This window comes from Jaculus jaculus, chromosome 11 (genome assembly GCF_020740685.1).
Source record: "Jaculus jaculus isolate mJacJac1 chromosome 11, mJacJac1.mat.Y.cur, whole genome shotgun sequence".
In the NCBI taxonomy this organism is placed as follows: domain Eukaryota; kingdom Metazoa; phylum Chordata; class Mammalia; order Rodentia; family Dipodidae; genus Jaculus; species Jaculus jaculus.
Window position 1 is genome coordinate 103,237,885 of NC_059112.1, and position 108,411 is coordinate 103,346,295.

Sequence of the window (108,411 nt, forward strand, 5' to 3'; positions counted from 1 at the left end):
TTAATTCCTTCCTCCCTCGTGTCCCTCCTTCCCTCTCTCCCTCCTCCCTACTCCTCTGTCTTTCCCTTCCTTCCCTCCTCCCTCCCCCCCCCCACTTAGGTGTACCAGGAGTCTGGGACGCAGACTCCTGAGCACGGCTGTGTCTCTAGGCTGCTGCGTGGCCTTGAACAAGCTCCTAGCCTGGGTGTCTATGAAATGATGTGGGAGGGAGAAGTGAGTGCTCACACTGTGGGGCAGTCAAAGACTGGAGCCACAAGTCCTGGGTTTGAATGCCAGCTTTGGGAGATGGGATGTTCTTAGGTATCGTTATGGAAGGGCAAAACCATATGGAAGGGCAAAACCAATTCTTTGGGCCAGGGAGAGTTGAACTAAACTGTACAGAAGTGGCATTGCCTCAAGAAGTTAGACAGACACACCCCTGACCCCAACCACGCAGTGTCACTCCCAAGTGTGCTCAAGAGAACGGAAGAAACACGTGTGTTCAGAGCGGTGCCAATCACAGTGGTGAAAGGTTGATGCAGCCCAGATGCCTGTTGCTAGCCAATAGATGCGATCGGATATTAGCCTTAAAAATAAAAGAGGGGGCTGGAGAGATGGCTTGCCTGTGAAGCCTAAGGACCCCGGTTCGAGGCTCGGTTCCCCAGGTCCCACGTTAGCCAGATGCACAAGGGGGCGCATGCGTCTGGAGTTTGTTTGCAGAGGCTGGAGGCCCTGGCGCGCCCATTCTCTCTCTCTCCCTCTATCTGTCTTTCTCTCTGTGTCTGTCGCTCTCAAATAAATAAATTAAAAATTAAAAAAAAAAAGAGGTTAGGGCTGTGTCTGGGGATACCAAACACAGCAGAAGCTTCCAGAATGAGTGAGTTGACCCAAGAAGCTTTTTGAGGAAGATTTGATGGATGCTGGGCACACAGAGGATCCAGAGAGAGGCCTAGAGAGAGTGTAGAGGGACAACGAGAAGCCAGGAGCAGCAGTGCAAAGGTATGGAGGAAAAGGCATAAGAGCGGGCACGTGGAACGGTGCGTGGTACCTGCCAAGTGCTCCAGATGAAGAAGAGAAATCCTGAGAGACAAGCGGGCATCCTACATGTTCCACTGGTATGCACCCACTGGCACATGCTTTTGGAAAATGAACAGTGTCCATCAAACACCTGGACAAATATCCACATCATTCAGCGAGTGAGTGTCTGTCTTTTTTTTTTATGTGAATGTCTTTCTTAAAAGTTGTCACTAGTAAACAGTCCATGGGCATGATTCGATGGGATTAGGTATTTGGGGGACAGAAAGTCCCTTTGAGGTGAAGCACGCCTCTCATCCCATCATGCAAGAGCTTACGTGAAGTTCCTACGTCGCTGGGCCAAGATGGTGTCTGCAAGCTCCCCCCAGTGTGAAGTTGCTCTTCCCCTCTTTTCCTGCAATATTATTTGGGAAAACCACTAGGTCCAGCCCATGCTCAAGGGTGGAATGGTTAGCTCCACCTCCTCCATGTGAGAGTGCCTGCAATCCTTATGGAAGGAAGAATTTTCCTTGGGCTTCTTCTGCGCACCATGACTAACTGCTATTGGCATGGACTCACATGTCCTTATACTTTGAGTTATAATCCAGAGCTGTTGTTTTTAAGTTACTGCTCCATGTGAGAAACCCACTTCCCTTACTGAAAGCTGGTATGTAGGAACCATGGTGTAGGTGCTTGTGGGGAAGAATTTTGTGAAGCAGGTGCCACAGAGGAGGTTCACGTAAACTTTGAGAGAAGATCAAGAGGAGGAAGCGAGGGGACTCTGAGATCTCGGTCACCTCTGTACCCTAGTCCCTGCACACAGGGGTGTCTCGTAAATGCTAACGGCTCATGACCATGACTGTGCAGAGAAATGCATCCACCTCGCATCGGTGGATAATCCCTGAGTTGAAGAAAATGTACGGTTGCATTTGAGGGTGGGGGAAATGAGACCCTCAACTCCCTTTGCTATGCATAGCAGAGGGATCAGATGATGTGGGACCCCCCCCCCCATCACAGCTCTGGGAAGCTGGCATGTTGACCACAGCTTCGCAGGGTGCCTTCTCTACTGCAGACAGGAAATCTCTGATGGCCCCAAGGTCTGGCCTGCAGCCAGCTGAATCCAAGAACAGGCTGGGAGGCTCTGGAGAAACCTCCAGCTGACCCGCTCACTTTTCCTTGTTGGCTCCGGAAGGATGCTGTCCAGCTGGCTCAAAGAGACCTGTGGAGGGAGAGGGGAGAGTGTGTGTGTGTGTGTGTGTGTGTGTGTGTGTGTGTAAGCATGTGCAAGTGTCCACATAGGTCTCCAGCTTTCTGCTTCCACGGCCTGAGCCAGACTTGTAGCATGTTTTTTCTGAAGACCACGCTTGGTGCTAGAGCACGTGGAGGCTTTGGAGGGAGAGGAAAGTGAGGAGCCCCAGAAGGAGATGGAATCTAGGATGTGGGGACAGATAAGGCTGACAGGCATGGAAGACTTTTAGAACACCTGTCAATATGTAATATGTAAATAAATTCTGCATATGTGTATGTATTTAGTTGCTTTATTATTATTATTATTATTATTATTATTGGTTTTTTGAGATAGGGTCTCACTCTAGCCCAGGCTGACCTATTCACTATGCAGCCTCAGGTGGCCTTGAACTCTCTGCAATCCTCCTACCTCTACTTCTGCCTCCCAAGTGCTGGGATTAAAGACATGTGCCACCACGCCTTGCTATTTAGTTGCTTTTTTAGTTTATTATTTTTATTTATTTATTTGAGAGTGACAGACAGAGAAAGAGGCAGGTAGAGAGAGAGAGAGAGAGAGAGAGAGAATGGACGCGCCAGGGCCTCCAGCCACTGCAGACAAACTCCAAACACGTGCGCCCCCTTATGCATCTGGCTAATGTGGGTTCTGGGGAGTTGAGCCTCGAACCGAGGTCCTTAGGCTTCACAGGCAAGCGCTTAACCACTAAGCCATCTCTCCAGCCCCTATTTAGTTGCTTTTTAAAAAATAAAATTAGGGGCTGGAGAGATGGCTAAGCGGTTAAGGTGCTTGCCTGCAAAGCCAAAGGACCCAGGTTCAATTCCCCAGGAGCCACATAAGTCAGATGCACAAGGTGGCACATGAGTCTGGAAAATTCGCATACAGCGGCTGGAGGCCCTGGCGCGCCCATTCTGTCTTTCCCTCCCTCTCTCCCTATCATTCTCTCTCTCTTTCTCCTGTCCCTCTCTCTCTCAAGTAAATTAATGAAAATTTTAAAATTCCTAAAAGTAGGATTAGGACTGGGAGATGTTTCTGTAGATAAAGCAGAGAGCGATGAGGAAGACAGTGTCAGTCTTTGACGTTCATATGCTCACACACACACCACACATGCACATGCATGCACACTGCACACACGCACGTGCAAAAACACACACTCTAAAACTGTCAATAAAAATATTTCTTTAAGAAAAAAAAGAAAGAAAGCAGGGCTGAGTAAGTGGTTCAATAGGTAAGAGGACTTGCAAGTAAACATAAGGCCCATGCAGACCTGTAAGCCCGCTCCTGATGGGGGGCGGGCAGAGACTGGAGGATGCCGGGGCTGGGTGGCTGAATAAACAGCAGCTCCCGGCTGGGAGGGAGGAAAGAGGAGGGCCCAGGATACAGGAAGGCACCTGATGTTCATCTCTGGCCCCCGCGCACACTTGCACGGGGTGTGTGCATATCACACTCCATACCGCGCACAGACTGCACACACACATCCAAAAAAGTGCAAGGGAGAGGGGAAGGGAGGGAGGGAGGAAAGGAAAGACTAGAGTGATGGCTCAGTAGTTAGGAGCGCTTCCTGTGCAAGCACAAGGGCCTGAGGAGGCCTGAGGGACCCCTTGAGTTCAACTCTCAAGATCCAAATAAGCAGCTGAACGTGGCCACGTGCTTCTGTAACCCCAGCCCTGTGGGGAGCAGAGGCCCAGGAAGGTCCAAAGCTCACAGAAAATAAAACCAAATAAAACACCCCAGGCAAGCTCCAGGATCAGTAAGAGACTCCAGCCCTCAGGAGAAGGGACAGAAGAAGTCCTGGCGTGGTGGCACACGCCTTTAGTCCCAGCACTTGGGAGGCAGAGGTGGGAGGATGGCTGTGAGTTTGAGGCCACCCTGAGACTGCAGGGTGTGTTCCAGGTAGCCTGGGTTAGAGCAAGACCCTTCCTCCAAAATAAAAATAAATAATAAAAAAAAATGGGTAGAAGAGCAATGGAATGGGACACTCCGTTCTGCTCCAGCACCACAAGGAGCAAACATCAGAGATCATATGGACACGTGCGTATAGCGCGCGCGCGCACACACACACACACACACACACACACACACACACTATTCCTAACCACAAGCAGAGAGAGGAGGAGAGGAAGGGAGAAGAGGGAGGAAAGAAATGGCTGAAGAAAGACAGGCTATTGTTTAGAGGAGACCTACAGCGTGGCCAGGCCAAGGTGAGGCACACAGGACGTGTCAAGGAACAAGGTTCTAAGGTCCCGTAGCCACTGTCACTGAGCAGCTGATCTTGGAGGGCATTTCTCCACCCTCTGGAGGCACCAGTCAACAGTTGGTGATAACAGCTGGAATGTGGGGCCATGCCAAGAGCTGGTGAGCCAGGTCATCCCGCGTGGTGGGCACTGCCCATCCCCATTCTACAAAGGAAGAGGCGCAGGCACAGAGAGGCAGGGCAGCTGGCCCACAGTGACCAGGCTGAGCTGATTCCTGGCTGCCAAGGCTCAAGTCCTCACCACTCAGGTGGCTTCCACGGGGCCCCAACTGTCCCTGGGGGGAGGGCAGGCGCCGGGAGGGCTGCGGCTGCGTTGTCCACCACCACCCCCCCCCCACCCCGGGGCTCAGAAATGTCAGGGTGATCACCATCACACAAAGTCCCGGCTGTCCATCCGCGGGTTCCCCGGAGGAGGCGCGCCCGGGACAAGTGTCCCCTCACGCAGGCTGGGCGGCGGCGGGTTCAGAGCACACAATTCAAATTCCTAAGGGCCTCTGCGGCCTCCTCTGTTCCCCCTGAAGACACATACAGAACATTCCTGGTGTGATAGGGGCCTGGGGGGCTGGGCTCCGAGGCTCCATGTGACCTCAGACGTGCCCAGAGCTGGAATTCTCTGTGTCCCACCCAACAGCTCTGCTTGGCATTCCTGGCGCTCCTCCGGTGGTAAGCTCGGGGGTGGGCACCCATGGGGACAGCCAGGGTGGACGTGTGATGGGCTTTTTGGAGTGTACCCACGCCCTCCCCTAGCACATGCCTGGAGGGCTTGAGGCTGGCTGCAGCTGCAAGTGTCCTGACAAGGATGTCGCAGCTGCCCACAGCTGGGCCCAGGCTTGGTGGCAAATGAGGGAGACTGGTCAGCTGGGAATGGGACCGGGAGAGAAGGACGTGCTGAGCGAAAGCTGGTGTTCTCTTCTCCCCACTGGGAGGAAGATGGAAACGCAGGCCTTGCGAGTCAGGCGACCGGCCGGAAAGAGAATGTACCATGTTACAGGCTGTTGCCCCCCCCCCAATAAAGTTCATCTTGCTCCTAAGGGTCTGAGCACGCCGGGAGGGGAGACAGCAACTGACTAATGGGGGTGAGGGTGTCCCAAGACCCCCAGACTACCTGCCACTGAATGACACATTTTAAAATGATTTGGCTTGCACACACGTTCCCTTCCCTGAGGAAAAGAGAAAAGACCAGCTAGTGTGACCCCCCAACCCATTCCTGTCTGCTTCACAATATTCCAAGTCAGTTTCTGTGTGGACCCTGGACCATGCGCACCAAATACAAGAAAATGCACCTGCTAAAAACATTTGAGGGCTGGCGGGATGGCTTAGCTGTTACGGTGTTTGCTTGCAAAGCCAAAGGACCCAGGTTCGATTCCCCACTTCCTACTTTAGTCAGATGCACAAAGGGGCTCACTTTGCAGTGGCTGGAGGCCCTGGCGTGCCCATTCATTCTCTCTCTCTCTCTCTCTCTCTCTCTCTCTCTCTTTCTCTGTCAAATAAATAAATATTTTTAATAGCTGTTTAAAAAAAAAAAAACATTTGAGGGCTGGAAATATGGCTTAGCAGTTAAGAAATTTGTCTGTAAAGCCAAAGGACCTGGTTAAATTCCCCAGGACCCACGTAGGCCAGATGCTCAAGGGGACACATGCGGCTGGAGTTCGTTTGCAGAGGCTTGAGGCCCTGGTGTGCCCATTCCCTCTCTCTCTCTCTCATAAATGAAATATTAAAAAAAAAATTGCTAGGCGTGGTGGTGCACGCCTTTAATCCCAGCACTCAGGAGGCAGAGGTAGGTGGATCACTGTGAGTTTGAGGCCACCCTGAGACTCCATAGTGAATTCCAGGTCAGCCTGGGCTAGAGTGAGACCCTACCTTGGAAAAAAAAAAAATAATTGAGCTGGGTGTGGTGGCGCATGCCTTTAATCCCAGCACTTGGGAGGCAGAGGTAGGAGGATCACTGTAAGTTCAAGGCCACCATGTGACTACATAGTGAATTCCAGGTCAGCCTGGGCTAGAGCGAGACTACCTTAGATAACAAAACAAAAACACTTGAGGGCTGGAGAGATGGCTTAGTGGTTAAGGCCTTGGAGGAGGGCGTTAGGATGGGATACTGCCAGAACTTGGCACGGAGCCCAAGGCTCCGTTATATGAGAAACCATACACCAATTGTGGCAGCCTTCTTGTGCAGAGCTCCTGGATGCCAGGAGCGCCCCCGCCACACACACAGCGCTCTTTGGGGTCCTCCCCCTGTCCGCTTTGACTTCCCCAGCTCCCCCTTCCTCCTGAGCTCTGCATTCCGACCACAGGGCCTTTGCACACAGTATTCCCTCCTCATGGCCCTCCCATCCATAGCCTGGCTCTCAGTGAGCCCCCTAGAAAAGACTGCCTGACCTCCCTGTAGGGTCCTTTCTGTGTCTTTCCTCCTTAGCATGCACCCCAGTACTCCTTAGGACACTTTTCCCAGCTGCCTTGATGGTGTGCATGTGTGTTTGTGTTTTCAGAAATTCCAGAAGGGGAACCAGGTACAGCTAATCCCCTTTAAGTGCCATGAGCCTGGCACCATCTTTTCCTTTCACGTTGCAGGCTTACCTTTGGCACAGAATTGAGTATGACAAGGTAAGTGTCAAGAAAAAAAAAAAAAACAAACAAATTTTCTTTTCTTTTTCTTAAAATTTTATTTATTTGACAAAGAGGGAGAGAAAGAGAGAGAGAGAATGAATGAGAATGGGCGCATCAGGGCCTCCAGCCACTGCAAATGGACTCCAGACGCATACACACCCTTGTGCATCTGGCTAACGTGGGTACTGGGGAATTGGACCTGGGTCCTTTGGCTTTGCAAGCAAGCACCATAACCACTAAGCCATCCCTCCAGCCCCCCTTTTTTTTGAGACAAGGTCCCAATTTGTAGCCCACCCAGGTTACTAAATATATAGCCCAGGCTGGCCTCAAGATTGCAGCAATCCTCCTGCCTCGGGCTCCCATGTACTGAGACCATAGGCACAAGCCCACAACACGTTTGTTACATGAATGGCTCCCCCCCCCCCCGCTCCCCACCAGCCCCGTGAGTGGCATTTGTTGCAGTAGAGCTACCTTAACTGCCGGTGCTGATGGATTTATCATCCTGCCCACACAAGACTAGCACAGTTAAGGATCCCAGGATGGATAGAAGTGTGTGTGTGTGTGTGTGTGTGTGTGTGTGTGTGTGTATGGGGGGGGGTCCCCTGGGAATTGCAGCTGGGAGAGAAGGGCATTAATGAAACCCAAGCTGGGAGCTGGAGAGATGGCCTAGCGGTTAAGGCATTTGCTTGCAAAGCCTAAGGACCCAGGTTCAAATCTCCAGGCCCCAAGTAAGCCAGATGCACAAGGCGGCACATGCGTCTGCAGTTCGTTTGCAGTGGCTGGAGGCCCTGGAGCCCCACTACCTCTCTCCCTCTCTGTGTCTCAAATAAAAATAAAAAAATGAAAACCAAGCTGGGGCTAACTTGAGGATACTGCCTAGGTAGTAGAAGGGTCTGGAAGGGCTTTGAGCAGGGAGACTCATCTGGGAAGGTAGCTGGCCCCTCGTTCACTGGGAGTCCGGAAAACTGCTTACACCTGGGGGAACTGAGCACACAGATGGACAGGGTGACATCTCCGCCATCACCCCTCAAAGTGGTCACCGTGTGATGGGCACAGCTTCCTCTCTTGAAGCTGGAAGCTGCCCTCCTACCTTCTAGCCTGGGCGTGAATGTCTACAGCCCTCCTCTCCACTCTAGATTCCGGTTTCGCCAACCTCGCCAATGCCCGCGAGGGCAGGCGTGGGGTGGCAGGGGTGCCTCTGATGCGGGAGGCCAGGGGCGGGGGCAGCCAGTGGGGGAGGGGCGGCAGAGGCAGCCAGCGTTCTCCCTCCCCTCACCCCCTGCAGACTCCAGGAGGCAACTGCTTACATCTTAGGATCTTGAACTTGGCCCAGTGCCCACCACCCTCCCGCCCGCCTGCCCGCCTGCTTGCCAAGTTCACTCTGGGGTGTGGGGGGGATTAGGGATTGGGCACAGAGGACGGACGCGAACTCCAGGAGCCTTCCCAGCTCCTCGCTTTGGCTGTGTGGACCACATCTTCATCCTCAAATGGCACCTGGGTCCCTCCTTGTAGGGATGGGTTTGCCAAAGTGTGGTGGGAGAAGGGGATGCTGGCCAGTCAGCCCTCCTCTGCTTCCAGGGGACACCGAGGACTGGTTCGGGACTGAGTGGGCTGCGTGGATGCTGGCCTGTTTGCTTGACACCCGTGCGCTTGCGCTGTTGCCCCCTCCCGCCCCCGCCCCCGCCCCCTGCACAAGTGCCTGCACTGGGGCTCCCTTGACCCCCCACCCCCATGCCAGGGCCGCTCTGAAAGGGCCCCAAAGGGCTGGCAGGGAACAGCGAGAGTTGGAGCTCTTAGATTGTGCTAACAAGATAAGGACGCGGAGACTCTGCTATCTGCCTCCCTTTGGCTGGCCAAGTGGGTGACTTGAGGCATTGAGGGGGTGAGAGGGTGGGCAGGTTCAGACCCATCAGCTTCCTGGAACAGGTCCTGGAGGCCAGGCAATTTTTTTTAGCGAGTGGGTGGTGTGCGTGTGTGTGTGCGCGCGCGCGCGCCAGAGGTAGATATCAGATAGTTGCTTTTATCACTGTCCATATTTTTTTTTTGAGGTAGGGTATCACTCTAGCTGAGGCTGACCTGGAATTCACTATGTATTCTCAGGGTGGCCTCGAACTCACGGCAATCCTCCTACCTCTCTGCCTCCCGAGTGCTGGGATTAAAGGCGCGCGCCACCACGCCCAGCTGGGTCCATCTTATTTTTGAGACAGGGTCTCTTACTAAACCTGGAGCTCACCCACTCAGCTACACTGGCTAGCCAGCACGCCCCAGGGATGTGCCTGTCTGCCCCTCCGCACACTGGGGTTTCAGTCACTTTTACCACTATACCCAGCTTTGTACATGGGCGCTGGAGATCCAAGCTCAGGTCCTCATGCTTGCAACGGCAGGCGCTTTACCCACTGAGACATCTCCCCATCCTGAGTCCAGAAATTCTCAGCTCATTCTCTACCACGCCCCTAAAGGCTTTTCCCTTAGCACACCAGGCTCTGGGAGCTGTGGGAGCCCTGGCTCGGGGCAGCAGCCTGGAGGCCCTGGAAATCAAATCCCGTTCTCCCACGGCGGTGGGCTGCACAAAGTCCTGCTGAAGCATTTCCTTGGCAACCAGCACATCTGGAGCCTCCACTGCCCCTCCCCCACCCGCCAAGCACATCTGCAGTCATTCTTGTAGCTATCCCATTGCTGCCATCACCCACCACCACCCCCCACCCCCGCCACCCGCTGGTGCTTAATACCGTTGGTCACTGTCCTCAGGCCAGTCCTTCGCGCGGCCCACATTCTCACAGTTCTGGGAGCGGGCTCGGCTGTCAGCCACGTCCTACAGGGCAGTCTGCAAGGGCACCGCGGGCTTCAGCAAATTGCCTGAATGTCTCATAGCCTGCCAGGGGCGGAGTTTGGGGACACTGAGCTTTGAATTCTATGTATGTCCATTTCTCTGAGGGACAAGCTCCCTGCTTTTGTTTTGGGACAAGTTTTGTGTGCAATGGGAGAAGCTCTAAAAAAGAGACTTTTTCCTATTCTTTAAATTAAATTATGAGCTTTACTGTATGTAGAAATCGCATGTTGGTCATAGCGCCACCAGAGTATACTCATATATCCTAAAAAATAAGATTTTATTCCCATTTTATTAGGATGATGATGATAATTATTATTACTTGTTTTTTGAGGCAAGGTCTCCATTTAGGCCAGGCTGACCGGGAATTCACTATGTAGTCTCGGCATGGCCTTGAACTCACAGCAATCCTCCTACCTCTGCCTCCCAAGTGCTGGGATTAAAGTTGTGAGCCACCATGCCCGTCTAGGACTGTTTTGAGATAGGGATTCATGTACCCCAAGCTGGCTTCAAACTCCTTGTTCAGAGAATGACGTTGAATGTCCTCCTGCCTCCACCTGGGATTACAGGTGTGTATAACCATAGGTAGACAGGGAGATACCCACCGTCTCGCAGGGCTCGTTTTTCCGGGGACCCACAATCCTAGTTCGTCTTTGAGACCAGCTAGAACACAAGGCACGTGGGGACCTTGCAGAGATGGGCTGAGGAGGGCTCAGCGTCAGGCTCCCAGGCACCTATGGGTGGAGGCATCTTTGTGCCTGACCAGCAGCCTTTCTATTAACACCCTCCTGGCCTTCCTGCTCCTTTCTGTTTATGTTTTTCTGGGTTTTTGTTTTGTTGAGGTCTCATTCTGTAGTCCTGAGTGACCTTAAATTTCTGATTCTAACAACACCAACAAAATGTCCATGGTTTCAAGTGGTGCTGCCCATTACAGATGCCACAAGCTTTGCATGGTCAGTACACACTGCTGTGTCTCCCCCAAGGGGGAAATACACACCCGATTTCACACACTTTAGTGCATAAAACAGAATGTGAGACACTTCATTACATTTTAAAAGGTCGGCTCTGTGGAAATCATCAGAGTTTGCATACGTTGGGTGAAATAAATTATCATAGCTATTTTTCCTCTTTTACTTTGCTAAATATGCCTTACATTCTAAAGTAATGCTAATGTGCCCTTGTTAATTTTTATTGGAGAGCACTGACATAGCCCCTGCAGCAGTGAAATGGAAGATTTTGTGGAGTAGTGAGTTCCTCATCCTGAGAGTGTTTCAAGCTGATTCAGACCTCACCTGACCTCAGAAGCTAAGCAGGGTCGGGCCTGGCTAGTGCTTGGATGGGGGAAGTAGGGATAACACAGTTTCAGAGTGGAGGATTCTTGTGGCTTTCTCCTGGTCCTGGGACGCCTAGGAGTGCAGGGGTTTCAGAAGCCACAGTCAAGCACATGGCTGGACCGGCTGACTACCGTCCCTTCAGAAGGGACCAGGAAGACAACTTACCCTTAAACGGGAGTCCAGTGTGACCTGCTGCTCCCTCAGGTGCTATGATTCAAAGTGGCTGGAGTGTGGCTCCTGTGTTGGAAGCTTGGCCCCTGTGTGGTGGTGTTAAGAGGTGGTGTGCGATTGGGATGTAGCTCCGTTGATGGAGGGCTTGCCTGGCGTGCACAGGTCGAGTTCCATCCCAGCACCACATACATCGGGTGTGGTGGTACGTGTCTATGACTTCAGCATTCTGGCGGTGGAATCAGGAGATCAGAAGTTCAAGGTCTGGGCTGGAGAGATAGCAGTTAAGGTGCTTGCCTACAAAGACCAATGACCGGGGTTTGATTCCCCAGTACCAACATAAAGCCAGATGCCCAAAGTGGCCCATGCATCTGGAGTTCATTTGCAGCGTCTGGAGACCCTGGCATGCCCATTCTCTCTGCCTCTCTTTTCTCTGTCTCTGCTTGCAAATAAACAAATAATATTTATGTTTATAGAGAGTTCTAGGCCACCCTGAGCTACACAAGCCCTTGTGTCTTAAACAAACACAACAAAAAATGGGCATAAAGGCTGGAGAGATGGCTTAGTGGTTAAGGCACTTACCTACAAAGCCTGAGGACCCATGTTTGACTCTCCAGATCCTACATAAGCCAGACACACAAAGGTGAAGCAAGCGTAAGATCATACATGCCCACTAGGTGGCACAAGCATATGGAGTTTGATTGTAGTGGCTGAGGCCCTGGCATGCCAATTTTCTCTATCTCTCTATCTAAAATGAAAATAAAAATTAAAATAAAAAATGAGCGTAAGGTAATAGTTAGTGGGACCTTTAAAATGTGGGGCCTGGGCTGGAGAGATGGCTTAGCGGTTAAGCGCTTGCCTGTGAAGCCTTAGGACCCCGGTTCGAGGCTCGATTCTCCAGGACCCACATTAGCCAGATGCACAAGGGGACGCACGCATCTGGAGTTTGTTTGCAGTGGCTGGAGGCCCTGGCGCGCCCATTCTCTCTCTCTATCTGCCTCTTTCTCTCTCTCTCTCTGTCGCTCTCAAATAAGTAATAAAAAAAAAATGGGGCCTAATGGGAGGTTGTCAGGTCATGGAGATGTGATTAAGGATTAAAATAATATTGCAAAGAAGATGGTTGTAAAAGAATCAGCCTGGCCCCACCTGGAACTCTGGCTTCCTGTGGCATAATATGATCCCTCCCTCCCACCTATGCTGCCCACCTTGGTGACACCAACTTCCTCAAGGTCCACAGCAGAAAGGAACTGGTGCTGGCACCATGAACCTACAGACCTGTAAGCTAAGTACACTTCTTTCCTTTTTAAATTATTTAATGAATTTATTTATTTGAGAGAAAGAGAATGGGTGCACCAGGGTCGGTAGCCACTGCAAATGAACTCCAGCTGCATGCACCGCCTTATGCAATCCTCCTGGGATTAAAGGTGTGCGCCACCACGCCTGGCTTTCTTTTCTTTATACAGTTACCCAGCATCAGGTAATCAGCTATGGACAAGTGACCAGTTCAGGACTCTGCCTGCCTTCTGTGGCTGTGGCTATAGCAGCTCCAGGGTCAGCCTATCACAGCCCCTTTCTCCTAAGCAGTCTGTGCTCAGCTCCAGACCCTAGCCATGCAGGGAAGCTCTTGGCTGCCTGGGTGTGGGAGAACCTGCGAACAGGTGTGGCAGCCGCTTTCCCTGCCCCATGGAGCCAGACCACTTCCCCTCAAAGCATGTGACATGTGACTAAAATTCCATACTGAGGCGGCAGAGACAGGAGGATCTCTGGGGTTCAGTGACCAGCCAGTTTAATACATGCATGTGTACCTGCACACACGTGAACATACGCTCATATGCACACATAATAAACAAATAATAAGTGACATTAAGTATGCATCGTGGGTGGTACAGTCCCATGGGCTGTATAAAAAGGAGAAAGCACTGGGCATGTGGCACATGCCTTTCATCCCAGCACTCGGGAAGCCTCGGTAGGGGGAGATCACTGTGAGTTCAAGGCCAGCCTGAGACTGCACAGTGAATTGTAGGTCAAGAGAGAGAGAGAAAGCTAGCCAAGCATTCTTGCTGTCACGTCCTCTCTGCTGATGAGATGATGGGACACTGGTTCCCTGCTCCTGCCACATGAGCTTTACCCTCTGCAACTATAATGTGAAACAAACTCTTGTTCCCTTCAACTCAGTGTTGTCAGGTGTTTTGCCCCAGCAACAAGAAGTTGACCAAGGGCTGGAGAGATGGCTTAGCGGTTAAGCGCTTGCCTGTGAAGCCTAAGGACCCCGGTTCGAGGCTTGGTTCCCACATTAGCCAGATGCACAAGGGGGCGCACGCGTCTGGAGTTCGTTTGCAGTGGCTGGAGGCCCTGGTGCGCCCATTCATATTTCTCTCTCTCTCTCTCTATCTGCCTCTTTCTCTCTCTGTCACTTTCAAATAAACAAATAAAAATAAACAAAAAAATTATTAAAAAAAAAAAAAAAGAAGTTGACCGATACATCAGGCACAGGCATGTCCCTGTAATCTCAGTGTTGAGGAGATACAGACCACAGGAACCACAGGACTTGCTGGCTGGCTACCATGGCTGAATTGATAAACTATAGGATTGGTAAGAGGCCCTGTCTCAAAAACAAAGGTGGCTGGGTGTGGTGGCTCATGCCTGTGATTCCCTCACTTGGCAGGTGGAAGTAGGAGGATCCCCATGAGTTCAAGGCCAACCTGGGCTACAGAGTGAGTTCCAGAAATGAAAATTGGTTTAAAAGAGAGCAATTAGCCAGGCATGGTGGTGCACGCCTTTATCCCAGCACTCGGGAGGCAGCCGTAGGAGGATCACAGTGAGTTCGAGGCCACAGTTGAGGAAGACACCCAATATTGACCTCGCCCTCCACATGCACTTGTTCACGAACACATGTACACACCTGTGCATACCATGCACACACAAGAGAAAGAATAAAAGCCTCTTCTCCCTTGTTTTTTTCTTAACCATCCTTGGACCACATTTTGGAGTCAGATGTCCTATATTGTACCATAAGGTCTCTTGGACTCTGCTTTGAGAAGTATGACTTTTGTTCCTGGACATTCAGAAATAACTGGTGAAGTATCAGATGACTTTGGATTGAGATTTCAAAGGCCCAGGCCTTACCCATGGTTCCCAGTGACCACAATCAAATCGTCCAGTGCCAAGCTTAGAAACAGAGGCTCTCCATTCGGGAGAGTTCAGCCAGGGCTCACACATCTGGTTTCTGTCCCAGCAGTTTTAGGGACTACTGAGCCCCTCCCTGCAGCCGAAGGTGCCAGGCCCATGTGGAACCTGTTTCTCTGCTTGTCACACAAGTTTGGACGAAACAGACTTCGTCTGGGATGGGCATCAGAGGAGGGAACTTAGCTCTCAGAACTCTCCAGAACCCAGCTGGGCCCAGCCCACCCCAGTCTTCCACGTCCTCTGTGTGACGCAAAGGTCGGGTTCATGATCATGAGTGCAGTCTCACTACGGCTGGGTGACCCCACAGGTAGGGAGGGGATGGAACTGGCCAGCCCAGCACTGGATTTGTAATGAGAAGCCACCATGCGCGTGTGAGTTGGGAGATTCAAATCTCAGAATCCCTCAGAGGCAGGGCAGGACTCTCCCATGCCGTGCTCTGCCGGGGCACAAGAGCCTTGGGCATCGTGTTATCACAGGAAGTCACAGCGCGTCCCCAGATGAAACCTGGAAATGAGTTGCAGTTGGCTTGGGGACAGGATTTGGCCACCGGGTGCTGGCATGGCAGGCGTGTACTAGCATATCCAGCTAGAAGCCACAATGTCGTGGGGCCACCTCTCTGTGACTTCTGCTATTTTGGCTGCTCTTAGGGGGCCCACACTAAATCCCAGCCCACGCAGAATGCATTTCATTCACTGTCTCAGTGTTTGCACGCCCAAGGCACACTGCGTCCTCCCGGAACTGCCTGAGGGAGGCTGGGGTGTAGCTCGGTTGGTAGGCCTCACTGAGCATGCACGAGGCCCCGGGTTCCACCTGCGGCACTGCACAAGCCAGGCATGGTGGTGCATGCTTGTAAACCCAGAGCTTGGGAAGTAGAGGCAGGAGAGTGAGGAGTTCAAAGCCATCCTTGTTGCACATGGAGTTTGAGACCAGCCTAGGATACATAAGATCCTGTCGAAAGAAAGAGAGAGAGGGAAAGAGAAAGAGAGGGAGGGAGGGAGGGAGGGAGGGAGGGAGGGAGGGAGGGAGGGAGGGAGGAAGGGAGGAAGGGAGGAAGGAAGGAAGGAAGGAGGAAGGAAGGATTCTAAAGGAGCTGCTAAAATGAACCCATTTCATAGATACAAAAAGGGAGGTTTAGGCTTCCCTTTCTGGGCTGGCTTCTGGGTTTTAATTTGGAACCTTTTGTATCTCGGTGAGTTTTAGTTCCAAAGACTCATGGTCTTCCCAGCTCCCAGCATAGATCAAACCACTCCGTGGTTGTGTGGCGAGATGGCTCAGTGGTCAAGGTGCTTGCCTGCAAACCACTCTGTGCATCCAGCGGGTTTGGGTAGGTTTTGCAGTGGGGGAAAAGGCTTGGCTGTCTCATGTGGATGTTGCGTGGTTGTCCAACCTGGGAGAGCCAGCCATGTGTGCCTACTGAACACTGGGATGTGGCTAGTTGGAATCAAGATGGGCACTGAGGGCTGGAGAGATTGCTTAGTGGTTAAGGCGCTTGCCTGTGAAGCCTAATGATCCAGGTTCAATCCTCCAATACCCATGTAAGCCAGATGGGTCTGGAGTTGGTGTGCAGTGGCTGGAGGCCTCTTCCTCCCTCTCTCTTTCCCTTTCTCAAATAAATAAATAAATAAAATATTTTAAAGAGAGGTTCTCTTAGAGTCAAATACATGCCATGCTTTGAAGACTTGGTACCAGCAACAAAAGAATGTAAAATATTCTGGTGATATTTTTTATATTGGTTATGTGTTATGATAATAATATTGGGATGGACTAGATTAAAAGAGACATAGTAGTAAAAATTCTCTGTGTCTTTTCCTCGGTTTTTTGGGGTTTTTTTTTAAAAATATTTTTTGTTCACTTTTTATTTATTTATTTGAGAGTGATAGACACAGAGAGAAAGACAGATAGAGGGAGAGAGAGAGAATGGGCGCGCCAGGGCTTCCAGCCTCTGCAAACGAACTCCAGACGCGTGCGCCCCCTTGTGCATCTGGCTAACGTGGGACCTGGGGAACCGAGCCTTGAACCGGGGTCCTTAGGCTTCACAGGCAAGCGCTTAACTGCTAAGCCATCTCTCCAGCCCTGGTTTTTTTATTTATTTATTTATTTTTTGGTTTTTGAGGTAGGGTCTCGTTCTAGTCCAGGCTGACCTGGAATTCACTATGTAGACTCAGGGTGGCCTAGGACTCAAAGCAATTCTCCTACGTCTGCCTCCCGACTGCTGGGATTAAAAGCGTGCTTGCCACCACGCCTGGTTGTTTCTTTTGAGACAGGTTATTGATCTGTATAACCCAGGCTGGTCTTGAACCCTTGATCCTCTTGCCTTAGCCTTTTAAGTGCAGGGGTTTCAGGCACTTTCTACCACACACAGTTTATCTATGATTGGCATCTCAATTGTTCTCTTAAACTGCATGCAAAATTTCCTAACTGTAATCCTAGTCTCTCCTTTGAATTACGCAGGGCACAGGGAGGAAGCCCAGTGACTCATCTTTACTTGCATGCAGAGTGGTTACAAAGATCACACTAGTGTTCTCTCCCGGCTCGTTAATAAAGGAACCAGGGCAGTGGCTGTAGCTTGTAGGGGAGTGCTTGACTGGCATGTGTGAGGTCCTGGGTTCCCTTCCCAGCACTGAAAAAACAAGGCAAAGTGAAAGGAAACAGAAGACAACAAACAAGAAGGGGCCTTATTAGTCATGTGTTCATGAGGTGGGTGGCATATGGGTGGATTAGGGTGACTCTTTTGCCAGGAATTCAAGGGCTGCTATAATAACTTCGGACCACTAAACGACACTGCTCAGGTCGGTCCTGTGCTGGAGTGAGGAGATTGTCTCCTCAATGGCAGGAATTCCGTTGAGAGACACAGGTAGTTGAGGCAGGAGTTTATTTAGCATAACAAGCATGAGAGAGAGAGAGAGAGAGAGAGAGAGAGGCTGCCCCAGAGAGGTAGGAACACAGTGGGCTGTGTTGTGGATTTTAAAGGAGCTTTATGAATATTCATGAGGTGGGTGGCATATTGATGGACTAGGGTGACCCTTTTGCCCTCCCATAGCATGATGGGCCATCTGCTTAGAATATTCCTTCCCATGATCCTCTAGAAAAGCCCACAAGAGGATGTCACATCTATAGTGTAAATGACCCCATACTTCACGAAGCCAGGGTCTTTGAGGACACAGACCCCTGGCTAATGCACATGCCCAGGCAAGCACACTAATACTTTAGTTTCTGGTACAGTGGACATAACTTATCTTCAGCCTGAAGGACCTTTAACCACTGTGGAAACAGGGTGCTAGGGGTTCAGAAAAGTCCTTGAACCTCAAATCATGGATTTGCATCTACTTTTAACCAAAGAATTGAGTAAAATAAGATTGGGTCGGATAATTATTAAGTTATTACATTTATTTAGGGAAGTACAGAACCAAGGGGAGGAAAATGAATACACCCACATGGCTTGAAAGCCCACCTGGTGAGCCTGGAACAACCGTGGAGGGCAGAAGGGGGAAGTAGGGGTCAGGGGGTTCAGTGATCAGACAGACCAAAGAGGGGGAAGAGGGAGCCCTCCCCCGGTAAAATGTATCTATAACCTTATGGTGATAGGGTTCACCTTCTGGCTCAGGTGAGCCAGACAGAGACCGTTGATTGGTCTGGGCTAGAGGCTGCCTCAGAAAGAGGCCAGCCATGACCCTAAGTTCTGGAGTCTAAGCTTGACCAACCACAATGTCAGGATTCTAGAACAAGACCTTCCTCCCAGGGAGAGGCTCAGGTATGGAAAAACAGGTCTAGGGAACTAGGCAAGAGATAAGTCAAATTATCCTTTGATCTCTAGCAAGTGCAGACTTTCCTGCCTTTTTGCTTTCAGGGGGCCCCCCTAACTGCCTAACAGAGCTATCTGACTCCCTCTCACTCTCAGGAGATATCATCACTTCCTCAGATATGCCTGTATTTTTTTTTCTTCTTTTTTTGGTTACTTTATATTGAACTCCTTCTTAGAGACTGCTCAAGACCAAGATGTTTTGATATTTTTAAATTTGTTTATTTTGGTTTTTCGAGGTAGGGTCTCACTCTAGCTCAGGTTGACCTAGAATTCACCATGTAGTCTCAAGCTGGCCTCAAACTCATGGTGATCCTCCTACTTCTGCCACTTGAGTGCTGGAGTTAAAGAAGTGTGCCACCACACCCAGCTTTAGTGGGTTTTTTTTAAAGTTTAAAAAAAAATTTTTTTTTTTTGGTTTATTTGAGAGAGAGAGAATGGATGTGCCAGGGCCTTCAGCCATTGCAGACGAACTCCAGACGTGAGTCCCTGGTGTGCGTGTGCAACATTGCTTGTGTCACTATGTGCCTGGCTTGTGTGGGACCTGGAGTTTCGAACGTGTTCGTTGACTTTGCAGGGAAGTGCCTTAACTGCTAAACCATCTCTCCAGTCCCAGCTTTGATATTAAAAAAATATATATATTTTGAGCCAGACGTGGTGGTGCATGCCTTTAATCCCAGCACTTGGGAGGCAGAAGTAGGAGGATCGCCTAGAAGAACCTCCATGAGTTCAAGGCCACCCTGAGACTACATGGTGAATTCCAGGTCAGCCTGAGTCAGAGTGAGACCCTACCTCAAAAAAACAAATATTTATATATATGTCTCTCTCTCTCTCTCTTTTCTGATTTTTAGAGGTAGAGGCTCATTTGAGCCCAGGCTGCCTCCCTCCATCTCTCTCAAATAAATAAATAAAAATATTTAAATATTTTGGCATTCCAGGGCCTCCTGCTATTGCCAACAAACTTCAAATGCATGTATCACTTTGTGTATCTGGCTTCAGATGGGTGTTGAAGAATCAAACATGGACCAGCAGACCCTGCAAGCAGGCACCTTTAACTGCCAAGCCATCTTCCCAGCCCGACATCTTTTTTTTTTAATTGAGTTTTAGGGCTGGAGAGGTGGTTTCACAGTGAAGGCACTTTTGCCTGCAAAGCCTAAGGCCCCACATCTGATTCCCCAATACCCACATAAGCCAAATGCACAAGGTGGCTTTTTAAATATTTTATTTTTGTATTTATTTGAGAGAGAGAAAAAAAAATAAGTAGGTAGAGAGAGAATGGGCATGCCAGGGCTTCTAGCCACTGCAAACGAACTCCAGATGCATGCCTCACCTTGTACCTCTGGCTTACATGGGTACTGAGGAATCAAAACTGGGTTCTTAGGCTTTGCAGGCAAGTGTCTTGACTGCTAAGCCATCTCTCCAGCCCAAATAAATCTTTTTTAAAAAATAAATTGATTCAGGTGTGGTGGTGCACACCTTTAATCCCAGCACTTGGGAGGCACAGGTAGGAGAATTGCCATGAGTTCAAGGCCACCCTGAGACTACACGGTGAATTTCAGGTCAGCCTGGGTTAGAGTGAAACCCTACCTCAAAAACAAACAAACAAACAAAAAAAAATCAGGAGGTAGAAGGAAGGCAGTGAGTCCTAAGGACTGTCCCCACCAAACACCCCACGGCTGAGCTTGCTGCTATGGGGGTATGTTACAATTTCCTTCTCAAATCTGATGCACAGTCAGACTCATGATCCATGTGGCAGTGGACCCCTGCTGACTAAGACCTTCTCATTGCTGGACAAAACACCTAACCCCAGAAGCAGCTTATAGTAGAAAAAAGGCTGACTTCAGCTCACAGTGTCAGGGGGAAGTTTCATCATGGCAGAGCAGGCAGCTGGGGCGTCACATCTTGTCACAGCAGAAGGAAGGAAGTAGTTTAAGGGAGCACCCGGTGGGCCGGACCTCAAGATTCATTCCTCCAGCAAGGCTCTACCTCCTATATAAGCTATGGAGAACAGTTATGTTCAAACTACCACCACAGGATGTGATTGAGGGCATGGGAGCCCCTTGCAGGGACTGGCTGAGACACTGGCCATCAGAGACCCAAGAACCCTGTATGCACACCAATCAGTTGTTTCTGGGGCTGTCACAGGGACAGGACTGCTCCTGTCGCTAGGAGCCCTGGCCACCACAGCCTCCACTGCAATAGACAGGTCTTAGTTCAGACGCTGTGCTGGGGGAAGCTGGTCCCCTGGCAGTAGACATCTGGGTGTTTCCCTGGATCTGAATGTAACCAAGACTGACCCTGGGACTTAGGGTGCAGTGCTGTGGGGTTCTTTTATGCCCTGTGTGAGATGTATGTATGCGGATTCACATGCTGTGGGTGCACGTATGTGCACATGCAATGAAGGGCAGAAGCTCTCCACATTATTCTCTCTATATATTTTTTTAATTTTTGTTTATTTTTATTTATTTGAGAGAGAAAGAGGCAAATAGAGAGAAATAGAGAGAATGGGTGCGCCAGGGCTTCCAGCCACTGCAAACGAACTCCAGACGCGTGCGCCCCCTTGTGCATCTGGCTAACGTGGGTCCTGGGGAGTCGAGCCTCGAACCAGGCTTCACAGGCAAGTGCTTAACTGCTAAGCCATCTCTCCAGCCCTACTTTTTATTTTTTTTATTTGAGAGAGAGAGAGCGAGAGAGAGAGAGAGAGAGAGAGAGAGAGAGAGAGAGAATGGGCGCACCCGGGCCTCTAGCCACTGCAAACAAACCCCAGATGCATGCCTCACGTTGTGCATCTGGCTTACATGGGTCCTGGAGAATCAAACTGAGATCCTTTGGCTTTGCAGGCAAACACCTTGACCACTAAGCCATCTCTCCAGCCCTCCACTTTATTCTTTAACACAGGCGCTCTCTCAGTGTGGAGCTTGTCAGTTTGGCTAGACAATCCAGCCAGAGCAAGCCTCAAGGGTCCTGCCGCCTCTGTCTCCCAGCGCCTACCACACTTGGATCTGAGGATCCAAACTCAGGTCCTCAGGCTTACATAGCAAGCACGTTACCCAGTGAGCCAACACCCTAGCCAGCCCTTGGGGTTCTTGGGTCTCTTAAGGGACAGAGAATGTTCTAAAGGGAAATGTAGCACAGGGAGGCCATGCTCTGAGACAACAGCATAGGATACTGTCCCCAAAGCATGAAGCTGGACACCCCAGATACCAGGAAGCCACTCAAACAACTAGCTGACTTGCCCTGGACCTCTTGCCAGGCCCATAGGAGTGCTTGATTTTCGGGCAACCCTAGGAGGTAGGTACCAACATCATCTTCCTGAACTCACTAAGGAGATCGGTTGTAAATAAACAGAATCCACTCGGGCTAATTTAATTAAGCAGGAGGGGTATTTCTTCAGTCTGAATTCAAGGTGAGGAGACAGAAAGCTAGGTTGGCATGGGTGTAGCAGGAGAGGGACGACACCGTGGTTATTATGCAAACAGTCCCCTACTCCTGTAGACACGTGAACTCAGCTGTCATTGTCCCCAGAGATTCAAGTGCCTCTACCAGCATGTTCACCCAATAAGATGGCACGTGAGCTGGTGACTGTCAGGTCAGTCACGGAAGTCTCGTGTGACTCCACGTGATTTCTGAATGACTAAGGCTGGGAGATGTAGTTCTCACTTTCACTGTATCAAGTACAAGGTCACGTGGTGGTCCGTCAGGGAACTCCTCAGAGAGGGAGGTGATTCCAAGATCATGGGTGGCCGCAAGTAGGAGGAATGCTCCCAAGTGTCCACTGTGCAGGTGAGAAAACAGAAGCAGAAAAGTTGAGTGACTTTCAGAGGCAGCCCCACCTGACGGAGGCAGGCAGGCACAGAAGAAAAGGTCACCACCCAGACCAGTGCTTCGCTTGCACACTCAACACACCCTTCTCACACACAATGCACCTGGCAACCTGTTGGGAACCTGGGACCCTCCCACGCACACCTGTGCCCAGCTCCACATACACTCCATTCCTCACAGTGGACTAATTTTCTCCTCCCCTTAGTGACCACCACCCATGATCAGTATCTATTCAACTATGTTCTTAGAGCCGGAGCGGAACAGCACGGTGCCCTCTAGCCTGGGCTGGTTTGGGGTTCATGAGTAATAAGGCAAACTTTAACCACTAAGTGAGCTTTTAGGGAGAAACATCTCTCTACCATTTTATGCCTATGCATAATTGGGCGTGCATTTGATTAAAGCTGAGAGAGAAAATGTTATATAACCCAAACCTGCCAATCAAACCAGAGTACCACCCGAACTACACACCCTTAGCAACAGCTCCATCCTCCCCTAAAAATCCTACAAAGAAAAACCCCAGACAGTAACTGTAGCCCTTGAGTGATGGAGTGGCCCACTGCGCCTTGGGCTGTGTATTCAAATCCTCATTTTGGGTTTTTTTTGTGGCTTCATAATGTGTTTGCGCTTTGCCCAGTCTTTAAGATGCCAAGAACTTGGAAACATCCAGATAGAGAGAGAGAGAGGGAGAGAACCTGGTGAGGGCAGAATTAAACACAAGTCACCTGGACACAGAGCTGTCATGTGGAAGAAGGCTGGCTTGGGTAGAAGTCATGTGAGGTGGGGAGACCAGGGGACCCAAGGCACACAAGGAGAGGTGGCTCTTTGAAGGAGGAGCCGCTGCTCTGTCTACTGGGCAAGGAAGAAGGAGCTGGAAGGCCAGGCAGGGAGGTCAGAGCTCCTGCACAGCCCAGGCTCCCGCTGGAAAACCTCTGTCCAGGGCTGGAGAGATGGCTTAGCGGTTAAGCGCTTGCCGGTGAAGCCTAAGGACCCCGGTTCGAGGCTCGGTTCCCCAGGTCCCACGTTAGCCAGATGCACAAGGGGGCGCACGCATCTGGAGTTCGTTTGCAGAGGCTGGAGGCCCTGGCGCGCCCATTCTCTCTCTCTCCCTCTATCTGTCTTTCTCTCTCTGTGTCTGTCGCTCTCAAATAAAAAAATAAAAAAACCTCTGTCCATTGACCGTATCCCAGAGCGCAGTGGGCCTGGGTTGGAGTCTCCACCACGGTGGACACAGAAGTGGCTGGGTGGGGTGGGGCCATCTGTGTGTGGCCTGCTCCTGTCGCTCAGCCTCCAGAGTCCCCTGTAGAAACCTAGCCAAACTCTAAGCCTGGACGTTCCAAGCCGGGCTTACGTGAATGTAAACACAGACATTCCAAACCTGCAGAGCCACGTGGTGCTGGCTAGGGACCGTGCCTGCATCTCGGCAAATACAAGGAGTTTCTGCTACGCGTCATCAAGACGCCTACTGTGTGCAGGACTGGGGGGGGGGGATTGAGGTGTTGTGTGACGTGCCACCCCGAAGCCCCACCGTACCAGCCCGTGGGGTATGGGTTGGCCCACTCTACAGGCAGTTAAGAGTTTCAACCTCCCCTCCTTTTTTTCTCCTTTCCCCGTCTCTCCTTTTGCTCCTCTCATCCGCTCTCCCCTCCCTTCCCTTCTGGCTCCTGGGACGGGCAGGGCTGGCCTATCAGAGCTGCAATCTCTCGCGAATGCTGGGCCAGGACAATAGCCGCCCCACCCTGTCATCGTCTGCTGCCTGGCCTTCTGAGGCCAGCTGTGCTTAGGCTGGGTCCGCAGACATAAGGCCCTTGGCACCGCCTCTTGATCTTGGGGGCGCATTCTTCTGGGGCTGGAATTTGCGCTAGGAACAAGGCAAACATCTCAAGAGAAGTGTAGTGACTCTAGGCCAAAGTGGCACAGCGGTGACGGGAGTGGAGTCGAGCCCTGCAGAACAGCCACTCACCACCCACCCCTGTCCCCCCCCCCCCAAGGCTTTCCTTCTACCTCTGCTGCCTCCCTGAGGACCCTCCCACTCCTAGTTCACAGTACTGGCTCTTCACTGTGCCTTAGGCTCTTGCCTTGGTGGCCCCCATTACTGACAGGGGACATAGCTCTGTGCCTTAGGCTCTTGCCTTGGTGGCCCCCATTACTGTCAGGGGACATAGCTCTGTGCCTTAGGCTCTTGCCTTGGTGGCCCCCATTACTGACAGGGGACATAGCTCTGTGCCTTAGGCTCTTGCCTTGGTGGCCCCCGTTGCTGCAAGAACCAGCCTTGGAGGCAGAGATCTGGGGGCTTGTAGCAGCCAACCATCAGCCCCCCCCCCATGCTGTCAATATACCCCTGTGACCAAATCTCACGTCCTCCCCTCTGCCAACCTGTGGTCACCCCCATGCTGCCCTGTGTTCCTAAAAGGCTTGCTTTATTTTTATCTTATCTGAGAGAGAGAGAGAGGCAGATAAAGAACTGGCACGCCAGGGCCTCCAGCCACTGCAAACAAACTCCAGACGCATGCGCCACCGTGTGCATCTGGCTTATGTGGGTCCTGGGGAATCAAACCTGGATCCTTAGGCTTCGCAGGCAAATGCCTTAACTGCTAAGCCATCTCTAGCCCCTTTTTATGCTCTTCCCTCTCACACCATGGGACCTCATCTTACCCTCAGGCTACGCGTGCTTCGGGGAGATGATATACGAAGAGTAACTGGGTTTTTTTTTCACAGTTCAGATGCACCCCCCCCCACACCCAAGTGTACTCTGACCTCATCTGGCACTTCCTCCCTCAGCGCTGAGCTAGCCTGGACATCTGAAGTTGAATGCTGCCTTGCCCACTGGCTGGCTGCACAGCTCTCGAACAGAAGTTTCTGGGCTGGAGAGATGGCTTAGTGGTTAAGCGCTTGCCGGTGAAGCCTGTGGACCCCGATTCAAGGCTCGATTCCCCAGGACCCACGTTAGCCAGATGCACAAGGGGGCGCATGCGTCTGGAGCTCATTTGCAGTGGCTGGAAGCCCTGGCGTGCCCATTCTCTCTCTCTCTCTCTCTCTCTCTCTCTCTCTCTCTCTCTGCCTGCCTGCCTTTCTCTCTCTCTCTCCAATAAATAAATAAAAATAAACAAAAAAATTAAAAAAAAATTTCTGCCATATTTACCAGTCTCAGAGTCCCAGTTTGCGTGCCTGAGAGATTTGAACCACCAAACTTCTCCACCTTGACCGTCCTTGGGAATCAGTGGGGTGACTTTCAGAAGCTACAACGCCCCAGGAATCCTCCACTACTCTGGCTTGATTGTGCCAGGGTGGGTCCTAGACCGGGTTTATCCCGATGTTGGCCCAGGTGACTGAGGACCAGGGTCAAGGGCCTCCCTAAAGCAGTCAGGCTGCCGAGGCGGTCCCAAGACTGTGTGGAGAGGCAGCTGCTGAACTGCAGTGGGAACACACCTCACCCTGGTGCTCCTGGCCAGGCCCTGTTTGAAGCCTGCCCACTGTTCATTCTGCACCGTTTCCTTCCAAACAAACTGCTTCCCCTTCAAGGGGCACAGCCAGGGTGGGCAGGGCCGGATTTCTGCCCTGGGCCCTCCCCGGAGGTGGGAAAGGGGCCAGCTGCTGGGGTCGAGCCCGGGCAGGTTGAGTCCCAGGTGGGGGCTTGGGTTCCAGCTCTCCGCCCAGAGCCCCTCGGGTTGCGGGGAGTTCTCGTCCACCCTCGGAAGAGCACAGCCTCGCGTACAGACAGCGCCTGCTGGCCAGTGAGCTGTGTCCTTCCACTGAGCGCAGCCTGGTGCCCGCCTCCATGCTCACCTAAGCCTGGCCCTGGCCAAGCTCAGCATGTGACAGCGGGGTGAAAGAACAGGACCACCTCAAGACCCGGGAGTGGATGCTCTGCACCCTGAGGCTTTAGAAACTGTGCGCTGATGTGCTGGATGTGAGATATGCCAAAGGGTTTTTCTGAAGGCCTCGTGAATACGGATTCAATCTTCCAGTCACCCTATGAGCCAGGCAATAGGAGCACTCCCGTTTTATAGGCCAGAAAGTGAAGGCGCAAAGAGGTAAACTGGCCTTCCCGATGTCACACCTGGCACAGCCAGCTCCGGGCCTCACAAACTGCTCAGCCGGGTTGCAGGTAGAAGAGAGAGAAGGCATCACTGTGTCACCGCCACAGCCACATGGGAACCATAAGGCTGCAGGGGAGGAAGGGGACAAGGGATCCCCTGAGGAATCCTGAAAGAGGAAGCACGATGCCACGGTGGGGCACTTCAGAACCCTGGATTCTCAGCCTGCCTCGGTTTCCCCATCTCCCCAGTCTAGCCGGAGTGGGATGGCATTTCTCCCTGTTAGGGTTTTATTCAGTGACGAATGGCTGTCACCAACGAAGACGGCAGGAACTCCTGGGACAGGGGAGGGGAACAGAGGGAGTGGGGCTCAGGCAGGAGGGAATAGGAGATGCCCACTGCGGAAGTTCTGTGTGCTTTGTGCCCAGCCCTCCTTTCTCTGTGGGCTCTTCTCATCTGCGGACACTCCATTCAGATCCGTGAGAGGGCTGTCCAAAGTGGCCGGCCTCTCCCTGGCTGTGCGTAGGAATGGGCACCAACTGAGGCCAAACAGATCATCTCTCCTAACAGCTCCAAGAAACCAGGAGAAAGAGCAGAAGACAGTGCCTGGCTTCCAGGCTACTGAGAAGTCTGCAAGGCCCTTAGCTCAAGGGGCCAGGGAGTGCCTGCTGCACTCAGTCTGCAGAGGGGACCACCCCCCACTTCCCCGGCCGCAGGTTCCCATCCCACCTCTTCCTCTGACCTCAATTCTTACAACTTTCCCCGTCTCCCGCAGGTTTCAGCCACACCATCACCTTCTGCCACAAGGTCAGCCGTACATGCTGTTCTTTCAAGCTGAACCAGTCAGACCTTCCTTCCCACACTGGCCTTTGCTTGACAGTGTGGCTTATGCCAGCACTCCTGGCAGAGCCCTGCGCCACCCACCATATCTTCTGGCTGGATTTTCTGCTCAAGTTATTTTGCAGATTCCCTGATTGACTTTTGTCAGTCTCCTCTTGTTTGATGTAGGCCCCGTCAGGGTCCTTCTCATGTCTCTCTGAGCTGGGCAGTGTCCCTGGCACTTGGCTGGGGCAAGGGAAAAGAAAATGTTTGAATCAATAAATGATTGAATGAGATGATGGAGTGTGACCAGCCCAGATAACTTCTACAAAATATGTCAGAGTTACTGTAAGGGAATTTTCTTTTGTACGGTCCTTCAGTGAGGAAACTGAGGCTCGACGGTAGACAAAAGTTCCCCAAGAGCCCTCTGTTGAGGCACATTTGGGCTCCAGGGTGACATGTTCTACTGTGAGTCAAAGCCAACACACGTGGGGCAGCAGAGAACTTGCATGCTTCTGTCTTTCTCAGAAATGCAGAGTGCCCTCACCAGTGAACGGGGGTGCCTTTGCGCACACCGGGACATGAAGCAGCAACCCCCCCCTCCCAAAGGGGGTGCGGGGATAGGGAGAGGCAGTGAGCCCAGGGATCAGACAAGCTGCATCATGCCACACGCCTGTCCAAACGGATCTGGCTGGCATGTGGGTGGTGTAGCTTGACTGGTCGAGTGAGTGTTGGGTGTGGTCTGGCAAGGGTGGCAGCGGGTGAGCTGTGATACCCCCACCCTGGAGATGGGGCGCCCTGCTCTGGAGATTCCTAGTCTCCAGCCCTCTCATCACCGGCTTTGGGTCACACAGACCCCTGGCATCATTCCAGGCCTCAGGGAGGTGCTGTGTACAAGTTCACAGGGTGAGAGCATGGCAACAGCGTCTCACTTCGTGGTGGAGGGTGAGGACAAGCATTTGGGGCTGGAAAGGCAGAGGCTGGCGATGGAAAGGTTGGGTCAGAGAATGGACCATGAGGCCGGTAAGGAGAGGAGCTCTAAGGGGGAGGATGGGCAAGAGAGTTGGGTGTGGTCATCAGGAATGTGGGGCACCACCAGTCTTGAGTCCTGGCTCTTGCCACACACTTAATTAACTCATCTGAGCCCTGGTTCCTTTAGGTTACAGCATCTACTTCTTAGGGTGAGGATTTAAAAAGCTGGTGCTTCTAAAGTATTCAGCACTTACTAGGTGCTTCTAAGGTATTCAGCACTTAGTAGGTGCTCAATTAACATGGCATGTGGAGAAGGGGTGCCGGCGACCCTTGGGGCATAGTGGTACTTCTGGCTCTTTCCTAGCTAAGTCTCCCTTTCCTAAGCAATGATTTCATAGATGGGTCCCACCCTTCTGGACCCTTCCACACTATATTCTCTTCTGTCTTTAGGAAGCTTCTTGATAATGGCTCTAGCTAAGGTGTTAATGGCTGACTTAGAGCAAATGGGATAATGACAGGCAACCAGACAAGCCAAAGGAACTATCTTTGCAGCATGAAGGGGGGTGGGAAGACAATACAAGAGGGGCATTTGTGCTCAAGGGGGCTTCCAGGGTCCTCTTATGTCTCCTAAGGGCTGTTACATCCAGCCCAGGATGTGCCAGATGAGCCAGCATTGTGCATTTCCAGAAAAAGGCAAGGAGAAAACCAAAAGCCTCCATCGTTTCCCCGGGCACCCTTTGACTTACTCTGGTATCTGCAGGCGTGGGGCAATGATGCGCCGGAAGAGGGTCTGGAAGCTCTTCATGGAAGAGGTCCAGTGATGACATTTCCTGGTTTCTGTCACCAGGACCAGCCTCAGGGTCATCATCTTTATGCTTGTGTTGTCCTGCTGTTTCCTTGTGGTTGAAACATTCCCTTTGGGCTCATGAAGGTCGCAAGAAACTCAGGACACCAGAACGCCCATGAAAGCCACAAGCCTCACAAGCTCCCTCGCCTGGTTGTGGACACAGTGCACTGCTGGGGAGGAGGCTCTTCAGTGGAGCTGCCTACAAGCTGTGTGCGCGACTCTGCGCCGCCGCCTTTGTGAGTTGTCACCCACGGCGGGATGGGCTTCTCAGGAGCTTGTCCCACATGCTCCTGTAAGAAACCCCAACAAACTCATCTTTGGATCGCCGTGGCACTCTATTTGGTGTGAATAGAAGTAGATTCTGCGGGGGCTGGAGAGATGGCTTAGTGGTTAAGCACTTGCCTGTGAAGACCAAGGACCCCGGTTCTAGGCTTGATTCCCCAGGACCCACATAAGCCAGATGCACAAGGCGGCACATGCATCTGGAGTTTGTTTGCAGTGGCTGGAAGCCCTAGTGTGCCCATTCCCCCCTCCATCTCTCTCACGTAAATAAATGAATAAAAATTTAAAAATATCAAAGGGGAAAGTGTGGGGGTGGGGAGGGAGGGAATTACCATAGGATATTTTATTATAATCATGGAAAATGTTAATAAAAATTTAAAATTTTTTTAAAAAATTAAAAAATAAACTTAAAAAAAGAAATAGATTCTGCAGGAAAAGTCACACAGTACCCTTCTATTCGTATTATTATTTCAGAGGTCTAAAACTGGCTCACAGCACATATTTGATCCCATCTGCTTTAAGTAGATTTTTTTGTTTGGTTTTGTTTTTTGAGGTAGGGTCTCACTCTAGCCCAGACTGACCTGGAATTCACTCTGTAGTCCCAGGCTGGCCTCAAACACACAGTGATCCTCCTACCTCTGCCTCCTGAGTGCTGGGATTAAAGGCGTGTGCCACCACATCCGGCTTGTAAATAAAGTTTTACTGGAACACAACTTCCTCTACTCCTTTACAGATTGTCTGTAGTTGAGGCTGCACCACCCTCGAAGTTAAAAATGTCTGCTCTCTGGCCCTTTATGGAAAAGGTTTGCTGACCCTTAATTTTGCTTCAATGAAAAACAAAAACAATCAGGGCTGGGGAGATGACACAGTGGTTAAAGGTGCTTCCACTTGGGTTCAATTCCCCAGCAGCCCACGTGAAGCTGGATGGGCATTTGTTTGTAGTGGCAAGAGACCTTGGGCACCCTTATATTCTCTCTCTCTCTCTCTCTCTCTCTCTCTCTCTGTCTTATATACACACACACTCATACACAACCCCCCACACACACACACGTGAAAATAAATAAATAAATAAAACATCAACGAAGCTGGGTATGGTGGGGCACATCTTTAATCCCAGCACTCAGAAGACAGAGGAAGGAGGATCGCCAGGAGTTCAAGGCCACCCTGAAAATACTTAGTGAATTTCCAGGTCAGCCTGAGCTAGAGCAAGACCCTACCTCAAAAAACAACAAGAACAACAACAACAAAAAAATTCAGCCAGGCATCGTGGTGTACACCTTTAATCCCAGCACTCAGGAGGCAGAAGTAGGAGGATCACCATGAATTCAAGGCCACCCTGAGACTATGTAGTGAATTCCAGGCTAGTCTGGGCCAGAGTGAGACCTTACCTCAAAAAAAAAAGGGGGGGGGAGCAGGAGAAATGGCTTAATGGTTAAGGCATTTGCCTGCAAAGCCAAAGGACCCAGGTTCAATTCTCCAGGAGCCACGTAAGCCAGATGCACAAGGGGGCGCATGCATCTGGAGTTTGTTTGCAGTGGCTGGAGGCTTGGGTGCATCCATTCTCTCTCTCTCTCTCTCTCTCTCTCTCTCTCTCTCTCTCTCTCTCAAATAAATAAGTAAAAAACATTTAAAAATTAAAAAGGAAAGTAAGAAAGGAAAAAAAATCACCAAGACTGAGGAGATGGCTCAGTGGTTAAAGACACTTGGACCACAAACCTGCTGACCAATGTTTGGATCCCCAGCACCCCTGTAATGCTGGGTGCAAAAGAGAGACTCGCCTGTAATCCCACCACACCTATAGCAATGAGTAAGAGTCAGAAGAATCTCGACACTAGTCTGGCCTTCCCTGCAGCAAACACAAGAGAAATCCTTTCTCAATCAAGGTGGAGGCAAAGGACCAACACCCCAGGATTATCCTCCGATCCTCACATGCACACTGTGGCATTCATACACACTCCTCACACACATCCATCATCACACACACACACATTTAAAAGTCACCTCTGTCATCCCAGCACTCAGGACGCTAAGGCAGGAGAACCGAGGGTTTGGGCTGTGAGCCGGTTGTATGGTGCACACCTACAGGAAATTGCTGAAGAGGTGGGGGCCAGGAGGATCAGGACAGTTTGGGTTATGTATGAAATTTGTCAAAAAAACAGCCAAAAAAAAGAAATCAAAATAAAATCAATTTATGTGTTTAATGCTAATAAATTTACTTGCAAATGAAACTTTTTTTTTCCTGATTTTAGGGGAGGGTTTCTGGGGCTCAAGCCCAGATCCTCACCCATGGTCTACCACTGAGCTACACCACCAGCCTTAGAATGGAACCTTTCATCAGAGCAAAGCGGCCTGAATGGGAGGAAGTGAGAAAGTAAATATAAGCAAAGCAAAACAATGAGCTCTGATTCCATGTGGATGCTGTTGCCTGGCCGACTTCTGAGCTGCCCCCCACCCCAACTCCCAAGTCCTTTCTTTAAAGGAAACCCCAAGAGTGGACAGGAGCAAAAACGCCCCTGCTTCTCGTCCTGTGCTGGTCCTGCCCTGCTCTGTGGCCAGGAACAAATGGCGTCCCTTCCTGGGCCTGTTCCTTCCCGGTCAATGCTAGCACAATTCAGCTGGTCACAGAGTCAGCTGGGGATCTTGCCTATTCATCTTAAAAATGGTAACTCCTGCTGGACACGGTGGCGCATGGAGGATCTCGGTGAGTTCGGGGCCACCCTGAGACTACATAGTGAATTCCAGGTCAGCCTGGGCAAGAGAGAGATCCTAACTCCAAAATAAATAAACAAGTAAGTAAGGTAATTCTCCGTGCCCGTCCTTGGCTCCTGGGTGTGAGAGGTGAGCTGTCCGCAGGTCCCCACCTCCCAGCCTTACCCAGGTGACGGTCCCCATGAAGAAGGGCACTTGCCCAGGGTAGCAGCGAGAGGCAAGGTTCAGGAAAGAGAAGGGAAGAATGCCAACAGTGCTTCCGATGCAAGCATGAGAGTCTGAGGGAGGCCTGAAACCACCTGAGTTCAAATCTCCAGATCCCATGTACACAGCCCAGCCCCACCAAGGGGAGCAGACACCAGGGAATGGCCCAGGCTTGTGAAAAGCATAAAGCTCCGGTGTCAGGAAGAGATTCCAGCTCAAACAAGAGCAGAGAGAAAAATGATGGAGCAGAACATCTGAGGTTTGACTCTGATAACCACAGGAGAGTGCATGGGGTACCGCAATGGCACCTACATACATGTGCATACACCCCCCCCACACACATACATGCAAAAAAAAAACCCCGAAGTTGATAGATGATGAATAGAGAGATAAGTGATAGAAGATAAATGAGTGTGCGCAATAACTTTTATACTTGGAGGTCTTGTTAAAATGCAGATTCTGAGGGCTGGAGCAATGGCTTAGCAGTTAAGGTGTTTGCCTGCAAAGCCTAAGGGCCCAGGTTCGATTCCCCAGGACCCACATAAGCCAGATGCACAAGGTGGTACACATATCTGGAGTTCGTTTGCAGTGGCTGGAGACCCTGGTGTGCCCATTCTCTCTATCTGCCTCTTTCTCACTCTCTCAGAAAGAAAGAAAGAAAGAAAGAAAGAAAGAAAGAAAGAAAGAAAGAAAGAAAGAAAGAAAGAAAGAAAATATATTTTTTTTAATGCAGATTCTGAGTCAGCAGGTCTGGAGAGTGACCAAGAACTTGCAATGTGACACGTTCCCAGAGGTGCAGCAGTGTTGGCCTGTGGACCACACTTCCAGTAGCAGCGACCCAGATGAAGTTTGTCCTAGGTGGGTCATCCATCCCATCCACCCTTTCTCTCTTTTCCCACTGCTCAATGCCGGAGATGGCTCAAGACTTCCAGAAGCAAAGAAGAGACTATTGCAACCCAAAGAAGAGTTCATTTAAAAATAAGCCAGACTAAAAAAAATTAAAAATAATAATAATAATAAGCCAGACGGTTGGAGACATAGCTCAGCAGTCAAGGCACTTGCCTGCAGAGCCAAACAACACAGGTTCGATTCCCCAGCACCCATGTAAGCCAGATGGACAAGGTGCTGCATGAATCTGGAGGTTGCTTGCAGCAGCTGGAGGCCCTGACATGTCCATTCTCTCTCCCCATCCCCCCACGCATCTATCTATCTGCCTCTTTCTCTCTCCTTATCTCTCTAATAAATAAAATCATATAAAAATAGGCTGGGCGTGGTTGTGCGTACCTTTAATTTCAGCACCAGGGAGGCAGTGAGTTCAAGGATATGCTGGACTACAGAATGAATTCTAGCTCAGCCTGGCCGAGAGTGAGACCCTGCCTCAAAAGCCAAAAGACATTAGCCAGAAAGATCGCTCAGTGGTTAAAGGTGTTTGTGAAGCCTGTTGACCTGGGTTTGATTCCCCAGGAATCCCACATAAGCCAGATGTACAAAGTAGCGCCTGCATCTAGAGTTTGTTTGCTGTGGCAAGAGGCCCTAGTGTGCCCATTTTCTGTCTCTCAGACCCTCTCTCCCCTGTTTGCAAATAAATAAAAAAGTTTTGAGCCGGACATGGTGGCGCACACCTTTAATCCCAGCACTCAGGAGGCAGAGGTAGGAGGATCGCTGTGAGTTCGAGGCCACCCTGAGACTACATAGTGAATTCCAGGTCAGCCTGGGCTAGAGCGAGACCCTACCTTGAAAAAAAAAAAAATTAAATCCTCAAAACAACAACCACAACAAAAGAGAAAATATAAGGAGTAGAGAAACAAAGAGGCCCCGAAAGCTGAGCCCAACACCCCCAGCTTCCAGAGATGTCCCATCTACGCATGACCTGGTTCTTCCAGTCCTGGGAGCTAGATGAACAAGGATGGGCCCACCCTGTGTGCCCGCCTTTCCTGGAGGAAAATGGGCTATTCCAAGGGCTGGACGGGCAGGGTTCACCTTGCTTATCAGCTCATCTTCAGTCTCAATGCCAAGTTCACCGCGTGTATCCCAGCAGTCCATACACTTGGCCTCAATGACAGCATCGGTTCCCCTCCCCACCCACACCCTCACCAAGTCCCCTAGCAGCAAGGAGATGAGACTAACGTTCAAGGTAGCTTCATCGAGCTAACAATGCTCTCCTGGGACCCACCTCTGTGGCAATGTATGGTGACCGCTCATCAGCCAGGAAGTAAATTCTCCACAGGACGCTACCTCACTGATAGCAATCCCGTGCAGTGTCTTGTCTTTAAATCTAATTATTATTTTCTTTTTGACAATTTCATACTTGTACATGGTATGTTTTGATTATATTAGCCTCTTTTGTCCCGATCCAACTAAACCCTTTCTTCTTCCCAACTAGTCTCCTTCCTACTTTCATGTCGTGTGTGTGTGTGTGTGTGTGTGTGTGTGTGTGGGTGGGTGCGTGCATGTGTGTGCGCGCACGCGTGCACACAGAGAGAGACCCACTGGGTTTAATTATGGCTGCTCGCATGAGCATGGGTGTTGGGGTTATTTGCTGATGCACAAGCAACTTACCAGTCACTGCACCACTGAAAAACTTGAATCCCTCTCCTCCAACAACCATGAGCTGCCAATGACTCCTCAGGAAGGGGGTCGATCCTCCGGAGGTCAGTGCTGGGGTGCTGACTGGCTCCGCCTTGTTCGGGGCACCACGCTGCTGTGAGTTCATGCATGTGGCAGCCACGCTGTGTCTGGGAGACAGCATTCCACAGCCCTTCTCTCCATCCTCCAGCTCTTAACGTTCTTTCCGTCCCCTCTTCTGTGATGTTCCCTGAGGCTTGGAGGGCTCAGTGTCAATTCTGATGCTCAGCACCCCAGAATTGCTCTCTGCAGAGGGCGAGGAGCTCATTAGATCTGCAGGTTCTTCGGGCGCCACCCCAGACTCACCAACACAGTGGGAAGCACGGAGGCTCCAGAAATTCACAGGCACGTTTGTGGGTGAACAGGGCTTATGCTGCTGCTTCCTTCTGGGCAGTTTTTGTTTTCTTTTGTGTCAGCTCCATTGTGCCTGCCCCATTGATCATAAGCTGCCTTAATCTTTCCCTTGGAATCCAGATAGGTAGGGCAAACACGTGAGCTTTACTCATGACCAGGTGTCCTATACCCTGCCCCCCAGACGCTCTTGTCCACTAGTCCATCCGCTAAAGCAGCTCAGCCCACAAACTGCCCAGCGAATCCATCCCTCCTGCGTCGTTTGAGTGGCAGGTCTCCAGACCAGCCTGTTCTCAGCATCCGCGTCTATGAGACATCTGTCCGTCAAACACTGCATGGACCAAGCAATGCCCAGCACAGCTGGCCTCCAGAGAAGTGCTCACTGGACACCAGACCCTGTAGACTCCTGCAAATAATGTGATTGTTTTCTAGATAAGCCCCTCAAGGAATCTACGAGTCTCTCTGGGCTTCTCTTGTCCCAGACCCAGCATCATGCTGAAGTGTGAATGAGGGTTAAGGATAGATAGATAGGTAGATAGATAGATAGATAGATAGCCCTGGGCTGGATCCTCAACATTGCACAAATCAGGTATGGTGACTCATACCTGCAATCCTAGCACTTGATCAGTAGTTCATAGCCATCATCAACTACATAGCAAGTTCAATCCTAACTTGAATTATATGTCCCCTTGCCTTAAAATGATTCTCCTTTCTCACTCTCTCTAACATAAAAAAAGAAAAAGAAAGAAAAAACCACCAGGGCTGTGACTGGAGAGGATGGCTCCGTGGATAAGGTGCTTGCTGTGTAAGCATGGAGTGCCTCGGAACCCACGTGAAAGCCAAACTGCAGGAGAGTGCCCATGATCCCAGAGCGCCTCCAGCAAGACACAGGAGGATCCCCTGGCTTACCCGGCAAACCAGGAGTGAATAAAAGATCCTGTCTCCAACAAGGAGAAAGGAAGGCGTGGGCAGACACCAGAGATTGTCCTCTGGCCTTCACACTCAAGCCATAGCACAAACACACACACTCCATACTCACACATACACATACACTATAAAAAGTACTCGCTGTACAAGCACGGAGACCTGAGTTCACACCCTCAGCAGCCACATTAAAGCTGAGAGTGGTGACACGTGCTTGTAATCCCAGTTCTGGAGAGGCAGAGAGAAGAGGATCCCGGGGCCTTGCTGGCTAGCTAATCTAGCCAAATTGGTGAGCTCCAGTTTCAGTGAGAGACCCTCTCTCAAAAATGAAACCAGGGGCTGGAGAGATGGCTTAGCAGCTTAAGGTGCTTGCCTGCAAAGCCAAAGAACCCAGCTTTGATTCCCCAGGACCCACATAAGCCAGATGCACAAGGTGGCACACGCGTCTGGAGTTCATTTGCAGTGGCTGAAGACCCTGGCGCACCCTTTCTTTCTCTCTCTATCTGCTTCTCTTTGTTTCTTTCTCTCTCAAAAAAAAAAATTTTTTTTTAATGAAGCCAGGATGACACCTGACATCAACCTCTGGACTCCACATCTGCAAACAAGTACACACAGATACACCCACACCCTAAACAAAACATCACAGCAATAATAAAACATAAAAGAAGGGTTAGGAGAGATGGCTCAGTGGTTAAAGGCACTTGTTTACAAAGTCCTGACGGCCCAGGTTCAATTCCCCAGTAACCATGTAAAGCCAGATGCACAAAGTGGCACACGTACCTGGAGTTCATTTGCGCTGGCAAGAGACTCCAGCACACCTTTTTCCTCTCTCTCTCCCTCCCCCCACCTCTCTTTCTTTCTCCAAATAAAGATATTTTAAGAATCATAAAACAAGCAGTGAATAGAATCTTGGCTTTCATGTTGCTATTACCTCACACCTGCATGTTTCCTTCCCAACTTTCTCCACATGGCAATCAGACCATGTGGACGTTCTGCATGAAAACCCTCAACAATGTCCCCTCACTCTTAGAACAAGCCTTCCCTTGACCATCTCCCCCAGCTCCATGGCTCTGCCCTCTCTGGCCAAACACCACACTCCCAGCCACAGCGACTTTGGCCACACTGTTGCCTCCACCAGAATCACTCTTCCCTCCCTGTTTGATGAGCCAATTTCCACTTACCCTTTGGGTACCGAGCTCAAGCTCCTGGAAACTTCCCATGGGAAGCCTTTTCTGATGTCCTTGGGGGTGTTGAATCCCCTCCCAAGGACTTGCAGTGTTGTAAACAGTTTGAGTAACTGAACATTCTAGCTTCCTTGGGCACTTTCCACATATACCTGCTGTTCCACAGCCATCCCTCATCTTGCCCGGTCCCTCAAAGAGTCTAACTTTAGCTAACCAGTGACACAGCCATCCTGGGGGCCATCCCTCCCACAGTCTATTAACTATGAGAGCATTGGTGCTGGGCATCTGCCCATCCACGCCTGGTAGGTAAGTGTCCAGTAAGCAGGTCCTCCAGAGAACCACCGCAAGCCACCTGGGATTTTATGAACGGTCGGGCACAGGTAAGGGCCCCAGGCTACAGGAGGTCACAGCAGGCCAGACCCTGATAACCTCCTGAGACCAGCGGGAGTGAGGCACTCCCTCCCCACTCCACGGGGCACCTGGACATCCTAAGACTTAGGTTTCACTTTCCCCAGAGCCTTGTGACCTCTTGCCGCTTGCCCAACAGGTCCTGTTGATGATGTATCAGCCAGCAGCCTTTGCACAGCCAATCCCCTTACGACCTGTACCCTATACCTTTTCCTGCCACTACTTAGAACCTGTGACCCTTTCCCACTCACCTGTGACATCACTACAGGCTAATTAGGCATCAACAGGACCTTTGAACAAGCCAATCCCCTCATGACCCATACCTACCCACACCTCTTCCCACTCTTTCACAAACGCTTATAAACCTATTCCCCTGACAAATAAATGAACCATTCTCCGAAGCTGTCTCCTGGGTGTTTCTTCCTGTCACGCTCACAGCCACTCAAGACCCATTGCCTGGACACTCCTGGGACACCAAGGGGCCCCAGCCCCAGGACAACCAGGAACCACAATGAATAAGCTTCGGAAGCCATGAGGTCACAGCCATGTTCACTGTGTGCTGGCTGCTGCGAGCAGAGGCTGCAAGCTTCTGGATCCCTTATCTCCCCAGGAAAATCACTGGGGTCTGGCGTGTGCACCAGTGACCTTCTCATTGCTGAGACAAAACACCTGACCAGGAGCAGCTCCTGGGAGAAAAGAGTTTATTTGAGGCTTACCTTGTTAAGGGGACGTTTCATCATGGCGGGGTAAGCATGGCAGAGCAGAGGCTGCACATCACGTCTTGTCACAGCAGCTGGGAGGTGGCAGCAGCAAGAGTTGACCTGATTTTGAACACCCAACAGACAAGACTAATAAACCCCAAGGTCCACCCCCAATGACACACCTCCTCCAGCAAGGCTCCACCTCCCAAATTGCCACAAGCCTTCACAACACATGAAGCTATGGAGCCAATTCCACATTCAAATTACCACAGGGGGATCACTCAGAGCAAATGGAGCCAACCTGGTCCAGAAGGTTCATAATCCCATGTAGGGATGGAACGTCAGACTGGGTAGAAAGCCCTGGCGTTCAAGAGCAGGGTTCTCCTACTGAGGTTTCCATAGCTGCCAGCTTACATGCATAAGATTGGCCCAGACAGTAGGTCTGGTCCTGCTTTATGAAGCTGTGACCTTTGAACTATGAGGCCATGAGGGAGGTGGGAGAGCACTTCCTGTTAGAAAAGTGAGGCTTTCTTACCTGTTTACACCCAAAAGTCTCATAAGGACTCCTGAGTTCAGCCCAATTGGGTTCTAAGTCCCTTGATTGAAGGAGTTATTTCCACAGTCATATAATATCCTTAAGAGATAACTCACATACACACGGATATTGTAATCTTAGAAATAGACACAAAACACATAGTCCATTCCAGTGAAATCAAGAAACTTGGGGACACATATGACATTCCCAGGGCTTCAAATAGACTAAAGACAGACAGTAAGTATATGTTCAGTGAATGACTGGGGGGAAGGATCATTTCCTTGAGCAATTGTTTGACAGAAGGAAAGGGTTTTGTTTTGAAAAATTAAAAATATTTAGAGAAGCACAAAGGGTGCTGTCAGAAACTAAAGAAAGAACATTCATGATAGTATACCAGAGATTTCAAGATGGTGAATGCCCACTCCTGGCATATTACTAGCTATAAGAATTTTTGATCCGTTTGTTTACTTATTTATTTGGCGTATGTGTGTTATGTTTGCATGGTCATGTGAGTGTGGGTGTGTATGTACCACAGCACAGGTGTGGAGGCCAGAGGATAACTTTTGGTCAGTTCTCGCCTTCCACCTCATTTTGAAGTAGAGTTTCTGTTGTTTGCTGCTCAATTCACCAGGCCAATTGGTCTGTGAGCTTCTGGGAAATTCTCCTGTCTCCTCTTCTCTCCTGGCTGTAGGGGTGGTGGGATTACAGAAACCTGCCAGAGTTTCTGCCTTTTACATGGAGTCTGGAGATCCAAACTGAGGTACTCAGTTGTGCAGCAAGCACATTCTTATTTATTTGTTTATGGTTTTTCAAGGTAGGGTCTCACTCTGGCCCAGGCTGACCTGGAATTCACTAGGTAGGCTCAGGGTGGCCTTGAAATCATGGCGATCCTCCTGCCTCTGCCTCCTGAGTGCTGGGATTAAAAACATGTGCCACCATGCCCGGCTCTTATTTTTATTTTTTTTATTTTCTTGGGCTTTTTGAGGCAGGGTCTCACTCTAACCCAGGATGACCTGAAACTCACTCTGTAGTCACAGGCTGACCTTGAACTCACAGTGATCCTCCTACTTCTGCCTCCTTGGTGCTGGGATTAGAGGAATGTGCCAGCATGCACAGCTTATTTTTATTTTATTTTTATTTTGCGATGGGGTTCCATGTAGCACAGGTTGGCCTTGAACTCACTAGGTAGCTGAGGATGACCTTGAACTTCTCATCCTGTGCCTCACAAATTCTGGGATTACTGACATGCCCAATAGCCAGTTTTATGTGGTGTTAGGTATCAAACTCAGGACTGCGTGCCTGCTAGGCAAGCACTCAACCAACTGGGCCCAAGATTTTTTGTTTGTTTGTTTTTCCTTCTACTTTTCAGAAGTTTTTAGTGCCACACACTGTACCCTGTTCTTTCGCAAAGACAGATCACCTTGCTGGGCTGGGAGACATCTGGGAGAGTTTCTCCTCTAAGCCATAAGCCATCCTGGACTCCAAACGGGTGGACTGCCACGATGCTCATAGCGTTGACCCCCCCCCCCCAATTCTCTGCTTCCTGTCGTCCTCTCTTAAAATATTCCAAGGAAAGCCCAGTCAGGAAGCACTCTCAGCTCTGACCTAATGGGAGCCAGAGTCAAGGGAGCAAAGGAAATTTGGGGCCTGTTATTCCTTCAGAAGACATGAGAGCAACCCTGGGGGCTGTGCTTGGAGGCCAAGTCTCCAGCCATTTGGAATACTCTATGATCATGTCTCAGTTAATTAGTCAAGCCTCTTTGTCAGAAAATATTTGTACTGTTAATTCCTTTTTGTTTTTTTTTTTTTTTTTGGTTGAATTTCTGAGTTTTATGGGGGAAAAAAAAAAAGGCAGCAAAGACATTCAACCAGCCAGAACAAAATCTCCATGGCCATCTCACCGCAGTGTGGGTTGATTCTGCACTGCCCGTTCTGGACTCTTCCCCCAGCACAGTACTCAAAGTCCTGATGGTGTTCTGAAAGGGGTCACACGAAGGCAAGTTCTTTGGACATCCTCGGCCTGGCTCTTCCGTCCAGGGCAAGCACAAGCAGCAGGAGAGGAGGAACAGGAATGGAGAAGGGGGAGAGGACTGCCCAGATGGTTCGTGCTTGTTGGCAGAAAGTTTCATGGCAAAAGACCACAGGTACTCATTTTACTACAGGTGGAAGGGGGGGGGCAGGAAAGTCCATCTCGAAAGTGAGGCTCCATTCCCAGCTCATGGTGAGAATCCACGATCCCCAGGACTGGAAGCTTGAACCTATCACATAGCAAGGCTGACTTCTGCCCGGAGCCGTTGTCTGCTTCCCACCCCACGCCCCGACTCTGTCTGCGGAGGTGGGGGACAAGAAGGAAATGATCTCCAGAGACTGTGCTCCTCAGATCCTGTTCAGAAGTGCTGAGTCGGCCTACAGCAGGGACAAGGACGCTATCCGCCTGTTTCTTGTTTGGCTAGCGGGCAGCTAGCTCGCTGAACCATGCAGAGAAGCACTGCTGGCAAGCCTTTGGGCTGGCAGAGGGAGAGTCTGAACCCAATCCAGGGCTTCCTGTCATCTCACACTTGGGGTTTTCCTGGGACTCCCCCATCTGAGGATTCCCGTCTGTCTCTGAAGAGAAGAAAGACAAGAGGCAAAATTTCTCAGGAAGCCTTCGGAGGTGTTTGTGACATTCCCAAATCCGGGAGCAGGGACAGCTGAAAACCAAACTCCCAGCCAGTGCTGAATCCTGAAAGGTGAAGCAATCCACCCAGATGCCAGGGCCAGCAGGACATTCATGCTGCTTGGCCTCATGACTTGCTTTGCCGAGGAAATGTGAGCACACACACGTCTCTAACAGCCGGGGAGTGCTCATCATCTCAGCCTACCCTCTTCCCTGAGACGAAGGAAGTTCCCTTGGACTGTGTTTCCAAGTCAAGATGATGTGGACATATGGTCTCAAACAACCCATGATGGGCATATGACACGAGAGAGAGAGAGAGAGAGAGGGAAAGAGAGAGAGGGAGACTTGTAAGCCACTGCAATCAGGAAGTATAGCAGTTAGTGTCTTGCTGCTAGGACAAAACATCCAACCCAATGCTGCTTATGGGACTGGGGAGGTGGCTCAATGGTTAAGACACTTGTCTGTGAAGCCTAAGGACCCATGTTCTACTCTCTGGATCCCACATTAGCCAGACGCACAAAGGTGATGCAAATGCAAGGTCACACATGCCCACTAGGTGGCGCAAGCATCTGGCGTTCCATTGCAGTGGCTGAGGCCCTACCAATTTTCTTTCTCTTTCTCTCTAAGAAAAAAACAGTGCTGCTCAAGGAAGGAAAGGGTTTAGTTCAGGCTTATACTTTCTAGAGGAAGCTTCATCGTGGCAAAGAAAGCATGGCAGAGCAGGCTAACAGCTCACATCTTCACACAGCAGCAGGGAAGAGGAGAGCTAGCCCTGAACACCAGGCAGGCTGGACTAAGAAACCTCAAAGCTGACCCCTGGTGACACACCTCCTCCAGCAAGGCTTCACCTCCACCACCAGCTGGGGACCGAGTATGAGGCTTCCTCTCAAACACTTGAGCCCGTGGGTGACGCCACATTCAAACCACCACGGGGAGCACGACCTTGCATTCCTGATGCATACACAGGCTACAGCTAGAACTCAGCCCCCAGATCTGAGTAATCCAGGTTCCCTTTGTGTGTGTCAGTTTTCTAGCGCTGCAGAACAGATTACCCCAGAATTTAGCATCTTCAAGCAGCATGTGTTCATGACCTCAGTTTCTGTGGGTCAGGAGTCTGGGCAGGGAATAGCTGGGTCCTCTGCCCCAGAGTGCATCACGCGGTGCCTTTTAGGATGTTGACCATGACCTAGGGCTTATCTGAAGGGTCAGCTGGGGAAGGATTTGCTTCCAAGCCCGTCTGGTGTGGGTGTCATTGTGGTCCTTGTAGGCTGAGGGCCTCAGTTGCCTGTTAGCTGGTGGCTGAAGAATCCGTTAGTCTTGACCCCATGGGTTCTTGCTGTGCAGAAGCACGCAAACCAACCAAAGAGAGTCTGCTGGTGGAACAGGCATTATATAAGTAACACCCATCACTTTCCATTTGCTCATTAGAATCGAGTCATTAGGGCTGTGGAGGCGGTGGCTCAGCAGTTAAAGGTGCTTGCATGCAAAGCCTGACGGTCTGGGTTTACTCCCCAGACCAAATTAAGATGTAAATCCAGATGCACAAAGTGGCACTTGTTTGTGGTGACAAGAGACCCTGGTGCGTCTACTCTCTCCCTCTTTCCTCCTCTCTCTCTCTCTCCTTGCAAATAAATAAAATACTAAAAAGAAGAAGCAAGACATTAGGTCCAGCTGTCTTATGTTACTATGGCCCACAATGCCCCTGGCATCTGGGTATACATGCCTGGTATTCAGCTTCCTTTCTAGCCTACCCGCAAAATTGTCTCCAGAGGAAATGGTCTGGGCATGGAAGCCAGCAACCCCCAGCATTTGTCAATGAACCCATGAACCATGATGGTTAAATCACACTCAGGTTTGATCCATCCCCAGAATGGCCGTATGCACTTAAATCGTATTTTCTTTCGAGTCTCCATCCCTCTTGATGAGAGCCCCCCTTGTCTTCCCTGTGACAACTGGGATAGACTGTTTAAGGCCAGGATGGAAGTCCCTCCCCCCCCCCCCCCATGCTCAAACAGGCAGCTCTAGCCGTTCCTCTTGAGAACAAAAGAGAAAATAGCAGCCATGACAAGAAATGGGCAGAACTCAGGAATGTGTCCACTGGGAAAGGACATGTGAGCTCCCTGCGCTCGCCACCTCCTGCTCTCCCAAAACCTGAGCCAACTCCACCCTCTCCTTTGCAGCCTTCCTTGCCTTCGAGTACACTCCATCTCCAAGTCAGATGCTCCCCTCACTTGGCTGGCACCGCGTCTCAGGGGAGATGGCTCCCAAGTGAAAATACTTACTACAGAAGCCTGGGGACCTCAGTTCACGTCCCCTGTACCCTTGTAAAATACTGGGCACGATGGCACGCACCTGCAATCCCAGAGCTGGGGAGAGGTGGAGAGGAGGATTTCTAGGGCTTGCTGGCTAGCTGGTCTAGCAAAATCGGCGAGCTCTGAGTTCAGTGAGAGACCTGGACTCAAAGAATATGGCAGCGAGTGACAGAGGAAGACACCTGATATAGACCTCTGGCCACACACTTGCACACACACATGTGCCCGCACACATGCCAGCATGGACACGCACACGTGAGCACAGCAACAGAGAGAGATGCGAAAAGAACAGACGACCCTTTTCCTGCCGCGAATGCTTCTGGGGCACGTGGAAGCAAGCGGGAGTTTCACAGTTAACCTACCTGCAACTTGGAACCTTTGACAGACAACTGTAGCTCTGCCTCAGCTTTATTTTCCCGGGACCATGGGGTTCTAGAATGGTACCCTGCTCCTGGAAACAGTGAAGGTGCCATGAGAGCCACCTACCACCCTGGCACCTTTCCAGTCCCCACAGGGGTCACGCGTGCCTGGTCTGTTCATTTCTCGTTGGCTGAAGCAGATCACATGGTCCATCTCAGCCCTGGGCGGAGGGCTGGAGTGTCTTGCCCACCTAGACAGGCCAGAGTGGGTGTGAGTGCTGTCAACAGGGCACTGAAGTTTGAGGGGATCAGAACTCCGTGGGACACACCCTCAGGGCCTCAGGTTTATTGCTGAATCACGGGGGGGGGGGGGGGGGTGGCATGTGACTGGATGTGTGGCAGGCTTCTGCCTCTGATCTCTTATTTAAAGAGAAAACAACCAGCGGCAAGGAACAGGTGGGTGGGGCTCTGGAGAGGGTTTGGAAATGCTGAGGTGACAATCTATTCCCATAGGAGATCCTCAGCAGGTTCTCCCAATTCAGGATACACCCCACTAGCAGGCGGTCCAGTTAGGGACCTGGAGGAGACAGCACCACAGTTCTGATGACAAGAGGTTTCTCGACACCTTGACTACCTGGCCAATATCTCCTTTTAGTAGACCCTAGGCCTCAGGCAGCAGGATCTCGCTATAGTTTATTAACGGTTTTATTTTGGTCATGTTTACGTGTATAAGTTTGTCCTCTATTTTTAGAGGATGGCACTGTCTTCCTGTTTGGCAACACAGGGTTTCCTTTCAAATAAATATATTAAAATAAACAGTTTATTTTATTTGGCAAGGAGAGGAGAATGAGGCTTGACATAGTTGGTCTCGTTTCAAATGCATTCCAGGTCACTTGCATGGGGTCTTTGAGCAAGGTCTTTCCTAGCTCGCTGAGCCTCAGTTTCTTCATGGATAAAATGAGTGCTGTGAAGATGGCTCAGTGATTAAAGGAATTTGCTTGCAAAGCTCAGGTTCGATGACGCAGTAATCATGTAAAGACAGGTGCACAAGGTGGTGCGTGTGTCTGGAGTTTGTTTGCAGTGGCTGGAGGCCTTGACACCCATTCTCTCTGTCTCTCTTTTTCTCTCCCTCTCTCTCAAATAAATAAAATATTTATTTTCTTTATTATTTTTAATTCATTATTTTATTAGAGACATGGAAAGCGAGAGAGTGTGGGGAGAGGGAGAATGGGCACACCAGGGCCTCCAGCCACTGCAAACGAACTCCAGATGCATGTGCCACCATGTGCATCTGGCTTACGTGGGACCTGGAGAATCGAACCTGGGTTCTTAGGCTTCACAGGCAAACGCCTTAACCACTAAGTCATTTCTGCGGTCCATAATGTGTGTGTGTGTGTGTGTGTGTGTGTGTGTGTGTGTGTGTGTGTGTTTGGTTTGTCAAGGTAGGGTCTCACTCTAGCCCAGGCTGACCTGGAATTCACTATGTAGTCTCAGGGTGGCCTTGAACTCACAGCGATCTTCCTACCTCTGCCTCCCGAGTGCTGGGATTATAGGCGTGTGTCACCACGCCCGGTTATAAAATATATTTTTTTAAATGAGAGTGACTTCTTTTGCAGAGTTATTGTATTACATTAAAGCTAATATTTGTCAGGCTGGGGATGTGCCTCACTTTGGTGGAGTCCTTGCATAAATCGGGCGTGGTGATCACACCAGTCATCCCAGCACCTAGGAGGTAGAGGCAGGAAGACCAGAAGTTCACAATGATCCTCTGCTACATACGGAGTTCCAGATCAGCTTGGGATATATGAGATCCTGTCTCAGGGACAAAGTTGATATGTACAAAGTGCTTGGATACAGTAGTGTTCAGCAAGTGATGAAAGCCCCTGGCTCCGCTCCCCACCTGGACTCTCCCTTCTTCCAGGTGGCCGTGGGGCGGGCTTGAGCTCAGAGGACTGCCCTTTGCCCTATCTTCAGCCCCAAAGACTCTCCTGCTTGGGGACTGAGTCTCCAGGAGGCATAACTAGCAAATGAGACCCTTTACCAACTGGGGCAGTTCAAGGCCTGAAGAGGGCTGTGACCCCCTATTTTCTTAAGGAGCTCTAATTTAGACCCTCTGAAACCCTCCCACCATAAGCTCGAGGCTGGGAAGATGGTTCAGTAGGTGAGAGCATTTTCCTTACCAGCATGAGGACGGGAGAGGGCCCCGAGAATGCCTGAGTCTGATTCCACAGCACCCACCTGAACAACTGGGCACAGCTAGAAGCATTTCAATGCAATGGTGAGCCCAGATCAGACAATCGCTGGGGCTCTCTCACCTAAAAACGGGGGCTCCAAGTTGAGTGAGAGACCATCTCAAGAAAACAGGTGGCCCGGCGTGGTGGCGCACACCTTTAATCCCAGCACTTGGGAGGCTGAGGTAGGAGGATCCCTGTGAGTCCGAGGCCAGCCTGAGACTAATTCCAGGTTAGCCTGGGCTAGAGCGAGACCCTACCTTGAAAAACCAAACAGGTGGATGAGAGGGGACACTCATCTATCTCCTCTGGCCTCTGCATGTGCATAAATACACATGGGCATATAGTACACACACGTCACATTGCATACAATGTTACACATTACACACCACCACCACACCAATAAAACAATGTTCATTTAGGCCGTGGAGCCTGGCTAAGGACACGTGTTTGTAATCCCAGCACTCAGAGGGCTAAGACATGAAGATCAAGAGTTTGAGGCCAGGGGCTGGAGAGATGCCTTAGCAGTTAAGCGCTTGCCTATGAAGCCTAAGGACCTCAGTTCGAGGCTCGGTTCCCCAAGACCCATGTTAGCCAGATGCACAAGAGGGCGCACATGTCTGGAGTTCGTTTGCTGTGGCTGGAGGCCCTGGCGCGCCCATTCTCTCTCTCTGTCTGACTCTCTCACTGTCTGTCACTCTCAAGTAAATAAAAAAAATACCAAAAAAAAAAAAATTAAGAGTTTGAGGCCAGCCTGGGCTACATAACAAGATTCTGCTAAAACGAAAGAAAGAAAAAAAAGATTGAAAACAAAAGAAAGAGTATTTAAACACCATGTGTCCAAGTGAGACCAGGCAATTGTGCAATAAATTCATATTTCTTGCCAGCAGCACAAGTCAACTGCCTGGTATTTTTTTTTGGTTTGTGTAAATAACACGAACCTGTTGAATTAGAAGTTTAAAAATATGCTGTCATTCGCTCTGGCCTTGCTTTGGAATGTCTTCGGTTTTTAAATATCCCCTCTCAGGACAGGGCTGGCTCCGCTGGCCTCCTCTCGAATCCTTCCAAGAGTTTACAAGGAAGTCAGCTCTCTGTGTATAGGTGGAGAAACCGAGGCAAGAAAGAAAGTTAGTTCCTGGTCTTTTGGTCATTTTCAGGATTGATGAATTCCAAGACTAAGTTCAAAGGAGTTAGGAGATGATTTGTGAAAAGGTGCTTATTGACAGGGGTGGTGGTAAATGGAAAAACATGGAAGAATTTTGTTTTAAGTGCTGGGGATGGAACCCCAGGACCCTGGCATACGCTAAGCAGGCACTCGACCCCCAGAGCTATATCCCTGGCCCTCTTTATTTTTTTCCCCTGAGGTAGTGTCTCACTCTAGCTCAGGCTGACCTGGAACTCACTATGTAGTCCCAGGCTGGCCTCGAACTCACAGCAATCTTCCTACCTCTGCAGGGATTAAAGGCGTGCGCCACCACGCTGGGTGTTGGGGAGGAGGCAGCCCTCTTTTTATTGTGAGCCAGAATCTTACTAAATTGCAGAGGGGCTGGCTTTGAACTCGCTCTGCAGCCCAGGTAAGTCTGGAATTTACAATCGTCCTGCCTCAGACTCCTAAATATCTGGGATTACGGGCCCGCTCCACCAGGCCCAGCTTGGAGGAATCTTAACCCTGATTCCTGGTGTCCCCAGAGCCTCGCCCCAAGGTGGCACTGCCACTCCCTTGCTAGCCATGGCCGCATCTGCAGGACGCTCAGCCCGCACGGCACTGGGCAAAGTCATTCCCAGGCCTTCGGTTTCCACCCGGGGTGAAGAGCCACCACCGAGGGGTGCTAAAGATGGGAGCGGTGTCCCGGGGAGGGGGAGAAGAAGGAGAGCGAGGAAGGACGGAGGGAGCAGGCGGAGATGTCCAGCTCCCACGAGCCTCCTCCACGTCCCGCCTTGGCCGGGCCGGGTCCCCAGGCGGCCCCTCCTTCGCCCCCTAGCACCCCCCCCGCCCCCCCCGGGTCCGACGGCTCCTGACATCACGGCCGGGGAGGCGGGGTCGGGCCGGAGGAGGCCGGGCGCCGGCGGCAGGGCGGAGGCGGGCGCAGTGCCCGCCCGGAGCTTCAAAACAGCCGGCGCCTCGCCCCGCGCGCAGCCCGCCCGCCCGTCCAGCCGCCCGCGCACGGTGAGTCCGGGGCGCGCCCGGGAGCAGCGCGCGGGATCCGGGGTAGGGCGGGCGCGGGGGGGGGGGGGGATGTCGGGATTCGGTGCGGCCGGGGCGCGATCACTCCTCTTTAGGGGTGCGGGGCTGCAGGGTGGGTGGTGGGCAGGGCGGAGACGAAGCGCAGTCCGGGAGGCAGACCCTCTGCTCTTCTCCAGACCACGGCGGCGCACACCTCCCCGCAGGGGTCCCGCACGCCGCTGCGCCACCCCCTCTCCCCACCCCATGGCTCCCTTGGCCTTTTGCGCCCAGGCGGGCGGGAAAAGTTTGGGGAGGAGTCAGGGCGGCTCCCCCATCGCCTCCGCCAACCTCCAGCGAAGGCTCTGCAAGTCCAGAGCAGCCCCCTGGTCGGGAGCGCGACCCCGGCGCCCCGCGTCTGTCCCCTAGCGGCACCGATCTGGTTGGACCCGCTGCGCTTATCCCCTTGGGTACTCACTGGTGGCTCAGCCTGGGGTTGCGGGGTGGGGAGCGGGGGGAACTCTACGAGGATGACGCCCCCTCTTCTCTTGCCTACTTACGGTAGGGCTGAGAGCTTTGAGGGCAAGGATTCCAGGCATCGGGAAGCTTGGCTGGGCGTGCGTGCCCAAGCTAGGAGAGAGATTGAAGTCTCCAGCCGCAATTCTGCACCCCTCCACTTTTATGGGATACTTGGAATCAAAGTTCAAACACGAGTAGGGTGGTGGTGGCCAGATGTTGGAGGTGAGATTTTCCTGAAGTTAGTGTTTCATAGGCATGGTGTTTTTTGTTTGTTTTTGTTTTTGTTTTTGTTTAGAAGCCGGAGAGGATGAAAAGTTTGGGGTACAGATAGCAATGATTCGCCCAGGTTTATGAGTTGATTTCAGGCACTAGATTGTACATATACAAATAGTTAAAATAAGAAATGTGTCTATTTGACCATAATGGGCAGGGGCAGGGGGGGGTAAGAAAGAGGCATTTCTGGATATCGTTTTGAATCAGTTAGCGAGAAATCCCAGAAGCGAGGTGTCCGGGAACATTACCTTCAGATAGGAGGCCAGGGAGGATGGAGTGGAGCACTGGGAAAGCATGTTTTATTTTGGGGTTTTTGTTGTTTTTGTTTTGTTTTGTTTTTCTGGGAGCACAGGAGAAGGGGATGTGTGGAGCTGATGGAGGTGTGCAGTGGGCTGCGCCCCTCTCACCCTCCTCTCTGAGAGCCGCACCCTGGGCTGTGCCCAGAACACTCCCCTGTTTCAGGTGAGGAAACCCGGGGGGTAGCGATGCCAAGTCAGTTAGTCAAGGCCAGGGAGCCAGTAAGTGCCCGAGTCAGGCTTTGCACCACAGCCCGCCTCCCCCTGAGCATACCGCCCTCTTGTTTCCACCTGGAGGTGCCTCGGTGGGATGCAGGAAATGGGGGAGAGACATGGGCAGGCTAAATGAGGTTCAGATCCCCAGGGGTGTGTTGGCAGATAGGTGCCCGGCCCACACAGCCTAAGGAGGGATGTGGGGTGGCAGGAAGGTGCAGAACCTGTTTTCTCTCAGAGGGGTTCTGGATCCCTCCCACCTCCACCCCCACAGCAATCAGGGCAGTCAGATGGGAGGCAGAGAGCATGTCACACAGCCCAGAGCCTTCTCTGTCCCTCCAGTGGAGGAGCCGAGATTGGCTGCAGTCAGTCTAAGGCAAGGGTGTTTGTGTGGGAAGCCGGGGAGGGAGCCAGCAGGGAGGGGGAGGAGAGGAGAGTGGCGGGCAGGGCCAGGCATAACAGCTCTGTGAGGATGTTGGCATGGGTGCTGTTGCCCCACCTAGAGGGGAGGCCCCCCTCTCAGGCTGGCGCCACTCCAAGAGAACATCATTAGATTGTAAATACAAAGAGAATTCACTTAGCACCCCCAGATCCCCATGCCCAGCACACATAATGACACCTCCCTCTCTTTTCTCGGCCTCTGCCATGTCTTCACTTTAGCGGGTAAAAGCCCCTCCGCTCCGTGTATGTACACAGACCCTCATTCCCGCAGCCACGGGTCATCCACACGCAGGGTCAAGTCTGCCAGTGTCTTCCTGTTTCCGCCCAGGTACACGCTGACACTCTCCTGCCCTCTCTTGCCTCTTTGCAGAGCCTCCCTGCTTGGTCACTGGGGCATAGCTAGTTCTTTGTCACAGTGACCTCCGACAGGCATGTTCAGAAAGGAAGTCTGTCGACGAGACAAAACTATATAAATACCTTTCCAGGCCACATAGGATGGCTTGGGACTTCTGGCTGACTGCCGGGCTCGCTGATGAGGCCAGGGTCCAGCCACCTTCACAGCGGAGGTGGGGGTGGTGTATATGCTCCTTGCCATTTGTGACGGACGTCTGGGTCTGTGGCCAGGCAGAGGCTCTGTCTGACCCAGGTTTCGGTGGCTAACGTGAGATGCATGCTGTCGCCAGGTCCCTGGCAGCCTTGGAGAGAGAGAGAGAGAGAGAGAGAGAGAGGTGATCAGAGGGAGACTGGGCTTAGGAAAAGCTGCTCGTTGGCCTTGGAAGTGGTTAGCTGGCCTTGTAGGAAGCACTGGAGTTTGCCTCTGAGCTGTCATCTTCCATTTGTCCAGCGAAGGGATGGGGCAGGGGTTGGGAGGTGAGAAGAGGAGGTGCAACTCCTTGCCCCAGCAGCGGTACAGTCTGGGCCCCCCTGCAGAATTTCTCCAAAGAACACAATTTAGGCAGGCCTGTGGCTGAATCAGGAATTGGACACATCTGACTCTTGTTAGGGCCAGGCCCAGGGGGACTCTAAAAATATCAAAGGCAGGGCTGCCACCCAACAAGAGTGCTGCCTGGTAACCTGACACCCCAAGCAAGACTGGTACCCTATAATGGAGATGGGTGGTAATAACACCAGGACTGAGGTAGTCCAGAGACCCCGAGACTCCTCCAGGCCAGCCCGTGTGGGACACATACCTTCAAGGGGCGCAAGTTCTGGGGACAAAGATTGGAGAAATGCAAGTATTAAAGGACCTTAGAAAGCCCCACTTGGGGGCTAGAGAGATGGTTTAGCGGTTAAGGCACTTGTCTGCAAAGCCTAAGGACCCAGGTTCTATTCCCCAGGACATATGAAAACCAGATGCACAAGGTGACGCCTATGTCTGGAGTTAGTTTGCAGTGGCTAAAGGCCCTGATGAACCCATTCTCACTCTCTCTGCCTCTTTCTCTCTCTCTCTCTCTCTCTCTCAAATAAATAAATAGATATATGAAATATTTTTAAAGAGGGCTGGAGAATGGCTTAGTGGTTAAGACACCTGTGAAGCCTAAGGACCCAGATTTTATTCCCCAGGACCCTGTGTAAGCTAGATGCACAAGGTGGTACATGTGTCTGGAATTTGTTTGCAGTGGCTGGAGGGCCTGGCATTCCCATTTTCTATCTTCCTCTTTCTCTCCTCTCTCTCTCTCTCTTTCTCTCTCTCTCGCGCGTGCGCTAATAAAGTTTAAAATAAGAAGAAAGTCTCATTTTGACTGCTTGGCACACAACCAGACAAAATGGAGTGAGTTGTCCAAGGGCCCACAGCAAGTTAGTGGATTTGATCTGAGAAGTTCAGTGGCTAGGAGTGGGATTCCTGCCCCGTGCGTCTACTGGGTAAGAGACTATGGTGACGTGTGTTGTCTGTCTAGGATGCTGGATTTCCACACGCCCATCCTGGTGGGGAATGCTGGGCAAAGAACTCTGCTCAACACTGCCCACAGCACACCTGGCAGCTCTCAGGCACAGCTGTCAGGCTCTGAGGAAGCTGGCTCGTCTTGGGGCAGGACGTTAGGGAGGAGAGAGGCTGGACAGAAACTGGGCGATGGGGCCTCCCTCCTCCCATGCTCCATTGCTTAATGAGTCCTTGTTGTTTGCAGGACTGAGTTCTTGGGTCCCCACCTTCCCTGGGCAGCTAGACTTCTGTTGCTCTTCAGGGATTACATTCTTGTTCTCGGTGGCCGGGCTGGGTGCCTGGGTGCCGTCATTTAAAAACTTCCTAGGTGCCTTAGCGGTTAAGACATTTGCCTGTGAAGTCTAAGGACACAGGTTTGACTCCCCAGTACCCACATAAGCTCGATGCACATGGTGGCGCATGCGTCTGGAGTTCGTTTGCAGTGGCTAAAGGCCTGGATGTGCCATTCTCGTTCTCTCTCAGATAAACAAAAGTAAAATATTAGCTGTGTGTGGTAGCCCACCAGCACTTGGGAGGCAGAGGTAGGAGGATCGCCATGAGTTCAGCCACCTGAGTGAATTCCAGGTCAGCCTCAGCTAGAGTGAGACCCAACGTTGGAAAAACAAACAAACAAACCAAAAATCAAACAAAACAAAACAAAAACAAAAACCTTCTTAGGACTCCACGTCCAGAGCTGAGGGAGGGGCCACTGGAGTGACGTTTGGTATTAATACTGTCCTCAGAAATCTGCGTGCAAGATAGCTGTCACCATTTCAGGACACAGAGGTGGCAGCCAGCTATGTGCATCCACTGCAGATCGCCGGTAGCCCCAAATCAATAGTCTCCCTAGTAGTAGAGTCTTCCATTTAAGAATTCTCTTTCTGATGTCCTAATCAGCAACTGATCTTGTAGACTGCCTTTCCTTAAAAGGAGATTAATTAGAAAATTGCAGTGAGTAAATGTGACCCCCCCCATTGATCTTATTAATCATATGTTAAGGCATATAACACGGGAATCTGTGGCTTCACAGATCTTGCTGTGCAAAATCAAATGAAAGTTGGTGTTTTAAATTTTCCAACTATTTTTGTTGTGTGCGTGTGTGCGTGTGTGCGTGTGTGCGTGTGTGCGTGTGTGCGTGTGTGTGTGTGTGTGTGTGTGTGTGTGTGTGTGTCTCGCCACCTAGGCTCACCTGTGACAGGGGCCCTGTCCTACAGTGGGCAATGCAGAACCCGCTCCATTGCTCTTCCTCCGGGTCCCCTTTTACTGACTCTGGCCGGAACTTGCTGGGCTGTGATGGTTGCTGGTCTCTGCTCCCCCGCAGGACCGGGGGTGCGGGTGCGCATGGCCAGACCCTGTGGGATCTGAAGATTCAACCTGTAGCAGTCTCAGGCCCTCATGCTTGCCCAGGAAGCGCACCTGACCACTGAGCCAACGTCCCAGCCCTGCAACATTTCTGAAATGATTAATTAATAAGCACACGTGGTCTTCAAGTTCAACAGAAATCCCAGAACATTTCTGGAACATGACGGTGGCTGCCGTGACACAGTTCAGAACTAATCCGGCGATACCTGTGAGCACCTGGCCAGGTTCCTCTTCTGTGAAGCCCCCAAGCCCACTGTGAGACCGGGACCTGCCACTTAGCTCCCGAGGGAGTCGTTTCTTCTTTAACGATGGCCGTCATCATTGCACCCTGACTTTGCTGGTTGCTCTGGGGATCAGAGGAGAGGAGCCATAGGTGTTGCTGGAAGTGGCTTAGATGTTTGTGGTTTGCCTGAAGCAAGGCGAGGCCAAGGGAGAGGTCGGCTTGCCCACTTTAATCTTTGATGGGTACTATTAGGCAACTCTGTGCGGTGATCCATACCGAGGGGTTCCCCTCTTCAAAGGAGGTTATACTCCAGGAAGGTGACGCAGAACATATGCGTGTGTGCTCCGGCTTTACAGGAGTCACATTCGGAGAAGCCTCCAGTGTAATGATGGACAGGGGTTTCCATGAATCTATATGGCTGGAGGTGGGCTTTGAAGGGCCTCTAGCATTCCCCCAGCAGCCATGGGAAGGCAAATGGACAGTTATTATTTTTTTTCAGACTATTTTACAACAGTTACAAAGAACAAGGTTTACCTATCTGTGCCAATATAGAAAGAGGTCTATGGCATTATTTAACATTTTTGTATGGTACTGGGAATGAGCCCAGGGCCTCGTGCACACTAGGCAAGTGCTCTGCCACTGAGCTGCATTATTAAACTGAAATAAAATTATCAAAACTATACGAGAAAGGCTGGAGAGATGGCTTAGCGGTTAAGGCACTTGCCTGTGAAGTCTAAGGACCCAGGCTTGATTTCTCAGCATCCACATATAGCCAGGTGCACGAGGTGGTGCCTGCATCTGGAGTTTGTTTACAGTGACTAGAGGCATGCCCCTTCTCTATCTGCCTCTTTCTCTCAAATAAATAAATAATAATAATAATTTTTTAAAGTATATGTGGGGCTGGAGAGATGGCTCAGTGTTGTTAAGGCACTGGCTTTCAAAGCCTGACGGCCTGGGTTCGGTTCCCCAGTAGCCACATAAAGCCAGATGCACAAAGTGGTGCATGCAACTGGAGTTCATTTGCAACACTGGCAAGAGGCCCTGGTGTAGCCATTCTCTCTCTTTCTGGCCCTCCTTTCTCTCTCCTTGCAAATATATAAATAAAAATATTGTCACCTCAACAGAAAATCTATATGTGAAAAAAGTACTAATTACATTAAAATAAACAAAATTCTGATTGCATAGTCCTTGGCCTCGTACACACCATGTTTATTTAAGGAACAATGTCCGGAAGGATGGATCAGAATAGATGGATGTGGTGCCTCTGATGAGAGAGGAAACCGAAGAACTGGTGTGAAGGACCTCCCATCCCATCTTTAACAAAGACAATGAATGCATGAATTACCCACGTCATAAACGTCAGTGCTAAGGAGCTGGTCTCCCCTGCATTTGGGAACCAGCGAGGTTTTGCAGGTGGGAGGGTGGAGCGCTTGCGATAGTGAGCTCGGCCATGCAGTATCGGATAGATCATGTGATGGAGGCTGTATAGACAGAGATGACCACAGGCTGTTATGGTCACGCAGAGACCAGGGGATAGGTTCTGAACTGAGGAGGTGTCATCCACCCGGCAGGCACATCCACATCATGGACACCCATTGCGTATCACGAGTTCCCCACTGTGGGTGCTATGAACAGATGTTAACAGTGGCTTGGAGAAGGGGCGAAGAGGGAGTGTTCTTGGGGTATAACCAATAGGGCAGTTCTGAAATCAAGGGAGTAAAGGCGTCTGGGGGACCCTTAACACTGGGCATCCTGGGCCTGGCAGAGGGTTCAGGAAGACAAGTAAAGACCCGGACCTCATACTGTGCATTTAGCTTGACATTTTTGGGGGCAGGAGAAAATGGCCTCCACTTAGCAGTGTTATCGGTAGTAATGACAATAATTAACACTACTACCTTCCAATTGTAGAGTGCCACGCAGTCCGCTGGGCCACGTGCGCTGCCTCCCTGACCTCATTAAAAGGTGGGGGCTGTTATTATCCCTGCTCAGGAGGTGAACTAGCCATGTTAAGGAATGCACTCACGTTCCACAGTTTGCAATTAAGACTTGCAGTGAGGCTCCCGGAGCCCATTCTGTCTCCCGTGCTTCTTGTCAAGTTGACCTCCACCTTCTGCCCTTGAAATAATCCCCGTCTTTTGGCCCCAGAATGTTCTTTGAGTCCGAGATATGATTCTAGATATCAAATGCGTGTCCTCCAAAGTTGGTGGCCTCAGTCCTCGAAGGTTCTCCGTGACATCCCTCATTTCCCTGCCCCTTCATTCGCTTGCATGGATGCATTTACCTCATCAGATGATATGATCTCTTTTTAAATATTTTATTTATTTATTTATTTGAGAGAGGGAGAGAAAGAGAGAGAGAATGGGCATACCAGGGTTTCCAGCCACTGCAAACGAACTCCAGACGCATACACCACTTTGTGCATCTGGCTTACGTGGGTCCTGGGGAATCGAACTGAGGTCCTTTAGCTTTGCAGGCAAATATCTTCAATGCTAAGCCATCTCTCCAGCCCAGTATGATCTCTTTTGAGTCAGGAGGTGATGTAGGAGCCCCATCGATACAGATAGAGTCCCGAAGTCCAGGTGGGTGGTCACAAGCCCAGCAGCGTGCGGGAGGCTACAAGCGAGTCTTGTGCCTGTCCCTTCCCTCCACCCCACTAAGTCAGTGTCAGAAGTAAATGCTACCAGCACCCATCGTCAGAGAGTATGTTGGAAGCCTGGAGCCGCCCTCTCTGCCTCTTCCCACACACCCTTGTGTTTCTGGAACCCACCATGGCCACCATCTTGACCGCCAGCTCACCACCATCTTTTGCACCAGTAACTGCCCAAGCTCCTTGACTGCCGTCCCCTGGCTCAGTACCCCACATATGCGCCCCCGAAAGGTCCACACCGAAGCAAAGCTGGCCCGGCAGCTCCAGCCCAGCCCCTCCTCCCCTTAAAGACTCTTCGGTAGTTTCGATTGCTCCCAAAATAAAGCAAACAACAACAAAAAGATTTCCAGGCCATGATGTGTCTCCTTGGCTGGCTGCCCATCTGAACCGCCCAGGGAATCTTGATAAAATGCGATTCCCAGTCCCCACCTGGAAGGAATGAGATCACCTGGTGGGAGGGTGGGGCGGGCACAGGCAATTCTGCAGGCTCCCCCCGGGTGGCTGGGCATAGGTCTGGCGTCTCTCTACTCATCTTGCCATCCTCCCCCTTGGCTTTCTTGCTTGGGCCACTACCTAACTTTGTTCCTCTAGCTCTGTTTGCTGTGTTGAGCATTGATCCTGGGGCCTTGCACATGCTAGGTAAGTACTCCGCTACTGTGGTGCACCCCCAGTTCCCGCTGTTTTGTTTTTCTTTTTCTTTCTTTCTTTTCTTTTTTTTTTTTTTTGAGACAGTCTCATGAAGTTACCTAGGCTGGTCTTGAATTCACTTTGTAGTTCAGACAGCCCTTGAGCTTCCAGTCCTCCTACCTAAGCCTCCAAGTAGCTGGGATCATCGGCTCCAACTTTTTTTTTTTTATTAAATTTATTTCTATTTATTTATTTATTTTTCTTTTTTGAGACAGGGTCTTCTATATTCCAGGCTGGCTTTCAACTCCCTATGAAGCTGAAGATGACTTTGAGTTTCTGATCCTCCTTTCTCCACAACCCTGGGTATCCTGGAGTGCTGGGATTGCAGGTGTGCGCCAGTATGTCCGATTGATACGGCGCTGGGGCTCGAGCTCAGAGCTGCTTGCATGCTAGGCAAACACCCCAGCTAGCTGCTGAGCCCACCGCCCGGCCCAGCGGCCCTCCTGCACCACGGTTTCTCCCTGCTGATCCCCCCCACTCTGCCTGCGCCCTTGCTGTGCTCAGTGTGGTCTCCGTCTCCGTCAGGCGCAAACCATTCCTTTGCCTTTCTTTCTTTCTTTCTTTCTTTCTTTCTTTCTTTCTTTCTTTCTTTCTTTCTTTCTTTTTTTTTTTGAGGTAGGGTCTCACTCTGATCCAGGCTGACCTGGAATTCACTATGTAGTCTCAGGGTGGCCTTGAACTCATGGCGATCCTCCTACCTCTGCCTCCCTAGTGCTGGGATTAAAGGCGTGCGCCACCACCATGCCCGGCTCTTTGCCTTTATTTCTGATATTTTTTTAGACATGGCAAGTGCCGCCAGGCACAGGGGGACCTTGTGTCTGTGTTGGTTGGATTCACTATTGCACCTCAGTGGCCATCACAGGTACCCCAGCCTTCAGCAGCCTACCTGGAAGGAGTCTCAGTTAGCTGAGCTGCGAGCTAAAGGGGTCAGGGAGAGAGGAGGGCTCTGGTCAGGCCAGCCCCACCCCCGTGCCTGGGGCCACATGGGGCCAAGTGACATGGCCAGTGTCTGTTTGTGTTCAGAAGACACCAGGTCACATTTTTACTTTCTTCTAAGCCAGAGCCCAGGGGAAGCGCAATCAGCACACCAGGGCGGGGTCCACATGCCTGCGGGGACTTAGCAATGATTTCTGTAGCATACAGGAAATGTTAAAAATGGTGGCACACTCAGATTTTTTTTTTTTCTGAAAGGGTATTAGTTAACTAAATGGCTGTCCCGGGGCCAGAGATGATGGCCTAGCAGTTAAGAGCGCTTGCTTAAATGGTTGTCGCTTGGCAAGCGATGTCGATTTTTCCACTTGTCATGTAATACTTAAAAATGAATTAATGTAAGCTTAATGTGCTTTAAATAAAAAATATATATATAGGCAGAGAGGATGGAAACTAACAGTGTCCAATCAACACTCCCAGTGTTCCTCCGAAGGAAGGACAGACTGAGCACCTCTTTCCAGCTATCAAAAGCTTGGGCTAATACTGCCTTACGGCTCCCCCCCCCCAAGTGCACCCTCAGCAAATGGCTAAAGGACATGGGATAAGGGCAGGGCAGAACCCTGTGGTGCTGTTCACCTTCCGGAGCCCCCACGAGATCAGCAAAGGTGGGTCTTCAGCAAGCCCTCCAGTGGAAGACTCCCCCAGCCCACGCTGCTTTCCTTTCCTTCCTTCCGCTCCCCAGAAACTCCCCACCCCAGGGGCTGCCTCCCTTGTCACCCGACCTCTGCTGGGGTTGTCTGGGGACTGACGCGTGGGCATATGCAGCTTTGACCCCAATCTCTCATCCTGTCATGGAGAAACCCCCTTCCACTCGGGTGTGATTTGCCTCAGGTTCACCTGTGCCTCGGGATGCCGTTGATTGGAAGAAACAAGACAAAAGCGGATGCGTTAAATAACTTCTTCTTTTAGTGGTCTGTCGCTGGTACCGGTCGCCACTGGTGTTAAGAAAAATAAACCAAGCTGAGTGTGGTGGCTCAGCTCTTGTCTCCTCAGCTACTCAGAAGGCCGAGGCAGGAGGATTGCAAGTTTGAGGCCAGCCTGGGGAATTTAGCAAGGCGTGGGGTCTAAGAAGTGACGAGAAGGGAGGGGTGTACCTTGGAGGTAAGACTTGCACAAGTCCAGGAGAGAAAATACGGCTCTTGCACATGTGGCATGTGATAGTATATCACGTGTGTCACGTGCATGATGTGTATATGCTAACCTCAGCCTCAGGCCGCAGTGAGTACTGGATGGCTGGTGCTTTACACATTAACCCTTTAAGGGCCAGTGGAGGGAGTGACCCACTAAGATACAAACATTGGCATCCCTGAGCAGTATTGAATAAGACAGTTGACCGTGAGCTGGGGAAATGGCTTAGCAGTTAAGGCACATGCCTGTGAAGCCTAAGGACCTGGTTCGATTTCCCCAGGACCCACATAAGCCAAAAGCACAAGGGGGTACCTGCATCTGGAGTCTGTTTATAGTGGCTAGAGGCCCTGGCGCACCCATTCTCTCTTTCTCTCTGCCTATTCCTGGCTCTTTCAAATAAATAAATAAATATGGTTTTTTTAGCAAGAGTGCTAACTCCTTTTTCTTTTTTTTTTTTTGTTTATTTTTATTTATTTGAGAGTGACAGACAGAGAGGAGGAGGGGAGAGAGAGAGAGAGAGAGAATGGGCGTGCCAGGGCTTCCAGCCACTGCAAACGAACTCCAGATGCGTGTGCCCCCTTGTGCATCTGGCTAACGTGGGTCCTGGGGGATTGAGCCTCGAACCAGGGTCCTTAGGCTTCACAGGCAAGCGCTTAACCGCTAAGCCATCTCTCCAGCCCCAAATAAATATTTTTTTTAAGTTGAACATTTCCATGGGCTAAGGAGTCAATGAACCTCCGATAGCAAATATTATTTTAAATATTCATCCTGCTGGGTGTGGTGGCACACACTTTTAATCCCAGTACTCGGGAGACAGAGGTAGGAGGATCGTTGTGAGTTTGAGGCCGCCCTGAGAATACACAGTGAACACCAGGTCAAAAATAAAATAGAGGACTGGAGAGATGGCTTAGCGGTTAAGCGCTTGCCTGTGAAGCCTAAGGACCCTGGTTCGAGGCTCGGTTCCCCAGGTCCCACGTTAGCCAGATGCACAAGGGGGCGCACGCGTCTGGAGTTCGTTTGCAGAGGCTGGAAGCCCTGGCGTGCCCATTCTCTCTCTCTCCCTCTATCTGTCTTTCTCTCTGTGTCTGTCGCTCAAAAAAATAAATAAATAAATAAAATAAAATAAAATACTCATCCGTACTGACTGTTCACAGACTTATTTTCTTGATATTACTACGGCAGCCTTTTCCACTTATGAACCTTTCTTTTGCCCTAGAAATTTTTGTATGACTTGGTATATATGCATATAAAATAGGTATGCAAATCAACACCTGCTAATAGTAATCATAATGGAATTTCTTTTAAAACAATTCTTTAAGCCAGGTGTGGGGGCGCACACCTTTAATTCCAGCACTCACAGAGACAGAGGTAGGAGAATCAGCGTGAGTTTGAGGCCTCCCTGAGACTCTATAGTAAATTCAAGTCCACCAAGCAAGCAAAAAAAAAAAAAAAACCCAAACAGCAATTTTTTGGTATGCATGTTGTTTGCACACTAATGAGATGGATGTGTTTATTTGTGTAAAACAATTCAAAGATATAGGAATTGGAAACATGCTGAGGAATAAGACTCTGAAGAAAATATTCAGTCTTTGAAGAGCAGGAGACTTTGTATGTCGAGTAAAACACTGCAGCTCTTAACATGCGGCCGTCTGGAATCAGCCCGCGTGTTGCAGGCAGCCTTCGTTCCTCTGTGGGGTGTGATGGCGCCGTGAGTGTAAAGTGAACCGCTGTCATCCGAACCAAAACTGCAGTGGAGCCGGGCGTGGTGGCACACGCCTTTCATCCCAGCACTTGGGAGGCAGAGGTAGGAGGATCATCGTGAGTTCAAAGCCACCCTGACACTATGTAGTGAATTACAGGTCAGCCTGGGCTACGGTGAGAACCTATCTCACCAAGAAAAAGAGAAAAAGAAAACAAAACTGCAGTGAAGTCGCACAAAGCCACACGGATGAGTACCGCCAGATATACCTCAGGTTCATCGTGCATTTCATTCTGAATTAATTGTTTGCTCGTTGAACATTCAGAAACACTTCATATTGCCAACAATTTTCGTGGCTTCCACATCCAGTTATGTCACCCCACATGAGGTGGCGAGCTGCGGTTTAGGAAGCTTTTCAAGACAGTGCAGTGTGACAGTATTTACGATTCATTAGTAGACATTAGTCGTCACCTAGAGAGGACTCAAAGCATGTGGTAGGTTATGTGTAAATACTGTCCCTTTTATTTACTGTGTGTGTGCACATGTGGTGTGTGCAGATGTGTATGTCTCATGCGCACACATGAGACCAGCAAAGCACATTAGGGTTGCTCTCCTCTAGCTGTTCTGCGATATTTCCTTGAGATACAGTCCCTCGCTGCACCTGGGGCTGCTGTTTTTCAGTAAGACTGGCTGACCAGTGAGGCCCAGTGATCCTCCTGTCTCTTCCCTCCTCAGTGTGGGTTTACCAGCATCCCTGGCCATACCCTGATCATGCATGCGTGCGTGCGTGCGTGCGTGCGCACGCGCTTAGACCCTCATGCTTGCGCAGCAAGTGATCTCACCTGCTTGCTGAGACATCTCTCCATCCAGGTCCCATTTTACGTAAAGGAGGTGAGCATCCTTGGACTTGGATGTTCACAAGGCATCCTGGAATCGGTCCCCAGTGGATGCCAAGCGACAACCTGTACTATGGGGAGCCTACGCCCAGCGGTTCTGACGTCGCTGATCTGGACCGAGACCCGAGCGGTGCACCGCCACCTTTACGTCAGCCCTTATGTGGCTGCGTGTCGGCTGGGCCCAGGCCTTGCTGTGTGCCTGGCTCTTCCTTGTTCTGAAGTTCGGTGGCTTCAGGAAGGGGGCTAGCCCAGGATAGGACGGCTGGGTCTCAGAGCCCCCACTCGACTGGTGACATCGCCTCAGGCAGGCTCCCACCCTCACCACCCATTTTCTCATCTATAAGCCAGGCACGGATTGAGATAGCATGTCCCACACTCCCTTCCGTTCCCGTGCCTTGTGACTCTTTCTCGTTCATTCCTGCCAGATGCAGCGGAGGGTTTAGGAAAGTCCTTGAATCCCAAACCCTACGTTCATTTCTAATTTTAATCAAAGAATTGAATAAAAGGAGACAGAGAAGGATAATTATTAAAATATTAGGGCTGGAGGAATGGCTTAATGGCTAAGGTATCTGCCTGCAAAGCTAAGGGACTCAGGACCCACGTTAGCCAGATGCAAAAGGGGGCGCACATGTCTGGAGTTTGTTTGCAGTGGATGGAGGCCCTGGTGCACCCATTCTCTCTCTCTCTCTCCTTTTTTTCTCTGTCAGATAGATAAATTAAAATAGAAAAGATTTTTAAAATATTATATTTATTGAGGGAGGTACAGAGCCAAGAAAAGGCACCCACGTGGCTAGAGATCCCACGTGGAGGATCTGAGAAAACCATGGAAAGAAAAGAAACTTAAGGGCTAGAGAGGTGGCTCAGTGGTTAAGGTGCTTGCCTACAAAGCCAAAAGACCCAGGCTTGATTCGCCAGGACCCACATAAGCCAGATGTACAAGGTATCACATATGACTGGAGTTTGTTTGCAGTGGCTGGAGCCCCCGGTGCGCCCATTCTCTCTCTCTCTCTCTTTCTCTCAAATAAATAAAAATAATTTTTTAAAAAAGAAAGTTCAAAGAGCTCCTACCACGTGGGGAGGTGCAGGGGATAAAGAACCCATGTGGAGAGTAAGGGTTAGGGGGTTCTCCCCTTGGCTCAGCCCAGGCCCAGCCAAGGGAACTCACCCACAGCTGGAAGTTCCCAAGTGGTCAGGCAGCTCCACGAGCGTGCCCTCCCCTTGCAAAAAGATCTATAGCCTTATAGTGGTGGGCTCTGTCTTCTGGCTGAGGTGAACCAGAGGGACAGCTGGTTGGTTAGGGCTAGGTGATGTCTCAGGAAGAGGCTAGCCCTGACACCAAGTTCCGGGGGCTGAACTTGACCAACCACAATGTTTAAATCTTGCAAAAGACCTCCTTCTCAGAAGGGGCCAGGTTGTTTGTGGAAAAACAGGTCTGGGGAACCAGGCAAGAGATAAGAAGTCAGATCATCTTTGATTTCTAGCAAGTGCAGACTTTCCTCCCTGGTTTTACTTTCAGGGGCCCAGTCACCCTAACTGCCTGCTCCCTCCCAATCCCACCTGAGTGGGAGAGAAGGCAAAGCAGGTGTGGTGGCTCACACCTGTCATTCCCAAAACTTGGGACACTGAGTCAAGTTTGAGGCCAGCTTGGGCCATGGAGTGAGTTTCAGGCTAACCAAAGCTGCATAATGAGACACTATCTCCAAAACCCAAACAACAAAACAAGAAAAGGGCTGGAGAGATGGTTAGAGGTTAAGGTGCTTGTCTGTGAAGCCTAAGGACCCAGGTTCAATTTCCCAGTACCCACATAAAACAGATGCACACAGTGGTACATGCATCTGGAATTAGTCTGCAGTGGCTAGAGACTCTGGCGTGCCCCTTCTCTCTGTGTCTCCCCCCCCCCCTCGGTATTATCTATCTGCCTCACTCCCTCACTCTTCTCTCTCAAATAAATGAATAAATAAATATTAAAAATAAAACAAGAGGGGCTGGAGAGATGGCTTAGCGGTTAAGCGCTTGCCTGTGAAGCCTAAGGACCTCGGTTCGAGGCTCGATTCCCCAGGATCCACGTTAGCCAGATGCACAAGGGGGCGCACGTGTCTGGAGTTCATTTGCAGTGGCCGGAGGCCCTGGAGCGCCCACTCTCTGTCTCTCTCTGTCTCTGTCTCTCTCTCTCTCTCTCTGTCACTCTCAAATAAATAAATAAAAATAAACAAAAAAATTAAAAATTAAAAAATATTCTTGAGACAGGTATAATGGCACAAGAGGGAGGACTGTGATTTTGAGGCCAGCCTGGGCTACTCATATCTTTTTGTTTCTCCTTTTGTAGTGCTAGGGATTGGCTGAGTCTCGAACACGCTAGGCAAAGACTGTACTAATGTTAAGCTGCAACCTCCACACTGTTCTGCCTTAAGGCTAGGACAAAGGCCCTGTTTGCTGCTCAAAGCTGGTGCAACCCCAGTGGCCCTTCTGAGGGGAAGCCATCTCTCCACTGTGCTTTGTTTTTGTCCTCAGGGGGACAGAACTCAGAGTCACAGGGTCCCGTCCTTCCAGAGGACCACACCAGAACCTCGTGGCTGTCGCTCTCCTCCAGCCTCCTCCTCCTCTGTCTGGACTCACGTGCTAGCCCTGGTGTGCTGCAGAGGCTGGTCTGAGCCCCGGCCACCCTTCCCGAGCTCATCCCCTGTGCCACTGTCCCTGCTAAGCAGGAGATGATGGCATTGGGTCCCCCAGACTCCCTGCACACAGGCTCATCTCCTAGCTCAGGCTACCTCCTTCCAGCTCCTGACCTCAGGCTAGCCCTCACCTTGCCATCAGGGGCAGCAGAGTGGCTGAGGTTACTGGTTCCTCGCCATGTCCAACCCACTGTTGAAATGCCTTATTTTTACTCTTTCTGATCCAGTGAGTTTTCTAAAGAGTGTGAAATGTGGACTGGAGAGATGGATTAGTGGTTAAGGCACTTGCCTACAAAGCCAAAGGACCCAGGCTCGATTCCCGAGGACCCATGTAAGCCAGATGTACAAGGTGGCACATGTGTCTGGAATTCGTTTGAAGGCCCTGGTATGCGCATTCTCTCTATATATTTGCTTCTTTCTCTCTCTCAAATAAATAAAATTTTTAAAAAGACTGATTTGTTGGACTTTCACAAATTCAAAATAACAGTAAATTTTAGAATGCATTCTCCCATCAGCCTCAGCAATCACTGGTCCACTTTCTATCTTTGGATTTGCCTTCTCTGGATGTGTATATAAGGGTCCCATGCTCCACCCACTGAGCTGGCCAGGCACATTAGATGTTTACGTAATGAGGTCATGTAATACGTGGTCTTCAGTGCCTGACTTCTTCAGCATGCTGTCGAGGCTCATAGGTACCAGAGCCAGTATCAGTGCTTGTTTACTTTTCATGGCTGAGTAATACTCCGTGGTATGATAGACATGTTACAATTAGTAGTCCCTTGATAGATGTGTGGGTGGTGTCCGTCTTTTGGTAACTGAATAGTGCTGATATGAACATTTATATGCAGGTTTTATTTGTGAATGTGTGTTTTCATTTCTCTCAGGTGTACGCCTGGAAGCAGAGCTCTTGGGTCCTTGGTTGTTCCATGTTTGACTGTGTAAGGAGCTGCCCCATTATTGTACGTTCCTACCCGCAGTGTGTGTGGGGGGGGGGGGTCCCGATCACCCTGAGTGCCCAGGTGTTGATTGCATGCCCAGCCCTGTCCTGGTTGTTGGCTCCAGAAAATCTCAAGAACCCTTATTCAAAGTTCAGAGCTCAACAGTCGGACATGGCACTGGGCTGCAGTCAGACCCCAATTCCAGGGCACGTACAAAGAGAGCTGGGTGCTGTGAAATGTCAGGCCGGCCTTTCTTCCCTCATTAACAGCGGAGACGTGAGCTGCGTGTCTGAGCTAGAGAGTGCGTTCATAGCCAGCCTAGGCAGCTCACGGAGACCCTGTGTCAAAATAAGAACCGTGAAAAGGGAGTCAAGAGTGTACTCAGTGGTAGACTGCTTGCCGAGCACACACTCAGGCCCCGGGCTCAGGGCCCAGAACTGCAAAATACACTAAGAAAATACAAACTCCCAGACGCATAGCCTTAGTGAAACAGTCCCTTTAAATCACTGCTTTCTTAGTTTCCCCTCACCCCTTTAACAAGCAATCTCAGATTTGTGCTAACAGTTCTTCAAAGCTTCCCACGCACGTGTGACGTCCCGTTTCATCAAAGACATAGAAAGCTGGCCTTGGACTTGGAACCTCTGGCAGGAATCGTGACGTAGTTTTTGTTCTCACTGTGTTTCTTTCTCCCAGAACCACTATTCATGGTGACTGACACTGACTTTCTATTTTAGTTGTGATGCAAGGCTTTCTTTATTTGAATCTTATTTAATTATTTGCCTCTGTGTGTGTGTGTGTGTGTGTGTGTGTGCGTGTGTGTGTACACACGTGCGTGCATACGCATGCTAGGGTCTCTTTCTGCCGCAAACTCCAGATGCACTTTGCATCCAGCTTTATGTGGGTGCTGGGGAATCAAACCCAGGCCAGCAGGTTTTAACCCCTGAGCCATCTCCCTAGCCCCGAGACTTCCTCTCATAAGAATGCCAGTTTAAAGCTGGGTTGGTGGCGCATGCCTTTAATCCCAGCACTCAGGAGGCAGAGGTAGGAGGATCGCTGCGAGTTCAAGGCCACCCTGAAACTCCATAGTGAATTCCAGGTCAGCCTGAACCAGAGTGAGACCCCACCTTGAAAAACAAAAAAAAAAAAAAACAAAGAATGCCAGTTTAAAATCTAAGCAAGGGACCAGTCATTAGATCATTGGGGGTGCACAGACATTTCTGAAAACCTGAAGGTGGAGCAGGGGACAGATGTAGGGAAATGTCACTGTAGGAATAGCTGTCATCAGACCTGAAACATCCCCTCATTGTCTCCATGCTCTGAGCTGCCCATGGCATGTTCACATTTTCCCTCTTCCCGAAGACAAGCCTGGTGGCTGCCATCATGTGGCTGTGGCCCTGGATGGGAGGAGAGAATCCCACAATTTCAGGATGGGAACATAGGGAGAGGCAGTGGGTACAAGAGGCAGCTGTCACTCCAAAAAGAATGAGTTTAGGGCTGGAGAGATGGCTTAGCAGTTAAGTGCTTGCTTGTGAAGCCTAAGGACCCCGGTTCGAGGCTCAATTCCCCAGGACCCACATAAGCCAGATGCACAAGGGGACACTTGCATCTGGAGTTCATTTGCAGTGGCTGGAGACCCTGGCATGCCCATTCTCTCCTCCTCTCTCTCTCTCTCTCTCTCTCTCTCTCTCTCTCTCTCTCTCTCTCTGCCTCTTTCTCTCTCTGCCTGTCACTCTCAAATAAATAAAAATAAACAAAATTTTTAAAAAATAAGAGTTTATTCTGAGCCAAGTATGAGCAGCCATGGCATGAGTATGTGGATCTAGCATGTCTTACCATAGAAGGAGTTAGCCCATTTTATTGCCACAGTACAAACGAAGGTCGTGAGTTAAGTCACTTTTCAAGTGCACTGGTGGGGACAGCAAGGAGACAGTGGGGAAATCTCTGCTCTGGGTTTCGGATGCTGTCCGGTGGCGTTCTTGGCCTTTGGCTGGATGTTCTGCTCAGTGGAAACATTCCAAGTGGGTTTACCTGAGAGTCACAGGTAGTCACGGGTGGTCACGAAGGGGGCGAAAGGTAGCCCAAGATCTTTGGGCTCAGGATCGGCAGCATTCCATCGTTCCATGATTGCAGATGTTCAGAGCAGCTAATCAGCCTTGCGGGATCTTCAACGCAGATGTGGCTTTTTCAAGGAACTTCCCAAAGGTCGGGGCCCCTCACCTTGACTGATGATGACCACACAAAAAAAGGCTCTTTTCTTTTTAAAAAATATATGTATTTATTTATTTGAGAGAGAGAAGAAGAAGAGGCAGAGAGAAAGAGAGGATGGGCACACCGAGGCCTGTAGCCACTGCAAACGAACTCCGGACGCATGCGCCCCCTCGTGCATCTGGCTTACGTGGGTCCTGGGGAATCGAACAGGAGTCCTTAGTCTTTGTAGGCAAACGCCTTAACTACTAAGCCATTTTGCCAGCCCAGGAAGGCTCTTTTCTAAACACATTTAACTAACTCCCGGGAGGGCCAGTGTACCCATGGCATCCCCAGTTTTGTGTGGGGAAACCAAGGCCAGAGTGGTTGCATGGCTGCACCCAGCTCAATCTGCCGAACTTCAGCCTGTGTCCTTTTCTTCTTTTCCTTTATTGAGTTTCTTTTTCTGGGGGGGGGGGGGGAGACAAAATTTCACGTAGTTCAGGCTAGCCTCAAACTTGCGTTGTAATGGAAGATGACCCTGAACTTCTGGTCCTCCTAGGGACTAGAGGCTTGGGTCCCCATCGAACCCGGCAGGGCTTTGTCCCTCTCCGCTCTGAGCCACCTCCCCAGCCCAGCCCACTGTCACGCGTGTTGTGCGTCAATGGCTTCCTGTTGTATTCTTCCTGTACATGCTAACCAGGTGGGGCCCTGGCTTCCTGGTCCTGAGGCTCCTCGGACCTGGCTGGGTTGCCTGCAAAATCTGTCTACCGAAAGGAAGGCTCTTGTTTGTCCCTTAGGGAAGAGAAACTGGCTATTAAACGGAGTGTAGCTGGGGTTACTTCAAAGCCACTCCCGCGGTGCCCTGGGAAGCGAGGAACTTTGCTAACCCGGTGGGTGTGACGCTGAGGAGCACCCTGCACTTGACACTCTGCCTCACCCCTGGCAACCCGACCCGAGTCAGCCCTGCCCCATGCTGACATACTGTGTGCCCTAGGCACCCTCTCTGGGCAGCCCCAGTGGGTGTGCCGGGTGGCCTAATTACAGGGAACTCCTCGGATGACAGCACCCTGTGGCAAGCCCCGTCACCGCCCGGGTCGGTCGGCAGTCATTGGCACAGGTCAGTTATTAGCTGTTCTGTGGAAGATTCGCAAACCAGCAGACATCCAACAGGTATCAGGCTGGGCGGGGCGGGCCAGGGGGTGAGGGGGGGCCTCGCGGCTGAGTTGGGCAGGGTTCCCGGCTCTTGGACTTCCTGGAACACTTTTGTTTTGAACGAGTGGATTCTTCCTTCAGCACTTGGCAGAACTCAGCAGTGAGGCCATCCAGCCTGGAACTGTCGTGCCGCTACTTGAGGCCATACCCAGCGCCCACCCTCCTTGCATGGGTGCTGAATCTGGGGGCATTCTTTGCCCCTTTTTGGGGGGGTTCTCTCTGGCAAACTGCTCATCTTGGAGATCCAGCTTGGGCATCGCTTCCTCCACCAAGGCCAGCCACCCCACACTTGTACCATCAAGCCAAAGCCAGTCTCGGCTCGTATCTTCCCCTTTCCTTGTGGGACCCGATAGCTCCCAGGCATACAGAGCGCATACCTCACTCATCCATGTGGCACCAGGACCCTGTACTTAATGGGAGCACGGTTGTTATGGTGGCATGAATAATTACTCCATTTTTTTTAAAAATAATATCCTTGTATACATTATTATTGTGATATATTATTATGACAAATGAGCATTTAGAAGGCCGGAGCTTGAGCCCAAATTCTGCCAATGATGAAACCAGGTGATGGGAACAAATCTTTGTGTGGGGGGCGGGAGGGATGGCATTTGTGTATGCATGTTCATGGGTATGCAGAGACGTGTGCGTGCGGGTACACATGCATGTGCATTTGCATACATGTGTAGGCCGGAGGACACCTTTGGGTGTCATTCTTCAGAGACACTAGCCATCTTTTTTTTTTTTTTTTTTTTTGAGACAGGATCTCATCCTGCACCTGGAATTTGCCAATTAGGCTAGCCTGGCTGGCCAGCAAGCTCCAGGAATCCCCCTGCCTCTGCCTCCCCAGTAGTGGGGTGTCAGGTGCACACCACCATGCCCAGCATTTTTGCATAGAACTCAGGGGATCAAGCTCAGGTCCTTGGGAGCAAGCACTTGACCAACTGAGCTATCTCCTGAGCCCCAACAACTCTTTCAATTTTATTCCTCACCTACAACAGGGACCATCTGTAATCCTTGCCTGTCCTATCAGAGCCCTGGCCCTCCCCTGGCAGATGCCCTTCTACTCCATGGTGTGGCACAGAGAGCCTTTAGTCCAGAGGACATAGGCGTGCTTGGGTTCTCTGCTTTCCTTAGCCCCATGGCTGACACGTAGCTGTGGCTGCCGTCCGAAGCCACATGTGGACCTAGGCCTTTGGATGGAATCCCCCTCCTCGGGCCTGAGAGTAATGGAACCCCAAAAGGGAAGGGGTTCACAACTTAGGCTGAGTAAGGGGAGGGATTTTCTGGCGCAGACTGCCTGGGTTCAAATCCTCCCTTACTTTATGAGCAGTGTAACCTCAGGGACCTCGCCTAACCTCTTGGGGGGCCTTATTTGCTTATGTGTAAAATAGACCATTTCAGCCCCTCTATCAGCGTTTTGGTGAGGAGTAAGCTATCGTACACGGAGAGCTCAGAACAGTGTCTGACACACCCTAGGTAACACATATTGGCCATCCTTACTGCTGATGTCACGGTTGTGATTATCCCCCGTGGGGATGGAGGGCCTGCAGCTGTGCAGACAGCATCGTCCTCCTCGGCTTCTGCTCTGGAGGACCGCCACATTCCAACGTCCTGCCTGTGGCCATCTCTGGACGGAGCCCAGTCCTGGCCTCGTGCCCAGGGCCCCAGGGTGAAGCCCAAGCCTGAAGCTGGACCGCACAGGGTGCATGGGTTTCTGCTGTCCCCAAGGCATCGTGGGCGCCTGGGTATTCCCAGCTGGCAGGTGTCCGGACACCAGGGCTGGAGGCTGAGCTGACCTTTGTCTTCTGCTTGGGACCAAGGCAGGGGTGGCTCAGTGGTAGAGCCACTGGGCAGAGGGAGGGGCCTGGGTCTGGCCAGCCATGGGACTAAACACTCGCTCAGGAGTGGGTCCTGCAGTCCCTTGGGCAGTGTGCCCCAGCCACTGCCCCCCACCCCCAGCTCAGCCTCCTTTGGCTTCCAGAGCAGAGCCTCAGGAGCTGGGTGAACGAGGCTGTGGGTGGGATTGGAGGGTCGTCTGTAACATCAAGCAGCTCGGGTCAGCTCTGCAAGGCCCCACACCTCAGGCTCATCCTTATGTCTACTTGTGTCCTGGGAGAAGGTTCCAGGCCAGACCATGGTGTCAGTGGTAGGAAGTACTTCTGAAGGTGAGGCTAGAGTGAGGAAAAAGGAGTGGTCATCCAGACAGCATGGCCTCTCTGGGTGGAAGCTGGCCAGACTCCGGTTCCCCTGCAGCCGGTGCCAAAGCCGCTTCCTCTTGGCACCAGCAGAGGGGCAGGGCTCACGCCGTGGGGACTTTGTGAAGGAAAGATAGGAGGGGAGCCGAGGCTACTGTGGGCAGTCGAGAAGCCTTCCTGTCACCATCCACAGAACCCGCAGCAATGCTCCTCCCTCGGCCACAGAGTGAGTGTCGCCTCTGGCCCTGGGAGGACCGGCAGTCACTGGTTAAGCTGTGTTTCCCCAAGCATGTGCGTACGAGAGGGGAGGGAACAGAAAAATGCCCTGGATTTGGAACTGGGAAACCAAGGCCAGGATACACATGTAAGTATAGCAGGACCTTTAATCATGTCGGGCTCCTTCTCACGTGGGCCACCTGTCCCCTGGGATCTGCCTTAGGTCTTGGGTTGCGGCGGCCCGGGGTGGGATCTGCTAGTCTTCCCTGTGGAGTGCCATGTGTTACTCTGTCATAGCAGCAACTGCTGAGTGGAGAGCCCAGGACTGAGCAGAGAGGGATGGGGTGAACACGTGCTCTGGGAAGGACAAGCCTAACACCATCTCGCATCTGGGCTTGTGCAACAGGAGACCTGGAGTGACTTTAAAAGTGGGGAGTGCGGAGCTGAAGAGATGGCTCAGCGGTTAAGCTGCTTGCCTGCAAAGTCTGAGGACTCGAGTTTGATTCCCCAGTACCCATGTAAAGCCAGATGCCCAGGAACATGTATCTGGAGTTTTTTTGCAACAGCTGGAGGCCTGGGCATGCCCATTCTCTGTCTGCCTCTCTTGTCTTTATCTCTTTCTCTCCCTCCCACCCCCCTCCTTACAAATAAATAAATAAACTTTTTTTTTTCAAGGTGGGGTCTCACTCTAGCTCAGGCTGACCTGGAATTCACTATGTCGTCTCAGGGTGGACTTGAACTCACAGAGATCCTCCTACCTCTGCCTCCCAAGTGCTGGCATTAAAGGCTTGTGCCACCATACCCGGCTCAGTAAACATTTTTTTTTTTAATGTAAAAAGTAAAGCCGGGCGTGGTGGCGCACGCCTTTAATCCCAGCACTTGGGAGGCAGAGGTAGGAGGATCGCCGTGAGTTCAAGTCCACTCTGAGACGACATAGTGAATTCCAGGTCAGCCTGGGCTAGAGTGAGACCCTACCTTGAAAAAAAATGGAAGAAATGCTAGATAAAGGCTGGAGAGATGGCTTAGTGGTTAAGGGATTTGCCTGCAAAGCCAAAGGACCCAGGTTTGATTTTCTGGGACCCACGTAGATATTTGGGGGTGAGCAGGGTCCTATGTGTCTAGTACTGCTGCAAGTTAGAGGCAAGTATGGCTTATATAGTGAGTTCCAGGACAGTCAGAGCTATATAAAGAGACTCTGTCTCAAAAAAAAAAAAAAAAAAAAAAAAAAAAAAAAAAGAACTAAATACAGTGAATTCCAGGTCAGCCTGAAGTAGAGTGAGACCCTGCCTGGAAAAACAAAACAAGACAAACAAACAACAACAACAACAAAAAACTAAATACATGATAGATAGATAGATAGATAGATAGATGGAAAGGAAGGAAGGGAGAGAGAAAGAAAGAATGAATGAATCAATCCATGGCATACAAGGATGCTGGAATATCTGAATTCAACCTAAATGACACCCAGAGAGAACTAGGCTTGTAGTGTGGCATAGCCACTTAGCAGAACCCCAGGCAGCCAGGTGAAGAATGAGGTGGTTTCATGTGCTGTGGAAGAAAGGCTAGGTTGGAAGATGGGTTTTAGACCTTGAACCCCAATGAAGGACAACCAATCCAGAAAGCAGACCCTGACGTCTCCTATCAGGAACGGAGGGATGAGGGCATGGCACCAGAAGCATTACCCGGATGCAGTTTCCTCTACACAGAAACAGGAGGAGTGAGGAACAAGTGCTCTTAACAAATATCTCTGGGCAGGTGCACAGGCAACAGAGAAGCAAGTGGACTGGACTGTTTTCAGGAGCAGAAGAAAAGGGAGACTTATTTTGTAGAGAGATGCCTGAGCGAAGAGTCATTTTTTTCTCTAAAGATTCATGGGGGGCTGGAGAGATGGCTTAGCGGTTAAGCACTTGCCTGTGAAGCCTAAGGACCCCGGTTCGAGGCTCGATTCCCCAGGACCCACGCTAGCCAGATGCACAAGGGTTTGTTTGCAGTGGCCAGAGGCCGTGGCATGCCCATTCTGTCTCTCTCTCTCTCTATCTGCCTCTTTCTCTCCCTTCCTCTCTCTCTCTCTCTCTGCCCATCACTTTCAAATAAATAAAAATAAACAAAAAAAATTTTTTTTAAAGATTCATGGGACTTCCTCTACTTAAAAGCCATTGCCTCCAGAGAATTTGTTGAGGTCATCAGCAATGCGCTAGCCTCATAAGTTCTGTCACTGATTTTACTGAGATCTGAACTCTTTTTTTTTTTTTGGTTTTTCGAGGTAGGGTCTCACTCTAGCTCAGGCTGACCCGAAATTCACTATGGAGTCTCAGGCTGGCCTCGAACTCACGGCGATCCTCCTACCTCTGCTTCCCGAGTGCTGGGATTAAAGGCGTGCGCCACCACGCCCGGCAGAGATCTGAATTCTAGATGTCATCATTGGAGAGTATCAAGTAGGGACACCAGCTTCTCTGGTCTCTAATTTTCTCTGTTGAGTATATTCTTGGTGTTTAAATTTTTCAACTGTAGGCTGGGGAAATGGCTTAGCAGTTAAGATATTTGCCTGTGAAGCCTAAGGACCCAGGTTCAATTCCCCAAGACCCACGTAAGCCAGATACACAAGAAGGCACATGCGTCTGGAGTTCATTTTCAGTGGCTGGAGGTCCTGGCATGCCCATGCTCTTTCTATCTGTGTCTTTCTCTCCCTCTCTCTCTCTCTTTACCTCTCTTCTCTCTCTAATAAATTTAAAAAAATTTCAACTTTAGGGCTGGAGCCATGGCTTAGTAGTAAAGATGCTTACCTGCAAAGCCAAAGGACCCAGGTTTGATTCCCCAGGACCCATGTAAGCCAGATGCAGAAGATGGCACATGTGTCTGGAATCTGTTTGCAGTGGCTAGAGGCCCTGGTGGGCCCATTCTCTCTCTCTCTCTCTCTCTCTCTGTCTCATAAATAAATTAAACAATAAAAATAAAGTTTAGCCAGGCGTGGTGGCACACGCCTTTAGTCCCAGCACTCGGGAGGCAGAAGTAGGAGGATTGCTGTGAGTTCGAGGTCACTCTGAGACTCCATAGTGAATTCCAGGTCAGCCTGGGCTAGAGTGAGACCCTACCTCGAAAAACCAAATTAAATAAATAAATAAAGTTTAAAAATTAAAAAAATCCAACTAAAAACATCCCCAGGAGTTAAAGCAGGACTTCCCAGTCATCATGGGTTTGAGAACTATTCTGTATAGCAGTCCGCATCTTTTTATTTACATAGCATTTTCCCCCCCATAATCTCCTCTCTCACTCCTTTTCTCCGTGTGTGTGTGCATGGATGCCTGTGACCACGCATGTATAGGGAAGTCAGAGGACAACCCTTGGGGTGTTGGTCCTTGCCTTCAACTTAGTTTGAGACAGGGTCTCTCCTGTTCTGCTTCTGTGAATGCCAGCCTAGCGGAGCCGCAAGCTTTGAGCCTCGGGTTTCTCTTGATTCTGCCTCCCCTTGCCATAGGCGTGTTGTGATCACAGACACGTGTGCTACTTGCGTCTGGCTTTTACATGGGTTCTGGGGATTCAAACTCTGGCCAGAAGTCTTTGAACAGCACATGGTTTTAATCGCTGAGCCTTCTTCTGAGATGGGGACTCATGTAGCCGAGACTGGCCTCAAACTTGCTATTAGCTGAGGCGGGCCTTGAATTCTTTATCTTCCTGCCTTTACCTCCTGAATGCCTCGTTCTACACTGTGTGTGTGTGTCTGTGTGTGTGTGTGTGTGTGTGTGTGTGTGTGTTTTCTTTTTGGTCTTTTTTGAGGTAGGGTCTCACTCTAGGCCAGGCTGACCTGGAACTCACTCTGTAGCTCCTGGCTGGCCTTAAACTGACAGTGATTCTCTGACCTCTGCCTGCCAAGTGCTGGAATTAAAGGCGTCCACCACCATGCCTGGCCATTGTGTTTTTCTTAAATAACTCACTTTAAAATTTCAATCATGAGCTTGGAAAGATTGCTCAATGGTTAAGGCGTTTGCCTGCAAAGCCTAACAATTTGGGTTCAATTCCCCAATACCCACATAAAGCCAGATACACAGTGGTACATGTGTCTGGAGTTCGTTTGTAATGGCTAGAGGTCCTGACTTGCCCATTCTCTCAATCTCTCTCTCCCTCTCTCTCTGCTTGAAAATAAAAATAAAAAACTTTAATACTTAGTAGCAGAGGCCAGTAAGTTAAAAAGGAGACATAAAGGGAAGAGAAAGGAAGGGAGGAGGGTACTTAATAGGTTGATATTGTATATACATAAGTACAATGATTGAGATGGGGAGGTGTGGTGGTTTGATTCAGGTGTCCCCCATAAACTTAGGTGTTCTGAATGCTAGGTTCCCAGCTGATGGAGATTTGAGAATTAATGCCTCCTGGAGGGAGTGTATTGTGGGGGGTGGGCTTATGGGCTTTATAGCCAGTTTCCCCATGCCAGTGTTTGGCACACCCTCCTGTTGCTGTGGTCCATCTTATGTTGGCCAGGGGGTGATGTCCACCTTCTGCTCATGCCATCGTTTTCCCCTGCCATCGTGGAGATTCCCCTCGAGCCTGTAAGCCAAAATAAATCTCTTTTTCCCAGAAGCTGCTCTTGGTTAGGTGATTTCTACCAGCAATGCGACCCAGACTGCAACAGGAAGTAATATGATGGAGAATGGAATTTCAAAGGGGAAAGTAGGAGGGGTAGGGAGGGAATTACCATGGGATATTTTTTATAATCATGGAAAATGCTAATAGAAGTTAAAAAAATAAATAAAAATAAAATAAAATAAAAAACTTTAATCGTTAATATTGGAGAGATTGCTGTATATCACCAATATGAATGGTATTTGTATAAGAAGAAAGAACCTTAAAAAGTAAATATGATGCACTCAACATAACATTATTAAATTCCAGTTAGGAACTGTGGCCTGACTGAAGTTTCACCTTTTCTTCCTGTGGACAAAAAGGGCAATAGAAGCCATAGACACGGTGGTGCACGCCTTTAATCCCAGCACTTGGAGGGCAGAGATAGGAGGATCTTCATGAGTTCAAGGCCACCCTGAGATTACATAGTGAATTTCAGGTCAGCCTGGGCTAGAGGGAAACCCTACCTCGAAAAACAAAAGCAACAATTAACAAAAGGTGGGGAAGCAATAGAGACCGACTGGGTCTTTTTCTTGGGGTATTCAGAAGACTTAGAATGGGGATTTATCACTCCATGTGTGATTCAGTGTTATTTAATGCCACATGAATGCACCATCCAAAATCATGTCTTGTGAGCCTGGGGAGATGGGTTAGTGGTTATGTCATTTGCCTGTAAAGCCAAAGGACCTTGGTTTGTTTCCCCAGAGCCCACAGAAGCCAGATGCACAAGGGTTCTCATGCGTCCGGAATTCGTTTGCAATGGCTGGAGACCCTGGTGTGCCCATTCTGTCTCTGTCTCCCTCAAATAAATAATAATAATGAAATAAAAGTGTGCACAACCATGCCCAGCTTTAAAAAATATTTTGTAAGGGTCTGGAGAGATGACTTAGTGGTTAAGCGCTTGTTTATGAAGCCTAAGGACCCTGGTTCAAGGCTTGATTCCCCAGTACACACGTAAGCCAGATGCACAAGGGGGCGCATGCATCTGGAGTTCGTTTGCAGTGGCTGGAGGTCCTGGTGCGCCAATTCTCTCTGTGTCTCTGCCTCTTTCTCTCTCTGTCTGTTGCTCTCAAATAAATAAAAATAAAAAAATTTAAAAAATTTTTTAAACAGAACAAAAAAATCACGTCCTGTAATATCTGAATATCATGCTTTGGGGAAGAGTTGCCTAGAGCCCTTTTTCTTTTCTCTAAAGTTTTAGTCTTGTGTCTGCGTGTGACGCCACAATCATCCTGGAGGTTTGGGCCGTGATGGGCATGCCTTTTGGCATATTAAAGCAATGTGGCATTCAACATAGTCTCTGAGCATTTTTCCCAAGGGTCAGAAATGCAGTGATTTGGAGGCAGCATGCGGTGGCAACTGGGAGTGACGCAGGACTAAACAAAGGGGAATTTGTCTCTTTGGAAGGAATTGGAAGAATCTCTGAGTTGGTGCCTTGGCCTCGTCAAGTGGTGAGGCACGAAAATGCTGCGTGGACCTCCTGGGTGGGGCCGTGCCACACAGCTCTGGGCTCTGGGTGAGTCCGGATCCCGAGGAGAGGCCCCTGTGAGAGCCCTAGCGCCTCGTCAGTCCCAGGGGGAATAATGAAGGGAGAGTGAATGTGTCAGAGGAGAGCGGTGGACAGGGCTGGAGGGTCTGTGCAGAGCAGTTGGTACCAGAAGACGCTGATCTTAAAAGATTCTAAGAAGGCTGGGCTGAAAGTCTCGTGAACGTTAGGATTCCTACTTTACCTAAAATAAATCCTTATTCATGCTTTAGTGTGAGCCTTGAGAACGCAGGAGTGGGTGGAAGAAGCCAGACACAGCAAGTCACATACCGTACCAACCCATGGATACAAATACCTAGAATAGGGCTGGAGAGGTGGCTTAGCGGTTAAGCGCTTGCCTGTGAAGCCTAAGGACCCTGGTTCGAGGCTCGGGTCCCCAGGTCCCACGTTAGCCAGATGCACAAGGGGGCACACGCGTCTGGGGTTCGTTTGCAGAGGCTGGAAGCCCTGGCGCGCCCATTCTCTCTCTCCCTCTATCTGTCTTTCTCTCTGTGTCTGTCGCTCTCAAATAAATAAATAAAATATTTAAAAAAAAAACAAACAAATACCTAGAATGGACACATCCATTGAGTCAGGAGGCACATTGGTGATTCCCAGGGACTTGGCCTGGGAGATAGGAAATGACTGCTTAATGGGTACAGATTCATTTTAGCGTGATGAAATATTCTAGAACTAGGCGGCGGTGGTGATGGATTTACAATGTTGTGACCGTGTTTCCACTTGTAGTAAATTTTAAAAAATCTTTTTTTGAGGCAAGCCGAACAGATTGCTTTTTTTTTATTATGCGAGAGGGAGAGAGGGAGAGAAAATTGGCACACAGGGACCTCCAGCCACTGCAATCAAACTCCAGACACATGCGCTCCCTTGTGATCATGTGTGACCTTGTGCCCCTGGCTTGGGACCTGGAGAGTCGAACATGAGGCCCTAGGCTTTGCAGGCAAGCACCTTAACGACTAAGTCATCTCACCAGCTCATAAATTTCATTTTATTCATACATAAGCACACTACAACATCTTGCCCCTACAAATGACTTTTTATAGATTTTTTTTTTGTTTCTTCCACACTTTCTTTTCTTTCTCCTTCCTCTCTCTCTCTCTTTCCTTCACTTTGTGGTGCTGGAGGTCAAGCCCAGGGTCTGATACGTGTTGGACAAGCATTCTGCCACCAAGCTACCTATGACTTTGCAGCATCAAGAGACCCTTGCAAGCCCATAGACACACACGCATACATATATACATACACACTCACACATGTCAAATACATAAAACTTGGAAACATTAAGAAATTGGGCAGTGAAATAATTTAGTGGATCTGGGCGTGGTGGCGCACGCCTTCAATCCCAGCACTCGGGAGGCAGAGGTAGGAGGATCGCCATTAGTTTGAGGCCACCGTGAGACTGCATAGTGAATTCCAGGTCAGCCTGGACCAGAGTGAGATCTTACCAAAAAGAAGGAGGAGGAGGAAAATGAGGAGAAGGAGAAGAAGGAGAAGTGGTGGTGGTGTTAGAAGAATTTGATGGGCCCTAACCAGCTGATCACAGTGGGACTCTCTTCCTCCTGGCGGGCACACTAAGGCTACCTTGGTAGTATAGATTCCTGCTAAAAGACAGCCTAAATTGAATCATGGGGAAACATTAAATGCAAGTGTATTTCTGTCTCTAGACCAAAATACACGAAAGAAAAACTTGGAGGAGGCGCTGGAGAAGATGGCTTAGCGGTTAAGGACCCAGGTTCAATCCCCCTGGACCCCCATGTAAACCAGATGTACAAGGTGGCGCATGAGTCTGGAGTTCATTGGCAGTGGCTGGAGGCCCTGCATTCTCTCTCTCTCTCTCTCTCTCTCTCTCTCTCTCTCTATCTCTCCCCCTCCCTTTTTTTTTTTTAAGTCAGGGTCTCACTCTAGCTCAGGCTGACCTGGAATTTACTATGTAGTCTCAGGGTGGCCTCGAACTCACAGTGATCCTCCTACCTCTGCCTCCCAAGTGCTGGGATTAAAGGCATGCGCCACCACCTCCCTCCCTCCCTCTTTCCCTCTCTCTCTCAAATAAATAAAACTTGGAGGAGGAAAGACTTATTTTTGGCTCATGGTTGCAGAGGGTTCAGTCCATTGCCCTTGGCTCCACTGATTCTGAGTCCGTGGTGAGACTAGACATCACGGCTGAGGGAGTGTGACTCTTCCACCACACAAGAGACAAGGAGGGAAGAGAGGGAGGGAGAAAGACATTCTCTTTTTTTTTTAATTAATTATTTATTTATTTATTTGAGAGCGACAGACACAGAGAGAAAGACAGATAGAGGGAGAGAGAGAGAGTGGGCGTGCCAGGGCTTCCAGCCTCTGCAAACGAACTCCAGACGCGTGCGCCCCCTTGTGCATCTGGCTAACGTGGGACCTGGGGAACCGAGCCTCGAACCGGGGTCCTTAGGCTTCACAGGCAAGCGCTTAACCGCTAAGCCATCTCTCCAGCCCGAGAAAGACATTCTTAAATACATCAATGCTACAAAGAAAAAGGACCAGAAAGTCATTCCAGAGTAAAAAACATGAAATAGACGTGGTGGGAAAGGGCACTGTGTCTGTCACCTTGGACCAGGAAAACCAATGATACACAGTGGAACTTGGGATCATTGGAGAAATGTAAATGTGGACTATAGATGAGATAATGGTATTATAATGTTAGGTTTCTTAATTGCGGCTATCACACTGTAGCTATATAAGAAAATACCCTGTATTTCAGACATATACTCTAAAAGATTTAGACATAAAGAAGTATGGTATAGTCAACTTATTCTCAAATGGTTCAGGAAAAAAAGTGTGTGTGTGTGTGTGTGTGTGTGTGTATGTGTGTGTGTGTGTGTGTGTTTTCCCACTTAAAACTGGGCTCAAGGCTGGGAGATGGCTCAGTGGTTAAAGGTGCACACTTGCATGGCTGCCCCCCCACTTCAATTCCCAGCACTCATGTAAAGCTGGATGCAAAGGGGTGTATGAATCTGTGGTCCCAACAAGCCTATACCCACGGGCAATAGAGTCAGGAAGATCCGATGCTATCGGGTCAGCTAGTCTGAAGCTCATTTGCAACCTGGCTGTTCATTTGCAAAAGACCCTGTCTTAAAGAAGGCGAAACACAGGGTTGGAGAGATGGCTTAGTGGTTAAGGCACTTGCCTGCAAAACCTAAGGACCCAGGTTCGATTCTCCAGGTCCCATGTATGCCAGATGCACAAGGTGGCACGTGCATCTGTAGCTCATTTGCAGTGGCTAAAGGCCCTGGCACACCCATTTTCTCTTTCTCTCAATCTCTCTCTCTCCTCCCTCTCTCTGTCTCTAATAAATAAATAAATTTTACAAAAAAAGAAGAAGGTGGAGCAGAGACAACTTGAAGTTATCTTTTGACCTCCACATGCATGCTGTGGCACAGAAATAAATAAATATTTAAGATTAAAAAGAAAAGCTGGGAATGATGGCACGTACCTTAATCCCAGCACATGGAGACTGAGGTAAAAGATCACTTGAGTTCAAACTATACAGCCAGCCTGTGTTGTATACAAAGTGAGTTCTAGATCAGCCTGAACTAGAGTGAGATGCTACCTCAAAAAAAAAAAATTTGTTTTTAAATGGGCTAAAATTACACCATAGCATAAATATGGTCTAATTTATACTGTATTAACTAAAAGTTCATTTTCTTTCCCACAAAATCTTAGCAATAGACTCTGGCTACAAATTATTGGAACGCAGAACGAGCGATGTGTTGATTTGGGGGTGACCCTGTTGCAGCCCCGTTGTTTTGATATCTTCATATGACATTTCAGTTGTGTCAAACAACATGATGGCCTTGTGGCTATGTTTGTAAAAAAATCTTCTGTTTTTCCAAATGTGACCTTTTAACACTTAGATATTCAAATCGTTCTTTGGAATGCTCCCCCTTCCCCTCCCCCCATATACCCTATGGTTATTTCTTTTTTCCTTTTTTTGAGAGCTAGGCTGGCTTAGACAGGCGCTCACATGTTGAAGCCTGGTGCTGTCTGAACACTCATCACTTTCATTGACGGAAAGCTAAGCTCTTTTGCAAACTCTACAACCTCACTTGGCAGTTGCTTCCTGTTGTATATTGTTCAAATTGACCTTGTTCACGGGTCACAGTCTCAGTCAAGGTGTGCGGTCTCAGGGACCACTTCATCCCCAGAGACTTCCTTCCGGGAGGGAGAGGGAGAGCTTGGAAAATTCCCACCTGCTCTTCTCCTCAGCCTCAGTCTCAGCCAGGGCCCTGGGCCTCCAACCCAAGTGCAAGGGAGTCTGGGAAATGTAGTTTTCCCGTGGGATCAAAGAGAGCAAATTAAAAGGCACCTGCTTGCTACACGTGGCATTTGTATCTAGCAGCCGATGTTGTACAAATGGAGATAGCTATTAAGAGTTCAGTGAGGCTGGGTGCATACCTTTAATCCCAGCACTTGGGAGGCAGAGGGAGGAGGATTGCTGTGAGTTCGAGGCCACCCTGAGATACATGTGAATTCCAGGTCAGCCTGGGCCAGAGTGAGACCCTACTTCGAAAAACCAAAAAGAGAGAGAGAGAGAGAGAGAGAGAGAGAGAGAGAGAGGGAGGGAGTTCAGTGAGATGAAGAGATTGCTGGAAAGATGGCTCAGTGGTTAAAGGCACTTGCTTGCAAAGCCTAACAGCCTGGGTTCCTGTCCCCTGAACCTACATAAAGCCCATGCACAAAGAGGGGCATGTGTCTGGAGTTTGTTTACAGCGGCAAGAGGCCTGAGTGGGCCCACACACTCTCTACCTCTGCTTGCAAATAAATACATATTTTTAAAGAGTTCAGCTGGGCATGATGACACACGCCATTATTTAATCCCAGCACTCAGGAGGCAGAGGTAGGAGGATCACCATGAGTTCAAAGCCACCCTGAGACTACATAGTGAATTCCAGGTCAGCCTGGGCTAGACCCTACCTCAAAAAAACAGAAAGAAAAAAAAAGGAGTTCAGTGGAGACTGGTTTTATAAATGGCCAGATCATTAGAAAAGCATTTTGTATCATGCTAACTGTTACCATGTCTTGTAGCTGGGTCTCTGACAATGGGTTCTGGGATTTGTTTTGTTTTGTTTTGTTTTTCAAGGTAGGGTCTCAGTCTAGCCCAGGCTGACCTGGAATTCACTATGCAGTCTCAGGGTGGCCTTGAACTCTCGGCGATCCTCCTACCTCTGCCTCCCGAGTGCTGGGATTAAAGGCATGCGCCACCATGCCCGGCAGATTCTGGGATATTTTCACACACAGCTTGCCCCTGACCCAGTGCCTGCGGAAGAGAAGCAGTGCTTTCCTGAATTAGAGGTGTTTGTTCCTTTCTTTGTTGTTTTGAGGCTCTGGCTGACTTTGAATATACTCTCAAACTCATGGTGATTCTCCTACCTCAGTCTCCTGAGTGCTGGACAATATAGTTATGAGCCACTATACCTGGTTGAATTAGAGATTTTAATTGATCCTCACCCTCCTATTCCACAAGGAACTCTGGGCACGTGGATCCAACAATGGATCATCCTCCTGCCCAGCTTTGGAATAGTGAGGTCTTCAGCTAGGTCATAAGATGAACTAATTTTGATTTTCCAAGTCCTCATTAAAGGTTGCTTATCTGGCGGAGCGTGGTGGCACACATTTAAGCCCAGCACTCAGGAGGCAGAGGCAGGAGGATCACCATGAGTTTGAGGCCACCCTGAGACTACATAGGGAATTCCAGGTCAGCCTGGTAGAGCAAGACCCTACCTCAAAAACAAACAAACAAACAAATAAAAAACAAAGTGAAAAAAAGTTGCTTATCTAAATTTCAATGTACCAGTACCAAAATTTGGATTTCTCTCTCTCTCTCTCATCCTCTTTAGCCCCTCCTCCCTCTTCGGGCTTTCAAGCTGCCCTCGGGCCACCCCGCCCCGCGAACATGTTGATCATCCTTGCCTTCATCATCATTTTCCACATCGTCTCCGCAGCGCTGCTCTTTACCTCCACCATAGACAACGTAAGTCCCATTTCTGCCTACCACCGTGGGGCCCTTGGACAGCAAGTCTGTAGGAGCAGAATGGAAGACTAAGTGTATGTGATCGTGATTGGGGGGTGGCCTCTCTGCGAAAGGCATCTCCCTAGCTTGGGCCCGAGTGCTCTTGGCCTCAGTGTGGAGCTTCTGGAACATTCTCTGATCAGGTTTGGGTGGCAGATCCTCTTCGACAAGGACCTCTGTCCCCTCAGCATTTATTTGAGAGAGAAAGAGACGCTGAGAGAGAGAGAGAGAAAGGGTGCACCAGCGCCTCCAGGCTCTGCAAAAGAACTCCAGGCGCCTGCACCACCTTGTGCATCTGGTTTATGTGGGTCCTGGGGAATCGAACCTGGGTCCTTACACTTTGTAGGCAAGCAAACGCCTTAACCATTCAGCCATCTCTTCCGCCCACTAGAAGTATTTTTATTCTTGCTTTGAGGTAGAGTCTCACTGTATGTGGCCTCAAGCTAACAGGGGTATTTCTACTGAAGCCTCCCAAGAGCTGTGGTTAGAGGTGTGAGTCACCACGCCTAGCTACTGCTGTTCAGTTATTCTTGTTGCAAAAGCTGTGTTGTGAGTCACAGGTGCTTAGCAATATCCCCAGCCTCTCGCCACTAAATGTCGGTAGTACCTGACATTGGCAGCTGCCTACTGGGATCACATTCATCCTGTGTTGAGGTCCACTGCTCTAGATCTATCCAGCAACCCTCCACTACTGGCTTCTCTTTACTGGCCAGGCATGTGTGTAGCTACTCCCTCCCCCCCCCCCTTGGCATGACTTCCCCAGCAGAGCTCATGCTTGGAACATTCCAGACTCTCCACATGCTCCCGTGAAAAGTTAACTTTCCTTTAGTGTCCAGCTGGAGAACATTCTGGCAAGAGTATTTGATGACCTCTTGGTCAAGTCAGGAGATGAAGCTTTTCACGGGCCTGGCTTCTGTCCACATCACATCAAACTGTGGAGGTGCTTAAGTTCAGCGGCGGCTGTCTGCGTGCGCTGCAGAGATCTCGGCAGTCCCAGGCTGGTACTGGAGGCCTGGAAGTTCCCTTGGAGAGTTGTGGTGTTACGTTGCCATTGAAAAGCCAGAGAAGCTGGTGTCAGAGGGTGGTGGCAGTGGTGACAGACAGACTCCTCACTTAGGAACAGAAGAGGCTGTGCATGCATGTACGCACACACTGCCTTCCTCCAGCTTGCTTCCATCTGGTGGTACCACGCACATTCAGGGTGGATCTTTTCCTCTCCCACATGCCTCTCGTCTCTGGAGGGGCCCCCCATGAGCACCCACACAGTGTGTTTTGCCAGACCTACACATTTCAGTTAAATCAAGTTGACAACGGAGATCAACAAGTAAGCTGACTAATCACCATAAGAATGAGGACACTCTGGGGCTGGAGAGACGGCTTAGCAGTTAAGGCACTTGAGCCTGCAAAGCCAAAGGACCCAGGTTTGGCTCCCAAGGACCCACGTAAGCCAGACGCACAAGGTGGCGCGTGTGTCTGGAGTTCGTTCACAGCAGCTAAAGACCCTGGCACACCCATTCTCTCTCTCTGTCTCTCTTAAATAAATGAATAAAAGTATTTTTTTAAAAAAGGGTTGAAGAGATGGCTTAACTGTTAAAGTGCTTGTCTACAAAGCCTAAGGACCCAGGTTCAATTCTCCAGGTTCCACATAAGCCAGATGCACAAGGTGATGCATGTATCTGGAGTTCATTGGCAGTGGCTAGAAGCCCTGGCGTGCCCATTCTCTCTCTCTCTCTCTCTCTCTCTCTCTCTCTCTCTCTCTCTCTCTCTCTCTGTCTCTCTGTCTGTCTCTCTCCTCTCTCCTCTCTGTCTCTTTCTCTCTCTGGCTCAAATAAAAATAAATTTAAAAAATTAAGAAAAGAGGGCTGGCTGGAGAGATGGCTTAGCAGTTAAGGCATTTGTGTGCAAAGCCAAAGGACCCAGGTTTGATTCCCCAGGACCCACATAAGCCAGATGCACAAGGTGGTGCATGCGTCTGGAGTTTGTTTGCTGGAGGCCCAGGCGCTCCAATTCTCATTTTGTCTGTCTATCTGTTTCTTCCTTTCTCTCTGTCTCTCTCTCTCTCAAATAAAATAAAATAAATATATAAAAATATTAGTTGGGCATGGTGGCACACGCCTTTAATCCCAGCACTCAGGAGGCGGATGTAAGAGGAGCCATGAATTCGAGGCCACCCTGAGACTACATAGTGAATTCCAGATCAGCCTGGGCTAGAGTGAGACCCTACCTGGAAAAAAAAAAAAGAATGAGTACGCTGTGCCCAGTCTAACACGTGGGCACGGTGACAGGCACCTGTAATGCCAACACTGAAACACAGACAGAAGGATTCCCTGGGCTCTGTAGCTAGTTGGTGAGCTCCAGGTTCAGTGAGAGACCAACCAAGGACCAGATCAGGCCTCCACACTGACCTGAGCACGTGTGTGCGCATCCACCCACCCACATACATGCACGTGCAAAGACTGGGCACACGCTTGCCACAGCACATGTAGAAGTCACAAGGCAGCCTTGGGTGTCGGGCCTCGTCTTCCACCTTGTCTGAGGCGCTTTCTTCGCGTCCACCTCTGAGTCCCTCGTAGAGCCCTTGCGTCTCCATCTCGCGTCTCCATCTCGCGTCTCTCCGCGGGCACCCGGGCTGACGCGCCTGCGCTGCCATGCCTAGCGTTACATGGACTCTGGCGACCTGAACTGAGCTTGTTACGCTTCACAGCACGCGCTTTTTCCTACTGAGCCATCTCCCCAGCCCCTGGATACTTAAAAAAGAAAAAAAATTTTAGGACAGCAAACAAAATCAAGAGTTATTTGTTTTTTATTTTTTGTTTATTTTTATTTATTTATTTGAGAGCAACAGAGACAGGAAGAGGCAGAGAGAGAGAGAGAGAATGGGCGCACCAGGGCCTCCAGCCACTGCAAATGAACTCCAGACGCGTGCACCCCCTGTGCATCTGGCTAACGTGGGTCCTGGGGAATCGAGCCTTGAACCCAGGTCCTTAGGCTTCACAGGCAAGCGCTTAACCGCTAAGCCATCTCTCCAGCCCAAGGTTCAAGTTTAAATAGAAGCTAAAAGGCACGATCTGTAGCCATACCGCCCTGAATGCGCCTGGTCTTGTCTCATCTCAGAAGCTAAGCCTGGTTGGTCCTTGAATGGGACGAGGTAAGGAACATGCATAACTCAGGCGTCCCGTCCCGGTCAGGTGTGCTCACACCCGTCATGTCTCTGCTCCAGTCCCGGGAGGTGGTCTGACAAGCTGTCAGGACTTTGGGAAATCTTTCTGGGAGACAGGCTGCCCTTCTGGCTGGCATCAGACCTCAAGGTTTTTTGTTTTGTTTTGTTTTGTTTTGTTTTGTTTTGTTTTCCCCACACCCTCATGAAACTCCAGGGGAGGGCTGGAGAGATGGCTTAGTGGTTAAGCGCTTGCCTGTGAAGCCTAAGGACCCCGGTTCGAGGCTCGGTTCCCCAGGTCCCACGTTAGCCAGATGCACAAGGGGGCGCACGTGTCTGGAGTTCGTTTGCAGAGGCTGGAAGCCCTGGTGCGCCCATTCTCTCTCCCTCTATCTGTCTTTCTCTCTGTGTCTGTCGCTCTCAAATAAATAAATAAATAAAACTCCAGGGGAAATTCTTTTGTTTCAATAGCCTGATAGCCTGCCTGGAGTCTATGCCTGTAGGCTCTGTGTCTGCTCCGTTAAGCAGCAGCTGCCTCTGCTCCGTTCCCCTGCAGGCCTGGTGGGTAGGAGAAGGCTTCTCCGCGGACGTCTGGCGAGTGTGTCCCAACAACACGAACTGTACAGAAATTGGTGAAGGGTATGAAGGTGAGTGTGAGGGAGAAGCCGGGAGTATGAGGCTGTGGTACCCCAACATCGCCTCCCCGCTGAGGCCTGCTGAGATGGGCCCAGCAAGGCCAGCCCCATCAGGGGGCAGAAGGTCAGAGCTGAGTCACAAGCCTCAGTCCCTGCCTGGAATCTTCTCCCCTTCCTCTTCATAGGTTCACTGGCATTTGGTTCAGCCCACTGTGGCAGGGACTCAGGACCTCTACTCCTCTCCCAGCTGGGTGGCCTCCCCTTGGGCAGGTCCCCTGTGCTCACAGACTCTGGCATCCTCAGCTAGGAACTGGAGGTGACAATGATCCTGTCATGCCTACTTCTTTAAAAAAAAATTTTTTTTTTTATATTTATTTGAGAGAAAGAGAAAGAATGGGTGCACCAGGGCCTCCAATCGCTGCAAACGAACTCCAGATACACGCGCTACCTTGTACATCTGGCTTTACATGGGTACAGGAGAATCGAACCTAGGTTCTTTGACTTTGTAGACAAGCACCTTAACTGCCAAGTCATCTCTCCTGCCCTGTGTTTTTCTTTTGAGACAGAGTCTCAGTAGCTCAGGCTGGCCTCAAACTCACTATGTAGTCAAGGATGACCTTGAACTGATCCTCTTGTGTCCACCTCCTAAGTGCTGGGTAAAGACGTGCACCACCGCACCCAGTTCAATGCAGTTACTGGGGATCAAGCCCAAGGCTGTGCATGCTAGGCAGGCACTCTAATCACCGAGCTACTTCCCCAGCTCCCATGCCAAAATATATAAAAGGGCTTTGTAGATGCAGAAGCCCTATACGAGAAAGGAAGGAAGGAAGGAAGAAAGAAAGGAGAGAGAGAGAGAAAACCCTATGTGTAAAAGCAGCTGAAGGGGCTGGGAAGATGGCTCAGTGGTTAAAAGTGCTTACTTGCAAAGCCTGCTGGCTTGGGTTCAGTTCCCAAATCACCCATGTAAGCCGGACTCAAACATCAAAGCAGCCAAAGTCAGCAGAAAGTGGGTTTTTTTGTTGTTGTTGTTTGATTGTTTGTTGGTTTGTTTTTGAGGTAGGGTCTGACTCTAGCCCAGGCTGACCTGGAATTCACTATGTAGTCTTGGGGTGGCTTCAAACTCACGGTGATCCTCCTACCTCTGCCTCCCAAGTGCTAGGATTGAAGCGTGTGCCACCATGCCCAGCTTGAAAGCATTGTTTTACCAGAGTTTACTTCGAGGCAAACACGTCAGCGCTGATATGTGATGTCTCCCAGCCCTAGTAAGCCGGGACCGCTGGCCCCATTTTAAGATGGTGAGACTGAGACACAGAGCATAAACCACTCCAAATTGCCCAGCCCAAAGTAAAACGGAAAAGTCCAGACTAGGTATGAGCAGCCTCGACGTGGCCCAGTCAGTGCTGCCTCCTTGGGATCTGAATGCCCTGCTGGCTGAGCCTGGGAACAGCTGCCCGTCCCACTTGTGGCGCTGAGGGGGGAGGTGAACAGGGTGGACCCCGACAGACCATTGAGCCATGCTCTTGGATCTCTCCACGGCCCCCCAGATGCATTTGTCTCTTGAACTCTGAAGGGGGTTGATTCCAGGACCCAAGTAAAGCCAGATGTGCAAGTGGCACATACATCTGGAATTCTTTGCAGTGACTAAAGGCCCTGGCGCACCCATTTTCTCTTTCTCTTCCTCTCTCTCTCTTTCTTGCTCTATTTCGGCTTTGTTTTGGTTTTTGGTTTTTCGAGATAGGGTTTCACTCTAGCCCAGGCTGACCTGGAATTCACTATGTAATCTCAGGTTGGCCTCGAACTCACAGTGATCCTCCTGCCTCTGCCTCCCGAGTGCTGGGATTAAAGGCGTGCGCCACCACGCCCGGCTGTAAATAAAAATATTTTAAAAGAGTAGGTGGCTGACTGTGAGGCTGGGGAAGTTGTGGATACAGAGGGCTGTCTTAGCAGATAGGTTCTTGGTGCTCGAAGTGAACCTTTCTTAAGGTCTGTGGGAGAGCTGAAAGCACTTCAAGGACCCAGCCCTCCCCAGGAATGTGCTCCTGGTTTTGGGGCCCTCACTGGGCTTCACCCACCCTGACGCCACAGGCCACCAGTGGCACATCCTGCATGTGCCCCACCCCAACTTTGAGAAGCCCCAGTGTCAAATCATAATCCTGTCTTTCCCCACAGAGCCAGTCTCCACATTTGCCCTCTCATAGCTCTGAATCAAGTGGGGTACTTACTGAAAATGCAGACTCCAGGCACCTACCCCAGAATAATAGCTAATGAGTCTCCAGAGAAATCTGCTCAGGAGTCTGCGTTTCAACCAGCTGTCCTGGGTGACTCCTGGGCAAATTTAACAAGTAATGTTCTAAGGCGTAGGATCTGAGCCTTGGCCCCATGCTGGGATCCTCAATGAGTGATCCCCACACTTGGTGTTTGGGTTGGTCTTACCTCACTGTAGTCTGGTAGGGTTGTTCTAAATGGAAAAACAATTTACAAATGAGGAAAGAAATGTACACTTCTTTAGGGCTTAGTTCAGTGAGTTTTGACCATTGCCTATACTCCCAGCAAACTATCACTGAAGCCAGGTGTGGGTAGTGCACACCTTTAATCCCAGTACTCCGGAGGCAGAGGTACCGTGAGTTCAAGGCCACACTGAGACTACATAGTGAGTTCCAGGTCAGCCTGGGCCAGAGTGAGGCCTTACCTCGAAAAATCAAATAAATAAATAAATAAATAAATAAATAAATAAATAACCTATCACTGAGAAAAAGAAGAATAGAGAGCATTTCTTCCCAGCAGATCACCAGGGCCCTCGGCCTCTTACCCTCCATGCCTGCCCCTGGGCTCCTGCCCAGTGCCATCTCTCTCGACTTCCCTTCCGTGTCCCAACTTACTTCTGCCTGACCTTGGACTTTGAAGAGGAGTGAGGCAAGGTGACGTGTGCTGTGCTGGGGAGTGTGTTCATTCGCCACGAGGAATTAGGGAAGAGGCCAGGTGACCTCCACGTGACCTTGCTGGCAGCGTAAATGCATTAAGATCCACCACGGTGGCGCTTGGAAGACGGTTCAGTGGTTAAGCATGCTTGCTGTGCAATCATAAGGACCTGAGTTCAATTCCCAGTACCCATGTAAAAAGTAGGGCATGGCTAAGCATACCTATATCCCTAGCAGTGACAGGGCCAAAGACAGGAGGATTGCCAGGACTTCCTGGTCAGCCAGTTTTGGGCTCTCGCCAAGAGTGGTGGCGTGGGGCACACCTTTAATCCCAGCCCTTGGGAGGCAGAGGTAAGAGAATCGCTGTGAGTTCCAGGCCAGTTTGGGACTACAGAGTGAGCTCCAGGTCAGCCTGAGCTAGAGTGAGACCCTACCTCGAAAAAACCAAAAGAAAGAGCTGGGCGTGGGTGGTGCACACGCCTTTAATCCCAGCACTCGGGAGGCAGAGGTAGGAGGATCACCATGAGTTCGAGGCCACCCTGAGACTACATAGTGAATTCCAGGTCAGCCTGGGCCAGAGTGAAACCCTACCTCGAAAAAAATCAAAAGAAAAAAAAAAAAAAGCAGTTGTTTCATAAAAGGTGGCTGGTGTTTTTGAGAAATGATACCCAAGGTTGTCCTCCGGCCCCCACACTCATGTACCCACACCTACACATAAACACACACAGACACCTTGGAAAAGAATGAATTAATTTAATTTTTTTTCACTTATTTACTTATTCAATAGAGAGTGAGTATGAAGATGCCAGGGCCTCCAGCCGCTGCAAACAAACTCCAGATGCATACACCACCTTGAGCCATCTGGCTTATGTGGGTCCTGGGGAATCAAACCTGGGTCCTCAGCCTTCACAGGCAGGTGTCTTAACTATAAGCCATCTCTCCAGCCCCAGAAAAGAATTCTTTTTTTTTTAATTTTTTTTTGTTATTTTTATTTATTTCAGAGAGAGAGAGAGAGAGAGGGACAGAAAGAGGCAGATAGAGAGAGGGAGAGAGAATGGGCATGCCAGGGCCTCTAGCCACTGCAAACGCACTCCAGACGCGTGCGCCCCCTTGTGCATCTGGCTAACATGGGTCCTGGGGAGTCGAGCCTCGAACCGGGGTCCTTAGGCTTCACAGGCAAGCGCTTAACCACTAAGCCATCTCTCCAACCCCAGAAAAGAATTCTTTTTTTTAAGTCTGTCCACACACCGAGCAGGTGGGAGCTGCGGCCCACAGCCGGAAGAAGGAACAGGGGCATGCTGCCCCGTTCTGTAGTCAAGTGCCCAGGCAGGAAGAATCTGGAAGACTCCACAGCTTCTCTGGGCTTAGACTGTGTACGAAGCCCCGTGACCCTCTCTGAAGTGTCCCTGCCAACACTCACCCAGACGTGCCCGCTGGCGGCCACCTTGGTGCTCAGCCGTGCCCTCGCCCTCTGCCCGCAGGTTATGCCACCATGCAGGCGGTTCAGGCCACCATGATCCTGTCCACCATCCTGTGCTGCATTTCCTTCCTCATCTTCCTGCTCCAGCTCTTCCGCCTCAAGCAGGGAGAGAGATTTGTCCTAACCTCCATCATCCAACTTATGTCCTGTAAGTGAACGGGCCAGAGGAGGCGGCAGGGAAGCGGGTGGCTTTAGCCAGGGGGGCAAGGGGAAGGGGTCCTCAAGGCATGAAGAAACCTGAGCTGCGATCTGGGAGGGAGCAGCCCTTCCAGAGCCTGCAGGCTTGCTGTCGGTCAAATGGAGAAGTCCTGGGATGGGAGGGAGGGACTGGGAGCCTGGTGAGTTGGAAGGTGGAGATGAAGGTGTTGTGGCAGGAGGCCCAGCCCCCACGAGGTCTCGTTGGTAGGAAGCCATCAGCAGGTCTTCCATTACAGTCGGCGGCGGCATTTAGAGCCACGCCTGGCCCAGCCTGTGCGGGCTGCTGGGAGAGTCCCCGCCTTCACTTCTGGAGGACTGGGAAGACACCGAAGTCTCAGCCCTCGATCTACTCAGGATTTTCACAAGGTCGAAGTCAGATTAAAAAGGCTCAGCCACAACATGGCTAAGTTCAAAGCTGGCCACAGAGGCCTCTGGTGGACAGACCCACAAACACTGCCGGTCCAGGAGAGGGAGAGGTCCCTCAAGGAAAGCCAGGGCCCTCAAGTCTCGATGTCTGTGAAGGCTGGCACAAGTGTTTCAGCTAAGATGCAAGCGAGAGAGGACGCATCACTGCGTCCTTATGGTAACAGCAGGCGAGTGCCTGGAGGTGCCCGGGCTCAGCACTGGGCACTTCCTCCTCGTTGAGCCCCATCTCTTCCTACTTGGTCTCCAATGTCAGTGAGGCCCACATGGGCTGCTGTGGCTCCACTCACTCAGCGCTGACCTGATGGTATGTGAAGCAGCACGCAGGGAAAGGAAAACATTTTTTAAATTTTTTTATTTTGATTTATTTAACTGAGAGGGAGGGAGGGAGAGAACGGGCACACCGGGGCCTCCAGCCACTGCAAATGAAGCCCAGATGCCAGTGCCACCTTGTGCATCTGGCTTACGTGGGTCCTGGAGAATTGAACCTGGGTCTTTTGGGCTTTACAGGCAAACGCCGTAACTGCTAAGCCATCTCCCTAGCCCCAGAAAACAACTTTTTAAAAGTGTTTTCTCCTTCCTCATCTCTTTTTAGGGAATACCTTTCACTGAAGAATTTTACAAGGGCTGGCAAATTATGGTCCATGGGCCAAATCTGGCCTACACTTGGTTTTATAAATACAGTTTTGTTGAAACCAAGCCACTCCCATTACACACCAGTGGGAATACTGGGTAGTTGTGACTCACTCCCCCACTCCCAAAAAAGGGAGAGGTTTATTCTGGCTCCCAGTTTCAGGGGGTCTATCCAGAACGGTGGTGGCAGAGCTCCTTGGCTGGCAGTCAGAACAGGGTGCTACAACCCAAAGCAGGGATGGGCAGCGCCTCCAAAGACCATCCTCAGGGACCTGCCTCCACCAACCAGGACCTGTCTCCTGAAGGCTCCACGCCTCCCAAACCAGTGCCACCATCAGGAGACCAAACACACGGGCTTCTTGAGGGCACGGAGGGGTCACATTCAAACCGTGACACCTACCTGTAAGGAACATTCACAGATGGCCGTAGACCTGACCCGTGGGCTCTCCGGAGTGTGGGCGCACCCGAGGTCCAGCATGTATCTGACCCCTCGCTTTGTTCCTGACAGGTCTGTGCGTCATGATCGGGGCTTCCATTTACACGGACCGGCGCCAGGACATCCACAGAGGCAACTCATGGCTGTACCACCCTCTGTCGGAGGGCAGCTACGGCTACTCCTTCATCCTGGCCTGGGTAGCTTTCTCCTTCACCTTCGTCAGCGGCCTGATGTACCTGATCCTGAGGAAACGCAAATAGGTTCGGGGAGCCGGGCTGCTCTCCCCACCGTGCAGCATCCTCATTCACATAACCATTTTGTATATAATCAATTTTTTTTTGTGGTTTTTCTAGCAAACATATTGTTTCCTTTAAAGGCTAAAAAAAGAAAAAGAAAAAAAGGGGGGGGGGAGAGAGAGAGGTTTTTGCATTCTTGAGGTCAACGAGGGCTGGTACTCAGAACTCCTGCCCACCCAAACGCCCCAGCAAGGCAAAGTCAAGTCCACTGGTGCTGAAATCGAGTAGGTCTGTTTCTTCCCCCCAACGGAGCTGGGCTGGGGTGTGGCTGGAGGAGAAAGCTGGCTCTCTGGGGACAAGCCCCCTGTAGGTTTCTGCCCCGCCCCGCCTCCCCTTTTCATAAGGCTCCCACAGCAGGTGGGGTAAGGAAGGGCCCAGGTCCTCAGGTGTTGACCCCGAGTTCCGGTGAGCCACAGGGGTCTGTCAATTAGCGCATCAAGAGCCCCGACCCCGTGCGGTGGGCTAGGTCACCACTCAGACTTTGCTGACAGTCTCCTTCCTGTCTTGGGAGAAGTGATCACTAACCCAGGTGTCAGATTTAGGCGAAGCATTTCCACAAGGGAAGCCTTAGGGCATCTTTTAGATGTCGCCTGCCAGTCCCGTTCTGCAGACCCTGGACACCCCTGCCCTGCCCCGGAGTCTGCCTTTCTGACACACTTCTTGGAAGATGCTTAGGCACATTAAAGTAGTAGGGGACCACAGTCCCAGAGCCAGGGAAGCAGAGCCACCCCATAAATGTGAGCAGGGCTCATCGAGTCTAGATAGCCCCACTGAGGGCCACACCTTGGCCTGGCCACTCTCCCTGTCTCTTCTGTAGCTGTTTACATCTGGGCCTCCTGGGCACCCCGCTCACAGGCCATGTGCCTCCACAGCCAGACACCTTGGAGGCAGAGACTGTGTGGCCTTCCTCCTGTTCTTTCTCGAAGGCCTTTCCTTTCTCTTCTTGCCCTGTACTCTAAGGTGGACTGGTTCCATTAACCTCTCTAGCCTCAGAAGATCCATCCATCCATCCATCCACATGAATGATATGATGCTTGCCACCTGACAGATGTAAGGGAACCCCCTCAAGACCCTCTCTTTCAGCCGGGCGTGGTGGCGCACACCTTTCTTTAGTCCAGCACTCAGGAGGCAGAGGTAGGAGGATCTCCATGAGTTCGAGGCCAACCTGAGACTACATAGTGAATTCCAGGTCAGCCTGGGCTGGAGTGAGACACTACCTCAACAAAACAAAGTCTCTTTCTTCAGGTTGGTTAGGGAGGGCGGGTGTCACTGTCTATCGGAGCATCCAGACTAGAAACCAGTTGGAAGAACTACTTACCAACTGTGATGAGCTGTTGATGACTACAACGGGAGATTCCAAACAGGTCCCCAGGGCAGGAGAGAGCCTGTGTTCTGCACGCCTGTTTTTACATGCTCCGAGACATTTAGATTGCTCTAAGTATAGCTCTACTCAGCTTTGTCAGGTGGTGGCTGCGACCACTGACCATCTGGGCTCCACCCAGGGGGTCCCGTGGTGCCCACAGTAAGTGAGGCAGAAGAGAAGCAAGAGCCATCCATGATAGCCTTCTGTGGGCATCAAGGGAGAATCTGGCCAGGCAGGCCTGGGTGAAACAGCCCCCCAGGCGACTTGGAAGTGATCCCAAGGAACATGGCTATGGGGAGATCGCCTTTAGGCGTCTTCAGAGACCCGAACTGAGCTCCACACGAAGACCTGGGAACTCCCTGGGACATAGCATGTGTGTTTTGAGTATCATGCTGGAGCAGTGGCCCTGGGACTTTGTGCTTTTTAAATACTTCTGCACTTGACCTTTTGCCAAGGGGAGGGATGTCTGCTACTAGCTCAGTTCCATGGAGCTGGTCTGAATGTTTTAGGGTCACCATAGACCCCTCTCCAGTGCAGGATGGGGCCCTCCTGTCCTTCCTCCCTCCCTCCTTCCCTTCCTCTATTCATTTATTTGGTATTGATCGCTTCCCCTTGTTCCAGACACTGTGTGAGGCTCTGAGAATACAGACACCGTCAGATCAAAACATCCTGCCTTCCTGGAGTTAAAACAGCACCCCTCCCCTTGGAGAGGCCACACGGGTGACATAGGGTCCGGGGTAGGACACATGACCACCTCTCGCCTCCATGGAAAGCAGACCAGCACTGTGAGCAAGACCAAGAGCCCCATGCTTGCTTTGCAGGATGTCATGTGAGCCACACAGGACAGTAGTCTAAGTGGCCTCCCCACTTCCCCCTTGAGCACCTCTCTAGTGTGTCTTGAGGGTCATGGTGCAAGCAAACAAAACCCCTAGAGACGTGGAAGGCCAAACCCCAAGCAAGCATGAATTTCCACCATGGAAATCCTGAGGGCCCCTCTTGGATGCAATAGGAAGTGACCCCTTGGGTTTCCTGGCAGCTTGTCTCCATGGCCAGTATCCAGTATCCACTGGTGACATATCTTTTTTTTTTTTTTTTTGAGACACACGGGATGCCTGTTCCCTGGCATATGCCATGCTTTTGGGAAGCTGGGAGGAGGTGAGGGTGTGAGAAACAGGTCTACTGCTTTCCCATAGGTTGGTTGGTTCTTTGGTCAGTTACCAAAGAGTAACAAAGAGAGTGAGCTAGCATGTCCAAGAAGGAGTATTAGGACCAAACCTGTTACTGTTTCTGAAGGAACTATAGTTTGCTCCCCTTATGACATTTTTATATAAAGTACTGTAATTCTTGGGGGGGGGGGCATGTGATACAGACAGACTAACTTCGTGTTTTTCACTTGCATTAAAATTATTTTGGGTCTCTGTTTCAAGAGTTTTGGAGAGTACTTGGTGTGTTGCTCCGCGTGACCTGTGTGCAGGAGAAGCAGAGATCTGCTCCCGCCCTCTGTTAAGGGATCCGAACCTGTGTGCGCTCCCTTGGCAAACAGGCTCACATGCCCGGATGCTGGAGGAAACCCCGCATCCCCACACCAGAATGTAGACACGCTACACAGCCGCTCCCCACGCCACGGGAGCTGCTGTGGCAGCAAGCCCACCTGGATAGGGAGTCACCAAACTCCCCGGGAATCTACAGGTAACTTACCATACAGCTAGCCAGACCATTTTGTGTGCCGGAAAGCAGCGGTGATGGGAAACGCACGCTGAGGTTAATGTGAAATATCTTGCTTTGGGGACAAATGTGATTTTAGTGTGGTTCGGTATTTCTACTTCCTGTATCTTTAGGATAGTCCTTTTCCCATGTTTTGTATAATCTGAAAAACTACGTGAAAAAATAAAGTGTAAAAAGAGATGCCCCAGAGCAACAAACTCTGATGTTCCCTTTTGTGAGGTGCCATCTGACATCTGACTGGCATGGAGTCACTGGAGCTCCATATGAGAGTTAGCCTAACCTGGTGGAGCAGGCCTCAAGTCTCAGCTACCCTGGGTCCTGAGGCAGGAGGATCACAAGGTTAAGGCCTGTCTAGGCAACAGAAGGAGTTCAAAGCCAGCCTGGGCTTCTGAGTGAGACCCTGTCTCGAAAAGTGAAGAGGATCCGGGCGTGGTGACACACGCCTTTAATCCCAGCATGTGGGAGGCAGAAGAGGTAGGAGAATCACCGTGAGTTCTATGCCAGCCTGGAACTACAGAGTGAGTTCTAGGTCAGCCTAGGCTACAGTGTGACTCCATCTCAAAAAAAAAAAAAGAAAAAAAAGGACTGGAGAGATTGCTTAGCAGTTAAGTGTTTACCTTCGAAGCCTAAGCATCCACATTTGGTTCCCCAGTACCCATATAAGCCAGATGCACAAGGTGGCACATGCATCTGGAGTTCATTTACAGTGGCTGGAGGCCCTGGTGCAACCATTCTCTCTCTCTTTCTCATCAATAAATAAATAATTTAAATGAAGAGGGCTGCGGTTGTAGCTTAATGGTAGAGCAATTATCTAACCCGCACCAAAGGCTCTGGGTCCCATCACTGAGCGATTGACAGCTCATCACGGGATAATCTCCCTCTAGTTTCAGGGGCAGGCTTGGTGGCTGTAACCCCACACCTTTACAGTCACACAGGATCCTCCCCATTGAAGGGCCTAGTGCTTGATAGATGATCTAGTATATTCCTTAGTGATTTGGGGGCAAATGGCCACTTCCTCATGTCCCTTTTGATTCTTTTTTTGTTTTTAACTTTTTTCGTTTATTTTCATTTATTTATTTGAGAGCAACAGAGAGAGAAAGAGAGAGGCAGGGAGAGAGAGAGAGAATGGGCACGCCAGGGCCTCCAGTCACTGCAAACAAACTCCAGACACATGCACCCCTTGTGCATCTGGCTAACGTGGGTCCTGGGGAATCGAGCCTGTAACCGGGGTCCTTAGGCTTCACAGGCAAGCGCTTTACCGCTAAGCCATCTCTCCAGTCCTGATGTTTTGTCTTTTTTTTACTTAGGGTCTCACTCTAGCCCAGGCTGACCTGGAATTCACATTTACTATGTAGTCTCAGGCTGGCCTCAAACTCACGGCAATCCTTCTACCTCTGCCCCCCGAGTGCTGGGATTAAAGGCGTGCGCCAATGTGCCTGGCTTTATTCTTAGTTTTTGGGACGTGGTTTAATGAAGCCCAGGCTAGACTCCAACTAGCTATGCAGCTAAGGATGACTCCGAATACCTGATTCTCTGCCTCCATCTCCTGGGTGCTGGGATTACAAGTGTGTGCCACCATGACCAGTTTATGCAGCGCTGGGGATGAGACCCAGGGCTTTGTGCATGCTCTACCCATTGAGACACAGCCCCAGCCCCTCAGATGAGGATCTTATCTTGGTCATGTCCAGAGCATAAGAGGCCCAAATCTATCCAGCCACCTGATTTTTTAAAATATATTTTATTTTTTCATTTATTTGACAGAGAGAAGGGGAAAAAAGAGAGAGAATGGGCTCACTAGGGCCTCCAGCCACTGCAAACAAACTCCAGATGCATGCACCCTCTTGTGCATCTGGCTTATGTGGGCCCTGGAGAATCGAACCGGGATCCTTTGGCTTTTCAGGAAACGCCTTAACCACTAAGCCATCTCTTCAGCCCCAGCCACTTGTTTTATGTATTGGTTTGTTTGTTTTGGTATGAATTAAAAATGGTTCCTACAGGGCTGGAGAGATGGCTTAGCGGTTAAGCGCTTGCCTGTGAAGCCTAAGGATCCCGGTTCGAGGCTCAGTTCCCCAGGTCCCACGTTAGCCAGATGCACAAGGGGGCGCACACGTTTGGAGTTCGTTTGCAGAGGCTGGAAGCCCTGGCGCACCCATTCTCTCTCTCTCCCTCTATCTATCTTTCTCTGTCTGTCGTTCTCAAATAAATAAATAAAAAATGAACAAAAAATATTTTTAAAAAAATGGTTCCTACATATTTATTATTTTTAGTTATCTTGGTTTATACATTTTTTTAATGATTGGGAGAAAGTGAAAGGGGTAGTAATGCCCGGTACCATGTGAAAAAGATGGGAAGCTCACATTTCAGTGTCCATAAATAATGTTTTTAAGTTTTTTAATTTACTCAATATTTTATTTTACCTATTCGAGAGAGAGAGAGAATGGAGAGAATGGGCATACCAAGGCCTCCAGCCACTGCAAACGAATTCCAGCTGCAAACACCGCCTTATGCATCTGGCTTATATGGGTGCTGGGGAACTGAACTGGGTCCTTCGGCTTTGCAGGCAAGTGCCTTTACTGCTAAGCCATCTCTCCAGCTCTTAATTTTTAGTTATTTATTTGCAAGGGTGGGGGGGAGAGGAAATGGGCATGCCAGGGCATCCTGCCACTGCAAATGAACTCTAGAGGCACGTGCCACACTGTGCATCTGGCCTTACGTGGGCACTGGGGATTTGAACCTGGGCCATCAGTCTTTGCAAGCAAGTACCTTTACCCACTAGGCCTTCTCTCCAGCCCCTCATAAAAGATCTGTAGAGGAACACACCCGGGCCTATTTGTTCAGCTCTCGTTCCTGGCTCTCTTCATGCCACACAGCAGAACTGTCACAGGGGCCGCATACGCTGAAAGGCTGAACGCTCCACCTGGTCCTGTGCTGTTTGTTGACCTTCCTTGTGTGGCACTGACACCACCCCCAGCACAAAACACCCGATGGCAAACAGCTGATGGCGGCAGGAGAGATGGCTGAGCAACAAGGACCTGAGCTTGATTCCCCAGTACCCACGTAAAACCATATGCACAAGGTTGCCACGTGCATCTGGAGTTTATTTTCAGTGGCTAGAGGCCCTGATACGCCCATTCTCTCTCTCTCCCTTTTTAAAAAAATTATATTTAAATTTTAGTTATTTATTTTGTTTTTTCAAGGCAGGGTCTCTAGCCCAGGCTGACCTGGAATTACTACGTAGTCTCAGGCTGGCCTTGAACTCGCTGCGATCCTCCTACCTCAGCCTCCCGAGTGCTGGGATTAAAGGTGTGCGCCACCACACCCAGCTTACCATTCTCTCTTTCACTCTGTCTCTTCCTCTCTGCCATTCACTCTCAAATAAATAAATAAGTAAAATACTTTCTAAAGGCAGCTGAGGGGAAGAAAGGGTTTATTCTGGCTTACAGTCCTGAGGGGAAGTTTCATCATGGTAGGAATATAAGGCAGAGCAAAGACTAGGCATTCCGTCTTGCTACAGCAGCTGGCAGGAAGCAGTAAGAGAGTGAGCTAGCTAACCAGCATGGCACTGGCAAGCTGGGCTAATCAAACTCAGGGTCGGAGCCAGGCGTGGTGACACAGGCCTTTAATCCCAGCTCTCGGGAGACAGAATTAGGAGGATCACCATGAGTTCGAGGCTACCCTGAGACTACATAGTGAATTCCAGGTCAGCCTGAGCTAGAGTGAGACCCTACTTTGAAAAAAAAACACCTCAGGGTGTATGCCCAGTGACATACCTCCTCCAGCAAGATTCTACCACTGGCAATTAAGTGTGAGTCTTAATCACAAACACATGAGGCTAATGGGGACATGTTACATTGAGAAGACCGCACCTTAGCTTAGAGCTTGATCTGCCTGTCCCCCAGGCTTCCTGAGCAGCGGAGCTCATTGGTTAGGCTATGGGCCTCAGGTAGGGAGAGCAGCAGCAAGGCCATAGCTCATCCAGCTTTGCTGTCTGGTCAGCTTCTGACCCCCAGGTCTATGGCCTCATCGGATACCACTGACCACTGTAGGAGGTTGAACATGCCGACGTCCTGATGCGTTTCCGCGTTCTGATACAACACCCACAGGTTCCCAGTTGGTATGTACGGTGTGTGTGGGCGCGTGTGTGCCGAGGCATGCGTGTAGATGTCAGGGAATCAGCCCTTGAGGGTCGATGCCCTCCTTCCACCAGGTTTGAGACAAGGGTCTCTCACTCAGTGCTATTTCTAACCAGCTAGCTAGCCTGCGAGCTTCCAGGAGATTCTCCTCTTTCCATCTCCCTTCTCATCTGTAGGTGTACTAGGAACACAAACACACACTACCGTGTCCGGCGGTTCATGGGGGTGTGGGTCCCGACCCCGGTACTCACCACGCAGCAGGCTTATTCCACTGAGGCATCTCCCCAGCCTGCCCCCTCCCCCTCAAATGTGAAAGTTTAAGCCAAACACAAACAGGCCCATGGGTTAATCTCGTCCATGGCCACTCTTTCCCACGGTGCACATTGCTGCTTTCAAAAGCACAGCTGAGGGGCTGGAGAGATGGCTTAGCGGTTAAGCGCTTGCCTGTGAAGCCTAAGGACCCCGGTTCGAGGCTCGGTTCCCCAGGTCCCACGTTAGCCAGATACACAAGGGGGCGCACGCGTCTGCAGTTCATTTGCACTGGCTGGAAGCCCTGGCGCGCCCATTCTCTCTCTCTCCCTCTATCTGTCTTTCTCTCTGTGTCTGTCGCTCTCAAATAAATAAAATAAAATAAATTAAAAAAAATGCATAGCTGAGGGGCTGGAGAGATAGCTCAGTTGGTAAAGTTGCTTGCTGCACAAACCTGAGGAACTGAGTCCTGAGTTTGAATCCCCAGCACACGCGTAAGAGGCAGGCAGAGCGGCGTGCTCCTGGAACCCCAGGGCTTGGGAGGTACACAGAAGGGTACTTGGGGGCTTGCCGGCTAGCTTATCCAATCAAACCAGTGAGCTCCAGATTCAGGAAGCTATCCTGTCTTGAAAATTAAGATTGAAGCCGGGCGTGGTGGCGCCCACCTTTAATCCCAGCACTTGGGAGGTAGAGGTAGGAGGATGGCCATGAGTTCGAGGCCACCCTGAGACTCCATAGTGAATTCCAGGTCAGCCTGGGCTACAGTGAGACCCTACCTTGGAAAACCAAAAATGAAAAAGAAAAATAAGATTGAAGAGGACACGTCTGTACTTCTGGCCTCTACATGCTTGTTCACACATGTACTCCAGCACACGGTACACCACACACAGCAAAGAGGAAAACCTTAGGGGGCCCAGGGAACCAAATCATTTCAAGTAGGACAGGTGGCTACCGCCCCCTAGTGGTGCTGGGTGGCAATGCAGCACTAAAGAATTCCCGTCCCAAGAAAATCCTTCACGCTGATGAAATCTACCAGGGTTCTTTCTGGTTAATTTCAACGTTACCACAAGAACACTGCTATGCATCAATTTCCTTTACACTCATTTATTTTTGTACCTTTTGCTCCCCTTAGAGTGGCACTACATTGAGATAAATTTATAGATCGTGACTGGATATCAATGTAGAGCTAACTGAACAGTTTACCCCTCAGGCTAGAGAGATGGCTCTGTGGTTAAGGTGCTTTCCTGCAAAGCCTAATGACCCTGGTTCGATTTCCCAGTGTCCACATAAAGCCAGATGTACAGATGTGCATAAATCTTGAGTTTGCAGTGGTTGGCAGCCCTAGCATGCCCTCTCTCTCTCTTTCTCTCTCTCTCTTCCCCCCTTTCCCCTGGCAAATAAATAAATAAATATATATATAATTATATATATATATAGTTATAGTTATATATACATTCTTTTTAAAAAGAAAGAAATGAACAGTTGCCGTTCCATATCCATGGGTTATTTAAAAATATTTCTAATTTTTATTTATTTCAGAAAGAGAGAAAGAGAGAGAATGGGTGCACCAGGACCTCCAGCTTCTGTAAATGAACTCCAGATGCATGCACCACCTAATGCATCTGGCTTACGTGGGTCCTGGGGAATCGAACCCGGGTCTTTTAGCTTTGCAGGCAAGAACCTTACCTGCTAAGCCATCTCTCCAGACCTACCCATGGGTTTTGTGTCATAAAGTTAATCATTCTCAAATGGGAAAATATGCTGAAACAGAGGTCTGGGTGCTGGGGAGGTGCTCAGTGGGTAAAGCAGTTGCCATGCAAGCTTAAGTACCTGAGCTCACCTCCGCAGAGCCCACATGAACATCAAAAGCTGAGTTGGGGTCTGGAGAGATGGCTCAGTGGTTAAAGGGACTTACTTGCAAAGCCTGATGGCCTGGGTTCAGTTCCCCAATGCCCACGTGAAGACAGATGCACAAAGTGGTGCATGCACCTGGAGTTTGTTTGCAGCAGCAAGGGGCTATGATGTGCCCTTTCTCTCCCTCTCTCCCTCTTTCTGCTTGCAAATAAATCAAATCTTTTCTTTTTTTTTTTTTTTAACAAAAAGCCCTAGTGGGCATCAATAATCCCAGTATAACTACAGCAAAATGAGAGGCAGAAGCAGGAGAATTTTATGGACCCTGGGGCCTGGCAAATGGAGCAAGAGACCTTGCTTCAAAAATAAGGGGGCTGGGCTGGAGAGATGTCTTTCTCTCTGTGTCTGTCGCTCTCAAATAAATAAATAAATAAATAATTTAAAAAAAAAATAAGGGGGCTGGAGAGATGGCTTAGTGGTTAAGCGCTTGCCTGTGAAGCCTGAGGACCCTGGTTCGAGGCTCAATTCCCCAGGACCCACGTTAGCCAAATGCACAATGGGGTGCACGTGTCTGGAGTTCGTTTGCAGTGGGTGGAAGTCCTGGCACGCCCATTCTCTCTCTCTCTCTCTCTCTCTCTCTCTCTTTCTCTCTCTGTCTGTTGCTCTCAAATAAATAAATAAAATAAACAAAAAAAAAATTTTTTTAATAAAGTATAGGAGCCCGGCATGGTGGTGCATGCCTTTAGCCCCAGCACTCGGGAGGCAGAGTTAGGAGGATTGCTTTGAGATAAAGGCCACACTGAGACTGCATAGTGAATTCCAGGTCAGCTTGAGCTAGACTGAGACCCTACCTCGAGAAACCAAAATAATAATAATAATAACAATAATAATAATAATGAGCCGGGCATGGTGGCGCACACCTTTAACCCCAGCACTTAGGAGGTAGAGGTAGGAGGATCACCGTGAGTTTGAGGCCACCTTGAGATTACATAGTAAATTCCAGGTCAGCCTGAGCTAGAGTGAAACCCTACCTTGAAAAACCAAAAAATAAAATTAAATTAAAATAATAATAATAATAATAAGGTGTAGGGCTGGAGAGATGGTTTAGTGGTTAAGGTGCTTGCCTGTAAAGCCTAATGACCCAGGTTCAATTCCCCAGGACCCATGTAAGCCAGATGCACAAGATGATGCATGCATCTGGAGTTCATTTGCAGTGGCTGGAGACCCTGGTACGCCCATTCTCTTGCTCTCTATTTGCCTCTCTCTCTTAAATAAATAAGTAGGGCTGGAGAGATGGTTTTTGGTTACAGCACTTGCCTGTGAAGCCTAATGACCCAGGTTGATTCCCCAGGACCCACATAAGCCAGATGCACAAAGTGGCACATACATCTGGAGTTTGTTTGTAGTGGCTAGAGGGCCTGGCACACCCATTTCTCTCTCTCTCCATTTATATGTGTGTGTATGTGTGTGTGTGTGTGTGTATCAAACAAAATTTTCTTTGGGCTGCCTCACAGGGTAGAAAGTCCAGCTGGAGAATCATGCCCAGAAGGGCACTTGTCTTTTATTAGAAAAAGTATATTTGTTCATTTTCAAGGTGTTGGATAAAAAGTTCAAGTAGCAGGTGACTGATTAAGGAACTGCAAGTGAGCACATCTGTCTACTGTCAAGGTCACAGGTAAAAGGTCTGGGCAGTAGATAACTAATTAGGGAGCGTAAAGACAGTATATTTGTGGATCGTTTCTAAAAGCCAATCACTGAGCTGGAGAGATGGCCGTGGTGGTTTGAGTCAGGTGTCTCCCATAAACTCAGGTGTTCTGAATGCTAGGTTCCCAGCTGATGGAGATTTGGGAATTAGCACCTCCTGGAGGCAGTGTATGGTTGGCAGATGGGCTTATGGATGTTATAGCCCGTGACCCCTTGCCAGTGTTGGGCACACTCTACTGTTGCTATTGGCCACCTTTTGTTGGCCAGGGGGTGATGTCCACCCTCTGCTCATGCCATCATTTTCCCTGCCATCGTGGAGTGTCCCCTCAAGTCTGTAAGCCAAAATAAACCCTTTTTTCCCCCAAAAGCTGCTCTTGGTCAGATAATTTCTGCCAGCAATGAGAACCTAATTGAAACAATGGCTTAGCAGTTAAGGTACTTGCCTACAAAGCCAAAGGACCCACATAAGCCAGATGCACAAGGTGGCGCATGTGTCTGGAGTTTGTTTGCAGTGGCTGGAGGCCTTGGAGCACTCATTCTTTCTCTATCTCTCTTTCTCTCAAATAATAACTAAAATACGTAGCCAGGTGTGGTGGCTCACACCTTTAATCCCAGCACTTGGGAGACAGAGGTAGGACGATCACCGTGAGTTCAAGGCCACCCTGAGAATACAGAGTGAATTCCAGGTCATCCTGGACTACAGTGAAACCCTACCTCAAAAAGCAAAAAAAAAAAAAAAAAAGAAAAGAAAAAAAAATCAAGTAATAACTAAATACAAATAAGATTTTTTATCAAGGGCTGGAGAGATGGCTTAGCGGTTAAGCACTTGCCTGTGAAGCCTAAGGACCCCGGTTCGAGGCTCGGTTCCCAGGTCCCACGTTAGCCAGATGCACAAGGGGGCGCACGCGTCTGGAGTTCGTTTGCAGAGGCTGGAAGCCCTGGCGCGCCCATTCTCTCTCTCTCCCTCTATCTGTCTTTCTCTCTGTGTCTGTCGCTCTCAAATAAATAAATAAATAAAATTTTAAAAAATTTAAAAAAAAAAAGATTTTTTATCAAGAGTAATTTTTACCATGACCTCACAGGGCCTGACACTACCTACACAAGGCCATCATAATAGGAAAAAAGGATTATGACATCAAAATAAAAGACTGATTGAAAGGGGGAGGGGAAATGATGGAGAGTGGCGTTTCAAAGGGGAAAGTGGGGGAGGGGAGGGAATTACCAAGGAAGATTGTTTATAATTATGGAAGTTGTCAATAAAAGATATTTTTAAAAGAAGAATAACTTTTTTAAAAAGGAGACATAAAGGGAAGAGAAAGGAAGGGAGGAGGGTACTTAATAGGTTGATATTATATATATGTAAGTACAATGATTGTGATGGGGAGGTAATATGATGGAGAATGGAATTTCAAAGGGGAAAGTGTGGGGGGTGGGGAGGGAGGGAATTACCATGGGATTTTTTTTTAAACCATGGAAAATAAAAATTAATAAAAATTTTAAAAATTAAAAAATCCCAGAATTTCAAGAACAAAAAAAAATTTTTTAAATTAAAAAAAGAAGAATAATTTTTATTAAGACCACAATTAGCAAAAGGTGGGTCAGAAAAACATTCCAGCCATTTTCTCTGTCTCTCTTCTCTCTCTACTTGAAAATAAATAACACTTTTTTATTCTTTTTTTTTTTTTTTTTTTTTTTTTTTTTTTGAGGTAGGGTCTCACTGTAGCTCAGGCTGACCTGGAATTCACTATGTGGTCTCAGGCCTCAAACCCATCATGCCTGGCATACATTAAAAAAAAAAACAAAAAAAACAGTTAACAGTGGTTAAGGTGCCTGCAAAGCCTAAGGACCCAGGTTCAATTCCCCAGTAGCCACGTAACCCAGATGCACAAGGTAGTACATGTATCTGGAGTTCATTTGCAGTGGCTGGAGGTCCTGAAGTGCACATTCTCTTTATATGCCTTTCTCTCTGTCTCTGTCTCTCTGTCTCTGTCTCTCTCTCTCTTCCTCCCTCTCCCTCAAAATAAGTAAGTAAATAAAATATTTTTAAAATAAATAAGTAAATAAGGCCGGGCATGGTGGCGCACGCCTTTAATCCCAGCACCAGGGAGGCAGAGGTGGGAGGATCACCTTGAGTTCAAGGCCACTTTAAGACCCTACCTTGAAAAACCAATAAATAAATAAATAAATACATAGCAGTTTGATTTGAGCTGCAGAAATGAGCGGGGTGCTGCTGCCACCTGGTGGCCACTAATTGCAACTGCAGTTTAGGATTACACGGAATCTACATGATCAGACACAAATGTCCAACCCTCTCAACACATGGCCCTGTGCACCTCATCCTGTATGCATATTTCTGTTTTCACCTTACGTTTCTATTAAAAACAAAGTGATTTATAGTCAGGCATGGAGGCACCTGCCTGTGATCCCAGCACTGGGGAGGTGACGTCAGGAAGCCCGAGAGCTCAAGGCCAGCTTGGGCAACACAGAGATTTAATTTGTCAGACATCAGTTCCTCTGCTGCTGCTGATTGTCTGCAGACAGATCATGGCACACAGTTCCTCTTATTTTCCTGTCTACATGTATGACACTGATTTCCCAGTAGAGGTCACCTCACAAGGGCTCCACATTAGTGCCGGCGACGGGGGAGGGGGACATGGTCCAACAGATTCCTTCACAAACAAGTCCATGGATAGTTGGCTGTAAAATTCAACAAACCGGTGTAAGTAGAGCTTTGGACTGTCTTTGCCATGTTGTAAACCTCTTAGCTCAGCGGCAGTGAATTTCTCCTGAATCTTAGGTTATATTCCAGCTCACTCAAGCCTGGACTTTTATTTACACTGCTCAGAGGAGTAACTGGCTGCCTGTAGACATGTCACCTCAGGCAGGTGGGACTTGGGAGGGGCATGGGGGAGGGGGTGGGGCACACTGGGATTTCCTGGTTCTTGTGTCCCAGCACAAAGACTTATACCCAGGATACTGGTAAGGCTTATTGAAAGGGACAGGCACTTCTGAGAATGGGAGGGGGCTAGTGAGCTGGGGAAAGGCTTATATCCCAAGGCGCTAGGCCACAAGTCTCGTGGCTTTATGGAAGGAGGTGGAAACGACCTAGGCAGCTTAGGTAACAGGACCACAGAGTGAATACCTTTCTCTTGGCTAAAAGCCAGAATTGCTTTTGGGCCTGTGGGGGGAAATCTAGTCCATTTCACTTTACTACAGGTCGGAAACAGCAGAAGGGTCTGCCCTTCCTTACCTCTGCCTCCTCCCTAGAAGGCCTTCCTAGGCTCGAGATTTGTGGGAAGATTGCCCTTTTCCAGAAAGCCTGACCCCAGACACTGGACCGACTAGACCAGCAGTGCATCCAGAGGCTCACAGAAGAGACCCAACCTGAGGTTCAAGGTGGGCTTCTCAAACTTCATTTTGCTTCAGACGAAGGCTCTAGCTATAATCTTTGCTTCTAGCTATAATCTAAAGAGAGCTTTCTGAACCTTATCTGCCTGCCTATGGAATCCATCAAACAAGAGCCTAGAGACCAGACGTTTGTGCACCTTAACTGCTAAGCCATCTCTGATCCTACCAAACTAGGCCAAATATCTCTGTGATTGCTACATGTGGGTCTCAGTTTGTGAGTGGGAGATAGCATGTCCCTGGCTGACGGTACATTTTTGCCTCCTGGGGAGATTTGTGGCAGGTGTGTATGACTGGCCCCAAGGGAAGGGATCTCAAGCTGTGGTGTCATGTTACC

General features: G+C 50.1%; 1 protein-coding gene across 1 annotated transcript; it reads left to right on the forward strand.

The window, feature by feature from the left end:
- Positions 1-48,527: 48,527 nt before the first annotated feature.
- On the forward strand, positions 48,528-96,438 carry Emp2 (epithelial membrane protein 2). The gene is made up of 5 exons (XM_045130069.1): positions 48,528-48,553; positions 83,296-83,429; positions 87,182-87,272; positions 91,660-91,806; positions 93,421-96,438. Exons 2-5 carry the CDS (start codon positions 83,352-83,354, stop codon positions 93,606-93,608), a joined length of 504 nt encoding a protein of 167 aa, XP_044986004.1. The 5' UTR covers positions 48,528-48,553; positions 83,296-83,351; the 3' UTR covers positions 93,609-96,438.
- The last annotated feature ends 11,973 nt before the right edge of the window (positions 96,439-108,411 follow it).

Excerpts from the sequence above, each read along its gene's own strand:
- Emp2 (XM_045130069.1), top strand. The coding sequence starts at position 83,352 with ATGTTGATCATCCTTGCCTTCATCATCATTTTCCACATCGTCTCCGCA. Across the intron at positions 83,430-87,181 it reads TTACCTCCACCATAGACAAC|GCCTGGTGGGTAGGAGAAGG; the intron begins GTAAGTCCCATT and ends GTTCCCCTGCAG. Across the intron at positions 91,807-93,420 it reads CATCATCCAACTTATGTCCT|GTCTGTGCGTCATGATCGGG; the intron begins GTAAGTGAACGG and ends TGTTCCTGACAG.